The sequence below is a fragment of the Hyperolius riggenbachi genome, chromosome 8 (assembly GCF_040937935.1).
Source record: "Hyperolius riggenbachi isolate aHypRig1 chromosome 8, aHypRig1.pri, whole genome shotgun sequence".
NCBI classification, from domain to species: Eukaryota; Metazoa; Chordata; class Amphibia; order Anura; family Hyperoliidae; genus Hyperolius; species Hyperolius riggenbachi.
Window position 1 is genome coordinate 232,364,159 of NC_090653.1, and position 144,179 is coordinate 232,508,337.

General features: G+C 45.0%; 1 protein-coding gene across 4 annotated transcripts; it reads left to right on the top strand.

Annotated features, from left to right (window-relative positions):
* Positions 1-20,404: 20,404 nt before the first annotated feature.
* On the top strand, positions 20,405-105,855 carry LOC137528478 (deoxyribonuclease-1-like). Of its 4 annotated transcripts, none has more exons than XM_068249767.1 (10): positions 20,405-20,461; positions 20,594-20,736; positions 48,829-48,917; positions 52,632-52,715; positions 57,381-57,496; positions 81,313-81,425; positions 84,328-84,485; positions 88,048-88,144; positions 89,391-89,442; positions 105,614-105,855. In XM_068249767.1, the coding sequence occupies exons 2-10, from the start codon at positions 20,599-20,601 to the stop codon at positions 105,826-105,828; spliced, it is 1,062 nt and encodes a 353-aa protein (XP_068105868.1). In that variant the 5' UTR covers positions 20,405-20,461; positions 20,594-20,598; the 3' UTR covers positions 105,829-105,855. The 4 variants fall into 4 exon arrangements, with proteins under 4 accessions (XP_068105868.1, XP_068105867.1, XP_068105870.1 ...); XM_068249766.1 differs by lacking the exon at positions 105,614-105,855 and adding an exon at positions 100,193-100,408; XM_068249769.1 differs by lacking the exons at positions 20,405-20,461; positions 20,594-20,736; positions 105,614-105,855 and adding exons at positions 48,260-48,325; positions 100,193-100,408.
* Positions 105,856-144,179: the final 38,324 nt, after the last annotated feature.

The following is a 144,179-nucleotide window of genomic DNA, read 5'->3' on the forward strand; positions in this document are numbered from 1 at the left end:
TTGAGCTGAGAGGGAAAATTTACGCTGATTTATTAGCGCAAACAACCTCCTGTTGCTTGCGTTAATAAATCAGTATACTTTGATGAATCAAGCACTATGTGCATTTCCTTTCTCTAATTGCCTAATAGGGTGACTTTACAGTATTTCTGGTGCTAGGAGCAGAAGGTCGCATTGTTTCCGGGAACTGTCTCTGTCGAGAGCGCTGCTTGCAAATTGAAAAATGTATGCTGTGAATTAAGTGTGGTCTGTTCTAATTCTGATCTAATGCCATTCATTGCACTGCTGCCAAAACTATGCAGCCGTTGATTGTGCATTGCTCAGGCCCATGGTGGACCCATCTATCGCTTAAAGTGATCAAAATCGCATACATACCCTAAGAGAGTGAAGCATTAGGATCCTACTGAGGCTTCCCTCGCTGATCTACAGCCCCCTGTTGTTGAATGCAGACTCTCTCCACGTCGTGGCCATGCAGATATTCTTCCTGATTCAGGGTCGCGCAATAGCCGCGTGAGCCCACCCATGCATGTGCAACAACATGGAGCCAGCGGCTCTGGCTTACTGTGTATGCGCGGGCAGGCTGTGTTGGCTATTGCGAGGCCACGCTGGGGCAGGAAGAGCTGCGCGGCCCCTTTAGGTTTAGCGACAACGCATTGTCACAAATCTTTAGGAGGCCGTGCTCAGCGATGGAGGATAGCAGAATAGAGAGGGAAGCCACAATAGGATCCTGAGGCTTCCTTCTCTTTAGGTAAGTATCTGATGTTGTGTACCCGAGCTTTGGGTCGGGTACTCTGTAAAGAACTGAACTCTTGCACAAGACAGAAGGAAAACAGAGGAATGCACCGTATATGTATTTTGAGAGTTTAGAATGTGTAATTCCTCATCATTTGTGTCTTATCACAAGTTGTAATTTGATCTCTCCCCGTGTCATCTGACTGCCACAGCAGATAAACTCATTTGAAAGCACAGGATGTTAACAATATGTCTGCTTCCATGAAAGCAGGAAGTAGAAACAGAGCAGATTTATTGCAGGATTTGTATCAGCTGTAACAAAAAAATGTTTTTCTTTAAAGGCTATTATGCTGTTGCATATCTTTTAGAGCAGAGAGGAAGTTCTGAGTTTAGGTCCGCTTTAAAGAATGGGCATCCCTGATCAGTGCAATATTTTGCTAAAAGGAGATAGGGGCACCCAAGTGTATCAAGAGATGTGTAACGATCGGTGAAGCACAGAGAGGATCTGATTACCGGTGATCTGCAGTATCACTGGGAATACAGATGTATACCAGATTATAAGTGATCTGCAGTATCACTGATAATCCGATATACCAGCTAACCTCTGTTCACCTGAGTAGAGTGTAGTGTTTTGGTGTAACAGTAACAATTTGAGGACAAAGCCTCAGCGCAGTCAGGAGTACTGCACGTATTCCTTCCGCAGGCCTAGACTCTCCAAGACGGGAGGAGTCAGGCTGAAAAAGTAGGAAGGTTTGTCTGAAAGTGACACTCTGGAGGAAGTGTCACTAACAGGACTGGGAACCGCCTCTAACAATAAGGTCGGTTCTCGAGGTCGGGCAAGCTAGGTCGTAACACACGGACAGAGAAAGTACAGATACAGTAGGCAGAGGCGGAGTCTAAGGCACAAGCAGGGTTCGGCAACAGGGTATCAGAAATATCGAAGTACAAGATCAGGTGGCAAAAACAGAGTCTAAGGACGAGCCGGGGTTCGGCAACAGAGTATCAGAAATATCGAGGTACTGGATCAGAGTTCAGGAGGATAGTCAGGCAGGCAAATAGTCGTAACAGATAATCACAATCAAACTAGTACTTTAAGCTATCAACAGAAACTAGCTAAGTGTAGGATTACAGCTCCAGCTGGTCCCGGCACACTTGCGGATCTGACTACGGATCTGGGTGCTCCCACATATGTGATCGCAACGCCAGACAATCAGCAACTGAACAGCCTGCAGTATATATACACAGGCACCTCTCCAGCACCTCCCTAAGTGCTGGACCAATGAGGAGTGGAACCAGAGTCAGCTGACCAGCCTGGTCAGCTGACTACCTCTGGCTGCCACTTAAAGCCTGCCTGAGTGCGCGCGCGCGCGTCACTCTAGATCCAGAGGGACTACGTGTTCCAGCCACACCAGCCCCGCTCTGCGGTGCCTACGCAGCGGGGGTATGCGCGCTAACCGCCGCGTCCAACGCGGCGGTTTCTCCGCGCTCCGCTGTGCCCTGCACGGAGACAGCCGCCTCATACTGAGAGGAGGCGGCTGCCTCTCCGTGTGCAGCGTCACTATGCACGGAAAGAGCCACCTGCCGCTGGCTTATGGCGGCGGCTCTTCCGTGCTTTCTCACAAGATGATTGTTAGAACTAAAAGTGGGCACACACAATTCAATAAAGTGATCAAATTCTGAAGAATTTTAATGAAAACAATTGGTTATACAAAAAAAAAATTATTAAAAAATGTAAAGCTTTTTTTATTCATTCCAGAATTCTGTTTGAATTTTGCAATTTTTTTTTTCAAAAGAATGTTGGGAGTGGTGGAATTTTTTATATTATTTATTTTTTTAAATGGAATGGTATAGGGTAGATTGTTAATTTCTTGATGTTTTTAATCTTATTTTTTCATAACTGGGGAAAAATTGAGCATGTGTGTGATACATTGGTCAAATTTTTGAAATGTTAAAATTGAAAAGACATTTTAAAAAATGTTATGGTGTATGGTCACTTATGGTGCCCATACATAGTACAATTTTTTCATTTTTTTTTTAGTTTAGATATTTGTTTGATTATTCCGTTAGATCGAATATACATATTTTTCCAACATGTCCAATTGGATTTTTATTGATAAACGGGATAATTATTGTTTTTCTTGATTGAAAAAAAGATTCTTTTAAACTTTAATTCGATTCGATCTTTTCGGTCAAATAAAAGGGAAAATTGATAGTTTTTATTGTACCGTGTTTGGACACCATAAGAATCAGTGTTTTTATCAAACCTAATCTCTAATAAATTTAAAACGCCTAATAGTGTATGGTAATCTTACTCAATATACGGTATGTTTTCCCTGAGCTAGTTATGAGTAGTGATGCCGTAATCATTCACTGCCACCTGGTGGACAAAAGTACAAACATAAAATTAACCACAAAAGCCAATCTTGTCTTCTGCATCATTTATTTTATTAGTGGCTGATTATCATTATTTATTTACTATGATTCATAAAGCGCTAACATATCCTGTACAAAGTAAGAAACAAACATGTGGTACAAAACAATGCAGACAATGGTGTACACCAATATAGAAAATAGAGAATTGGTACAAAATACAGAACTGGTAATTACAATGAAAAAATAACATAATAAAATGCATAACAAGTTCCAAGACACAAAAGAGTAAGAGAGCCCTGCCCTTGCTAGCTTACAATCTAAAGGCATGGGAAGAACAAGAGGTGGGATAGTATACAATATTCATACTTAGAGGCAGGGGCCCATATGCAATTCACTTTTTCACCTGAGTTTTCTCCTATGACAAAAATTTTCATCTTCGATTTAAAATAACATTTTAGCATTTTGCAATGGAAAAAGTATCAAAACATTGGTGAAAAAGTATTATCAAAATTATATTAAACATCTTTTGCTTGCTGATGGTTTAACCACTTCAGGACTCAGCCTTTACCCCCCCCCCCCCCCCCCCCTTAAGGACCAGTGCTGATTTCTAAGATCTGTGGTGGGTGGGTAAAAATGTAAACAAAGCGGATTATTTCCGGTTGTGTTTACAACTAGCCTGCGAGCCGCGATCGACAGCCGGCAGGCTATTCACAGAGCCCCCGCCGTGAATTGACAGGAAGCAGCCGCTCGCGCGAGTACACTTTAATTTCATTAAATTAACCAACTTGTAATACATTTGGCCGCAGCGAGACGACCGTAAAATACATTGTAGCTTAGTGTAATCGTTCCATTTCTAACATTGGCCGCTGCGCTGCGGCCACTTCGCACATTGGCCGGCCAGAACCCGAAGTGGCTGGCCAGAACGCGAAGTGGCCACACTTCGGGTTCTGGCCGTAACATATACACAGAATCAATGGGAGACTGCTAATTAATATTCAGACCACTCCCTGGTCCACAACTTGTGCTTACTATTGGTCAGCATAAACACTTAAAGTCAATTAGAATCGTTTTTAAATACATAACCATTTACCTTTAAGGGACCTATGTTGATCTGTCCTCATGCCGTTCCTCTAGCAGCAATATTGTACCCGAAATTGCCGTTATAAGAATTTGACTATTTCGGTCAAATAAGTAACAAAGAGAGGAGAAGGCAGAGCTTATTTCCCTTGATTTGCCTCTCCTCTGTCATTCATGGCCACCTCCTCCTCTTTCTCCGCCCCTTTGAGCCACGATGATGCACGGCTCCCTGCTCCCTGTAGCATATTAATAGATTAGAACAAGTGAAGGCTTTTATTCCTATACACATACCTTCACACGGTATATGTAGCCAGCTGTGTTTTTTGCTGTGCACAAGCTGGCTCCGTGTCAGTGGATGCACGCATGCTCTTCGGTAAGCTCTGTCCAACGTGACTTTCTGAGCGCCTAGGAGAGTGTGTGCAGGAAGAGGTTGGTGACCTGGAAATAATCTAAAGGTTGGCTGCCATCTTGGTTGTCAGGCACCGATCTTTGGGGAAAAATAACGGATTCCAGAGGTGGGAGAGCAGCAAAAATGTTTCCTTGCACAAGTAGGTGACATGATAAACACATCCATGTGGTTTGTTTATTTTTGTGAAAAAAAATAGTGATTCCCATTGGCTTTAAGGTAATCTTTTTACCTACCCAGGGAACATACAGTTATTATAATTATGGCAGTATACATTCCACCTCATGCCAATACTAAGTCAGCAAATGAACAACTGTTTGATGTCATTGGTAAGCAACAGAACTCACACCCTGATGCAATTTTCATAATTGCTGGATACAGGGCCGTGCAGAGGGTCCTTAAGTGGGGGGTGCTCACATTTAAAAAAGGGGCCTGGCAATGGCTTCCCCCACATGCCCCTCCCCCTTCCTTATTTCTGGCTAGGGGGGTATTGATTGTCATGCTGCTGAATGCAGATGATGGGTGCCATGTGGGTTCTGGGTGCTGGCACAGGGTGTCATGTGGATTCTGGCTGTATGGGTGTGTATCAACCATCATGTAGGTGTTGATTTCAGGTACTCAGTCCCTGAGTTGAGTTCTGGGTGCAAGTACTGGATGTCATATGTGAGTGCTTGGTGTGGGTGTTGGGTACCAAGTGGAGGCTTAGTGCAACTGGAACTACTGCAGATGAAACATGTGGGTGCTGGGTGCAGGTACTGGGTATCACATAGGTGCAAGTACATGGTGCCATGTCTGCACTGGGTGCTAGCTATGGGTGGGCATTGTGTGTCATGTGGATTCTGAGTGCAGGTACTTCGGGTGCTAGTACTGGTTATGTGAGTGGATGCCATGTGGAGGCTGTGTGCAGGTGTGAGTAGTGAGTGACATGTCAGAGCTGGGTGCAAGTACTGTGCCATGTAGGTGTGAGTACTGGGTGCCAGCTATAGGGTGAAGGGGTTCAGGTATTGGGTGTCATGTGGCTGTTTGATGCAAGTACTAAGTGCCATATTGAGGCCGGATGTGAGTATTGGGTGCAGGGTGCTTGATGCAAGTACTGGGTGCTAGCTATAGTGGGGGTTACTGGTTGAGTGTAATGTGGGTGCTGAATATTGGTGGGATTGCTGTGGGTGCAGGGGGTGGGAGATCACTGTGGGTACTGCTATGAATGGCATAGTTGCTGCTAGGGGAGGTCGAGGTCAGTGTGGTTGATGGGGGAAGGGAAGGTCACTGTGGGTGCTGGGGGGAGAAGTAACTGTGGGTGCTGTGGAAAGTAGAGGTCAGTACAGGTGCTGGAGGAAAGGGAGGTCACTGTGGGTCCTTTGGGGGAGATCACTGTTGGTCTCAGGAGGTAGAGGTCATTGTGGGTGCAGGGGGTGGGAGGTCACTATGGGTGCTGCTATGAATGGCATAGTTGCTGCTAAGGGAGGTAGAGGACAGTGTGGGTGCTGGGGGTATGGTAGGCCATTGTGGGTGCTGTGGAAGGAAGAGATCAGTATGGGTGCTGGAGGAAGGGTAGGCCACTGTGGGTGCTGGGAGAAGTCAGTGTAGTTACTGGAGGAGGGAGTGGATGCTGGGTGTTGGGAGAAGCCACTGTGGGTGCTGGCAATGGGAGAGGTCACTGTAGGTGCTGCTTTTGGGATGGGAGGTCCCTGTGGGTGCTGCTGGGGACAGGAGGGTAGCCACTGGGGAAGGGAAAAATCACTGTGGGTGCTGGGGAGGGAGAGGTCAGTGTGGGTGCTGGGGTAGGCAGGATCACTGCTAGAGCTGGGGAGGGAGAGGTCACTTTGGGTGCTAGGTGGAGGGAGAGGTCACTGTGGGTGCTGGGGGAGAGAGAGGTCACTATGGTTCCTAGGTGGAGGAAGAGATCACTGTGGGTGCTAGGTGAAGGGAGAGGTCACTGTGGGTGCTGGGGGATGGAGAGGTCACTGTGGGTGCTGGGGGAGGGAGAGGTCACTGTGGGTGCTGGGGGAGGGAGAGGTCACTGTGGGTGCTGGGGAGGGAGAGGTCACAATGGGTCCCAGGTGGAAGGAGAGGTCACTGCGGGTGCTAGGTGGAGGGAGAGGTCACTGTGGGTGCTAGATGGAGGGAGAGGTCACTGTGGGTGCTGGGTAAGAGAAAGGTCACTGTGGGTGCTAGGTGGAGGGAGAGGTCACTGTGGGTGCTGGGGGAAGGAGAGGTTACTGTGGGTGCTGGGGAGGGAGAGGTCACTATGGGTCCCAGGTAGAGGGAGAGGTCACTGTGGGTGCTAGGTGGAGGAAGAGGTCACTGTGGGTGCTAGGTGGAGGGAGATGTCACTGGTGGTACTGGGTAGGGAGAGGTCAGTATGGGTGCTAGGTGGAGGGAGAGGTCACTGTGAGTGCTAGGGGAGGGAGTGGTCGCTGGGTACTACGTGGAGGGAGAGGTCACTATGGGTGCTGGGGGAGGTAGAGGTCAGTATGGGTCCTAGGTGGAGTGAGAGGTCAGTTTGCCACACTAGGATTCCTGTCTGGGCCTCTTCACTTGAAAGTGTCCCAGGCGGGGGAGGAGCTTCCCGCGGGTGGGCGGGGCTTATCTCGGTCGGGGCGGGGCTTATTTTGCATCGCGAGTGGGGCCTTTTTTGAAGATTTTAAAAAGGGGGTGCCTGGGCACCCAGAGCACCCCCCTGTGCACGTGCCTGGCTGGATATTTTAACCAAGCAAATCTTAAGAAGGTATTTCCCAGATTTTATCAGCATGTGGACTGTAAAACCAGAGGAGAAAACACCTTGGATCATGTCTATACAAACATAAAAAGTGCCTATAAGATCACCCCACGCCCCCCACTGGGACAGTCTGACCATCTATCTTTGTTTCTTATTCCCGCATACAAAGCCATTATCAACACTGCTAAACCAATTAGCAAGTCTGTTAAAGTCTGGCCTGAGACTGCCATCTCTCAGCTCTAAGATTGCTTTGAAAATACAGACTGGGATATTTTCTTTCATGAAACAGACCTGGAGACGAGTACTTCCTCTGTATTGTCATATGTTAATTTCTGTGTGGACACCATCACTGTCAACAAAAGAATTACGGTTTACCCAAATCATAAACCATAGATTACAAAAGAACTCAAGGAACTTCTAAAGAATAGAAACAAAGCTTTTAAAATACAGGACAAAGAAGCATATTCTTCAGCCAGAGCAAGTCTGAAAAAAGGCATACGAAATGCAAAACTTAAATACAAACAAAGGATTGAGGAAAACTTTGAAAATGACTCAAACCCAAAGAGGATGTGGCAAAGCATTCAACTATTCACAGATTACAAAAAGAAGAATAGCACTCAATATACACTGGACAATAACATCCCCAGCCTAGCAGAGGAACTTAACAACTTCTTTGCTAGATTTGAAAAAGACAACAATCGGCCTCCAGTCAACTTTGGGCCCACTACAGACTCACAGCCTTTAATCCTTCACATACATGAAGTGCAGCAAGCACTCACAAATATCAACACCAGGAAAGCTGCAGGTCCTGATGGTGTGCAAGGACGTGTGCTCCAGGCCTGTGCTGGTCAACTAGCGAAAGTTTTTACACAAATATTCAACCTCTCTCTGTTCTTGGGTGTAGTTCCATCATGCCTTAAATCTACAACCATTGTTCCAGTCCCAAAAAATCCTAGGATAACCTGTCTTAATGATTATCGTCCAGTTGCTCTAACCCCTGTCATCGCCAAGTGCTTTGAACAACTGGTAGCCACACACATCAAGGCCTCCATCCCAGCAAATCTAGATCAACACCAGTTTGCTTACCGAACAAATAGATCGACTGAGGATGCCATCTGTGTAGCTCTCCATGCTGCCCTCTCACACCTGGAAAAGCCCAACTCCTATGTCAGGATGCTCTTTGTTGACTACAGCTCAGCATTTAACACCATTGTACCTAGCCAGCTGACCAACAAACTCCATGCACTAGGTCTTGCTCCCTCCATATGTACTTGGTTATTGGACTTCCTTACTAATCGTCCTCAAACTGTCAGACTAGGAAAACAGACATCCTCCACCCTTACCCTGAACACTGGTGTGCCACAGGGCTGTGTATTAAGCCCTCTCCTCTATGCACTTTTCACCCATGACTGCCAGCCTATCCATACCTCAAACATAATTGTTAAGTTTGCAGATGATACGACTGTCATTGGGCTTATATCAGACAATGAGGAAGCTGCATACAGAGAAGAAGTTAGGAACCTGACTGCATGGTGCGACATTAACAACCTGTTATTAAATACAAAGAAGACCAAAGAAATTATTCTGGACTTTAGGACCACCAAAAAGACCACTCACCTACCGCTAATGATCAATGCAGAGGCTGTGGAGAGAGTTTATAGCTTCAAATTTTTGGGAGTCACCATTGCAGAGAACCTGTCCTGGGCTGACAATGCTTTAGCTCTAACTGGCAAAGCACAACAACGCCTCTACTTTCTGAGAAAACTAAGGAGCCGCTAACCTCCCACAGAAGCTGCTGGTTAATTTCTACAGATGCACTATAGAAAGCGTTCTGATCAATTGCATGACGGCCTGGTACAACAGTTGCACAAAGGCTACTAGAGAAGCCCTGCAGCGAGTTGTTAAAACAGCAGAAGCCATTATTGGCACTGAACTACCATCACTGGAACTTTTGTATAATACTCGCAGCGTGAGAAGGGCCAAAAACATTATCAAGGACAACACTCACCCTGGAAATGCCTTGTTTGAGCTCCTTCCATCAGGTAAACGTCTTAGATCAATCCGCACACACACAAACAGACTGAAAGACAGCTTTTTCCCATCTGCCATAAACTTGATGAACTCTGAATCCTCTCTGAAATAATTAACACTGTGTACAAATTGTTTAAATATCTGTAATACCTGGCATATGTGTATAATTTCTTCTCTTCCTTGTTACTATCACTATGTTCCCTATATGCACCGTGGGGTTGTCATGAAAAGTAATTTCGTTGTGTTACACAATGACAATAAAGTGAATTGAATTGAATCAGTTTTTATGCTGATCAATAGTAACACAAGTTGTGGACCAAGGAGTGGTCTGCATATTAAATAGCAGTCTCCCATCAGGTCCTCCTATTTACATCTCTTATCTGATTGGTTGATTCTGTGTGTGTGTATATATATACACTATATATATATATATATATATATATATATATATATATATATATATATATATATATATATATACACACACACACACACACACACTAGCTGATGGCCCGGCATTTCCCGGGTATGTTTTTGGCTGGTGTTGGCTCTGCACACTTTTTCTAATCCTAACACACTATTACTAAATTACTCAATGACCTAGTATCTGAGCTTTGCGGTCTCTGGCATCAATAATTTGCATTGAAATGAAACAAATCTGATTGGCTGTGGCTCCACCCCCTTTTTCTGAATTTGAACCCCAGTCACCCAATGACCAACTGTACCAGGTTTGAGGCTTGTGCCATTAAAGAGAATCTGTATTCACAAAATGAAGTATAAACAAACATCCCTGCTTGTTTGGGGTCATCTCCTAGCCCCCTCTGTAATATTTTTGCTGCTCTCAGCTGCAGTAAAGAGGGTAAAAAAACTGTTTTGTAAACAGAAAAGATGGCCCCCAAAACAGGAAGTACATCAGCAGAGCAGTGAACTCAGTTAATACACAGTGAGTACACAGAGAATTCAGTGAGTTACACATTGAATTCAGTCTCCAGAGGTTATGTGCAAGTTTTGAAAGAACTCTGTGTCAATGAAGCATGACAAGCTGCGTCTTTAGAGCCTGGAGTCTCAGCTCTGCACTGGTGTCAGCCTGACAGGCAGCTTCCTCCTCAGCCAGCTATTCTTTGTTCAGTTTATCAGTCTGTGTTTATCAACCTCACAGATAGCAAACAAGCTGACAGTGAGAGCAGGGACATTGTCTGTGAGGAATAATCATCACAGGAGCACTGGAGGGGCTTGGAAGGGGTTAACTTGTTCACATTACTGAAGAGTTGGCAGCCTTCCAGACACAGATGACAAATCCGACAGGGGAAAGATAAGTTGATTTATTACAGAGATGGTGCAAGTAGAAAGTGCTGCAGTAAGCCAGAGCACAATGGAACAGCCTTAGGAACTTGTAGGATAGGAGAAATACTGCTAAATTTTTTTGTTACAGAGTCTCTTTAACAGTGTAAGAATGGCAGCAATTAAATATTCCCCCTGAAAAGCAATAGGTGAATTTTGATTGGCTTTTGTAGGCTCCACCCACTTTTCTGAATATTAATCCCAGTCACCCAACGGCCACTGTGCCAAGTTTAAGAACCCTACCATTAACAGTGTAAGAATGGCTGCAGTTTACATTTTCCCAATGAAATTTGTATTTTTCTCCACCCACTTTTTGGTTATGGGGATAAAAAGTATCTTATATGTTATTCCAGGTAATGTACTATGTGTGTTCCAAATTTCATTCAAATCCGTAACAAACATCCAAACTTTTGCATTGATAATATTAGTGAGCTATATATATATATATATATATATATATATATATATATATATATATATATATATATATGTGTATATATATATATATATATATATATATTATATATATATATATATATATATATATATTTCTTTTGCAGAAAGCAGTTCAGGACAGGTCAAAAGTTCACTGCCTGTTCTGCAAAAACAGAATTTTGTATTGCTACCAATGTTCTAGTAATTACCCGTTCTACACAACCAATTCATGATATCATCATTTTTTTTTTTCGCTTCAGTGCCTCTTTAATGTTTGTACTTTTTATGCTACAATAAATTAAGATTAACAATTGAAGTGGTGCGGAGTTCTATGAATACATTCTATTGGCTCTCCTGTGGTACCCGGGTGCTGGTGCTCTGCATGCTTCACCCTTTCTGTGGTTGGGCCAGAGAGTGCGTTCTCACTGACTAAGTAGTCTTAAAGGGCGCCTGACGTGAGAGAGATGTGGAGGCTGACATATTTAATTCCTTTTAAACAATGCTAAATGTCTGTCTCTCCTGCTGATCCTCTGTCTTGCACAATCTCCAAATAAAAAAATAAACAAACAAACCAGCAGTGATTAGAGCCCACCAGCAGAAAGCTCTGTTGGTGGGCAGAAAAGGGCGGGGGGAGGAATCACTTGTGTGCTGAGTTGTATGGCCCTGCAGTGAGGCTTCAGCCTATGACAGCGGATCGCTTCTGTGCCTCCCAGGGGGACAGCCGTGTCACACAGCTGTCCCCAGTACAGTGATGCCATAGATCGGAGCTCTGTCATTCAGGCGGGGATGCGTGCGCATCGGCATGCGGGATTCCCTGTAATCTCTGCCCCCAGGATTTCACACCAATTGGAGTTGAGCGGTCTTAGGGCTGCCACCGCGTTCACACCAATTGGCGTGGAGCGGTCGGCTACAGGTTAATCATTTCTCTCTGTGGCAGTTATGGTGGAAGCAGGACCATTTACTGGCATAGGCCATTAAGGCATTTACCTAGAGCACCACCTATATGCTGGGGCTCCAGGGACGTACAGATGAAAGAAGAAATTAGCCTTAGTGGGCACCAAAAGTGTGGTAGTTAGTTGGTATTGGAATAAATCAAGAAAACGAAAATTATATATATATATATATATATATATATATATATATATATATATATATATATATATATACTGTAAGGAGCTTAAAATATACAAGATCCAAAACTGCATACAGTAAATAGAAGAGAGGTTATGGAAACTTGGGTAAAGCAATTTTGAAAATAGTAAACAATGCACATCTAAAGTCTTTGCACAACCCTGCTGACCTCCATAGTATTGATTATTTTCCTTGTTTACTGAAAGCAGGTGGAAGAAGGAAAACTTGTCAGATGGAAGACCCAAATATTTTCTCACGGTTGAATACCTCTATAAAAGAAGACTGGTGCCAATGTTAGCCGTCATTGAGTTTCTGGGGATTTTCATTGACCGGCTACCTGTATTCAAACCAGATCTGAGTAGACCAGGTAACGTTTTTTCCTCTTATTGAATATTTGTAAAAAAAAATATTTGATCAATTGTTTATTGAGTTTATCATTAAAAATATATTTGAAAAAGAATTATTTTTTAGTAACAACCTCCACTTGCTGGTTTGACAATAGAGTGTTGTGGAGCCAAATATCTTTTATTTTTGGTGCTACAACTAAAACAAATAAAAAATAATAAAACCAATATACATTTCCTAACAGAGATTGTTTTTTTTCTCGATTGGGCTTAGTCATTATCTCCTTAAAGTAAATCTGATTTTAAAAAAACAGCCCCTGGGGGGTACTTACCTTGGGAGGGGGAAGCCTCTGGATTAACCTCTTCACCTTCCGGGATCCAGCGCTGGCAGCCCCCAAACAGCGGAGATATAAATATTTACCTTCCTGGCTCAAGCACAGGCGCTGTAGCAGCTTTCCGATCAGGGCCGGAGCTACCATAGAGGCAAAGGGGGCAATCACCCTAGGGCCCCAGAGTTTGTAGGGGCCCCCAAGGTGTCTCCTCCCTTAATAGTTCCTCCCAGTGGCCTCTGCAGAGTCTCTGGAAGAGTAGTGTCTCACCTGTGCTGGTGGGCAGGGGAGATGCTACACTGCCAAATGGCCCAGGTGGTAAATTTGGCTGCTACAATGGGCCCCTAATGCCGCATTTTCATCAGGGGATGTCTGTTGGAGGGCCTCCGGTTAATTTTGCCCTGGGGCCCCACTGTTACTAGAACCGGCCCTGTTTCCGATGAGCTCTGGCAGAAATAGCCAAGTCTGATCAGGTCCGCTCTACTGCACCAGCCCATCGAAAGCCACTACTACGCCAGCACAGGACCCTGGAAGGTAAATATTGCAAGCTCTATTATGGGGCTGCCAGCGCTGGATCCCGGAGGATGAAGAGGATGGGGGAACAGATGTACTTTAAAGGACAACTATATTCTGAAGAATATGGAGGCTGCCATATTAATTTTCTTTTAATAATACCAGTTGCCTGGCAATCCTGCCGATTTGTTTGGCGGCAGAAGTATTTAAATAACACCAGAAAAAAAGCATGCAGCTAATCTTGTTAGATATGACAAAAATGTCAGAAACACCTGATCTGCTGTGTGTTTCTTCAGGGTCTGTGGCTAAAAGTATTAGAAGCAGAGGATCAGCAGCGTAGCCAGGCAACTGGAATAACTTAAAATGAAATTAAGATGACAGCCTCTATTCCCCTCTCATTACAGTTTTCCTTTAAAGGTGGCCGCTAACGATACAGTTTGCCAAAAGTTCGCATATAAAGGATTCTTTTTATGAACGATTGGAAATGATTATTTGGGATCACTAATAGACAAAAATCTCCTAACTAATCCTCCTTTATGGTGATGTAATGCCGGGGGGGGGGGGGGGGGGGGGGGGGGTTATACTTTCTGACCACCCAGCGCAACAAGCCTAAGTAGCTGGATAATGGAAGAGGCTCCACAGATGGACACAGGAGTAATGAACAAGGGAGCAAGATTGCCCAGAGCAACTGCAGCTCTGGGCCCGCCTATCAGGCTAGATGCTGAGTGATACAATATACACAACAGATGTAGTAGGTAACAGGCTGGGGTCATACACGTTAATTCAGATGTCAGTCGCATTGGAAGGATTAGGCAGATTCGTAGTCGAGAGGCAGGCAAAGGTCGGTACACCATACAATATACAATATTACAAATAATACAATACTGACTGACTAGAGTACATATATATTGTGCTGATGCGCAATATATGAAATGTAGCTCTCAAATAACTCACTAGCTAAAGCACAAGTAATGACAATTAACAAGACAGAGAACAGACAAACAGACGGAATGCTCAGCCAATCTAGTCGCTGTTTCAGCAACGGCAACATTCACACTGAGATAGACAAGACTAACAGGTAGGAGCGAAACTAATGGCAACCGCTGCTATAGTTCGTCCTCAAGAACAAGGCAAGAGCAAGGCTAGAAGGAATACTACCAGTCACCAACGTGGCTGTCAGAATCCAAACTATCAGGATCAGAAGGACCTTACCGATCCCCGCAGGTCAGCAAACGTCCAGCAGACATGAAAATACAGAGCAAGGCATTATACATTTTTACAACAACAACTTTCACAGCATAGACCCAACGACAACTCAGAGAGCTGAACGCTATGTCGGGCGGAGTCTGAAATGGGAGGCAGACTTTTATGCCGGCATCAGCCAATGGATGCAGGTATGCAAATTTGCACACAGCTGAATGGTAAACATTCAATCCTCAGCTTGCTTGATTACCATTTGCTAGCTGAAAGACTGACATAACAAATGCATGCAGTACTATGCAACAACATGCATGCAGGAAATCCAGGGTTGTCTGGCTGCAGTTCAACTGCAGCAAACCATAGGAGGAATCCTGACAGCATCCTGAACTGCTCTGAACTGCACAGTGATTGCAAATGACAATAAGACTTACTGCGAATGCGCAACCGAATTCAAGCAGACAAGTCAGAACTGCTCAGTTGCAGCTCCACTGCAAGCGACAGAACATGCTACAGGAGAGATCCTAACAGGTGACATGTTACATGCTATTACTTCCATTACTGACAGTATCTCACAAAAGCTGAAACAAAAGTCCACCGCTCACATTGTTATAAATATTTTATTCATTTGTCTTTCATCATTTCATGGGACAACAACTGCATCTTACGAGTATTGCCTGTGCACTGTATGCCCCATTCCATCTAACTGCACACAAATCTGACAACCAACTGCATCTTACGAGTATTGCCTGTGTATGCCCCATTCCATCTGACTGCACACAAATCTGACAACCAACTGCATCTTGTGAGTATTGCCTGTTAGAGATGGCCCGAACCGTTCGCGGGCGAACCTCTAGCTGCAATGAGAGCAGCCATCTCCCCCCTGTACTACTTCCGGGTCGCTATGACCCGGAGTAGTACGCCTGCGCTGGCTCGGCGGCGCGCGTCTTTGATCGCGCACCTGTTGCCGGGCACTCTCTGCGCATGAGAGTGACGTCACTTATGACGTCACACACATGCGCAGAAAGTGCCCGGCAACAGGCGCGCGATCTAGGACGCGTGCCGCCGGGCCAGTGCAGGCGTACTACTCCGGGTCATAGCGACCCGGGCCGGAAGTAGTACAGGGGGAGATGTTCGCCCGCGAACCGTTTGGGAACCGTTCGCGGACATCTCTATTGCCTGTATATGTCCCATTCCATCTGACTGCACACAAATCTGACAAACAACTGCATCTTATGAGTATTGCCTGTCTATGTCCTATTCTGTCTGTTATGATCAGCCTTAACCACAACTGCATTTGTAAATCTGGCATTCACTTGCTTCACACTGATTACCTAGGGGCTTATCTATAACTTCTAACAGAGGCCCATACGCAATTCACTTTTTCTCCTGAGTTTTCTTCTAGGTGATATTTTTACAACTTGTCATAAAATGCCCTTTAAACAACCAGCAAGCATGAAAATACTTAGAATAAATTTGATAGTACTTTTTCATCAATTTGTGGGCACTTTTCAATTGTAAAATGCTGAAAATTTAATTTTTCAGAGAAGATGAAAATTATCTCTTAGGAGATAACTCAGGTGAAAAAGTTAATTGCATATGGCCCGGAGTCTGTTAGCCTTAAGGTTGCCACTAATGGACCAATTTCTAGTGAAAGATTGTTTGAGCAATCAGAAATTCTGATCGGATTGGTTGTAAATAATCTCCATTAATGGGCACAATCATCCGATTGGATTTTTGTCAAACCAAAATTTGGATTTTCTTGTTGATTGTGATAGATAGGAAGAAAAGATTGGTTCGTTGATGGTGTAGTGAACAATTTCATTTCCGATCAAAATTATCTGATCGCTACAAATTGGATCGTTAGTGGCCACCTTTACACCCTGATTGATATGCATGAGCCTTCTAGACCACCCCCCCCCCCCCCCACTGCTTATATCCTAGTTCACTAAGTTGAGTAGGCCATGCTGATTAGCCATTTGTTCTGGCTGTGTATATAAGGAAGGTCTGTAGTCAGTTTGGCTGACGTCAGTTCGCGCTTAAAGGGTATTGTTTTAAGGGTCAAGGAAACTAATTTACACGAATTCACAAGCAATTTTCCAAAATTAGACATCACACCAAGGTAACTTCCTCTCCTCCCCCTTCTATTGTGTCACAATCCCCTCCCTTTAGATTTAAAACCTTTGGAAGGGCCCTCCCCCCTTGTGTATCCTACTTGATCATGCATCCTGCTCACAGAATAATGTGAACTTGAATTACTGGGACTACTACTCCAGTTTATGATCTGGCAAGGGATGATCGGAAAGAGCAAATTCCGTTCCGCCGGAAATCACGGATTCTGTCAGTGTTAAATTCCGTCGCTATGAAAATTCCACCGGATTTGTACGAAATTCCGCGGAATTCCAGATTCCGTCGGAAAAATTTAAAAAATCGCTAAAATGACCCTGTTTACCCTATATGATACCTCATAGACCCTATTAACCCTCCTCCCTCCTCCCAGAGGGAGGAGGGTCTCATCCTCCAGGGAATTGTAGTATTTCTAAAAGCCAGCTTACATACCGTGGCTGGGAATTGAACCCAGGCTGGGCTGGGAATTGAACCCAGGTCTCAGTGTGTGGTAGATAACTCACTTAACCACTATACCACCACCAACACTACATGCTGAAGCCAGCCTAGCATGTACCATTATGATCAATCCAAGAGAAAAATGAGCTTGCTTAAGGATTTGTAGCATGTCAAAAGCCCACTCACATTGGCTGGGAATTGAACCCAGGCTGGGCTGGGAATTGAACCCAGGTCTGTGACAAAGACTGTGCTTGCAGTTGCTGTTGAATGATTTTATGGGGATGTATTTGTGTCTTTTGGAGGGAGGTAGTAAGTCTGCTCCAAGAAGTTTCAGCATGTAGATTTGGTGGTATAATGGTTAGGATCGCAGCCTACAGAGGCCTGGGTTCAATTCCCAACCGATGTGAGTTGGCTTTTGACATGCTACAAATCCTTAAGCAAGCTAATTTTTCTCTTGGATTGATCATAATGGTACATGCTAGGATGGCTTCAGCATGTAGTGTTGGTGGTGGTACAGTGGTTAAGTGAGTTACCTATCACAAACTCAAACCTGGGTTCAATTCCCAGCCCAGCCTGGGTTCAATTCCCAGCACAGCCTGGGTTCTATTCCCAGCCAATGTGAGTTGGCTTTTGACATGCTACAAATCCTTAAGCAAGCTAATTTTTCTCTTGGATTGATCATAATGGTACATGCTAGGCTGACTTCAGCATGTAGTGTTGGTGGTGGTATAGTGGTTAAGTGAGTTACCTACCACACACTGAGACCTGGGTTCAATTCCCAGCCCAGCCTGGGTTCAATTCTCTGCCACGGTATGTAAGCTGGCTTTTGAAATACTACAATTCCCTGGAAGATGAGACCCTCCTCCCTCCGGGAGGAGGGAGGAAGGGAAGTGAGGAATTAGGTAGGAGAGTAAGTAAATTTAAATTCCGTAAAATTCCTCGGAATTTAAACATTTTCTGCGGAATTCCGTTTTAGAGCTATTGCAATTCCGTTCCGAACTCCGGAATCGGAATTGACCCAAATCCAGCCGGAATCACGGAATTTAGATTTCCGTGGAATCGAGCGAGCACCCCTAACCTTATTGCTTATGGTCTGTATTGTGTTGCCTGTCACACCTATTAGTCTGCAACCTTATTTAGTGTCCAGTGTTGCATAATATATTGGGGATATATAAATCCAATAAAAATAATAACAGTGTAAATTTGCTGTCACATCAAAATAGCTCAACACACAGCCATTAATGTCTAAACCGATGGCAACAAAAGTAAGTACACCCGTAAGTGTAGAATGTCAGAAATCTGTCCAATTAGACCCCCTCCCCTCATAGTCATGTTACTCGCTCATGTTACAAGATCTCAGATGTGTTACATTTGGTGTTATCGCTCTCATACTGTCTCATTACTGGAATTCTAGGGATGATCAACAAGATGTTCATTCAAGTCCCATGCAGGTTTAAATTGGTTTGTCCAATTTCAAGCTGCATATATTGGCACATAAATTTACATAATTCTGCATGAACTCAGAAATATTTGCATCTCATTGATCATGCCTTTGGAATTCCAGCATGGAACCTTGGAGCCAAGAGCTCTCTGAGGATCTTAAAAAAATAATTGTTACTCTACGGCCTAGGCTATAAGAAGACTGCCAACACCCTGAAACTGAGCTGCAGTGCGGTAGCCAAGACCCTACAGCGGTTTACCAGAACAGGCCTCATCATGGTCGACCAAAGGAATTGAGAGCACATGCTCTGCATCATCATAGCCATAGCTTCAAAGCCTTGAATATCAAAACATTGAATATAAGATTGATCTACTAATTTGCAAGGTAGATTGCCTACTAAATCCTCTGAGATATCAAGTTAGTTTTTCATTTGTCAGTTATACGATGTTGTACAGAAAGTGCATTATTGGCATGATGGGATTCCAAGTTGTATTTTAATAAAAAAATATAATTTGGAACAACTTCTGTATTTGATGCTGTGGAAAAGGATGCTGTAGGTAATACCGCTACACCCCTTTAACGCTTTGGGCATTGCTCAATCAAAGACAGCCAATCCACACCAATGACATGAAACAAAGGATCCGCATTATGCAAGAGAGTCGTTTTTTTTTTTTTTTATTACAAATCTAAATACAACACTTTAAAAACACATGGCTAGAGCCGTGTGTTTCTAAAGTGTTGTATTTGGATACATCCTTCAATAAACTATACCTTTGCATTGTGTGGATCCTTTGATCCATGTATTTGATACTGTAGAGCAGGGTTGTCAAACTCAATCACGTAAAGAGCCAAAATTTGAAACATAGTCTAAATTGTTTATTTAGAGTTACCATCTCCTCCCCTTTCTGCAGAGTAGCGCAGCAGAGAAGTTTAATATTTACCTGCTTCAGAGCTGCTCCAGATCTCCTCTAATCTTCCTGACAGACAAATGCTATATCCTGCATACCTCTGCCTCTGAATGCATGATGTCATGTCACGTCTTGAGCTAGAGGTATGGAAGTATAGAGCAAGCAGCTGCTAGGAAGAACAGAAGAGACACAACACATCGCTGAAATAGATAAATATTACTCTGCCCAGCTACTCTGTAATGTGGGGAGGGGTTATCGGGGAAGGAAAGGTGTGTGGGTGTTTTACCAATCACACGGCAGATTTGTATCCAAGGAGGGGGCCCCATGGGTTGTTGCTGCACCCAGGCTCAAACTCACAATGTTTCAACCATAAACACTTTCATCCTTTGGATGGGAAGGCAGTAGTGGACTGTTAATCTTTTGCTGCTTTACAATGATGCACATTTAAAACTCTCAGGGGCCACATAAAATGGCAAGAAGGACTGAATTTGACAGTTTGGCACCTGTACTGTACAGGATATTGAGGAGCTGTTAAATAAATATTATGTTTTGTAGTTTGCCCATTACAGGCGTGTTCTTACATAATACTATTGATCTCTTCTAGGAAACTATGACATTTTACAGTCAATATCACTATGGCATCACAGACATAGTTACAATACAAGGAAAGCCTTGTCTGGGCTCCTGATAACTGGTACAAAGGTCCTGGCTTTAAATAACAGTTTATTCAGTCCAACCAGCTTCAGTGGTCTATAACGAATGATCTAGTGATGTCTTTGTTTTCCAAACTTGCTGAATGCAGCAAGCACCTAGAGGATTATGGGAACAGTAGTTTAACATTTATGGCATTGAAATGTCCCTCTTCCATTAGACAAGACACACTTGTTGCGCATACCTGGCAGATCTCCAATGCATTCCTAAGGTAACTTCAGAGCCTGGATACCAATTTTTAGTGTAGTCACCTTTTAATCTTCTGGAGCTGTAGTTTGAAATACCACAGATACAGTAGAATCAAAACTCCTTTTTGTTTTTTTGTTTTTTTCCTTTTAATCAGGAAAAATGAGGTCCCTGGCACTGGTGAGTCTTGCAGCTTGCTTCCTACAAGCGGCCTTTGCCCTTAAAATCGCATCCTTTAATATTGAACGGTTTGGAATTACAAAGGTTGAAGACCCCTCTGTGTTGAATTTTCTCATTCGGGTAAGGATTTGAAATTATTGTTTAAAATAATGTTTGTTGGTGGATCTTGAACGGCATAAAACATGGTCCATTATTATAAAACGAGTTATCTTCACCTATAAAATATAGTGATGCTATTATTATTGTGTATTTATGTAGCTATTTTTAAAGCCTCATACACACATCCAACAAAGTGTGCAACCAACTTCACAACATGACCGAACGACCAAGCGATTACACAACTTGTATTTTCCACGCACTGACCAAGTGAACGACCAACTCATTTGTATACTGTGCGCACAAGGGGAATGACGAGCTGCGTGATATGTCCGCATTCAAAACAACGTAACGATTTGTACACTTGTGGTCAACTGTACGATATCAGTGTGGGTTGATCCACTAGCTGGATCAGGCATAGAGTGGGGCCGAACCTCCGATTTTAGGTTCGCGAACCGGGTTTGCGAACTTCCGCGTAAGGTTCGGTTCGCGTAAAAGTTCGCGAACCGCCATAGACTTCAATGGGGATGCGAACTTTGAAACAAAAAAAAAATTATGCAGGCCACAAAAGTGATGGAAAAGATGTTTCAAGGGGTCTAACACCTGGACCCCCAGGTGGAGGAGTGGGATACATGCCAAAAGTCCCCAGGAAAAATCTGGATTTGATGCAAAGCAGCGTTTTAAGGGCAGAAATCACATTGAATGCTAAATGACAGGCCTAAAGTGCTTTAAAACATCTTGCATGTGTATACATCAATCAGGTAGTGTAATTAAGGTACTGCTTCACACTGACACACCAAACTCACCGTGCAGGGCCGGCCTTAGGTTTCACAGCGCCCTGAGCGAAACCTGATTTTTGTCCCCCCTTCATCCTCTTCCCACGTGCATATATACACACACGCACACAGGCCCATATGCAATTCCCCTTTTCTCCTGAGATATCTCCTAGAACAGTGGTTTCCAACCTTTTTGACGTTGTGACACATCATGCCAAATGCTCAGATCTCCGTGATATATCACGTGTATATATAATAGAAAAAATATAATAACCACGAATGGATGGAAAGAGTGCATTTTTCTAAATACACTTAAAAATGAAGGCTAGAACCTTTCAGGAATATTAATAAAAACAATTAGTGGGACAGTTAGCCGCCTCCCCCCCCCCCCATTTAGAATGATAGCACAGTACTGACAATTTGCACCACGCGTTATAGCCGCAGTGTGCCCCCCCCCCCCCCCAAACGCCCTCAGACTCAATATAGGTAGGTAGCCAGGTATAGGTGCCCCCAGTATAGGATCTCATGTGTAGGTGCCCTCGATATAGGTTGCCAAGCATAGGCGCCCCCAGTATAGGAATCAGTTGAAGGTTTCCATCCCCCCATAGGTAGCCAGGTGTAGGTACCTCCAGTATAGGTAGCCAGCTATAGGTGCCCCCAGTATAAGAAATCAGGTGTAGGTGCCCTCAGTATAGGCAACCAGCTATAGGCGCCCCCTTGAAAGCTGGCGCCCTGAGCGACCGCTCATATCAAAGGCCGGCTATGTCACCGTGTAACGCACTGCAAACAGCTGTTTGTGTAGTGACGGCCGTGCTGGACTGGTGCGTACCATGGCGAGAACAGGTATGCAGTGGCGGGTTCACTGAACAGAACAGGTATGCAGTGGCGGGTTCACTGAACAGAACAGGTATACAGTGGCGGGTTCACAGAACAGGTATGCAGTGGCAGGTTCACTGAACAGGTATGCAGTGGTGGGTTCACTGAACAGGTATGCAGTGGTGGGTTCACTGAACAGGTATGCAGTGGTGAGTTCACAGTACAGGTATGCAGTGGTGGGTTCACAGAACAGGTATGCAGTGGTGGGTTCACAGAACAGGTATGCAGCGGTGGGTTCACAGAACAGGTATGCAGTGGCAGGTTCACTGAACAGGTATGCAGTGGTGGGTTCACTGAACAGGTATGCAGTGGCAGGTTCACTGAACAGGTATGCAGTGGCAGGTTCACTGAACAGGTATGCAGTGGCAGGTTCACTGAACAGGTATGCAGTGGTGAGTTCACAGTACAGGTATGCAGTGGTGGGTTCACAGAACAGGTATGCAGTGGCAAGTTCACTGAACAGGTATGCAGTGGAGGGTTCACTGAACAGGTATGCAGTGGCAGGTTCACTGAACAGGCATGCAGTGGTGGGTTCACTGAACAGGTATGCAGTGGTGGGTTCACTGAACAGGTATGCAGTGGTGAGTTCACAGTACAGGTATGCAGTGGTGGGTTCACAGAACAGGTATGCAGTGGTGGGTTCACAGAACAGGTATGCAGTGGCAGGTTCACTGAACAGGTTCACTGAACAGGTATGCAGGTACTGAACAGAACAGGTATGCAGCCAGGAACAAGCTAAGCCTAACTAATCTTTCCCTATGAGAGACAGTCTGCAGCAGCTCGCCCTACTCTCACTAACGCAGGCACACGAGTGAGCATAATGGCCGCCGCTGCCTGCCTTGTATTAGGGGGGGAGTGGCTCCAGGGGCTAGTGTAGCCTAATTGGCTACACTGGGCCTGCTGACTGTGATGTAGAGGGTCAAAGTTGACCCTCATGGTGCATTATGGGGCGAACCGAACTTCCGCAAAAGTTCGCCTGCGGGACGCGAACGCGAACCACTGAAGTTCGCATGGAACCGTTCGCAGGCGAACCGTTCGGCCCAACTCTAATCAGGCAAAGAGCCTGTTATCAATTGGCCATCTAGTTGTTTGCCACTCATACATCTACATGATTGTCCTCCAACAGACCAAATTCAGAAGACAATCGGGCAGAATTGTTTGATGTGTGTAGGAGCACATCTTCAGTATCTTCCTCGATAGAACCTACTTTATTGAAAACCGGACGTGAGGAAACTTACTTCAGGTTTGATACTTACCTCAGTAGAAGGAAGGCTCTAGATAGCGTAGAGCCTCCCTGCTCCTCCATCCGACCCATTGCTTCAATGCTGTCCTCTGGGGTAGCTATTTGATCTGTCGGGAAAGCGAGTAGTTCCAAAAACGAGCGCATTCCTACTGTAGGCGATACATATTCCCTGAACAGGGTTAGGCTCCTAGCGCACTAAAACATAACTTTTATTAGTTCTATTAAAATCAGGTATATCAAAGGTACAGTGTTTATAAAACAAAAAACAGCTGCGTTGGTGTTTGACACTATTTTGTCACATATGTATCATATCACTTGGATGGATCACTTTCAGGCAGATAAAGATTGTACATCTATGTGCATGTGTCGTGGAGAGGAAAGGGATCTCCTCTCTAGCACTTATGCACAGCTAGTACATGCACAAATAGGACCTGCTGATCACACCCTCTTTTCACCAAACACAGGTATAATGGACAATAGGGGATCACACCATGCAAACAGTGTACAAAATTACAAATAACTCGACATGTTTCGGTTAAACGCCTTCGACCGGAGTGAATACATATATACAGTGCTGTGCATCAAACATATACAGTATAGCATTTCTACTGTGCATGTGCAAGTGTCCTCACATGCAAAGTAGGGATGCATGGAGTCAGGTGTGTCCCTTGCTGGGACGGGATGTAATATCCCGATTAGAGATGGCCCGAACCTCCGATTTTCGGTTCGTGAACTTCCGCGAACCGCAATAGACTTCAATGGGGACTTCAATGGGGAGGCGAACTTTGAAAACTAGAAACGCTTATTCTGGCCACAAAGGTGATGGAAAAGATGTTTCAAGGGGTCTAACATCTGAGTTTTTGCATGGAGGAGTGGGATAGACGCCAAAAGTCTTGGGGAAAAATCTGGATTTGACGCAAAGCAGCGTTTTAAGGGCAGAAATCACATTGAATGCTAAATTGCAGACCTAAAGTGCTTTAAAACACCTTGCATGTGTATACATCAATCAGGGAGTGTAATTAGAATACTGCTTCACACTGACACACCAAACTCACTGTGTAACGCACCGCAAACAGCTGTTTGTTTAGTGATGGCTGTGCTGGACTGGTGCGTACCATGGCGAGAGTGCAGGCCGTGGCGGTTTTCAAGCCCATATGGTCGCCGGGCTGTGGTAGCTCAATGATAGAACAACAGTGACTGTTCAGCTGATCCAATTTGGTCTGTCCACATTTGAAGCAATGATGAAGCAATGACTTTATTATCTTGGGTGTGACCCCGCCCCCCTCGAGACACTATTTTCGCCGCCGGTCATTGCTTCATTGTGATACGCAAGCCCCTTCACCGCGGCAAGGTAATGATCACGAAGGGGAATTGGCACATGTACATGCCTTTTGTTCTGTTGTTGCAGCTGCAGTGCAGTCAGAAAAATTAGGCAGGCATGTACACGCACCAGAAAAAGTAGTATAGCGGCCGCTGCTAGCAGCGGCCTTAAAAATTTAGGAATCCACCTTGAGTTCTGGACCCTGTTGGTGGTGGCGGAGAAAGCAGTCAAGCGGCCTGTGGGCAGAGGTGCTGTGTGGGGAGCAACTTAGTCTTGGGGCAGGCAGTCACACGGCGTGCAGGCAGAGATGCTGTGTGTGGGGACTGACTTAGTCTTGGGGCGGGCAGTAGCCCTCCGGGATCCATGCCTCATTCATTTTGATAAAGGTGAGGTAGTGAACACTTTTGTGACTTAGGCGACTTCTCTTCTCAGTGACAATGCCTCCAGCTGCGCTGAAGGTCCTTTCTGACAGGACGCTTGAGGCAGGGCAAGACAGAAGTTGGATGGCAAATTGGGACAGCTCTGGCCACAGGTCAAGCCTGTGCACCCACTAGTCCAAGGGTTCATCGCTGCTCACAGTGTCTACATCCACACTTAAGGCCAGGTAGTCGGCTACCTGTCAGTCCAGGCATTGGTGGAGGGTGGATCCGGAAGGGCTAAGGCGAGGCGTTGGACTAAAGAATGTCCGCATGTCCGACATTACCATGAGATAGCTGGAGCGTCCTGTCCTTGTCTGCGTGGACATGGAAGAAGGATTACTGGCAGTGGTAACTTTATTGCGTTGTGCTGTGACATCACCCTTAAATGCATTGTAAAGCATAGTTGCCAGCTTGTTCTGCAAGTGCTGCATCCTTTCTGCCTTCAGGTGAGTTGGTAACATGTCCGCCACTTTGTGCCTATACCGAGGGTCTAGTAGCGTGGCCACCCAGTACAGCTCATTCCCCTTGAGTTTTTTTTATACGGGGGTCCCTCAACAGGCTGGACAGCATGAAAGATGCCATCTGCACAAAGTTGGATCCAGACGTACTATCCATCTCCTCTTGCTCTTCCTCAGTGACGTCAGGTAAGTCCTCCTCCTCCCCCCCAGCCATGAACAATACCACAGGAACTTTGAGCAGCACATGCCCCCTGCAACGCCTGCTGCGGTTGTTCTTCTGCCGCCTCCTCCTCCTCCAAAGAAACACCTTCCTCATCATCCGAGTCTGACTCTTCTTCCACAACGACTCTTCCTCCTCTTCCTCCTCCCCCCTCTGTGCTGACGCAGGTGTTGAGGAAACATCTAGTTCTGATGAGAAGTTATCCCACAACGCTTCCTCCCGTAAATGTTCCTGTTCACGCTCCTCCACAGCTTGATCCACCACTCTACGCATGGCACGCTCCAGGAAGTAAGCGTACGGGATCAAGTCGCTAATGGTGCCTTCACTGCGACTCACCAGGTTGGTCACCTCCTCAAACGGCCGCATGAGCCTGCATGCATTTCGCATGAGTGTCCAGTTGTTGGGCCAGAACATCCCCATCTCCCCAGACTGTGACATTCTACTGTAGTTGTAGAGTTACTGGGTGACGGCTTTCTCCTGTTCTAGCAGGCGAGAGAACATAAGGAGGGTCGAATTTCAGCGAGTCGGGCTATCGTAAATCAGGCGACTCACCTGGAACTTGTTTCTCCGCTGAATATTGGCGAAGTGTGCCATGGCCGTGTAAGACTGCCTGAAATGCCCACACAACTTCCTGGCCTGCTTCAGGACGTCCTCTAAGCCTGGGTACTTTGACACAAATCTTTGAATGACTATATTCAGCACATGTGCCATGCAGGGTACATGTGTCAGCTTTCCCAAATTCAAAGCGGAAAAGAGATTGGTGCCGTTGTCACACACCACATTGCCGATCTCCAGCTGGTGCGGGGTCAGCCACTGATCTACCTGTTTGTTAAGAGCAGCCAGGAGAGCTGCTCCAGTGTGACTCTCCGCTTTGAGGCAAGACATGTCTAAGATGGCGTGACACTGTCGTACCTGGCATGCAGCATAGGCCCTGGGGAGATGGGGCTGTGTACCTGGAGAGGAGATCGCAGCACCAATAGAGTTGAACTGCCACTCAGCCAAGGAGGAGGAGGATGACGACAGTGAAGAGGATGTAGCAGGAGGAGAGGAGGTGGCAGGAGGCCTGCCTGCAAGCCGTGGAGGTGTCACAAGTTGGTCCGCTGCACAGCCATGTACTCCCTGCTTGCCATCGGTAACCAGGTTGACCCAATGGGCTGTGTAAGTAATGTACCTGCCCTGACCGTGCTTGGCAGACCAGGCATCCGTGGTCAGGTGGACCCTTGACCCAACGCTGTGTGCCAGAGATGACACCACTTGCCTCTCAACTTCACGGTACAGTTTGGGTATCGCCTTTTTAGAGAAATAATTGCAGCCTGGTATCTTCCATTGCGGTGTCCCAATGGCCACAAATTTATGGAAGGTCTCAGAGTCCACCAGCTGGTATGGTAACAGCTGGCGAGCTAACAGTTCTGCCAAGCCAGCTGTCAGTCACCGGGCAAGGGGGTGACTGGCAGAAATTGGCTTCATCCGCTCAAAGATTTCCTTCACAGACACCTGGCTGCTGTCGGCAGAGGAGCAGAAACCACTCAAGGTCAGAGGCGGAGTGGAGGAGGGTGGCTGTGAAGGTGCAAGGGAGAAAGCGGCTGAAGATGCTGCACCTGAAGGAGGAAGAGGAGAAGGAGGGTGGCTTTTCTTTTGTGTGCTGCTTTTCCTCTGGTGCTCTTCCCATTGCTATTTGTGCCTTTTCTCCATGTGCCTTCGTAAGGCAGTTGTCCCTACGTGGTTGTTGGCCTTTCCACGGCTCAATTTTTGGAGGCAGAGAGAACAGATGGCATTACTCTGATCTACGGAAGACACATTAAAAAATTTCCAAACCGCTGAGCCCCCCTGGGGTGATGGCACTATGGTGGCATCAGCAGCTCACGTTGAAGGGCATGTTGGCTGGCTGTCCATAGGTGGCGCTACATGGCGATGGACACTGCCACCAGATTTTTCTGATGACGAGCTCCCCCTGCTTCTTTCAGGAACTCGTCTCCTCCTACTCCTCTCTGACTCCCCCTCTGAACTGTTCATCTCCTCTATTTGGAACATACGTGGCATCCGTATCATCATCATCATCATAATTATCCTGCCCATCTTTGCTTGCCTCAGACACCTCCAAAACTGCACCAACAGCAGGTACTTCATCATCATCCTCCTCACACGTTACGTCCATAGTGTCACTTAACTCAGACATATGAGGTGGTGTAACTTGCTTAGTCCCTACATCTGGTTGTAACAATGATGGCTGTGCATCCGTGATTTCCCCACCAAATAACTCCTGCCAACTGTCAAATGCAGCGGATATGGTGCTTGTAGTAGCGCTGGTGGCTGCGGAAGATGAGGTGTTCTGTGTTAAATCTTGACTATCTTGGGAGTTGATGGGACGTGCCTTCTTCTGAGCACTGTACTTTGGTCCAGGGCCGTACAAAATCACATCAGCACGACCTCGCACAGACCTGCTGGGTGGCCTTTCTCTGGGTCTGCCTCTTCCTCTGCCTCTACCTGTTTTGTCCGTTTTGTCCATATCGGGGGGGGGGGGATGAAGTGAAAAGTATGCACTGACTTGACTAATACAATGTGCAGTCACACGGGTGCAGTTAACAGGTATGCACGGAGTGGTATATCACACTGCGTGCACTCACGTAGGTAGGTGGGTGCACTGTGAACAACAGGTAGGTATATGCAGTGATGGGTATTACAATGTGCACCTGTCACACATAGACAGGTACCGGACAGGCACAGTGACACTGCGTGCGCTTACGTAGGTAGTTGGGTGCATTGAAGTGAACAACAGGTAGTAGGTATATGCTGTGATGGGTATTACAATGTACACCTGTCACACACAGACAGGTAACGGACAGGCACAGTGACACTGCGTGCGCTCACGTAGGTAGGTGGGTGCACTAAAGTGAACAACAGGTAGTAGGTATATGCAGTGATGGGTATTACAATGTGCACCTGTCACACACAGACAGGTACCAGACAGGCACAGTGACACTGCGTGCACTCACGTAGGTAGGTGGGTGCACTGAAGTAAACAACAGGTAGTAGGTATATGCAGTGATGGGTATTACAATGTGCACCTGTCACACACACAGGTAGTCACTGAATGCGCTGGGCCTGGCAGTAGCACACACAGTAGGAATTACCAAGGCTGCCTATGCAATACAAGTGTCTGTGGGACACACATACAAAAAAAAAAAATAGATCACAAGAACAAGACTGGCTCTCAAAAGAGCTGTTGAGGGGTGATTTTTTAGCAACAAGAATCAGCAAGGAGAAAGCTAAGAAGCCTACAAGAGCCTAACTAAGCTTTCCCTATAAGTCTCTCTGCACAGCAGCTCTCCCTTCTCTAATTACTGCAGGCACACGAGTGAGTCTAGTGCCTGACGCTGCCTGCCTTTTGTAAGGGGGGTGGGGCTCCAGGAAGGAGTGTAGCCTGATTAGCTACAATGTGGCGGCTGACTGTGATGTAGAGGGTCAAAGTTGACCCTCATAATGCACTATGGGGGGCGAACCGAACTTCTGGAAAAGTTTGCGGTTGTCTGCGATCGCGAACCCCGGAAGTTCGCCGGGAACCCTTCGCTGGCGAACCAATCGGGCCATCTCTAATCCCGATCTGCACAACACCAGACATAAGTCAGTCATGTCATACTGTCAATGATACTACAATATGTCTGATGCAACCGACATATCTGAACATGGGTTCCGTTCTGTGGACAGTGACAGCGTAGTCAGCGTACATGTGTGAGCAGGGCCGGTTTAAGCAACAATGGGGCCCCAGGGCAAAATAAACTTGGGGGGCCTCCCCAACATATACCTCGGAACAAAAATCAGCATTAGGGGACCTTTTTTGCAGCTGGTATAGTCAGGGTGTGAAGTCCCAATCGGTCGGAGCTCCACATTCTGGCTATCCCAGCCTGCATGGGGGACAAGGGGTTAAAAAGTTTCAGGAGGGGGGACCCCACATAAATTTTTTTTTAAAAAAAATTACCACACTCTAAACATAAAAAAAAAATTGGGAAAATAGGAAAAAATGCCAGGGATCTACATGCAGCCATATTGTGGCTGTATAGCGATCCCTGGCCAAAGCGCTGCGGCTGCGTATAGACCCCTGGAAACCCAGTCAGGAAATTTATTGCGCATTCGTTTGATGCATGTAAAATTACACTACTGTTAGGTTTGCTACTAAAAGTGACATTTACCGCATTTAAAAGTATACTTTTTTCCTTCGAAACTTTAAAATCGATTTTCTCAAAAACTATAAGGTCTTTTTGAAAAATTGTTTTTTTCCTCTTATTCCTAATGATCTCCTTAACATATCCTGCAAATTTAGGGTTTCTAGCATTTAAGGTGGATTTGCTATTAACCTTTAAAGTCGGCAGGTTTTTAAATGTGTATTTTTTTTCCTTTGAAACTTTAAAATCGATTTTCTCAAAAACTATAAGGCCGATTTGAATTTTTTTTCCTCTTGTAGCCACTGGGGGCCCCTACAAGCTCTGGGGCCCTGGGGCAGCTGCCTCCTTTGCCTCAATGGTAGCGCCGGCCCTGTGTGTGAGACGAATCTTATTCGAGGGAAGGCAATGTGTGATGATTACCTCGTCAACCACAAGCTATACAGAGGATTGTGTAAGCTCTGAGCAGTGCGAGACAAGCACTCTTGCTGCTGTAGACTGTGGCTGACACTGTGCACAAGATATTTTTTATTATTTCAATAACTACCAAAAATGTCAGCTAAAATATTTTAAAAACAGCCCTGAAAATATGAAAGATGCCACTGCGATAGGCTCACCTGCTATTTATGGGGTGAGCAGGGCCACCCGAAATCACTAGCAACATGGCAGGATAGCTGGAAATAACATGCATTCTTGAAAAGTCTCTTGTTTTTGGTGAATGCCCATTTATTTATTTATTTTTTTAAATGCATTTATTTTTCTTTAGTGAATCACCCTCCCACTCTATGGATCATGCAATTAACTTTTTCTCCTGAGTTATCTCCTAGGAGATAATTTTCATATACTCTTTAAAATAACTTTTAAGAATTTTGCAATTGAAAAAATACCCAAAAGTTGTTAAAAAAGTACTATCAACAATTTTTGAGTATTTTCTTGCTGCTGGTGATTTAAAAAGCATTTTATGACAAGGGGCCATATTAACTTTTTCTCCTTAGTTTTCTCCTAAGTGATATTTTCAAAAATGTCAGTAAAATGCCCTTTAAAGGGAACCAGAGATGAAGCACCCTTATTTATTTTACCATATATATCAGTGGGAACATTAGAGAAAACACTTACCTTGCTTTCTGTTTCATTCTGCACTGCACAGCTTGCTTCTAATCAGCCCTGATAAAATCTGAGCATTCAGTCTGGATTTGATCAGGAATATTTATAGCTCAGTCTGTATTCTCTCATGTCTTTTCAAGTCCAAGCCTGCCCCCTGCTGGCTCTGCTCAGGAATCATTATAGCTGAGTGATTATAGCAAAGCCAGACTGAATGCTCAGTCGGGAATTTTATCAGGGCTGATTAGAAGCAAGCTGTGCAGTGCAGAATGAAACAGAAAGCATGGTAGGTGTTTTCTCTAATGTACCCACTGATATATATGGTAAAATACATGAGGGTGCTTCGTCTCTGGTTCACTTTAAACCTCCAGCAAGCAAGAAAATACTCAAAATAATTTTAATAGCACTTTTTCATCTACCTTTTAATATTTTTTCAGTTGCAAACTGCTGAAAAGTTATTTTAAATAGAAGATGAAAAACGTATCTCCTAGGAGAAAACTGTAATGCTTGGGGGTTATACTTTGACCACCCAGAGCAACTAGGCTGGTGGTGGCTGAATAATGTAAAAGGCTACACAGGCTGTCCAGAGCAACTACAGCTCTGGGCTTCTGATATCGCTACAAATAAAACACAATGGCAGCGCAGTGCGATGTTGCGCTGCCTTAGCGATAGCAAGCATTCAGATAGCTACATAGATTGGAGCATAACTAGTAGCAACCGCAGCTCACAGTCACGTCCACAGAAGCAGAGCAAGCAGGCTAACAGTCACCAGCAAGCATCCACCCAGGCAAGACTACAGGATAGAATGTAACTAATAGCAACTGCAGCCTATAGTTACGTTCCCAGAAACTGGAGTAGCAGGAATACTACCAGTCACCAATGTGGTGATGGCAGAATCCAAACTATCTGGATAATGGACTTCACTGACCCACCGCGGATGCAACGAACGTCCATCAAGCATGGAAATAGGCAATACACAATAATAAGAAAAATAACAAACGGCTCAACTAACGGATAAATATATATTATCAAGTCTGCATATATATTTATCAAGAAAATAGCTAAAGCACAAGTAATAAGGTCGCATAGAACTACAATAACAGAACTATACAGAGTAACAAGGTGCCCAGCAGACCAGCGTACTGACCGCTATGACGGGCAGGGTCTAAAATGGGAGGCAGACTTTTAAACCGGCATCAGCCAATGGATGCAAGCATGCAAATTTCCACACAGCTGAATGGTAATCACTCAATCCTGAGCTGGCTTGATTACCCTTTGCTAGCTGGCTGTGAATGCAAAGGACTCCCATAAGAAATACTGTACATGCAGTATTATGTAACAATATGCATGCAGAAAATCCAGGGCTATCTGGCCGCAGCTCAGCTACAACAAGCAATTGGTGAAAAAATGACAGCATCCTGAGCTGCCCAGAACTGCAGAGCAATTGCAAATGGCAATGAGACTTATTGCGAATGCAAAAACGAATGCAAGCAGATAAGCCAGAACTGTCCGTTAGCAGCTCCACTGCAACGGACAGAATACGCTACAGCAGGGATCCTTACAAAAACTCAGGAGAAAAAAGGAATTGCGTATTTATGAGCCGATGGCCCATATGGAATGAACGTTTTCTCCTAGGTTTTCACCTAGGAGATAATGCTTTCTCCTTCTCTTTAACCACTTGCCGACCGCCCACAGCCGATGGGCGGTGGCAAAGTGGATGCCGAAAGGACCGCAATACGCCCATCGGCGGCGCGTCCTTTAGGCTCTGCGGGGCAGTGATCGCGTCACTGGTGACGCGCTCTGTCCCTGGCAACAGGCTCCGTCCACCCGCGACAACATCCCGCCAGCCGTACGGAAGCGCCGGCGGGATGTTAACCCCCCATCTGCCGCAATACAAGCGTATAATACGCTTTGTATTGTATACAAAGCGTATTATACAGGCTGCCTCCTGCCCTGGTGGTCCCAGTAATCGAGGGACCACCAGGGCAGGCTGAAGCCCTCCTACTGTGCACCCAATCACACTGATCTGCCCCCCCCTTCCCTCTATTCGCCCATAGCACCCTCGGACCCCCCCTGCCCACCCCCCAGACCCCTTTGCACCCAATCACCCCCCTAATCACCCATCAATCACTCCCTGTCACTATCTGTCAACGCTATTTTTTTAGGTTAGGTCCTAACTGCCCCCTGGGGGCTCCTGATCACCCCCCACACCCTCAGATGCTCCCCGGACCGCCCCAGACCCCCCCCGTGTATTGTATACATCTATTCGCCCCTGTCAATCACCTGTCAATCACCCATCAATCACCCCCTGTCACTAACACCCATCAGATCAGACCCTAACCTGCCCCTTGCGGGCACCTAATCACCCCCCCACACCCTTTAGATCGCTCGCACACCCGTCCTCAGATCGCCTCCGTAGTGCATTGTTTACATCTGTTCTCCCCTCTAATTACCCATCAATCACTCCGTCACTATCTGTCAACGCTATTTTTTAGGTTAGGTCCTAAACTGCCCCCTGGGGGCTCCTGATCACCCCCCCAACACCCTCAGATCATCCCCAGACCCCCTTCCCCCCTGTGTACTGTATACATCTATTCTTCCCTGTAATCACGCACTGATCACCTGTCAATCACCTGTCAATCACCCATCAATCACCCCCTGTCACCACCTGTCACTAACACCCATCAGATAAGACCCTAACCTGCCCCTTGCGGGCACCTGATCACCCATCCGCACCCTCAGATTGCCCTCAGATCGCCTCCGAAGTGCATTGTTTACTTCTGTTCTTCCCTCTAATCACCCACTGAACACCCATCAATCACCCCGTCACTACCTGTCACTGCTACTCATCAGATCAGGCCCTAATCTGATTGGGTCCTTGCGGGCACCCAATCACCCGCCCACACCCTCAAAACGCCCTCAGACCCCGGCCCTGATCACCATGCCAGTGCATTTCTTACATCTATTCTCCCCTCTATTCATACCCTGATCACCTATCAATCACCCCGTCACCCCCTGTCACCACTACCCATCAGATCAGGCCCTAAACTACCCCTTGCGGGCACCCAAACACCCGCCCACACCCTCAGATCACCCTCAGACCCCGCCTGAACACTTCTCCAGTGCATTATTTACATCTGTTCTCCCCTCTAATCACCCATCAATCACCCATCAATAACCCCCTGTCACTGCATACCCATCAGATCAGACCCTCATCTGCCCCCTTGCGGGCACCCAATCACCCACCCACACCCCCGGATTGCCCTCAGACACCCCCCCTCATCACCTCCTCAGTGCATTGCTTGCATCTATTTCCCCCCTCTAATCACACCTTGAGACACCTATCAATCACCTCCTGTCATCACCTGTCACCCCCTAGCATACCTACCCATCAGATCAGGCCCTAATTTGCCCCATGTGGGCCCCTGATCACTCGGCCAAACCCTCAGATCCCCCTCAGACCCCCTTCCGATCACCTCCCCAGTGCATTGATTGTATCTATTCTCCCCTCTAATCACCCTCTGAGACACCCATCAATCACCTCCTGTCACCCCCTAGCACTCCTATCCATCAGATCAGGCCCTAATCTTCCCCTTGCGGGGTTCTGATCACCCTACCAAACCCTCACCCGCCCCACCGCAGTGACAGAATTTTTTTTTCTGATCACTGCTGGTCTCTACGACTTAATTGTCGCTGAGACCAACCGTTATGCCACACAATACGCAACCGCCAATCCAAGAAGCTACCATGTCCAGCATTTTCGGTGGAAACCACTCCAAGTCTCCGAACCTAACATTTTTTGGGGCCTTCTCCTTACCATGGGTCTAGTCAAAAAGAATGTATTGCGGTCTTATTGGTCTACGCACCCAATACATCATATGCCCATGTTCTCTGCTGCCATGTCCAGGTCACGATTTGAGAACATCCTGTGCTTCCTGCACTTCAGTGCCAATACAACCTGTCATCTAAGAGGCCACCCTGCTTATGACCGGTTCCACAAAATTCGGCCCCTCATAGACCACCTGTCATCAAAATTTGCAGATGCTTATACCCCTGAAGAGGCATTTTGAGGCATTTGGTTTCCAGACTCCTCACGGTTTTGGGACCCTAAAATGCCAGGGCAGTATAGGAACCCCACCAAGTGACCCCATTTTAGAAAGAAGACACCCCAAGGTATTCCGTTAGGTGTATGATGAGTTCATAGAAGATTTTATTTTTTGTCACAAGTTAGTGGAAAATGACACTTTGTGAAAAAAAAACCAATAAAAATCAATTTCCGCAAACTTGTAACAAAGAATAAAATCTTCTATGAACTCACCATACTCCTAACAGAATACCTTGGGGTGTCTTCTTTCTAAAATGGGGTCACTTGTGGGGTTCCTATACTGCCCTAACGTTTTAGGGGCCCTAAACCGTTAGTAGTCTAGAAACCAAATGCCTCAAAATGACCTGTGAATAGGACGTTGGGCCCCTTAGCGCACCTAAGCTGCAAAAAAGTTTCACACATGTGGTATAGCAGTACTCAGGAGAAGTAGTATAATGTGTTTTGGAGTGTATTTTTACACATACCCATGCTGGGTGGGAGAAATATCTCTGTAAATTACAATTTTTTGATTTTTTTTAAACACAATTGTCCATTTACAGAGATATTTCTCCCACCTAGCATGGGTATGTGTAAAAATACACCCCAAAACACATTATACTACTTCTTCTGAGTATGGCGATACTTGTGACACTTTTTTTGCAGCCTAGGTGCGCTAAGGGGCCCAACGTCCTATTCACAGGTCATTTTGAGGCATTTGGTTTCTAGACTACTCCTCACGGTTTAGGGCCCCTAAAATGCCAGGGCAGTATATGAACCCCACAAGTGACCCCATTTTAGAAAGAAAACACCCCAAGGTATTCCGTTAGTTGTATGGTGAGTTCATAGAAGATTTTATTTTTTGTCACAAGTTAGTGGAAAATGACACTTTGTGGAAAAAAATAAATAAAAATCAATTTCCACTAACGTGTGACAAAAAATAAAATCTTCTTTGAACTCACCATACTCCTAGTGGAATACCTTGGGGTGTCTTCTTTCTAAAATGGGGTCACTTGTCAGGTTCCAATACTGCCCTGGCATTTTAGGGGCCCTAAAGCGTGAGGAGCAGGGATGCTCAGCTCTTTTTCAGCTATTCGAGCTCGGTATTCGAGCTCGAATAGCTGCAGCTATTCGAATGGGCTATTCGAGTGAACTCGAATAGCCCACTCACTATTCGCGCTATTCGAGCAAACAGCCCTATTCGAGCTCGAATACCGAGCTCGAATAGCATCATAGCCCAGATTGATGTCCTTAGAGCCAATCAGAGGGCTCCCAGGCCCTCTGACGGCAGCCAATCACAGAGGGGGACCCTGGCCAGCCCCTACCCTATAAATAGCGGCCGCCATGTTCGGTTTTTCCGTCCTTGCTTGACTTGTACGGAGAGAGATCTGCTCCTTTGTGCTTTGGCTTAGCAAGTGCTCTATTGTGGTCAATCACCTAGCGTTTTTACAATACAATACAATACAATACAATAACATTTCTATAGCGCTTTTCTCCCATAGGACTCAAAGCGCTTAGGCTCTCTCAGATTCAGTAATTAGTAGGATGAAGTATTCACACAACAAAAGTTATATTTCTGCAAATGCCAAACTGAACAGGTGGGTTTTCAGTCTGGATTTAAACACGTCCAGGGATGGAGCTGTCCTGATCTGTTGAGGTAAGGAGTTCCAAAACGTAGGGGCAGCATGACAGAAGGCTCTGGGACCAAAAGTTTCCAAGTGGACTCTGGGTATGACTAGATTATTAGAACCTGTTGATCTGAGAATGCGGGGATTGCTACGCAGCTGCAACATATCTTTCATGTATCCAGGGCCTAAATTATTCAGGGATTTAAATGTCAGTAGGCCGATCTTGAATAGGACCCTCCATTCTATAGGTAGCCAGTGAAGGGAGTGCAGGACTGGCGTTATGTGGCAGTGAGGGGGTTGGTTGGTTAGCAGTCTGGCAGCAGTATTCTGTATCAGCTGTAGTCGGTACAAGACCTTTTTTGGAAGGCCAGTGTAGAGAGCATTGCAGTAGTCCAGTCGGGATGTGATGAAGGCGTGGACTAAGGTTGGCAGATCTTCTGGGGGTATGAGGTGCTTGATTTTTGCAATGTTCTTTAGGTGAAACCAGGATGATTTCACCACAACAGAGATTTGAGTTCTGAACTTTAAATCCCAATCAATTAGAACTCCCAGGCTACGCACATGATCAGAGCTGCGCAGATCCGTGCCTCCTATTCCCAGTGGTGAAGACTGCAAGTTAAGTTGTTTTGTTATCATGCTCTGCCCTCCTATCAGAAGGACTTCAGTTTTGTCTGCATTTAGTTTCAGCCAGTTGTCATTCATCCATTGCTGTAGTTCACGTAAGCAGGCGTTTATAGTTAGAGTTGGGTCTGTCACACCAGGCTTGAAGGAAAGATATAGTTGAGTGTCGTCTGCATAGCAGTGGTATGTCAGGCCATGTTTTTGGATTAGTTTTCCCAGCGGTAACATGTAAATCGTGAAAAGCAGGGGAGAGAGGATTGAGCCCTGGGGCACCCCATACCTAAGTGATACAGGGGTGGACAGGAAGGGCCCCATAGACACTTTGTGGGTTCTGCCACTCAAGAAGGATTGGAACCACTGAAGAACTATGCCATCAATGCCGCAGTATTCCTGTAGCCTGTTTATCAAGATGTCATGGTCAACTGTATCAAAGGCTGCAGAAAGGTCTAGCAGTATGAGGATGGAGCACTCTCCTCTGTCTCTTGCCATGAGCAGGTGGTTGCATATTTGGATGAGGGCCGTTTCAGTGCTGTGGTGTTTCCTGAAGCCAGACTGGAATGGGTCATAACTGTTGTTTTGTAGGATTTTGGCTTCTAGCTGGAGGTAAACAGCTTTTTCAATTAGCTTGCCCAGAAAGGGAAGGTTAGAGACAGGTCTGTAGCTGGTCATTGCATCTGGGTCCAGGGAGGGTTTTTTGAGGAGAGGCCTGATGATTGCTTCCTTCAGTAAAGCAGGGAATATCCCTGATTTTAAGGAACAGTTAACAATTTTTAGGAATACCGGTACGAACAGGTCGGGGCAGTTCAACATGAACTGTGTTGGGCCAGGATCTAGGTCACAGGTAGTTAGGCGGACATGAAGGAGGATGCTTGATGTGACTTCTTCATCAATTTCTTTGAAGTTTGACCAAGGTGTTACATTGTCTCTGCTAATGGTCTTCGGCGCTATATTAGGCTCAGATGCTGTAAGTTGGATGTCGGACCTTATAGCGGAGACTTTGTCTGTGAAGAAATGGGCAAATTGGTCACATACACCTGCTATACACACCTATATTGTTGTTAGCTAGATAGAGATTGTATTTTAGTTAGTAGCTTGTGTGTCACACAGAGACAGCTGCTGCTGCAGGCAAGCTTACACAGCTTTAGGCCTCAGGGCCTTGCCTGTGTGGGCAGCTGTCCCCCTGTCCTCTGTTAGTTTATTTCTCATCTATACCAGTGTTTCTGCTGTGTATTCTACCCTGTCTTGTCCTTTACTACTGAGTGATTATTGTATTTTGCAGTTATACTACTGTACTAGGGACACTCACTGTTACTGTTCATAGCTCCTGCGTGTGTGTGCGTGCACTGTCTGTAGTGTACACAGTACACAGTATTCCCTTCTACTGAATCATCTGATTACTACTGAATCTGATTATTGTATTTTCTAGTTGTACTTACTGTACTAGGGACACTCAGTCACTGTTCATAGGCTAGCTCCTGCGTGTGTGTGTGCGTGCACTGTCTGTAGTGTACACACACTCTATTTCCTTCTACTGAATCTGATTACTACTGATTATTGTATTTTCTAGTTAGTGTACTAGGGGACACACTCACTGTTCACACTTACTGATTACTGATTATTGTATTTTGTATTCGTACTGTACTAGTAATCACTTAGCGATCTAATCACTTAGTGGTTAGTGTCACCTCACCCACCAACCCACTCCATTAAAGTACCCCACTTTTTCACCCGCCCTTTTAAAAAACGTTTTTGTTTACGCCCAAAACATCTAAGATGTCTGGAAGTGGCAGCCAGCGCAGTTTGGGCAAGGGGAAGGGCAGCAAGGGAATCAGGAGGAGAGGGAGCAGCATTGTGGCAAGCCGCGCCACCATGCACAGTTCCGCAGCAGCAGCAGCTGCGTCAGTGGCTAACATTCTGCCTATAGCCACTGGCCGTGGACGCCTTGGGCACCCAGCAGGAGCATCTGCAACTCACGCTGCAGAGACACAGCAGCAGCAGCGTGTAGTACCTGCTCCTATTTTCCTCCAGCCGGGTCGGAAACGTCCCATTGAGGAAAAGGATGAAGCCACTGTGATGCAACTGATGACGGAGGATGAGCAGCCTGCCATCAGCTCTGCATCCGAGGCCTCCACCCTCACCACCACCACCACCCCTGTTCGCAGCAGCCGCCCAGCAGGGCCTGGGGAGGAGGCCAGTTCACCGTCAGTTGGCGACCTGTCATTCAGCAGTCTTTTGACCCCAGACATCATGAGTCAATTGTCTGCTGTTATTGGCGATTTTGAGGAGGAGATGCTGATGGGCACTTTGGGGGAGGAGGGATTGGACAGCAAGACTGTGGCGACAGTCAAGCAGCCCATCCATGCATCAGGAGAGGAGTTTGGGGGGTCATCATCCCAGCAGGACATGTTTCAGGAGGGGGAGGATGATGATGATGATGACAGGGTGACAGACAAAGACTGGGTGCCACCAGCTCCTGGGGATGTCATCATCAGCAGCTCTGAGGAGGAGTAGGAGGATGCGCTTGTGGGCCTTGCAAGGAGGCGCATCATTGCAAGCATTGGCAGCAGTAGGCAGGTCCCACAGCCTGCTGGTGTCTCAGGCTCAGCAGCAGCAGCAGCATCTGCCAGTACCACCACCAGCCACACCCAAGCCCCCCCCACCACCACCACCACAGGGAGACAGGCAGCAGCGGCTCCAGGCCGTAGGGGTTTTTTCATGTCACCAATCTGGCAATTTTTCACCATGCCCACAGTTTACAGCAAGTACGCCTCTTGCAACCACTGTCAGCGGAAGTTGAGCAGAGGTGCAGACCCCTTAAAGTTCAGCACCAGCTCTCTTATCAACCATCTTGCTGCTAAACATTACCACCAGCATGAGGAGTTCCAGAGGCTGAAGGCATCTGGTGCTGGCAGTGGCACCACACCCATCACTGCACAGCCTTCAGCAGCAGCAGCAGCAGCAACAGCAGCCACCCGCCCTACTGCTCCTCCAGCACCACCAGCAGGAGTGCGGAAACGCACTGCTCCTCCCCCCTCTGCAACTCCTGCCACCAACACTGAGGCCTGTTCTGGCAGCCAGTCCTCAGTGGCCTCCTCTGCTGTCTCCGCTGATTCCCGTGCTAGCAAAAGGCGACGCCAGAGCCTTTTGAGCGAGTCCTTCCAGGGGGTGGTTAGGGCTCTGCCTCCCAGCAGCCGTCGCGTGCGGCAGCTGAACGGCTTGCTGGCACGGGTCATGTGCTCCCAACTCCTGCCGTACACGCTCGTGCAGGAGGGGAGCGACATGCGTGCGCTGCTTGCTTGTGCAGCCCCAGACTGGCAGCTCCCCAGCAGACACTTCTTCGCCCGCAAGGTCATGCCTGCACTGCACCGCTTTGTGATGGCCAATGTGGAGCGAGGGCTGGAGCACGCGGTTGGTCAAAGGGTCCACCTGTCCTTCACTGTCCACTGGGTCAGCTTGGTGGAAGGGGGTGAGGACGGGAGAGCAGCAGCGGGCACAGCAGCAGCAGCAACACAGTGGGTGGTGCCACCCCGCAGGGTCAGGGGAACTGCAGCAGGTTCCTCCGATCCTCTGCCATCCTCCAGCACACCTGGCCAAACCCCCCGCCTCAGCAGCAGCGTGAAGCCACGCCACTGTCAAGCGCTGCTGCAGTTGGTCAGCCTTGGGAAGACCAAACTGACGGCAACCCATGTGTTGGCCAAACTCCAGGAGCAGGAGAGGATTTGGCTGACCCCCAGAGGCCTCAGAGTCGGAGAGGTGGTGGCCGACAATGGGGCCAATCTGGTTGCCGCAATCGACAGGGGAAACCTTACCCACATCCCCTGTCTTGCCCACGTGCTGAACCTGGTGGTGCAGAAGTTCTTGCGCTCCTACCAGGGGATGGGCGAACTGCTGGAAACGGCAAGGAATGTTGTACGTCATTTCCGGCGCTCGCCTGCAGCCTCTGCGAGCCTGGAAGACGTGCAAAAGGAGCTGGAGCTGCCACGCCATCGGCTGATCCTTGACGTTCCAACTCGCTGGAACTCCACCCTGGCAATGTTGGAGCGTCTGGTTGAACAGAAGCACGCTGTCAACCAGTACCTTGCCCTGGCCACTGTGTCCGCTGCTCAGAAAAGGGACAAGACCAGCAACATCCCGTCCATCGTCCCCGATGACGACTGGGGGCACATGCAGCAGGTGTACTTAGTGCTGGCTCCCTTTCTGCAGGCCACTAACATGGTGAGCAGGGACCATGCTATGGTGTGCGAGTGGGTGCCCCTGGTTTGTCTGCTGAACAGGGCCCTCGATGCTTTGCTGGAACAGGGAGCGGCAGCCTTGGCCCAGCAGGAGCGGCATGCAGCTGCACAGTCCACCTCTGAGGGGGAGGGGGAGGAGGACTTGGTGGAGGTCCCTGACCTTGCTGCTGATGAGGGGGATCAGCACAGTGCAGCTGAGTTGGTGCGGGGGTGGAGAGAGAATGAGGCGGCAGAGGAGGAGGATGAGGACAGCACTGCCGTCGATGTGCCAGCACACGTGGCCCGCCTCTTCCCAATGGCAGCGCACATGCTGACGTGCCTGCGCAGGGACCCCAGGGTGATCCAGATGAAGCAGAGGGAGGACATCTGGATCAGCATGATGTTGGACCCGCGCCTCAAGGGGAAGTTGAGCCAGTTCCTGCCTCCTGCAGGGGGAGACCCAGCGCAACAAATAAGGAGCTTGCAGCAGGCCCTTGTTGAGCGCTTGGAGGAAGCCTTCCCCCAGCCTTCCACCCCCACTGTCCAGCCAGCACAGAGGCAGCAGCAGGTGCCTGCATCCAGCAGCAAGTGCCCCACAGACCTGCTGTCTCTCAGCAACGAGCTCTACAGGACTGTAGAGGCTCCAGCAGTGACTAGAGAGGAGGTGCATGCAGCAGCATCCTCCTCCGGTCACAGCCAGCGCCTGACCCGCATGGTGGCTGACTACATGGGGTCCTACAGCGGGCTTGACAGCGATGCCCCTGTTGATCCCATGGAGTATTGGGTCAAGCGCCTGGAGATCTGGAGCGAGCTGGCGCAGTACGCCCTGGAAGTGCTGTCCTGTCCCCCTTCCAGCGTGCTGTCCGAGCGCTGCTTCAGTGCAGCTGGTGGGCGGCCTGGTCACCGAGAAACGCTCACGTCTGTCTCACAAGTCTGTGGACAGACTGACGTTTCTTAAGATGAACCAGGCGTGGGTGGAAGGTGAGTTCCTGGCCCCTGTTGTCGGCGAGAGAGGGACATGAACTGGCTGCCGGAACCATCGTTAATATGCCTTACCACCCTTTACCACCTCCTGGCTCCTGCTCACTACTAAGCCAGCCTGGTTCAGTTTGACTATTACGTCGCCTGTAGCCACACATTTTACACCTACAGTGGGCTGCTGTGTACTGCCCTTCTGCTGTCTGTCTGTGTTTCCCACTGCCAGGGTACACAGATTTACCTTCTGCTGCCACTCTGCCACCAGCTATTACATCCAACAATAGCTATCTGTTAAATTTGCCTTAAAAAAAAAAGGTTTAATTTTTCTGAGGTGCCCGGGTTGAAAACTGTGTTGTCCCAGTTGTGTATTGGACACGATGTGGGCTGCACGACCGCTGTCTGGGACCTCCTGTTGTGTTTATTTACAGCCCTGGTATCACCGCTAGGTACCAGGGCTATTATGTCATGCTGCCTGCCTGCTGCCACACTCACACTACTCCTCCATTCCTCCTGCTGCTGCTGCTGTCGGTCTGTGTTTCCCACTGCCAGGGTACACAGATTTACCTTCTGCTGCCACTCTGCCACCAGCTACTACGTCCAACAATAGCTATCTGTTAAATTTGCCTTAAAAAAAAAACAAAAAAACATTAAAAAAAAGGTTTAATTTTTCTGAGGTGCCCGGGTTGAAAACTGTGTTGTCCCAGTTGTGTATTGGACACGATGTGGGCTGCACGACCGCTGTCTGGAACCTCATGCTGTGTATTTACGGCCTGGTACCACCGCTAGGTACCACAGCCTATTATGTCTCGCTGCCTGCCTCATTGACTGCTTGCTGCCACACAATCATCCTCCTCCTGCTGCTGCTGCTGAATTTACCTCCTGCTGTCTGTGTGTTTCCACTGCCAGGGAGCACATACAATGGCGCTTCCACCATGCACCACCAGCTATTTATTACGCTCAAAAATAGCTGCATTTCTTTAAAAAAACGAAAAAAATATATATACTTTTTAATACTTTGTGATATTATTTTTAGAGGTGTCCGGGTTGAAAACTGTGTTGTCCCAGTTGTGTATTGGACACGATGTGGGCTTCACCACCGCTGTCTGGAACCTCATGCTGTGTATTTACAGCCTGGTACCACCGCTAGGTACCACAGCCTATTATGTCTCGCTGCCTGCCTCATTGACTGCCTGCTGCCACACAATCATCCTCCTCCTGCTGCTGCTGCTGAATTTACCTCCTGCTGTCTGTGTGTTTCCACTGCCAGGGAGCACATACAATGGCGCATCCATCATGCGCCACCAGCTATTTATTACGCTCAAAAATAGCTGCATTTCTTTAAAAAAAAAATATATAGAAGAGAAATAAGTGAAGAAGAAGAAGACGATATAGAAGAAGAAGAAGATATAGAAAAAGAAGAAGAAATAGAAAAATAATAATAAGAAGAAGATGAAGAAGAAGAAGAAGAAGATGAAGAAGAAGAAGAAGATGAAGAAGAAGATGAAGAAGAAGAAGATGAAGAAGAAGAAGATGAAGCAGAAGAAGATGATGAAGAAGAAGAAGAAGATATAGAAGAAGAAGAAGATATAGAAGAAGAAGAAGAAGAAGAAGATATAGAAGAAGAAGAAGAAGATATAGAAGAAGAAGAAGAAGATATAGAAGAAGAAGAAGAAGAAGAAGAAGATATAGAAGAAGAAGATATAGAAGAAGAAGAAGAAGATATAGAAGAAGAAGAAGAAGAAGAAGAAGATATAGAAGAAGAAGAAGAAGATATAGAAGATAAAGAAGAAGAAGAAGAAGAAGTATATACAGTACTAAACAGAATTTTGGACACAACTTCTCTTTCCACCCTTTTTTTTTTTAAAGGAACATCCCCACATAATCACTTGCTGTTGTTACTTGGAAAAAAAGATGTTTCTTGCATCATTCACCCCCAAAACAAGTGTTGGAAGCTATTTAAGGCCAATTGTAATAGTCAGCTCGAATAATGAGCTCGAATACCGACTCGAATAGTGAGCTCGAATTCCGAGGTCGAATCGAATAGTAAAAAATATTCAACTCGAATATTCGACCGAACTCGAATAATTTACTATTCGAATTCGACCTAACTCGAATAATAAAAAGGGGTATCCGAGCATCCCTGGTGAGGAGTAGTCTAGAAACCAAATGCTTCAAAATGACCTGTGAAATCCTAAAGATACTCATAGGACGTTGGGCCCTTAGCGCACCTAGGCTGCCAAAAAGTGTCACACATGTGGTATCGCCATCCTCAGGAGAAGTAGTATAATGTGTTTTGGGGTGTATTTTTACACATACCCATGCTGGGTGGGAGAAATATCTCTGTAAATGGACAATTGTGTGTAAAAAAATCAAAACATTTTAATTTACAGAGATATTTCCACCACCCAGCATGGGTATATGTAAAAATACACCACAAAAACATTATACTACTTCTCCTGAGTACGGCGATACCACATGTGTGGCACTTTTTTGCACCCTAACTGTGGTAAGGGGCCCAACGTCCTATGAGTACCTTTAGGATTTTATAGGCCATTTTGAGACATTTGATTTCAAGACTACTCCTCACGGTTTAGGGCCCCTAAAATGCCAGGGCAGTATAGAAACCCCACAAATGACCCCATTTTAGAAAGAAGACACCCCAAGGTATTCCGTACCTAACTTGTGACAAAAATAAAATCTTCTATGAACAGGGATGGTCGTAGTCAGCCAACTTCGCTACGCTGGAAATACGCATAGTTTTACGCAATTACGCTTCGCCAAACTACGGCTTCGAAAACAAATATTCGCTTCGTATGCATTTCGTAGAATACGCGTTAATACAATCGCATACGGAAAATTAGACGCGAGTAACGCATTCGTAGTTCACTACGCAATACACATGTTAACTACGCTTAGTGGGCGTAAGCTACGCGTAGCGGTACTTCGCTACGCGTAAATTCGTAAGCGTAGTTTTGAAACTTCGCCTATGAACTACGATGCGTAGATGCGAACTAAGATGCGTAAATTCGCACTGGCGTAGTTTCTGCTCATCCCTGTCTATGAACTCACCATACTCCTAACAGAATACCTTGGGGTGTCTTCTTTCTAAAATGGGGTGATTTGTGGGGTTCCTATACTGCCCTGGCATTTTAGGGGCCCTAAAGCGTGAGGAATAGTCTAGAAACCAAATGCCTCAAAATGACCTGTGAAATCCTAAAGGTACTCATAGGACGTTGGGCCCCTTAGCGCACCGAGGCTACAAAAAAGTGTTACACATGTGGTATCGCCGTACTCAGGTGAAGTAGTATAACGTGTTTTGGGGTGTATTTTTACACATGCCCATGCTGGGTGAAGAAATATCTCTGTAAATGGACAATTGTGTGTAAAAAAAAAATCAAAAAATTGTCATTTACAGAGATATTTCTCCCACCCAGCATTGGTATGTGTAAAAATACACCACAAAACACATTATACTACTTCTCCTGAGTACAGCAATACCACGTGTGGCACTTTTTTGCAGCCTAGGTGCGCTAAGGGGCCCAACGTCTTATGAGCACCTTTAGGCTTTACAGGGGTGCTAACAATTTAGCACCCCCCAAAATGCCAGGACAGTAAACACACCCCACAAATGACCCCATTTTGGAAAGTAGACACCCCAAGGTATTCAGAGAGGGGCATGGTGAGTCCGTGGCAGATTTCTTTTTTTTTTGTCACAAGTTAGCAGAAATGGAAACTTTTTTTTTTGTTTTATTTTTGTTTTAAAGTGTAATTTTCTGCTAACTCATCATGCCCCTTAGTGAATACTTTGGGATGTCTTCTTTCCAAAATGGGGTCATTTGGGGGGTATTTATACTATCCTGGAATTTTAGCACCTCATGAAACCTCACCTCACCTCGTGTTCAGAAAAGTCAGAGTTGCTTCAAAATGGGAAAATTCACTTTTGGCATCATAGTTTGTAAACGCTATAACTTTTACCCAAACCAATAAATATACACTGATTGGATTTTTTTTTTTTATAAAAGACATGTAGTAGAATAAATTTGGACAAAAATGTATATAGAAATTTTACTTTATTTTAAAAATGTCAGCACAGAAAGTTAAAAAAAATCATTTTTTTGACAAAATTCATGTCTTTTTTGATGAATATAATAAAAACTAAAAATCAGAGCAGCAATCAAATAGCACCAAAAGAAAGCTGTATTAGTGACAAGAAAAGGAGGGAAAATTCATTTAGATGGTAGGTTGTATGACCGAGCAATAAACCGTGAAAGCTGCAGTGGTCTGAATGGAAAAAAGGCTCTGGTCCTTAAGGGGTAGAAAGACTGTGGTCCTCAAGTGGTTAAAGAGAATCTGTATTGTTAAAATCGCACAAAAGTAAACATACCAATGCGTTAGGGGACATCTCCTATTACCCTCTGTCACAATTTTGCCGCTCTCCGCCGCATTAAAAGTAGTCAAAAACAGTTTTAAAAAGTTTGTTCATAAACAAACAAAATGGCCACCAAAACAGGAAGTAGGTTGAAGTACAGTATGTCCACACATAGAAAATACATCCATACACAAGCAGGCTGTATACAGCCTTCCTTTTGAATCTCAAGAGATCATTTGTGTGTTTACCTTCTGTCCCCCTGCAGCTCTCATCCACTGAATACTAGTGACAGGCTGATTGTTTCTTCCTGCAGACAGCTCTGCCCTGTCTGTAATTCCTCAGTATGTGTCAGCCAGCTCCTTTCACAGCCTAACAGAGGAGGATTTTTATCCAGCTCTCTTCTCTCACTGATAAGAGAGCAGAGACGCTGCTGGCTTATGTAAATAACACACACACTGGAGTGTGCATAGAGGGGCCTGGAGAGGGGTGTGCATAACAGATCAGCACGGAAGAGTTGGCAGCCTTCCAGACACAGGGCGACAAGTCCGACAGGGGAAAGATACATTGATTTATTACTGAGACGGTGATAGTAGAAAGTGCTGCAGTAAGCCAGAGCACATTAGAACAGGTTTAGGAACTTGTAGGATGGTAGAAAAAAGGATGACATTTTTGTTACAGAGACTCTTTAAAATAATTTTTTAGCACCTTGCAACTGAAAAAGTACCAAAAACAAGGTGAAAAAGTACTGTCAATATTATTTTGAGCATACTCTCGCTTGCTGGTGATTTGAAAGGCATTTTATTGACATTTTTGAAAATATCATTTAGGAGAAAACTCAGGAGAAAAAGTGAATTGCATATGGGCCTGTTTATCAATACTCAATCTGGAAACATCCAGTCATACTTATCTTTATAAAATATTATCACTTCTATGTTCTTCCTTCATTTTTTTTTTTAGTTTTTTCCTCCAAGCTTCATCCTATATAGTAATAGTCAAGTGTCCCTGCGTCATCATGTCCGTGTGTCCCTGCTTCCAGACTTGACAGCTTGCTGTCTGAGAACCTCATGGCATTGTGGGAAATAACAGCTTTCTCCAACAGCCAAGCAAGCAACATTTCCCTGTGTGCATATACTTCGGACAGTAGTGGGAGACGGGTGAGCAGGACGCATCGGTATGCATGTTGCCGGGGTTTAGCAGCCATGGCCTAGTGCCTGTTTTTTAACGGGCGGGCCTTTTTACTAGTTTTTTAATATTTGGCCATACATGTCTAAAAAACCTTCAGACTCTCATTATGTCAACATGTTGTTTAGTAAATGACCATGACAACCATAAGTTACAACCGTGTATTCTTGGATTGGAGTCTTTGTGGAGGAAACTGTAGCTGTAGGTTTTTTATATAAGAGAAAAGCTCTTGACTTTGAAATTTAAATAGAGAATATGTGATTTCTGTGAAGGTCCTCATATATCAGTCATGATATACACAAAGAACCAAAAGTTGAAGTTGAGAAATGCACAGTGAGATGAGTGGGTGATAATATACCTTCTAAAACATAAAAAGGTGTCCAGGTGAAATACGTAATTCACACAATTGCATGAACTTGAAAAGGCCTGAAGCCCGTTTTGATTTTTATGATAGCTTTTGTTTTATTGATAACAGATCTTGAGAAGATATGAGCTTATTGCTATTCAAGAAGTCATGAGCAAAGATGACACTGCCATAATCAGGCTTGTCCAGGAGCTTAACTCGTAAGTAATTGGTTTTCAATTGTATCTTAATAAAAGTATTTTTGGAATGAAGTTAAAGTGGACCTGAACTCCGGCAGAAATTTACAAACAAAAGCTATTAGTACATTCCCCTCATAAAACCTACACATACCTTTTGTTTGCACATCCCAACGGTTTTCAATAAATAATACTTCACTGGCAGCTTCTATAGTGAGAAGTTGTGAAAGTCCACAATGCTGGCTAAGTGAAACACTGTGCTGCATAGATATTCTGCCTTTAACCACTTGCCGACCACACGCTTATACCGTGCGTCGGCAAAGTGGCAGCTGCAGGACCAGCGACGCAGTATTGCGTTGCCAGCTGCAGGCTGATTAATCAGGAAGCAGCCGCTCGCGCGAGCGGCTGCTTCCTGTCAATTCACGCGGGGGGCTCCGTGAATAGCCTGCGGGCCGCCGATGGCGGCTCGCAGGCTAAATGTAAACACAAGCGGAAATAATCCGCTTTGTTTACATTGTACGGCGCTGCTGCGCAGCAGCGCCGTAAGGCAGATCGGCGATCCCCGGCCAATCAGCGGCCGGGGATCGCTGCCATGTGACAGGGGACAGCCTGTCACTTGCTGCACAGGACGGATAGCGTCCTGTGCAGCCCGGTTCACCAGGGGGGGCCAGGTAGGAGAGGGAGGGGGAGGATTTCGCCGCGGAGGGGGGCTTTGAGGTGCCCCCCCACCCGCAACACCCGGCAGGCAGGAGCGATCAGACCCCCCCAGCACATCATCCCCCTAGTGGGGAAAAAAGGGGGGCGATCTGGTCGCTCTGCCTGCACCCTGATCTGTGCTCAGGGCTGGACAGCCCACCCAGCACAGATCAGCTAAAACAGCGCTGGTCCTTAAGGGGGGGTAAAGGGTGGGTCCTCAAGTGGTTAAAGAGAACCCGAGGTGGGTTTGAAGAATATTATCTGCATACAGAGGCTGGATCTGCCTATACAGCCCAGCCTCTGTTGCTATCCCAAACCCTCCTAAGGTCCCCCTGCACTCTGCAATCCCTCATAAATCACAGCCACGCTGCTGACAAACAGCTTGTCAGAGCTGGCTGTGTTTATCTCTATAGTGTAAGTCTGCTGCTCTCCCCGCCTCCTGCAGAACTCCAGTCCCCGCCTGCATCCCTTCCCTCCCTGCTGATTGGAGGGAAGGGACGGGGGCAGGGACCGGAGCTATGCAGGAGGCGGGGAGCAGCTGAGACTGACACTACAGATGTAAACACAGCCTCACAGCATGGCTGTGATTTATGAGGGATTGCAGAGTGCAGGGGGACCTTAGTGGGGTTTGGGATAGCAACAGAGGCTGGGCTGTATAGGCAGATCCAGCCTCTGTATGCAGATAACATTCTTTAAACACACCTCGGGTTCTCTTTAAGCTCCCTTGAGAGTAGCAGATAAATCTTAAGGCCTGGTTCACATCTACGTTTTGCGCGGAACCGGCCGTATGGATCTGGCCATCTGGATCCTGGAAAACGGTCCATTTTTACAGCCAGTGTGCTGTAAAACGTCAATTTTCTATAGGTTCCTATTGTGCTGCAAAACCTTCCATTTTCGTTTCGCTGAGCAAAACGGTCCGGTCCTGCTGCATTTTTTTGTCTGTTCAGCGGAATGGACCACGAAACCAAAAGCTAATGTGAAGCAAGCCTAAGAGTAGGGATGTCAAACTCCAGTCCTCAAGAACCAAGGTCCTCACACCTTTTTGGAACATCTCAAATTGATGGGAGTAAATCAGGAAAGGTGTGGCTCATGAAGTAGGAGACATTTCTTAGTCCATTCTAAACATAGCCCTCGCCTTGCATATGGCCCTCGAGAATTGGAATTCGCACCTGTGGTCTGAAGGAAGCTCTGTCCATCTCGCCTTGATGGACAGAGCTGCATTAGTTCCTGTTTGCTTTAAAGTGACTTTGTAGTAACTCTGCAAAAATCTGTGTGTAAAAATGCCAGCTAACAATCCTGATACATCGTTTTCTGCTGTTGGTCTGTAAAATTGGAAGCCAACATACTTGGTCCACATAATCATACAGGACCTTTTGCATAAGTGCCGAGGCTACAGTATGGTGCTCAGGTGTGGGATAGACTTTTATGTGAAACAACACAGTGTCAGCAATGTGTATGAGGAATTGTTTTGGCTCCCTGAGTTTCTCTTAAAGAGACTTTTAGTTTAAAAACCTCATCAACATTATAGTCCGACCTAAAACGCCGCATAACCGTGGATGAAAATCCCCTCGATCACCCCAAACTCACGGGGGTACACGGAGGCAACTTCCGCATAGAGGCAGCGCTGCTCTGCCTCTATGCGCGTCAATCAACGCTGATCGCCGCCTCTCCCCCGCCCCTCTCAGCCTTCCTTCACTGAGAGGGGCGGGGGAGAGGTGGAGATACGCGCTGATTGACGCGCATAGAGGCGGCAGCAAAATCCACGACCAAGAAAGTCGTGGCTTTTGCCTGCCCTGTATCCCCGTGAGTTTGGGGTGATCGAGGGGGTTTTCAGCCGCGGTTCTGCTGCGTTTTAGGTCGGACTATAATGTTAATGAGGTTTTTAAAATAAAAACCTCATTTTAGGGAGACTTCAGAGTCTCTTTAAGATTGATTTTATGCTTTATTTTTCCGTTGCAGTGCAACGCTCCTGGCGCATCCCACAACAACTAAAAAAAACCCCAATCATATGTGGCAGAGTGCGGTGGCGGGTCATATGCACAGCGCTGCCCCCGTTCAGTGACTTACATCCTTCAGGGCAGGAAGTATATCACTGGGATTCCTGTCTCGACGCACCGCGCTTCGGCATTTACACTTACTGCATCGCCCATAGACTTCCATTATCCCAAGCACTGTGCATTAAGCTCGGTACTTGTGGTAACGCGCTGCAGCCCTTGCGTCGGGTTTAGATACTTCAGGAGCATCGCAATGGACCACAATAGGTGTGAAAATCTCCATGGACTTTCATTGCTTTTGAGGTCCTTCGCGGTAAAATAAGGTAACGCAACACGGGTTTAACCTGGAAGTGTAAAACGGGCCTTAAAAGAAACCCGATGTGAGAGGGATACGGAGACTGACATGTTTATTTCCTTTTAAATATTGCACATTGCCTGGCTATCCTGCTGATCCTCTGCCTCTAATACGTTAAGCCATAGACTGAGAGATCAGCAGGACTGCCAGGCAATTGGTATTGTTTAAAAGAAAATAAATATGGCAGCTTCCATAGGTCTCACACCTCAAATTCCTTTTAAAGCGGACCCAAACCAAACATTTTTTTATTTCAAAATATTTAGTTGCACCACTCTGACAAATACAAAGATAAATAAACACTCCTTCAAGCCTATGAGCATTTCAGTGCCTGCTTTTCACCCTTCTCTTTTTATAACTAGAGTTATACAGGTGGCAGCCATTAGCAATTCTCTCCTTTGACAGACACCACCTACTCCACCAGTTTGCCGGATTCTGTCCCGGCAATATGAAAGGAAGGGAGGGGTTGCTCCAATAAATGTAAAATATTTTATATTTGTCATCATGCAGCTGAAAAAAGGCTGCTATTTATTATTAGAATTAAGAAAATAGATTTTATTCCTAAAATCTTGTATTTTTAATTTGGGTCCACTTTAAGGTAAACTGTGATTTCCTTCTGATTTAAAAGCACTGTCATGCATTTGTATTAATTCGCTGATATTCTTTAATCTGTGTTTGCTTTCTACTCCATGGCAGGGCCACTGGTCTGAACTACAACTTATTGATCTCTGATCACTTGGGCCGTAGCAGTTACAGGGAGAAATATGTTTATGTGTACAGGTAAGGTTTAGATTAATATTGCAAAACCCATTGCTATCCTCAGAGATTGTGGTAGACCCTGGCCTCATGTCTCTGGCCATCCAACAAGTTCTTCAAATGTTATTGCAACAAATGCTTTAGATTTTATCTTCAAAACTGACAACTTTGCTCCAATAGGCTATCAACGGTCTTCACCAGCACCTATGATAAGCAGGTAAATATAGCACCAGAGGATTGAGCACTGGAGGCTGGCTTTCAGCATAAGAGGCTTATCATCAAGGCAGTGATAGAGTGTGCACCAGAGATGGATTAAGGTGAAGTAGTTCCCTAGGCAAGACAATAGCTTTGGTGCCGCCTTTTGGTCCTGTTGGTAAACTGAGTTGCAGAAGGGTCAGAGAAGATCACAGGTGGGCCCCTTGACACCCTTCTAGGCCCCAGGCACCTTTCTTGGTTGCCTTGTGGGTGATCCTGCTCTGGTGTGCACTGACACAGAAGCCAACTAGAGGAGCAGTAGTGCACCAGGCACAAATATTAATATCAAGAAGAAGCTAATAGATAAGCATTGGAAAGTTAGGACCAGGTATTGCTATGAGTGTTAGGGTTGGGAGACGCTAGCTTCATTTATTAAGGCTAGAAAGTTAAGGTTAGTTGTTTTAGAGATATTGAGGTTAGTTAGTCTTTTGAGGAGGTAGGTTAGGATTAGACATCATAAAGTCGCGTGTTATGGGTTAAGTGAATGATGAGGCTAGACATGGAGGAAGAGCAGAAACATGCAGAAATTGTCACTATTAGAGGGGACAGTTAAGATTAGTCGATATGGGAGAGAGGAGAGTAGCAAAAAGTTTTGACAATCTCTATCAGGATCACTCAATCCACAATTACTGCCTCCAATGAACTCTTTTATGGATAGAACATGTAGTATAGCCTTGATAGCAAAGTTCCTGGCCTTGCGTTTAAAAAGCTACTTCTCAAGAGAACTTAAAGCGATATGGTTATTGCAGTTTTCTTATTTTTTTCATTACCGTAATTACTAAAATAAATAAATAAATATCATGGAAATATCTATTTAGGTGCAGAATATATATATATATACTAGTAGACAGGCTCTAGGTCTGTGTTTCTGGGCGCGCTCGTTCCCTGCCACTTCACGGAACGGAGTTTGTAAATGAAAGGGGAAAGAAATCTCCTTTGTTTACAACTGTACAGCGCTGCGGTCCCCGGCAGCGCTGTATGAGATCGGCGATTCCCAGCCTCTGATTGGCCGGGGAGCGGCGTCCTCTCATAGGCTAATGCCTATGAGAGGCGGAACAGGATGGATCGCCGTTCCAATTCAGATACCGGAGGGGAGGAGGGAAGGGGAGGGAGGAGAGAGGGACGGAGAGAGAGCCTCATAGAGGCTGAAGAAAAAAAAAGTGCTGCAGCGATCGGACACCTCTGGCAGCATGTCCCCTTAGGGACAAAAAAGGAGGTGAGTCCGATCACTGGGCTCCATAGCTGGGCTGTGCAGGAGGCTGAAAAGCCTGCACAGCCCAGTGCAAGAAAAATGAGCCTGGTCGTTGAAGGGGAGGAGGGGGGGGGGGGGGGGGGTTAGCACTGTGGTTGTCAAGTGGTTAATATAAAAAAATTGATTTTTTTTTTCTTCCAAATTCAGAAGCATATTAAACATTAGGGATGGTCGGAATCGCTAAATTCCAAAGCAAAAATTCCATTTTACATTGTTGGGGTTAGTAGGACATTTTTTTGCTGCAGTCTTGGGCTGACACCTACATCATCTTTGCTGACCACTTATACTAACTGTCCTCTGATGAAGAAGGCCTTTTATCATGAAATGATATGTTGAAGCTGGATTCCACTTCTGTAATATTTCAGAAAGACACATCTCTGTGTTACATGCATACATATGTAAGGATTACATGCTATGCTGATTTCAACAAGGCAATGCTAAATCAATTGGCAAGGACATCAGACAGTGCATAGAAAAAAAAGATTGAAACCTTCAACTGACTGATGTCTCCAGTGGCGTAGCTATGGAGCTATGGGCTCTGGTGCGAGTTTTGCATGGGCCCCCCCAAGCACTCTATATGTAACATTAGATACGGCGCAACAAAACCTGCCAAGGTCATCCACAGTGCCAGAGGTGCAAGAAGGGGATGGAGAACACTTTGCTAATGATTACTACCATTCAAAGCATCTAAGACTAATGGAGGTATGTAGTAAAAGATAGTTCGTTTTTATTGGTGCACAAAGACAACGCATTTCACAGCATAAGCCGCTTCCTCAGGTCAATAGTAGTGCCTATATTCCACAGGTATCTAGTATCCGGGCGCGTGGATACTAGATACCTGTGGAATATAGGCACTACTATTGACCTGAGGAAGCGGCTTATGCCGTGAAATGCGTTGTCTTTGTGCACCAATAAAAACGAACTATCTTTTACTACATACCTCCATTAGTCTTACTTCCCGCAAGGGGACACCTATAAGGAAGGACCGCACCTTTTTATTTTTGCTGTTGTCTCTGCCATATAAGGTGTACATTTATAACAAAACCTTGACCGAGCGCCTCCTAACCCTCCCAAAACTAGTTAGTACCGCCATCTAAGCGGAAGATCGGCATCAGAAGGCTTCTGATAGATCTAATTTTTTTTGGAGTAGCGACCAACAACCAAGGCCGAGTGGGGACGGTACTTCCCCACATGCGAAAACGAGTGCTTGCCTCCTACAGCAACCCACTCTTGTGACTATTTTACCTCTGTACTTATGAAAATGTATTTTTCTCACTAAGTTATTGCACCAGATTGGGCTCCCGGACCTCCCTGTGTTCTTTTTTCCTCTACCAAACACAGAAAATGGAGTGGAAGAGTCTGTGTGATGCATTTTCAGTGCCAATAATGATGTCACATCATGACTTTCTCTGTTCCCGCTAAGGACACTGCTAGAATTACCATGGTTCTTGGTGGCTATGGTGGCACCATCAGCATCATATTTATGTGTACATGGACCATGCTGTCTCGGAAGGTCCAATAGGTCACACAACCAGCACCAAATAGCTTAAAGGACAACTATTATAAAATCATTTTAAATGTAAAAGGCATGCATATAAAATGGGCATCGCTCCCAGAAGGCACTATAAATTACCTTTACCTATGTTGCTTTCACTTATAGTAAAAGGTTGACAGATCTGACAGATTTTGGACTACTCCATCTCCTCATGGGAGATTCTCAGTATTACCTTTATCCTTTACAAAATTACTTAGTGGAAAGGATCTATACAAAGATGTCCGCCAGCTTCTCTACTTGATTGCTTGCGATTTTGTCAGTTTGACTGAACAACAGCAGTTCAGTAAGGGCATTTGTAAAGAAAGAAACACCTGAGAAACCCCTATGAAGAGATGGATTAGTCCAAGACCTGTCAGAATTTTTAGCATTGCGGTGCAATCATCCGATCGTAACGCCAACGCTGGTTTCCAGAGTGAAAATGGTGTAGGGGACATCAGGGCTGGGTCCCGCGTGGGAGATATGTTTCCCCGTTATTTGGGCTGTGGTCTCTTTAAAAGCTGCATGTGTACCTTAGAAGGAGTCCTGGTATTGGTTGGCAGCAATCCAGTTGCCTTTGTTAGTTTTTTTTTTCAAGGCTGGACTCTGGAATGGGAGGAAAGGAAGTGTGGGCCTTCCCATTCCACCTACGTACACACCTGTCTTTTTGATGGAGCAGAGAGAAGCTCTACTAATTAACATAAAGAGGAGGCACAGGAGCAGTGAGGGGGAGGATGTTGTGCATGGAGCACGTGTGCTACTAGCCTCCTGTTCAAGTGTTTTTGGATGCACTGTGAGCGGGCAAAAACCAGACTGTGGACTGCTGATTTGGATGGTTTTGGCCTCAGGAATTGGACTGTATTGAATAACTTGGACTATGCTAATGCTAAGGACTCCAAAGCCGATGTAAGCCATTCGTTTACGTTTCAATTTACATTGAAGGAACGCTGTTTAGTTTACTTTTATTTATGAAGCTGTGTACTGCATGCTAGCTGCGAACCCCTCTAAACTTCACACCGGCCCGAGGGAAATCTTCTTCATTTATATGTATGAATTTTACATTTTACCATTTTTGGTGATAGTTGTCTAAATTAAATTTAACATGTTTTTGGATGCAGTCGGAGAGGCTGAAATATTCTCTTCCAGTTTGAATTGTGAAATAGACAATACTTCATGTAACTCATATCCGCACCATCTCTAGACTCTAGAAACACCTCTGAGACTCACTTTACGCACTGCAGTAGCCACACCGTGAGCAGGCTAATAACTGTCTTATTCTGATTGCACAGCAGCTACCAGGAAAGACTTTCTGAAAGCAAGTCTCCTGGCATGCAACCTGTCTACTATGCTCAAAAAAATGACACGTAAGATATGTAACCTAAATTGAAATAATTGCCTGCTTAATTAGTCAGATGGGATTTTGTTGTGATTGCACAGTTAAGTTACAGTGGACATCATCAGTCAGACCTGATCATTACTGAGAGTTGGTAGATGTGAACAGCTGGCTTGGCAAACCCTTTAGACTATGATATATCTAAACAATGCCTGGGAGTGAAAGCCGGCTTGTATTGCCTTATTAAGAAACCCCTGAACAGATGGAGATGTGTGGAAGGCCTGGACGTCATCCTGTCATGCTTTCTTTCCTCTGCAGGGAGGATATACTGAAGCCAACAGAGTGGTATCACTACGACGACGGCTGTGAAAACTGTGGCACTGATACATTCATCCGAGAACCATTTGTGGCCCGCTTCTCATCCCTTACTACAGGTATACGTGAAAAACAGTCCAAATGCCTAAAATGTGCTGTTTCATTTTTTAACTTAAATAGAATGACCAGATTTTTGTAGGACCAACCTGGGACAGGGAGGGGGTGGGGGCGCAGGGAGGGGGGTTGGGGTGGGGCAGCGCACGCAGCGCGCCGCGGCGAGAAGTGTAGAGGACTGAGGAGCGCGCAGCGATGAAGACCGGGGGGGGGGGGGGGGGACTGCGCCGTGCCGAAAAATGGGCGTGGCCATGACATTGTATGGGCGGAGCTAACATAATGATGTAACAGTGAGGCATAAGAAAGCAGTGTTTACGCCATGATGTGGACAAACGAGACTTTGCATCATGGGTGTGCAGAAACTGTGTGATGCTAATAGTATACCGTAACCACAAAGCAGCAAACAGCCATCTATGACCATTAAATAATAAATGCAGTAACAGTTACCCCAGACACCAGAAAATAAACGCAATGAGCAACATGTCAGCACAAAATAAACGCAATGCGGCCAACATGTCAGTATAAAATAAATGCAATGCGGGCAACATGTCAGTACAAAATAAACGCAATGCTGGCAAACATGTCAGTACAAAATAAACGCAATGTGGGCAAACATGTCAGTACAAAATAAACGCAATGCGGGCAACATGTCAGTACAAAATAAACGCAATGCGGGCAACATGTCAGTACAAAATAAACGCAATGCGGGCAAACATGTCAGTACAAAATAAACGCAATGCGGGCAAACATGTCAGTACAAAATAAACGCAATGCGGGCAAACATGTCAGTACAAAATAAACGCAATGCGGGCAAACATGTCAGTACAAAATAAACGCAATGCGGGCAAGATGTCAGTACAAAATAAACGCAATCCGGGCAAACATGTCAGTACAAAATAAACGCAATGCGGGCAACATGTCAGTACAAAATAAACGCAATGCGGGCAAACATTTCACCAGAAAATTACTGCAATGCGGGCAAACATTTCACCAGAAAATTACTGCAATGCGGGCAAACATTTCACCAGAAAATTACTGCAATGCGGGCAAACATTTCACCAGAAAATTAACGCAATGTGGGCAAACATTTCACCAGAAAATAAACGCAATGCGGGCAAACATTTCACCAGAAAATTAACGCAATGCGGGCAAACATTTCCCCAGAAAAAAAACGCAATGCGGGCAAACATTTCCCCAGAAAAGAAACGCAATGCGGGCAAACATTTCACCAGAAAATAAACGCAATGCGGGCAAACATTTCACCAGAAAATTAACGCAATGCGGGCAAACATTTCCCCAGAAAAGAAACGCAATGCGGGCAAACATTTCCCCAGAAAAGAAACGCAATGCGGGCAAACATTTCCCCAGAAAAGAAACGCAATGCGGGCAAACATTTCCCCAGAAAAGAAACGCAATGCGGGCAAACATTTCACCAGAAAAGAAACGCAATGCGGGCAAACATTTCACTAGAAAGTAAACGCAATGCGGGCAAACATTTCACTAGAAAGTAAACGCAATGCGGGCAAACATTTCACCAGAAAAGAAATGCAATGCAGCCAAACATTTCACCAGAAAAGAAATGCAATGCGGGCAAACATTTCACCTGGAAAAGAAACGCAATGCGGGCAAACATTTCACCTGGAAAAGAAACGCAATGCGGGCAAACATTTCACCTGGAAAAGAAACGCAATGCGGGCAAACATTTCACCAGAAAAGAAATGCAATGCGGGCAAACATTTCACCTGGAAAAGAAAGCATTTACTCACCTAGCAGAAGCCTCCGGCCTCTGGTGCGCTGCTCCCGGGACCACCTTCCTCCTGCTCTTGTCTCCCGCGCTGACAGGGCTACGGCAAGATGGCGCCCGAAGCCCTGTACTGGAGACACAAATAGTCTCCTGTACAGGGCTTCGGCAGCCATCTTGCCGTAGCCCTGCTCGCCTGCCGGTGTCGGAACAGACACCGGAAGAAGGAGGCTGGAGCGGGGCTGCGGGCAATTAACTGGCACGGCGTCTATAGACGCCGCTGCCAGTTCATGAGGATAGAGTGGCCAGAGTCCCGAGGCCGGGACGTCCCGCTGCTGAAAGCGGGACGTTTCCCGGGACCTCATGCAGCCTGGGACAGCGGACCCCGAATCCGGGATGCGTCCCGGGCAATCCAGGACGTCTCGTCACTCTAACTTAAAGGTCAACTGTAGTGAGAGGTGCTCACTACTGTGCATAAAACCCACACATTTTATCAGTAGAGATGTCGTGAACCTCAGATTTTCGGTTCGCGAACCCCGTTCGAGAACTTCTGTGGAAGGTTCGGTTCGCGTAAATGTTCGCGAACCGCAATAGACTTCAATGGGGATGCGAACTTTGAAAAATAGAAAAAATTATGCTGGCCACAAAAGTGATGGAAAAGATGTTTCAAGGGGTCTAACACCTGGAGGGGGGCGTGGCGGAGTGGGATACATGCCCAAAGTCCCAGGGAAAAATCTGGATGTGACGTAAAGCAGCGTTTTAAGGGCAGAAATCACATTGAATGCTAAATTGCAGGCCTAAAGTGCTTAAAACATCTTGCATGTGTATACATCATTCAGATAGTGTAATTAGAGTACTGCTTCACACTGACGCACCAAACTCACTGTGTAACACACCGCAAACAGCTGTTTACGTAGTGACGGCCATGCTGGACTGGTGCGCACCGTGGCGAGTGTAGTCTGTGACGGTTTTCATGCCCATATGGTCGGGCTGTGGTAGCTCAATGATAGAACAACAGTGACTGTCCAGCTGATCAAATTTGGTCTGACCACAATGAAGCAACGACCTTATTATCTTTTGTGTCCCACCCCCACCCGAGACGCTCAAGTAGCCGGCGGTCATTGCTTCATTGTGATACGCAAGCCCCTTCACCACGGCAAGGTAATGATCACGAAGGGGGATGGGCACATGTACATGCCTTTTTTTTTTTGTTTCAGCCGCCCGCAGTGCAGCCAGAAAAATTAGGCAGGCATGTACACGCACCAGAAAAATTAGTGTAGCGGCCGCTGCTGGCAGCGGCCTTAAAAATTCAGGAATCCGCCTAGAGTCCTGGACCCTGTTGGTGGTGGCGGAGAAGGCAAGCGGCCTGCAGGCAGAGATGCTGTGTGTGGGGATTGACTTAGTCTTCGGTCATGTAGTAGCCCTCCGTGATCCATTCCTCATTCATTTTGATAAAGGTCAGGTACTAAACACTGTCGTGACTTAGGCGACTTCTCTTCTCAGTGACTATGCCTCCAGCTGCACTGAAGGTCCTTTCTGACAGGACGCTAGCGGCAGGGCAAGAGAGAAGTTGTATGGCAAATTGGGACAGCTCTGGCCACAGGTCAAGCCTGCGCAACCAGTAGTCCAAGGGTTCATCATCGCTTTTCGCTGTGTCTACATCCACACTCAAGGCCAGGTAGTCGGCTACCTGCCGGTCCAGGCGTTGGTGGAGGGTGGATCCGGAAGGACTATGGCGAGGAGTTGGACTAAAGAATGTCCGCATGTCCGACATCACTCTGAGATCGCTGGAGCATCCTGTCCTTGCCTGCGTGGACTTGGGAGGAGGAGGGTTACTTCCAGTGGTACCTTGATTGCGACATCAGCCTTAAACGCATTGTAAAGCATCATCGACAGCTTGTTCTGCAAGTGCTGCAGCCTTTCCGCCTTCTGTTGAGTTGGTAACAGGTCCGCCACTTTGTGCCTGTACCGAGGGTCTAGTAGCGTGGCCACCCAGTACAGTTCATTCGCCTTGGGTTTTTTGATACGGGGGTCCATCAACAGGCTGGACAACATGAAAGAGGCCATCTGCACAAAGCTGGATGCAGACATACTCTCCATCTCCTCTTGCTCTTCCTCAGTGACGGGACGCAACTCCTTTTCCTCCCCCCAGCCACGGACAATACAACGGGAACGTGGAGCAGCAGAAGCCCCCTGTCCCGGCTGCCGTGGTTGTTCTTCCGCCGCCTCTTCCTCCTCCACAGAAACACCTTCCTCATCACCATCATCAGAGTCTGACTCCTCTCCTTCCCCACACGACTCCTCTTCTTCCTCCTCCTCCTCTTCCCTCCGTGCTGCTGCAGGTGTTGTGGAAACATCGGGTTCGGATGTAAATCGCTCCCACGACTCCTACTTCTCCACAGCTATATCCACCACTCTATGCACGGCATGCTCCAGGAAGTAGGCGTAGGGGATCAAGTCGCTGATGGTGCCTTCAGCGCGACTCACCAGTTTGGTCACCTCCTCAAAGGGCTCCATGACCCTGCATGCATTTCGCATCAGTGTCCAGTTGTTGGGCCACAACATCCCCATCCTCCCAGATTGTGCCCTTGTACTGTAATGATACAGGTACTGGGTGACGGCTTTCTCCTGGTCTAGCAGGCAAGAGAACATCAGCAGGGTGGAATTCCAGCGAGTCGGGCTATCGCAAATCAGGCGTCTCACCGGCAAGTTGTTTCTACGCTGAATGTCAGCAAAGCGTGCCATGGCCGTGTAAGAGCGCCTGAAATGCCCACACAACTTCCTGGCCTGCTTCAGGATGTCCTCTAAGCCTGGGTACTTGGACACAAATCTTTGCACGACCAGATTCAGCACATGTGCCATGCAGGGTACGTGTGTCAGCTTTCCCAAATTCAACGCAGCAATGAGATTGCTGCCGTTGTCACACACCACGTTGCCGATCTCAAGCTTGTGCGGGGTCAGCCATTGCTCCACCTGTTTGTTAAGAGCAGCCAGGAGAGCTGCTCCAGTGTGACTCTCCGCTTTGAGGCAAGACATGTCTAACACTGCGTGACACCGTCGTACCTGGCATGCAGCATAGGCCCTGGGGTGCGGGGGCTGTGTAGCTGGAGAGGAGATCGCGGCACCAGCCAAGGAGGAGGAGGAGGAGGATGACGACAGCGAAGAGGTGGTAGCAGGTGGAGAGGAGGTGGCTGGAGGCCTGCCTGCAAGCCGTGGAGGTGTGACAAGTCGGTCCACTGCGCAGCCACGTACTCCCTGCTTGCTGCCATCGGTCACCAAGTTGACCCAATGGGCTGTGTATGTAATGTAGCGGCCCTGCCCGTGCTTGGCAGACCAGGCATCCGTGGTCAGGTGGACCCTTGACCCAACGCTCTTCGCAATCGATGACACCACTTGCCTCTGAACTGCACGGTACAGTTTGGGTATAGCCTTTTGTGAAAAATAATTGCGGCCTGGTATCTTCCACTGCGGTGTACCAATGGCCACAAACTTACGGAAAGATTCCGACTCCACCAGCTTGTATGGTAACAGCTGGCGAGCTAATAGTTCCGCCACGCCAGCTGTCTGACGCCGGGCAAGAGGGTGACTGCCAGACATTTGCTTCTTACGCTCAAATACTTCCTTCACGGACAGCTGGGTACTGCTGTGGGCAGAGGAGAAGGAACCGCTCAAGGGAAGAGGCGGTGTGGAGGAGGGTGGCTGTGAAGGTGCAAGGGAGAAAGCGGATGAAGACATGCACCTGAAGGAGGAAGAGGAGAAGGAGGGTGGCTTGTCTTTGGGTGCTGCTTTTCCTCAGGTGTTCTTGCCATAGCTGTTTGTGCCTTCTCTCCAGGTGCCTTTGTAAGGCACTTGTCCCTACGTGAGAGTTGGCCTTTCCACGGCTCAATTTTTGCTGGCAGAGACAACAGATGGCTTTGCTCCGATCTGAGACACACATGTTAAAAAATTTCCAAACCGCTGAGCCCCTCTGGGGTGATGGCGCTACGGTGGCATCAGCAGTTGACGTTGAAGGGCATGTTGACTGGCTGTCCATAGCTGGCGATACATGGTGCCGGACACTGCCCCCAGCTGTTTCTAAGGACGAGCTCCCTCTGCTTCTATCATGGAGTCATCTCCTCCTAATCTTCTCTGACTCCCCCTCTGAACTGTCCCCCTGGTCATCTCCTCTACTGGGAACATACATGGCATCCGTATAATCGTCATCATAATCCTCCTGCCCAGCTTCGCTTTCCTCAGACACCTCCTCAACTGCACCAACTTCAGGTGGTTCATCATCCCCCTCCTCACACGTTACGTCCATACTATCGCCACCTAACTCAGACGTATGAGGTAGTGTACCTGCGCCTTCTTCTTGTTGTTGCAGTAGTGGCTGTGAATCAGTGATTTCACCACCACCAAATAACTCCTGCGAAGTGTCAAATGCAGCGGATGTGGTGCTTGTACTAGCGCTGGTGGCACTGGCTGCGGGAGATGAGGTCTTCTGTGTTAAATACTCAACCACGTCCTCACAATTTTGGGAAGTGATGGCACGTGCCTTCTTCTGAGCACTGTATTTTGGGACAGGTCCGCATGAAATCACAGCAACACCACCTCGCACAGACCTGCCGGTGCCTGGTGGCCTTCCTCTGGGTCTGCCTCTACCTCTTCCTCTACCTGCTTTGTCCATTTTTTCCATCTCGGGGGGATGCTAGGTATATGCAGTGAGCTGGGTTCACTCAACACAACAGGTAGTTATATGTAGTGAGGTGGGTTCCCTTAACAGTAAACGTAGTTAGATGCAGTGAGGTGGGTTCACTGAACCGTAAAGGTACTTAGATGCAGTGAGGTGGGTTCACTCAACACAACAGGTAGTGATGCAGTGAGGTGGGTTCATTGAACAGTAAAGGTACTTAGATGCAGTGAGGTGGGTTCACTCAACACAACAGGTGGTGAGATGCAGTGAGGTGGGTTCACTGAACAGTAAAGGTACTTAGATGCAGTGAGGTGGGTTCACTGAACAGTAAAGGTACTTAGATGCAGTGAGGTGGGTTCACTCAACACAACAGGTAGAAAGATGCAGTGAGGTGGGTTCACTGAACAGTAAAGGTACTTAGATGCAGTGAGGTGGGTTCACTCAACACAACAGGTAGAAAGATGCAGTGAGGTGGGTTCACTGAACAGTAAAGGTACTTAGATGCAGTGAGGTGGGTTCACTCAACACAACAGGTAGTTAGATGCAGTGAGGTGGGTTCACTGAATAGTAAATGTACTTAGATGCAGTGAGGTGGGTTCACTCAACACAACAGGTAGTCAGATGCAGTGAGGTGGGTTCACTGAACAGCAAAGGTACTTAGATGCAGTGAGGTGGGTTCACTCAACACAACAGGTAGTTAGATGCAGTGAGGTGGGTTCACTGAACAGTAAAGGTACTTAGATGCAGTGAGGTGGGTTCACTCAACACAACAGGTAGTGAGATGCAGTGAGGTGGGTTCACTGAACAGTAAAGGTACTTAGATGCAGTGAGGTGGGTTCAATCAACACAACAGGTAGTTAGATGCAGTGAGGTGGGTTCACTGAACAGTAAAGGTACTTAAATGCAGTGAGGTGGGTTCACTCAACACAACAGGTAGTTAGATGCAGTGAGTTGGGTTTACTCAACACAAAGCTGGGTATATGCAGTGATGAGGTGGGTTAAGTAAACACAACAGGTACTGGGTATATGCAGTACTGGGTAGTACAATGTGCATCTCCCTGTCACACACTGAATGTGCTGGGCTGCTGGCAGTGGCACACACACTATGAATTAGCAAGGCTGTGCATGCAACAAAATTGTCAGTTTGACACACAGGGAAAAAAAAAAGTACAGGATGAACTCTGAAAAGAGCTGTTGAGGGGTGCTATAAAAGCAATAATAATCAGCCAGGAGCAAGCTAAGCAGCCAAGAACCTAACTAATCTGTCCCTAGAAGAACAAGTCTGCAGCAGCTGTCCCTTGTCTGTCTCTAGCAGGCACACGAGTGAGGCTAATGGCCGCCGGAGTCTGCCTTATATAAGAGGGGGTGGGGCTCCAGGGCTTAATGTAGCCTGAATGGCTACAATGTGCCTGCTGACTGTGATGCAGAGGGTCAAGTTGACCCTCATAGTGCATTATGGGGCGACTCGAACTTCTGCGAAAGTTCGCCTGGTCCAGGCGAATGCAAACCACCAAAGTTCGCCTGGAACCGTTCGCAGGCGAACCGTTCGCGACATCTCTATTTATCAGCCTATTTGTTGTGGTTATCAGAAGATTTTAATTATGTCCCTAGTACAAAGTATGGTGACAATATAGTATTTGGAAATAAAGGTGTATTTTTTCTCTGGTGGGTTTTTTTCTCACTATTTTTACGTGCACGTGCATGGGAATGCATGCGCGGGAGCGCACACGCGCACAGCGGCAGCAGCACTGTCTGACTTATAAAAACGTCCTGGAGCCATTATGAGGCTCTAGCAGGACGTTTTTATAAGTCAGCTTGTCATTAAGTGGTTAAAGGAAACCCGAGGCGAAAATAAACTAATTAAATAAATGATTGTATCTATCTACCTTCTCCTAAAAATGACTTTTTAAGATATGTTTAAATCTACTTTTTAAGTTTTAACTGTTTTATTGTTTTTGCTCAATGACACATACATTGAAGTATGCCAGAGCTAAAATCTATGAACTATTGATCCTTTTTATCTCTTTCATGCTATCAGATGCCATTTTCTGGTAGGAAAGTGTTTTATAGTTGGAATTTCCTACCAGTGAGGGTCACACTGTAATCACTTCCTGTCAGGACTGAATCAGCCATTTACATACCTGATATTTAACTCTTTCAGGCAGAGAAAGAAAAAAAAGGAACACAGCATAGTTATTTGTGTGCTTGGCACTGTACATACCCATGTCTATCTCATCATGTCACCTCAGGTATCCTTTAAAAGGCAATACATATAGCAGCCTCCATATACCTCTCACTTCAGTTGTGCTTTAACACAGGAAGTGTACTGCCACTTAGAACCCTGCCAGCCACTTAGAATCCTGCTTTTTGGAGTCTATGGCATATTCCACATCCAGGCCATCTGGTTTACATTTTAAAGTCCCAGATGAATGAGAACAGTTTTTTTAAAGGGAACCTGAACTGAGAGGAATACGTAGGCTGACAGGCTGACAGGTAGCTGTCTCAGCAGAAAGAGGGCAGTGCCATGTCTGTGCTCTTGAGAGCCTGGCTGGTCTCCCTCCCAGCTCCTCACTGACTATCACATGTAGGTGCGAAAAGGTAGGAGGAGCAGTTTGAACAATTCACAGACTGTTATTCAGTCTAGCCAAGCTGCATCTGACACAGTCACGTAATCAAAATAATACTAATAAAATCCACTAAAAACGTTGTACATTGCAAATGTATAATCAGTTCCCCACAATATGCATGAGACAAAACAATGAACTTGAACCACATGGAAGATGGATTATAAATGAAAATGTATTAAAGTGAATATTAAGCTAGAAAAAATAAAATAAAACTAGATACTCACCTATGGAGAGGGGTGGCTCTGGGTCCTATAGAACCTTCCCGCTGCTGTCCTGTTCGCCTCCTTCCAGCGATGTCACCCCGTAAGCGGTATCTGACTGATCAGTCAAATACTGGTCTTCGCCACTGCGGGAGGCATCAGGAGCCGGAGTGCTTCCGAAGACGGGTGGCTCTGTACTGCGCATGGCATGCGCAAACACACTCTTACTATCACACATGTGCAGTACAGACCCGCTTGTCTTCGGGAGCACTCGGGCTCCCAAAGTATTCCGAAGCCCACGTGGCGGGGGATTCAAATCGGGGAGACATCACTGGAAAGCAGGGACTGTGAAAGGAGTCGGAGGCTCTATAGGATGCAGGGCCTTCCCTCACCATAAGTATCTGTTTTTTTATTGTTTTTTAGCTTAAAGGAAACCAGAGACCAATTAAAAAAAGTTTTATACATACCTGGGGCTTCCTCCAACCCCATGCGCACGGATTGCTCCCACGCTGCCGTCCTCCGCTGCCTGCAGCAACGGTCCTGGGTCACATAACTTCAGCCAGTCGTGGCCAGTCTGCGCAAGAGAAGTGCGCCCTCTACGTATCTCTCCAGTGGCCACCGGAGAGATACGTAGAGAGTGCACTTCCTCTTGCGCAGACTGGCCACGACTGGCAGAGCTAACAACGTGACCCGGTACCCAGGGCTGGATTTAGGCCAAGGCCACCTAGGCCATGGCCTAGGGCACCACAGGAGCAAGGGCACCAAAGCAGTAGGCTAAACTGGTGCAGCACTTGCAAGCTTGCAAATGCTGCAATGCAGGGAGATCAGGCGAGCGCCTTACCCTGTTACTCTGCTGCTAGCCGCCTATGCAGCAGCCACCTTGTTTTCTGTGCACGTTTGCATTGTGGCCAGTGGCTATGGACTTGGGCAGCATTGGAGATGGAAAGAAAGAGGAAGCTTCTGCACTGGAGACAAGCTGATGGCTGCTGCGGTGTGAAGGCGAGCTGGCTACCTATACTGAAAGGGAAGGGGGGGAGGGATTGAGGGAGTCATCTGGCTACCTATACTGGAGGGAAAGGAGGGAGGGGTCATCTGGCTACCTATACGGGGGGGGGCATCAGGTTACCTATGCAAGAGGGAAGGGGGGAGGGGACATCTGGCTACCTATACTAGAGGGAAGGGGTCATCTCGCTACCTATACTGAAGGGGGGCGGCTGGTGACAGCGGCCTTGGGTGGTAAAGAGTACAAATCCGGCCCTGCCGGTACCGGAGCTGCAGAGGAAGCCCCAGGTATGTATAAAACCGGAGCTGCAGAGGAAGCCCCAGGTATGTACAAAACCGGAGCTTTTTATTGGCCTCTGGTACACTTTAACATTAGTACACAGGAAATGAGAATTCTCAAGAATAGTTCTCCTTAAACGTTGTTGCACCAGAAGTCTCCACAAGGTGGAGCTATACCCCAAGAGAAGGCAAACACATCTGTATAAAATTAGGCGTACAGGACAACAGCTCTGCTACATCACACCACACTGTGAATGCAAGATTATGACAGCGTAATGGGATTTTATGGTGATGAAAAACTGTAGCACGAACTTGGAGGTAGGAGTGAGGTGGGGGCTGACTTTGAAGACTGACAAAGGCTAAAGCTGAATATGATGCATGTTCATCTGCTATTTTGTTCTCATTATTTTTGCATTCATGAAAATCTAGCATACATCAAAAATAATCAGGAATTATTTTCTTGCATTAAAAGAAGATCTTAAACAATTTGTAAAACAATTTGAAAGCACAATGGAATGCCTCTGTTAACCTTTCATACCAGAATGTGGTTGCCTTCTGCTTCTGCAACCATTTACTTAATCCTGTTTTTGTTCTCTTGGAAATAGGTAGGGCGCTACATAAAATGCGATTATAAAATAATGTGGGATTAAAAAGCATTCTTGTGCCTTGTTACGAAAAATATTATAGCTAAAATAGTGCAATCTGTTACTAGGCTGATGAGCCCTTATACATATGCTTATAATGCATCCTAAAACAACAACATCTGTAAAAAGCATTTCTCCCATATTAGTTGTTATTTGTGGGGTGGATTGTGCTACAGAGGAAAAAGCTCCATAAATGTCAATCCAAACAGCTGGCTTTTGAATCTGCACTTAAAGGAATACTGTAAGGGGGTCGGGGGAAAATGAGTTGAACTTACCCAGGGCTTCTAATGGTCCCCCGCAGACATCCTGTGCCCGCACAGCCACAGCTGATGCTCTGGCCCCGCTTCCGGTTCACTTCTGGAATTTCAGACTTTAAAGTCTGAAAACCACTGTGCCTGCGTTGCCTTGTCCTCGATCCCGCTGATGTCACCAGGAGCGTACTGCGCAGGCACATACCATACTGGGACTGCGCAGTACGCTCCTGGTGACATCAGCGGGAGCGAGGACACAGCAATGCAGGCGCAGTGGTTTTCAGACTTTAAAGTCTGAAATTCCAGAAGTGAACCGGAGGCGGGGCCGGAGCATCAGTGAGTGGCTGCATGGGCACAGGATGTCTGCGGGGGACCATTAGAAGCCCCGGGTAAGTTCAACTCATTTTCGCACGACCCCCCTACAGTGTCCCTTTAAACGCCTACAGTGTTGGAGTTGCATGGATTGAGTTTGGTAGGGAGTTCCAAAAGTTAGGGGCAGCATGACAGAAGGCCCTGCCTACAAAGGTTTATTAGCTCTAATAGATCCTGTTGATCTGAGGTTGTGGGAGGTGCAGTTGCAAAATAATATTTCAGGTATCTAGGGCCTAAACTATGTAGGGAGGTTTTTTTTGAATGCCAGCATACCTCCCAACCATCCAGATTTGCCCAGGACTGTCCTGGGTTGGCAGGTATGGTCCAGAGACCTGTGCAGCCCCCCTCCCCCCCCCCCACACACACACTTCCCACCTCCCGAGAGCTGAAGCAGGGGGGAGAGGGAGATGACGCAGGGGGACAAAGGAAGGCTACAGGGGGGAGAGATATGCCACAGGGGGACAGAGAGATGACACAGAGGGACAGAGGAAGGAAACAGGGGGATAGAGGAAGTAAGGAGGGGGAAAGAGAGATGCCACAGGGGACAGAGGAAGGAAGCAGGGGGACAGAGAGATGCCACAAGGGGCCAGAGAGTTGCCGCAGGGGGGCTGAGGAAGGAAGCAGGGGGACAGGGAGATGTCACGGGAACAAAGGAAGGATGCAGGGGGAGCAGAGAGATGGCTGCTTCAATTCTGCCCAGTCAGTGCCCACACACACATTGAGCTGTTGCACTGTCCATGCACTGCTTCTGGCTCCCAGCAGTGCACCAACAAACAGCTACTTAACTGGATTTAAGACGTAAATGAAGGCAGAACAGGCCAGAGATGACGGGGTTAATCTGAATAAGACTTCCGTATTTGTCTTTTTTTGCCCCGCCCCCACCCCCTGTCATTAGTTTGCCACTGCAGGGCATTTCAACCAGAACTATGCTATACCAGGGTCCAGGTTGCAGGTAGTCTGCCTGAGTTTTAGGAGGGCATTTTATATGCCTCCTCACTCATTTCTTTGAGTTCAACCCATGAGGTTATATACAGGTAGGAAGGAGTTTGCACACCTTCCTTAATGGTGTAGGGTGCTTGGCTAGGGGACACTGTAATGAGGTCTATAATAATAATTCAGACAATCAAAAGAGTATAGCACCCCCACCCAAAACAACAATTCCAATTTTTGTGGTTAACTAAAACGTCCATGGTAATGAACCAGAAGTTGTTTTGGGGCCATACAGGGTACCATTTGTAAAGGCAGAATGATTGAGAAAACAATTTTATTTATGACAGAGAGTTGTCTCTATGTTGATCCTGTGTGGACAAAGAGGACCTTGCGTGGACCTGAAACAATTGCTGGTTCATCACCATGGGTCTTTGAATAAAGCACAATATTTGGAATCCTTGCTTTAGGTATATGGGCCATTCTTGTTTGAGATAATGATATTTGGTCGGCATTTATTTGAAAAGGGACCTGAAAAAAAGCGATGAAGCCGATAAACATGATTTCGATTATAAAAGGGCGCTGGATATAGCTGAGAAAAGTGATAGGGCGCCGGAAATAGCTATGAAGAACCCTAACCTTAACCTACCTAACTTTAATCCTCCGTGGTGGTGCGTAACCCTTAACCATGGTATTTAGTGAGATTGTTGTAGCCTCAATTTTTGAAGGATATAACCGGTATTTGGCCAGTGATCATTGTAGTAGCATTTCAAACATGTAACCAGTATTTGGCTTCATTGTTGTAATTGCATTTTCATATAATTGGTATTCAGCGAGATCGTTGTAGCTGTTATTTTAAAAGGATATACCTGATTTTTTCTGTGATTGTTGTAGCCGCGTTTAATGTGAAAGATATACAGTATATACCATATTTGGTGCCATTTTTGTAGCTGCATTTTCATATAAACTGTATTCAGTGAGATCTTGTAGCTGTTATTTTGAAATGATATAACTGATTTTACGTGATCCTTGTAGCAGCATTTTATGTCAAAGATATAACCGGTATTTGGTGTCATTGTTGTAGTCGCATTTTCATATAAACAGTATTCAGCGAGATCTTGTAGCTGTTATTTTGAAAGGATATAACCGATTTTACGTGATTGTTGTAGCCGCATTTTCATAGTGTTTATGGTGTAAAAATTAGGTCCCCCTATTGTAACCGCAAACATTTCCATGATATAGCCATAATAAAATTATGGGTGCCCTTTTCACTGCTTTATAGCGCCACCCTTTTTACCTGACACCGTTTGGTTTTACTTATATCCATCATAAGACTCTGCACAGTTTTAGGTGCTGTTCACTAAATGGCAGACTGGTCAGAGGTGGACACATTTGAATTTACATAATTTTGTGGAACCATACATTTCAGGATCCCTAAGTTTGGACTGGCTCATGTATGGATCTTACAAGACCAATAGCAACAAGGGTGTGTTCACAAAGGGTCAAAATCTAAGTTACCTCACCCTGACTCAACCCACACCTTTTTGTGAGATACAAGACATATGAGGCACATGCCATTTTGTTGCTAAGGTTTTCTGCCTTCACAGAGCACAAAGGGGGCATGATGGCTGGCTGGTAGGGTCCATTGTGGTGATCAATATTGATGTTTGTATGGCGAGCTATAAGGTCCGTACACACGCCGGACTGGAGGCAACGACAGGTCCGTCGTCACCTCCCGCTGGGTGGGCGCCCGGCGGATCGCTCGGAAACAGCCGTATCAGTCCGCCGACAGACTGTACACACGCTGGACTGTCGCTGGAACGCCCACCCAGCGGGAGGTGACGACGGACCCGTCGTTGCCTCCAGTCCGGCGTGTGTACGGACCTTTAGATATTTTTTGCTTAAGTCAGGTGATACAATTAAAGCTAACTAGTTCAGCAATGATAGGAACCAATGTTTACAACACAAAAAACTCAAAAGGATTTTGAGCACAGCAGATTATCCAAATGATTGTTCTTTTATTGAAAAAACATTACCTACAGATATACTTGGCTATTTCGCTGGCATGATTTAATCCTTACTCGCTAACCAGCTGCTCCTGTATGAACAGACCACAGACAAATCATTCCAGCCCCCAGCCTGTGTCTCACGACAAGCAAGGGAAGGGGGAGGAGGCAGGAGGGAGAGAAACACTGTGTGTGTAATTCCTTATTTTAGTAGCTAAACATTGCTGGAGACCAGAGCTTGTATTTTTCAGACAGGAAGTTTTAGAATTATTATCCTGATTCAAAACTTCCTGTCTGTAAAATACAAGCTCTAGTTTAACAGTAAGCTTTCAGCTAGTAAGTCTTCTTCAGACTCTATTCCTGGTGACTGACAATGTTAGATTGTACAATCACAAGGAGGTAGAGAAATTCATTTGCAAATATGTGTCATCCAGATATATTCATTCCAAGGGATCTTGCAAGGATTGTGAGGTATTTATGGCAAATAGATATGACCCTTGATTTACTTAAGGCCTACATAGACTGGTATAGGCTGGTATAAAGACCCTATCCTGTTCAGTGTACACTGCTGGAGCTTGGAAACAGTTAACTGTATGTTACGGAATAGAGGGGAACTCAGGAGGCCACAGTGATTCCCATGGTGGGTCAGTGCCCCAGAGCAGCACCGCCACATTGGGCCACGTGATGAGAGATGCTGCTGGAGCCATGGAGATCTGGGCTATTGGAAAACAATTGTAATGTGTCGCTGGAGCGTGGAAAGGTGAATTTCTTCTCCACAGACTCAGCTCTCCACTCTGCAGGGAGGGTGCAGGGAGGGAAGGAGTGATAAGCGCTGCACCCCAGGTAGGTGCTTGGGGCCATCTCACCTAAGAATCTAATATGTGTACAGCTGTTCCATTACATTATTTTGCTGCCAGTGGGCCCTCTTCCCATCTCCATAGAACAGTGCATGCTGTTTAGCTGTAGCGTAGCAACCTGTCTGTACATTATTCATTCCCTGTCGCCCTAACCACTGATCAGATCATCAAGCTTTGAAGAAGTAAAGGGCCTGATTCTTTAAGCTGCTCTGCTATAGCACTGCAAGCTTAATGACACCAGCGCAAGCTAAATACAGGGCTGCATGTTATGCGTGGTAGTGCTGCGTAGCGTGTGCTCCTAAATTACCTGCGCCCATTACTATTTTGCGGCCACTCCTTGCATGTACCGCAACAAGATGTGAAGTATGGCGACCGCGATACTTCACTAGCGCGACCGCTATTTCATTAATCAATGTAACAGCAGCTGCACTAGTGAAGTATCGTGGTCGCCATACTTCTCATCTCACAATGCATGCAATGCACAGTACATGCAAGGAGCGCCTGCAAAATAGTAACGGGCGCAGATAATTTAGGAGTGTACGCTATGCAGCACTACCCCTGCGTAGCGTGCAGCCTTGTATTTAGCTCACGCTGGTGACATTAAGCTTGCGCTGCCTTATCATTAAGGCGAACAGCGGCGCTCATCCATTCCTCCAGCCTCTGCCATGTAAAGTCCTGAGTCCTTTTCCTTTGCAAATTATCTGCACGTTTTCTTCTGGTGTTATACTTGACACTGCTTATTTTTCAGGGATCAGTTCATCCATTCTCTTCACTATATTCTCTATTTTGGATGCTGTGCAATAGCCTTAATAGGTGGATTCAGTCACCCAACCTTGTTATGTATTTATTGTAATATATATTTATATTGCCTCATTATTTGGGACCAGTCGGTCCTTCTGGTGTATTATACCTTGGATTTTGTGCAATATCTTTATTAGGTGGTTTTTGGTCACTCAAATGTTATTATATACTGTATATAACTTTAAGTGTTATGGACTCTTCGTGGCTTAATATACTATGACATTGAGATTTATTATTATTATGATTATGGCAATATTTTGAGGTCTTTTTGTGAGGTATTGTGAATTTTTTGACGATTGAATTATTCTTATGTGTACCGCTGCAATCACCCTTGGTGATTTTTAATTGATTTTATAATTCTGTTTACTGTTTGCCAATAAAGTTTATACAATTTTTTGAATTACTTTGGAGTGGTCTGATGCTGCCTATAGTGGGCTCTTTTCTTTGGCTTCTCTATAATCCTATTGCCCACTTAGCACACACCTCTTTGCATAATTAATTTCTAACAGTGTTTTGATGGTGCTGTCCACAATTGTTTAAAGTAATTTTATCAGCACAGCGTCATGAATCAGGCCCATTGTGTGTTTGCAAGCCCTATGATAGAGGTTTTTTTAGCCATAGATGCTAATGATTAGAAATGATTTGTTGGATGTGCCTATAGTCTGTGCTACATATCTAGTAATAAATTTTACATCTTTCTCAAAATGATGGTTTTATTGCTCCCATTATCTTTGGTGAGCTGTTCACTCTATGCAAATGTTCTAGCCTTAAAGAGACTCCGTAACAAAAATTGCATCTTGTTTTTTATCATCCTACAAGTTCCAAAAGCTATTCTAATGTGTTCTGGCTTACTGCAGCACTTTGTACTATCACAGTCTCTGTAATAAATCAACTTATCTCTCTCTTGTCAGACTTGTCAGCCTGTGTCTGGAAGGCTGCCAAGTTCTTCAGTGTTGTGGTTCTGCTATGAACTCCCCCTTCCAGGCCCCTCTATGCACACTGCCTGTGTGTTATTTAGATTAGAGCAGCTTCTCTCTTCTCTCTTATCTTTTACAAGCTGGATAAATCGTCCTCTGAGCTGGCTGGGCTTTCACATAGTGAGGAATTACAGACAAGGGCAAAGCTGTTTGCAGGAAGAAACGAGCAGCCTGAAACTTCAGTGCATGAGAACAGGGGGAAAGAAACACACAATGATCTCTTGAGATTCAAAAGGAAGGCTGTATACAGCCTGCTTGTGTATGGATGTATTTTCTATGTGTGGACATACTGTACATCAACCTACTTCCTGTTTTGGTGGCCATTTTGTTTGTTTATAAACAAACTTTTTAAAACTGTTTTTAACAGCCCCTTCCAGAGACGGCACAACAAGTACGACTGAAGAGAGATAAGATGATTTATTACACTGACTCTGCAGCTACAAAGGGCTGCAGTAAAGCTGGCCACTAACGGTCCAATTTCTAGCGAAAAATCGTTCGAGCGATCAGAAATTCTGATCGGATTGGTTGTAAATAATCTCCATTGGTGGACACAATCGATTATGAACGAGTGAAAAAGATGTCGCCCGAATGAATTTTCGTCGAACGAAAATTTGGATTTTCTTGCTGATCGTGATAGATAGGAAGTAAAGATTGGTTAGTTGATGGTGTAGTGAACGATTTTTCATCCGATCAGAATTTCTGATCGCTCGAACGATTTTTCATTAGAAATTGGACCGTTAGTGGCCACCTTAAGCCAGATCACATTAGATTCGGTTTAGGAACCTGTAGAATAGAAGAAATACAGCCGAAAAATGTGTTACAGAGTCTCTTTAAGCCTTGCATTCCTAACTAAATCTCTAGTGTATTCCTTATCTCTCAATTATTTCGTTAAAATTTGGGATTGTTTATCAAAATAGCTCATGTACTCAACGAAATTGTCAGCATCTACTGGTTTAAAATAATGTTTTGATTTAATTATCTTATCCTCAATACACTGCTATAAATCTAAATATTCCATTGAGAGAGGGGATGTTCATCATTCATCACAAAATGTAATACCTCATTTGCCTGAACTGAGATAATCAGAGAATCGATACACCAAAGAGATTTGCCCTTTCTAAGTGAACTGTATTGTTGCTGTAATCCTAATATAAAACAATATTGTCATTGAATGGATTATTGAGTTTCCTAATAAGGCGACTGAAGTAAACCCACAGCCCAAATCCCATAACCTACTTGGAGAAAGACCTAATTTATGTATTTACTTGCGTAAGCACTGGGTTATCTTTATTTAGTGTCATACTACATTAGAGCATTTCTTCATTATTGAATTATTGGATTTGATACAGGCAGAGAGGAGGGAGTGTATGTCAGGATTAGGCACAGGAAGGGATAGACATTATAGTTAGGCATATGAGAGGGAGAGGTTTTAGATCACCCCAGTAAAGAGGGGTAGGTTTGAGTACAGCAAAGAATATAGGTGGAGGAGGTTTGGCTTAGGCACAGGAAATTGGTGTAAGGCACAGGATAGGTTTAGATTAGTGTTAGACAGAGCCGGATTAAGGCTAAATGGGGTCCTAAGCAAAATAACTGATTTGGGCCCCCCATCATGTCATAATAGAATCAGAAGATGCAGCTGCACAGTAACATGCCGCACACACCGGGGCAGCCGAGCTACTGGTTGCTATGGGCAATAGCCCGCTTTCCTCTGTAGTTGCACAATGCAGGGAATAGCAGCGGCAAAATGCAGAGTGAGAGATGAATGGCTGGGACATTTGCACTCAGGGGCTGGGGCACCCCTGTGAAGAGGGCGCCAGATATCACAGCAGCAGCACTTTCCCCCTGCATCTCCAGCCTGGCAATAGCAGAAAGCTCTGGACACCGCCAAACCGGAAGCTGTTCCCCAGACAGAATTACACAACCACCCCCACCATTGAACAACCGATTTCCTCCCAAACTAGACAGCCACCATGCAACCTCCATCCCAGTGAATACGATAGTCCAGCAGAGAAGGCAGCCGCAGCAGGGGAGAATGACAGCACCAGATGACTCACATTCACCTATTGCGATCCAAGCAATAGAGGTCCCATCATCCGGAGCCCATCTGTCTTCTCTAGAGTGCTGCCGCTCTGTTACTACTACTATTACTACTTCCTACTTCCTGTCTGATCTGAGAATCAGGAAGTTCAGAGCGAGCGGCTGCACTGTAGAAGAGACAGATGGGTTTCAGATGACGGGATCTCTATCGCTTGGATCATGGATAGGTGAGTGAGCGTTTGCCATCTGCTGCTATCATTCTTGCTGCAGCTGTGGTTCTCTGTGGGAAGGGAGGGAAAGGTGGGCAGCGGCAGAGCGCACAGTAGCAGGAGGGGGACCTAAGAGGAAAGCCTGGCTCTGAAGACAATCAGCAGCGCACGGCATCATTTGACAAGACAAGACAAGATAAATAACATTTATGTCACACTTTTCTCCTGGTGGACTCAAAGCGCCAGAGCTGCAGCCACTAGGATGCACCCTATAGGCAGTAGCAGTGTTAGAGAGACTTGCCTAAGGTCTCCTACTGAATAGGTGCTGGCTTACTGAACAGGCAGAGCCGAGATTCGAACCCTGGTCTCCTGTGTCAGAGGCAGAGCCCTTATAGGGACTCCGAGCAGTGCCTGTGGGTATGCCTTTAAGCATACCCACAACTAATTAATTACATCCTCACACCTACCAGCATGATGTTTGTAATTATATCCCCCTGGGTTCCTTATATTTCATTGCATTGTGCTACATCGAGCTGCCAACTTTGGAGAAATGTCGTCCTGTGGCCGCAAATTCAATTGCGAAAATAGCTAAAACTAAAAGGCATAGAGCGGCCGTTTATGTATCATTGGAAAGAGGAGAAAGAGAGCTTTAAAATTATATGCATTTCCATAGTTACTGCACTGCTCAGAGTCCCTTTAACCATTATACCATCCTGCCACCACTGACAGGATGGCGAGGGCTGGTTTATGTGCTGATGGGGCCCCTTTGACTCTGAATGGGGGCCCCATGCGACTGCTTTTGTTGCCTGGTCGGTAATCCGGCCCTGGTGTTAGACACAGGAGAGGAAGAGATTAGTGTTAAGCACAGGAGAGGAAGAGATTAGTGTTAAGGTGCCCATACATCAGGTTACTTGGCGGCCGATCGACCATCCAATTCGATTATAATCGAATTGGATGAACATTGTTGCCGCCAAATGCATGCCCGACCAACAAAGCGACCAATTTCAGGACAGAAATGAGTCGCTTTGTCTATCGCGCATGCTGCAAGATGTCGGGCCAAAGTTGGTTGGTTGACTGTGCGGCGGTACGGCTGTGATTTCCAAGAAAGTTACGAGACGACGAAACCCCCACCGCAATGTATAAATGTGCCCCTGTGTGCATTTATACGTTACCTGTCCTGTTGCAGCCTCCGCACGGTGTCCCCTAACCTCCGGGCGGCTAGCCATACACGCTACTGGCGCATAGCGCCTGACATCAGGCGCTATGCGCCGTCAGATGCTATGTGCCAGTAGCGCATACGGAACACCACTCGGAGGTTAAGGGACACCGCGCGGAGGCTGCAACAGGACAGGTAACGTATAAATGCACATGGGGGCACATTTATACATGGGGGGGCAGCGGCTGTGCGGGGGCAGTGGGCTCAGGCAATTCCCTTAAGATTTCATGCTGAAATCAGATAGAAATCGGCCTGTAGTGTATGGGCAGAATTGACAAGAGACAAATTTATCTCTTTTCAGATTTGATTAGAGATAAATTTGTCTCTTTTTTTGAATCTGCCCATAATCTTTAGGTCTATGGGCACCTTTAGACACAGGATATGAGGAGATTAGTATTAGGCAAAGGAGAGGAGGAGATTAGTGTTAGACACAAGAGAGGAAGAGATAAGTGTTAGGCGCAGGAGAGGAAGAGTCTAGTGTTAGCTGGAGTAGAGGGATAAGGGAGAGAGTCAAGTGATGCAGAGGAGAGGAGGAGATAAGTGTTAGGGTGACCACTACCGATCCAATCTTTTTCATCCAATCTTACCAAATCTATGTAGTAGAAGTGTAAATTGAGTGAATATATTGAATGGATACCATAGGCAGTTCTCTTATATTACATAGAAATGGTAAGATTGGATGAAAAAGATTGGATTGTTAGTGGCCACCCTTAAGGTGGCCACACACCGTACAATTTTTTAAATATCTGTTCAATTTAAGAATTGCAATCAATTTTTCTGACTGATTGTAACATTTCAAAAATATGACCAATGTACCACACACCTATGTTCAATTTTTTCCTTAATCATGATAAAAATGATTGGAAACTCAGAGAAAATTGCTAGGGTGTATATATTAATAAAATAACAATCCAACACACACCATACAATCTTTAGTAGAAATTAAAGATAAATATCTGGCATTCCGGATCGATTTAAATCGAAAAAAACGGGAAATTCGATCGGATTTTTCAGTCGAATGAAAAAAAAAGCTTTCGATTTTTTCGAGAGATACGATCGTTTTTATCGAATTACTGTAAAATCGGATCATTTTATTGTATTGTGTGTGGCCACCTTTAGGCACATGAGAGAAGTAGATAAGTGTTGAGGTGGCCACACACCATACAATTTTTTAAATATCTGTTCAATTTAAGAATTTTCATTCAATTTTTCTGACTGGTTGTAACATTTCAAAAATATGACCAATGTACCACACACCTATGTTCAATATTTCCCCAATTATGATAAAAATGATTGGATACTCTGAGAAAATTGCATGGGTGTGTATATTAATAAATTGACAATCTAACACACACCATACAATCTGTAGAGAAATTGAAGAAAAATATCTGGCATTCCGGATAGATAAAAATCGAAAAAAACGGGAAATCCGATCGGATTTTTCAGTCGAATGAAAAAAAGCTTTCGATTTTTTCGGGAGATACGATCGTTTTTATCGAATTGCCGTAAAATCGGATCATTTTATTGTATCGTGTGTGGCCACCTTTAGGCACAGGACAAGATAAGATAAGTGTTAGGCACAGGAGAGGAGTAGATACTGTAAGTGTTAGGCACAGGAGAGGAGGAAATTAGTATTAGGCACAGGAGAGGAGGAGATTGGTGTTAGGTACAGGCTGGTTTAGAGGGTCCTTCCTAACCTATACCGTTGAATGTTTAGAGGGCGCATACTCAAATCTCTGGTTGCTGTTGTGCATATTTGCAACAAAGCTTTTGATATTCAGCAAAATGTCTGCCAATTTTCATTACATTGTCTTTTAAGAAAAAAATAAGAGCTTGTCATGCTGGCCCATTGAGATCAAATATTTTTGAAAATTAAAGGAGGATAACCTTTCATGATAGTCTGCAACCACGACTGGCAAAGATCAAGTGAACTTCAGTATACAGATAATATGATGTGTTTATGGGGGATCAACCACCTTTCTCTGGTAACAAAATGTTTGAAACCAAAACGTATTACACTTGCAAAGTAAAAAAATGGTGGTTATACCAGAGTGATTCATATATTCAGAAATACTGAATAAATAATATAAAGAAATAACATGACATAAAGTGAACCTTAAGTGAAAAAAAAGCCCACATACCTGGGTCTTCTTCCAGCCCCTGAAGTCCTTCTGTGCCGTGTGATTCTGAACTCAGCTGTTCCTCCACTCCGTAATCCAGCCCACTGTTGAGTTGCCCGGCCTCTGCGCATGCACAGATGCACATGTCTTCTATTGCGCTCCCTGCAGCCAGGCGCATTCTGAGCATTCTGCGCATGCGGGGTAGCTATTTTTGCTTACTGCGCAAGCAGAGAACACTCCTGCCCACAAGAGTGCGTTGGAGGAGATGCGCGGTGCAGGGCCACGAATGTAGAGTTGGAGGGGGACACCGGATGAAAGGAGGAGTGCGGGAAGATGGTGAGGGACCAGGAAGACTTCATGGGATTGGAAGAAGCCCCAGTTAAGTAAATGGGCAATTTTTGTATTCAGTTTAGGTTTCCTTTTAGGCAGGGAACACATTTAGCAGAATCGCATGCGCTTTCCACATTGCACATTGTGGAAAACACATGTCATTCTGCTAAGTGTGTTTCCTGCCTAAGTGACATGAGCTAGAAATGTGTATGTACAGTGGCAAGCAAACAAATATATATGCTGTGTTCCTTTTCTTCTTTCTCTGCCTGAAAGTGTTAATATTCAGCTATGCAAGTGATAGTTTCTCTCCAACCGGAACCCAGAAAGTCCCTCACTGATAAGTGTCGGCCGTCACCACACTTCAGCGCCCAGAAATGTGGACAGGGTCACGAGGAGTTTATTATTTTAAATACACTCAAGTATAAGTACACAAACGCATACAAAAAACAACCAGAAATATTTCTGTGTGGAAAGTCCTTGAGCAATATGTTATTGTTTGCAAGTGTTCTATAATAGACACTTCCAGTAAACTGTTGTCCGCTTTCTTCCTCAGAGGTGAAGGACTTTGCCCTGGCAACCATCCACACCAGCCCCGATTACGCTGTACGAGAGGTGGATGCCCTCTACGACGTGTGGGAAGATGCCAAGCAACGCCTTCTCTTGGAGGTCTTCAGCTTTTTATTATTGCATTAGTTATAAATCCTTTGCTTTCTCTGCATCAGAACCTCATGGGGGAAGAATGACAGTGACGGACGCGTGATTCAAAACCTAGTAGCAGTCTGACTACTTTTTTTTCTTCCTGTTCTGGGGAGCAGGGGCACAAAGGAGCATCAGGGGAACTCAGTCGTTGCACACATACTGTTTTAAATTCCTGGCAGTTGCAGCGTTTGACGTATTCAGCAACTCGTGTTCAGAGACAGCTCTTTCTGTCATACTCCTTTCAGTGGCATCCGCTGGGCCTCCTCTTAATATTTCCTGTGTCCCTGTTTCCACAGACAAAGGTGACTGCTGAGCCCTCTCGAACAGCTGTTGCGTTGTCCCAGAATGCATCATTCTCTTTTCGAGCCGTATTACTATAAAACATTGTTAGCTAGAGCTCATTTGATATGTTCAATTCAAATATAATAAAAGCCAGTGTTGTTTTCTTTACTGGAACATGATGAAGTCAGCAACAGATCCCAGAAAAAGGACCGCTCTTTGAGTATCTACATTTTTAACTCTTTTGCTGCAACCAAACATTGGATGCAGTGTGTTACCAGAGTATGATTATTTATCATATAGCTCTATTGCTATAGCACTTCTAAGAGCCCTTTTCCACTATCAGCATTTTGTGATCCGATTTTAATCGCTTGCGAATCTCAAACCGCTAAGTACCGTAAAACTACATCAAACTTTTCTATTAGTGCAATATGTTTGCAATGTGAATTTTTTTCCTGATCGCAGTCGCCGTCCTGCTGTGTGATCCTCAATGCGATTCTATGTGCATTTTAAAATAACAGCATTTCCTTTCCCACATACTGTGCTTTCCTATGAAGCTGCAAAGGAAAGGCTGTTTTTAGCCATAGGCAAACCTGGCAAATGCCCAGGATGACAGTTGAGCCAGTGGGGAGGGGGACACCAAAGAGCTGTTTACAGCACACCACAGAGCTGCAGGTGTGTAGGGTGATAAAAGAGCACCCTGGAAGGAAAAAGCACATAGACAACAGGAGCCCAAATGGTGCTGTATATGTCACAGTGGTCAAGTGCGAAAATGCAACTGTTTGTACTCACAAAGGAAGGTTGCAGATGAGCAACCAACCACTTTAGGCAGGTGGAGATACACAAACCCAACTCCAATCGGGTGTCCAGACACGCTCTCTTGATAAAAAGCTAGATGGTTATGGGGGTAGTGGAAACACTCCTAACCAAATAGGAAACCCTTCCAAAGGGAGGGTGGGTAACACAAAAGGGAAAAGAGGCACCCAACGTATGATAAAACTGTGTTAAAAGCAGCTAAAATGAAAAGGGCGAGATGGCTTACCTCAATGAAGACAAATTTGTATACTAAACAACAAACTTTTATTTGCACTGGCAACACTTTTCGTGGATCTGTGCCCACTTCCTCAGGCTGAGTAAAGTGGCAGAAGATTAATGAGCCCAAGCAGAAGGCGCCTTCTGGCACTTTATTCTTTGTACACCACAGAGCTATTCATAGCACACCACAGAGCTATTAATAGCACGCTAAGTAACAGAGAACTGATGAAAACCGCAGCAAACGTTTCCATTAGTGTAATCCGTTTGCAAAGTGATTCTTTTTCCCATTCGCAGCTGCTATCCTGCTGCATTTTCTGTGTCCTTGAGCTACTATACTTTGTAATGGAGCGCAGTAAAATCACAAATCAATCGCACCACTATGCAATTTTTCGGCAATTCAGCAATTGAAAATATTTTCATGCTTGTTTTTTTTTTTTACACCTGATAATCACAAATGCAAATCGCAAATGCACCGCAATCACCCAGTACACATGGGCGGATCATGGCAGAATCAAGGATAGTGGAAAATAGCCCAAAGTATTCATCAGAGGCTTTTGAATTTAGAGGGTTAGGGTTAGTATCAACTAAAAGGGTTCCTGGGGTTTTAAATAGGTTGCTTATGCCCTAGTGTTTTGCATGCAATCAGAAACAGATCGTAAAAAGCAACAATCGCTTCTAGTATAAAACAACACTAAGGCCCCTTTTACCCTTAATCAGTTGCTCTCAGTTTTAACTGAAAGGTCAACTGATTTTCAAAGTAAGTCACATGTTTTCCTATGGCACCTTTCAGACTTAACTCATTTTAACTGAAATCTTTCTCACAATGCTCTGCTATGGAAAAAACACGTACCAACGCTACCATATTTATTTCCTTTAAAACAATTAATTTGGCAACCATTCCAACATGACAAAAAAGGACCTATAAACCCAAGTATCAGTTTTAGCCACCAAAAATCACCCAAGAAACTTAAGGTCCCCAATGCCCATATATCTAGCGATGATGGGCAGATTCAACCAAGAGACAAATCTGATTAGAGAAAGATCTGTCAGCTCCCCGTACACCTCAGGCCAATCCTGATCAATTACATGATGGAATCGATCTAGACTAGAATCGGCCTTGTGACACTCACGGTCCCAACGCTGTCCTCCTAACGTTCAATGTGCCCAGTGCACTATACATTACCTGTCTGTGCCCACCATGGCTCCAGGTTCCTTCAATACACACACCCCACATGGTTGCTGGAGTAACGTGGGCGTCTGTGTGACGTCACACACATGCCCACGTGTATACTGGCAACCATGTGGGGCGCGTGTATGGAGGGAGGACAGAGCCCGCAGCCAGCAGTAGACACGGACAGTTAGTGTATAGTACACTGGGCACCAGGGCATTCTACTATAAATTGTTATAGTTCTTTAAGGTAAAATTTCACATTAAAGGAGAATTTGTTGTCTTCAGAGTACATGTATTATGCTGTAGGTTTATGCAGATAAAGTTGCTTTCGGGAATATCAGTGACTTGATTCATTCCGTAGAACTAAGATTGTCTCTTCCACAGAACATCATCATCCTGGGAGATTACAATGCTGGCTGCAGTTATGTGAAGACTCAGCACTGGCCCAACATCCGTCTTCGGCAGGACACCAGCCTCCAGTGGCTCATCCCTGACAATGCAGACACTAATGTGAGCAACAACAGTCAGTGCCCATATGACAGGTGAGGCGTTACATACATGGATGGCATTGAATTGCAAGACAGCCATGATTAGCTTTGTGTGTGGATCAAACATGACAGAAACAGCACTTAAAGAGACTCAGAGACGAGTAAACATAATAGATTAATACATACCTTGGGCTTCCTCCAGCCCCATCTGCATGGATCGCTCCCACGCCGCCGTCCTCAGCCTTCTCTATCGCCGGTACCGGGTATTGTAACTTTGTCCAGTCGCGGCCAGTTTAACGCATGTGCAGTGACTCCCTCCATCTCTCCGGTGTCTGCTTTACGCATGCACAGGCGCATTTGAGAGGGAGCTCACTGCACTTACGTCGACTGGCCCTGACTGGCTGAAGCTACGTGACCCGGTACTAGGGACAGAGAAGGCTGAAAAGGCCGGCGTGTGAGCGATCCATGCGGATGGAGCTGGAGGAAGCCCCAAATATGTATAAAAGTTTTATTTTATTCATCTGTGAGTCTCTTTAAAGGATTCCAGAGCCGAACACAGCTGGAGAAACGGGAGAGCAGGCATGTATAGGAAATTATCCTGATGCCCACCACTCCCCCCGTCCTACTCCGTCCTCCTCCTTTGCTACCTAAATGCCCCCCCCCCCCCCCCGGGTAGCCTCTTTCGGGTCGGGCGCTAGCACTTTGGTGCGGCTGCACATAATCTACATCGCGCTGCGCATGATGTAGTGGTGGTGACGTCATGCACGATGTAGGACACGCGCAGCCTAACATGCAAACTATTGCCTGACCCGGTCGACCCGGAAGAGGCTGCCGGGGCATTAAAGAGGAGAAACACAGAAAAGGGAGGGAAGCGATGGGCATGAGGACAGCTTCCCATACATGCCTGCTCCCCCTGTTTCTCCAACTGTGTTCAGCTCTGGTATATTTTAAATGCATTGTACCCCAGTAGTTTTCAGTATACACTATACAGCACTGTGAAGCAAATAATCAGGTTATTGTGACTAGCCAATCAGAGACATCCTATGCAACCAAATGTTTTTGTTACTTCTGCTTTCCGTTTCATCCCAAGTAGTTTTGACTATAAGAGAAAATACAGGTCTTCCTTAAAGCGGATCCGAGATGAAAAACTAACTATAACACGTAACTTATCTGTATATCTTATCTAAAGTTTAGATAGTTTACACAGCAAATCTAGCTGCAAACAGCTTTAATAGAATACTGTATGCTTATTTCTTCCTGTGATACAATGACAGCAACCATGTGTGCAAACATTACACAGAGGCAGGCTTATCTGCATCTTGAGCAAAAAAAAAAAAACGAATCCCCCCTCCTCCTCCCTCTTTCCCTCGGCCTCTGAAATCTCTGGCTAGTAATACCTCCCCCTACTCCTGCCCAGACTGAGCTCCCATGAGCCCTTGCTACTGTTTGAAAGTGCCTAGGCTCTCTGAAAACCTCTGGGTGTGGCTTGTTTAGTTTATAGGGAATTAGAGTATTAAAACAAAAACAAAAAAGTATTTGACTTGAGGAATGCCCTATAAACAATAGGAAAGGAACACAATTATGCAATGAGTAAAAGTTCATCTCGGATCCACTTTAAAGTGAACCTCCAGACAGTTTAATACTTTAACAGTTTCATAGCATCAGAACTTTGTTTTTCATACCCAACCCTAATTTTTAGCTGCACAGAAGCTAAGCTCTGCTCCATCAAAGAAAACTGCCTGGGCATTTTTCCCCTGATGCTGTGCAAAGCATGATGGGATTTCTGATGTTGTTGTTCTCATTGCCTAGCAGCTGGCAGGGGTGATCAGGACACAGGACAGTTGGAACTGTGTCTCATGCTCCCTGTCACCTACTTTCAACCAACAAGATGGCTGCCCTCATGAAATCACAAACATTTGCCTGTTCTTTTAAAACAGGGTGGGTAAAAGATTATATTACCTATCTATTTTAATTAACACAACTAATGTAACTTATTGACAGTATTTTTGTTTAGGCTCTAAGTTACTCTTTAAGGTGCCCATACATCTAGCAAAGTATGGCCAGATTTGACAAAGAGACAGATCTCTCTTTGATCAAGTCAGAGAGAGATCTGGTGGCTGCCCTTACACCACAGGCCGACTCCTGATCGATTTCAGCATGAAATCTTATCTTTCGGGAATTGGCCTCATGATGCAGCTTCAATGCCCCCAGCCACGTCTCCCCAAATGTTTTATGATGCCCATGCCTTTAAACCTTACCTGTCATGTTGTCCCCGAATGTCCCCACTGATTTCTGAATGCCCCATGTTACTGCCAGCGTTATAGCACGTGGGTCGCGTGTGTGACATCATATATTTGCCCCATGGTGCAATAACGCTGATAATGCTGGTAGTCACGTTGGGAGCCAATGTGGAAATCAGCAGGGACAACATGACAGGTAAAGCATAAATGCACGGGCACCGGGGTGGGGGTGGGGGATAGGACATAAAACGTTTGGGGGGACAGGGGACAGGGGTTTCCTTCACATTCATTGTTCACGATAATTGCATGCCGTTGTGTGCTGCATACTTGATTGCGCATGTTGGCAGACATTTCCCAGCATGTCCATTTGATACATGCAACCAATTTCAGCCCGAAATTGATGAAATCATCGATCTAGCATGCTCTTGGTGGCACCAATGTTCATGCGATTTTATAATAATTGAATCGGATAGTAGATCGGCCACCAAGTTGCCTAATGTATGGCCACCATTACTGTAGTGTAGATTGCTACATGTCTGGTATTATGAACGGTGATTGCTGGCACTGTTCAACTATTTCTTTAAAGTGGACCTAAACTCAGAACTTCCTCTCTGCTCTAAAAGATAATCAATTCATACAATGTTCTCTATACAGGCATCCAAAAAAGACATGCACTATCTGCAATTAGTATAGAATACCACTGCAAAGCTGTTAACAAGCCAACCATTGCCAACAATCCTTTGCTCACTCCACTGGCTACCGATAAAATTTAGAATTCTATTTAAGATTGGCTTATTGACATTCAAATCCTTGCATAATCTGGTCCCTGAAGGATTTATTGCAACTACATCCCCCCATCCCATACACACACAATCTTGGATCAAAAACACAGAGATGGATTAAGATGCAGTGGGGCCCTAGGAAAGGTAGTAGATTTGGGGCGCCCATGTGCAGCTTGTAATCATATGCAATTCTCTTTTTCTACTGAGCTTTGGGGCGCCCATGTGCAGCTTGTAATCATATGCAATTCTCTTTTTCAACTGAGCTTTCTCCTAGGTGACATTTTCACACCTTGTCATAAAATGCCTTATATACCACCAGCAACCAAGAAAATACTTAAAATAATTTTGATAGTACTTTTTCACCAACTTTCAGGTACTTTTTCAATTGTAAAATGCTTAAAAGTTATTTTGAAGAGAAGATGAGAATAATCTCCTGGTAGATAATTTAGGAGAAAAAAGTTAATTGCATATGGACCTCTATCTGTTCATAACAATGATTTATCTCTTTATCTGTTAATCTATCTTATAACTTTTCCTGAAATAGAGATGAATTATATTTCTGAAATTACTGTTGTGTTTTTTTTGGCTTTTCAGGATTGTTGCTTCTGGATCACTCCTGCAGGGATCAGTTGTCTCAGACTCAGCAGTGGTTTTCAACTACCAGGTGGCATACGCACTCACATATGAGACGGTGAGCGGGAACACTGAATATAACAATCAATTTGCTTATTAAACTGAATATCCCAAAATGCTACAAACATACAGTACATACACTCACTAAGCATTCTTATATAAGGAGTACCTGTTACACCAGCACACGCTGCCCACACTACAGCAGAGCAATGCTTAATGTCATCCAGATACAGATCAGGAGCTCCAATTACTGTTTACATAAAACACCCAATTGGTAAAAATGTACCTTAGTGATTTTGACCGTGGCATGATGTCTGGAGGCAGATAAGGTGTTTGAGTATATCTGTAATTGCTGATCTCCTGGGAGTCTCATGCACAAGAGTCTCTTGCTTTTACTCACCCAGTGAGCAACAGTTCTGCAGACAGAATTATGGAATGAGGAGATAGGTTAAAGGGGAAATGGTCAGACTGGCCCAAGCTGACAGAAGGGCTACAATAGCTAAGCTAAACACTTGTTACAACTAAGGTGAAAAGCACATGCCTGAATGTACAACATATTGAGTAACATCAGACCAAGACTAAACAAAATGAAAACCGGCAAAACATAGATGGTAGAGTCATGAACGGGTTTAAAGTGAACCGAGCATCATTTTTAACACCCAGGGCAGCTCTATAGCAAATAAAAAATGCATTCTAAAAATGTGGTTTATTATTAAAAAAAACTTTAATTTTACCTCATTTTTTTACATCTAAGAGTTAAATTAGCCACTTTGTCCGACCGCAAAGGACCTGCGGTCCCTGAACAGGAGATGGTGAAAACAGATAAGAAATTACCTCTTTAGACTTAATTGACCACAAACAAACCCCCATTGTACTTCAAACAGAAAACATCAGTTACAGTTGAAAAATGTCACACCTAGCCTGGATAACAGCACTTGTAAAACAGCAGGGGTTGAGCTTCTGAACAATGTCAGCCCTTGCAGCTATTTGAAGCCAAGAGCTGCTTGGATCCCTTTAAATAGAGTATTAACTAGTATTAACTTGCAATTGAATGAGTTGGCCAAGTGGATGCGATGTAAGCCATTAAAGTCAATAGTTCACTTGGAGGTGGCAAGTTTTTATTAACACTTTTAATTGGACCTGTCCCTGTATTCCTAATTTTGCTTAGCGGTAGATAAAGTGGTTTCATATTTTGTTTGCCATAACGAATGTTAGAAATTTGCACACAAAAAAATTACAAAAAAATAGACCCTTGTCTACAGTGTGATTATACAACACAAATTGTTTCTTTCTTTTTTATTTAGGCCAAAACAGTCTCTGATCACTATCCTGTAGAGGTGGAGCTACGTGATGATCGTGAGTAACACTGTAGATTGTATATATGTTAATGGAAAGCTATCAGGATAAAAATATAGGAGCTGACTTGCTTCAGGGTTATCATCTATACCAAGCTAAGCTTTACTTAGAGAGTCATCTAACTGGAACTAGTTTACAGCTAGTGGATGCTGGAAGATATTTTTCAACTGTGAATGTGAAAGTCCTTTTTTTCAGATGCTCTCTGGAATTCAGTATAACTTCAGTGGTGTAACGATCGGTGAAGCACAGAGAGGATCTGATTACCGGTGATCTGCAGTATCACTGGGAATACAGACATGTGATCTGCAGTATCACCGATAATCCGATATACCAGCTAACCTCTGTTCACCTGAGTAGAGTGTAGTGTTTGGTGTAACGGTAACACTTAGAGGACTAGGCCTCAGTGCAGTAAGGAGTACTGCACGGTTTCCTTCCGCAGACCTGAACTCTCCAAGACGGGAGGAGTCAGGCTGACAGTAGGAAGGATAGTCTGAAAATGACACTCTGGGGAATGTGTCACTGACAGGACGGGGAACCGCCTTCAATAGTAACGTCGGTTCTCGAGGTCGGACAAGCCAGGTCATAACCACATGGACAGATAAGGTACAGATTCAGAGGGCAGAGGCGGAGTCTAAGGTACAGGCGGAGTTTGGCAACAGGGTATCAGATAAATCGAGGTACAAGATCAGGAGGCAGAAACAAAGTCTAAGGACAAGCCAGGGTTCGGCAACAGAGTATCAGAATGGCAAGGTACAAGATCAGAGTTCAGGAGGATAGTCAGGCAAGCAAAGGGTCATAACAGATAATCACAATCAAACTAGTACTTTAAGCTATCAACAGAATCTAGCTTAGTGTAGGATTACAGCTCCAGCTGGTCCCGGCACACTAACGGATCTGACTAAGGGTCTGAGTGCTCCCACTTATGTGATCGCAACGCCAGACAACCAGCAACTGAACAGCCGGCAGTATACAGTATATACACAGGCCATTCTCCAGCACCTCCCTAAGTGCTGGACCAATGAGGAATGGAGCCAGAGTCAGCTGACCAGCCTGGTCAGCTGGCTCACTTCTGACTATCATATATGCTCTGCCTCAGTGCGCGCGCGCGCGCGTCATTCTCAACCTAGAGGGACTACGTGTCCCAGCCACACTAACACCGCTCTGCGGTGTATCAGCCAGGAGGCCATGCGCGCTAACCGCCGCATCCAACGCGGCGGTTTCTCCGCGCTCCGCTATGCCCTGCATGGAGGTAGCCGCCTCACACTGGGCAGAGGCGGCTGCTCCTCTGCGCTCTGACACGCTGTTTATGGAAGCAGCCGCCTCACGCTGAGAAGAGGCGGCTGCTTCCTTGCGCTGTCTTACAAGTGGGGATAATCTTTTAAGGACAATTATAGAGTACATCAGAGATCCAGCAAACTTCACCTGGGTCATATCACATACCTTAGAGCACACATGTCAAACTCTGGCCCGCGGGCCAGATCTGGCTCTCAGAGCCATTAAATTTGGCTCCAAAGTGGTTTCCCCACTATGCATTATGTTTGGCCTACTTTAGACCACCAGAAAAGCTATATTGGAGTTGAAGCCCTAGAGCAGTGATGGCTAACCAGCTGTGACAAAACAACAAATCCCATCATGCCTCTGCCTCCCCAAGTTATGCTTAGAGCTGTCAGAGTATTTCAGTGCCTCATGGGACTTTTAGTTCCACCACAGCTATAGTGCCAAGATTAGCCATCACTGCCCTAGAGCAACAGGGAAGCCATATGGGGGAGGTAGGGGGAAAGCACTAGACACCAGGGAACTGTATAGGGGAGGGAGGGAGGACCACTTGACACTGGGGAACTATATAGGGAAGGGAGAAGAACCATTAGACACTGGGGAACTGAATAGGCATTGAAGGGGGAACTTTATAAAGGAAGGGAGGTGGCTATTAGTCATTGAGGTTAGCCCGTGACTTGGTCCCAGTGTTCGATTTCGGCCCACTTTATATTTGAGTTTGACACCCCTGTCACAAAACATATGAAGTAGAGAGAGTTGGAGCAGGGGAAGGTGTAGCATACAGTGAGGCTGGTCCAATCTAGCCTGACTGAAAGAAAGAAATACAGTAGAGTCCCAATTATCCGGGACTCCGGCAGTCTGTGGGCTATAATAAGGGCATGCCTCGCCCATTTTGCAGAGCAGCACACAGCAGAAAACCACTCACAAGAGCTCCGGGTGCCTGTCCTCTTCACTTCTACAGTTGCCCGCTGCTCTGCTACATCCTCATATGGCTCTCGATGTGTCACCTGACCCATGCTGAGTCACATGCTTGTATCTGGAGATGTACAGAGCAGATGCAGGCATGCAGCAAGGCAGAATGTAAAGTGGCCTGGTGCCTGGAGCTCTTCTAAGTGATTTCTGCTGCAGGCTGCTCTACATTCTCTGTGGGGGAGGTTAGTGTGTTTCATGTAGGCCCCATTTGCTTGGCTTCTCAAGCAACTGGAAATTACACATATCTAGAATCAAGGAATTCCCGCCTGTACCGGATAGCTGAAACTATACTGTATGACTGAGTTACATTTTACCGATACCTTCATGCTCTCCCCCCCTCCCCACCACCACCACCACCATATGCCCGAAATGTCATCTACCGACCTCCATCTGGCAAGATAGAGAACTAGTGTAAATGGCATAGGAATGGGCCGGCTATTATTGGATGAGGTTCTCCACCTATGCATTAAATGTGGAATACTGGTAGACCAGCTATCAAAGAGAAAATGCACAGTTCTTTTAATCCATTTACTTTAACTGTGCTGTCACATGTTCTTTATCATAAAAGTAAAACATAGGAAGCACAACCAGGACTACATCCAAAAAGATACACTTTATACTGTATTTACATTCTTTAAAAAAATGTCTTCCAACAGTGGATAGTCAGCAGGACAAGGACAACAGTTTAATACTCCCCCCTCAAAACCAAGAGGCGTATAAGGTGTTAAAGCAACCTGAACACCATTATTTGTAAACAAAAAATATTTCATAAGGAAGGTTTGTAAGGGTGTGTGTTGTTGGAGGAGCGGGGACGACGACATAATTACTTACCTATGGGGTACTGCATTCCAGTGGCGTAGCTAAGGAGCTGTGGGCCCCGATGCAAGTTTTACAATGGGGCCCCCCAAGCAGTCTATACATAACGATTGATACGGCGCATCAAAACCTGCCAATGGCAACTACAGTGTCAGAGGTGCAAGAAGGGGATGGGGAATAGTTTATTAATGATTACTAGTATTCAAAGTATCTATAGAAGTGATTATTACGAGCACAGGACCAATAGAGAGCTAATACTGCAGTTGACGGAGGGCCTTTCGGGGCCCCTCTAACCCAAGGGCCCCGATGCGGTCGCAACCTTTGCAACCCCTATTGCTACGCCCCTGCTGCATTCACCTTCTTCTCCACCAAACTTGGGTGCAAGAGAAACCACTGGGAGCTTCAAAATCCTCCAGGTGTTGCAGGTCAGGTGAAGAAGATAGTACATGCTGGGGACCAGAGGAGCAGCACCCTGTAGGTAAGTAATGATGCTCCCCCAAATCCCTGCCCCCCCCCCCCCCCCCCCTCCATGGCAAACGCCATTACAAACCTCCCTCATGGGAAGGTTAATTTTAAGGGAAAAAACGCCACCACCTCCATGCAGCACTCCATGCTCCCATTACTTTCACACTGGTAAGCACCTGTAACGTAATCACAGTCCCTACTACAGCCCGCTCTGACTATGACTGAGGACCAGGATGGTCTGATGCACGAAAGCCACTTTTAGGACTGTACACAACCTGTTTGTATGGTGACACTGATAAAGGATATATTGTTTATCCCTAGATGTGCTCACACTGACCTGTGTTACAGCTTTTAAATACCTGGGCAGTTAAAATATGCTATCCGTACCGATGTGAGGGTTATCACAATATAAAACTACAATATAATTCAATGTCTGAGCACCACCATCCTAGTATTAAGTACAATATTTTATATCGGCATCCACCGATCCGGCTACCACCAAGCTTATAAGCCAATGTACAGTCACTGGAATATAGGTCATGGTGACCACAATAGGAATATCTTACCAGATCCTGTCACGATGTGATTATGCCTTGTTCAGGAATAGATGGTAAGCCTGTCACCACATAAGCTTCAGAAGCAGTCTGCCAATGTCCTTCATGTGTGCCCAGATTGTTTTGGTGCTTTATGTATGACCAGATTGTTTCAGTGGCTTGGTAGGAACTCCTGTACCATGCAAGTTGCAGTGTATTGGGTTTGAGGAGGCTGATCCACGTGAATGGAGGGGGAGGGCATAAACCAAGAGCACTCAAAGCACCAGAGCACTTAACCTGCCAAGGGGGAGGCAGCTCCCATCATGCCATAGAATTCAGCCCCACCTATATGTTTTGCATGCCAATCACTGGGCTGCATCAGGGAGTATAGGTCTATGAAGGGAAGCATAGATACCTTTATATCATTTGTAACAAAGAATGAAGGAAAAATGTTGCTGGTAGTTTCAAACTAATAAGTTCCCTAACTGGCTCATAAATACTCATTCCAGCCAGTCAGATAACCCTCAATAAGGCAGAAAGGGTGAAAAGTTCAATTCACTATTAAGTCCATGAGGTGCTAATGCGATCTAAATATCCATCGAGTCTCCTCCTTCAAAAAAGGGATAGCCACATTTCCACCTCTTATTAGATATTTTAACTTAAAAATTCCTTTTACTTTCAAACCAGCAGGATTTTTGGCATTTTTTTTAAGTAAATGGCCACTGAACTGCTGTGGTCTGCTTTCTTGATGTCTCCAATATGTACTAAGGTTCTAATTTGAAGCTTTCTTTTTGTCTTGCCAATATAATTTTTTTTTTAGCAAGGAGACTCCAAAGAGTATATAACTTGTTCGTTATTATTTAATTAATTAAAGCTCTGATTTCATATCTTTTCGAACCATCAGATTTTCTTAACCGCCTCTACCTGCCGGTAAGAGTTCAGGTAGTAGCTATGCCACTGAACACCTGATGATACATTAGCCACTACATTTGAGTTTATGGTCAGCTAAACAGGGAGCACCCCATTAAGTAAAATGCTGGCCCTATTACCAGATTTTTAAGACCATTATGCTGGGGACACACTATGTAATTTCCCATCAGATCGATGGATAATTGGACAGGTAGATGAATCATGTGTACATGTCCAAACTGCTCTCGATCGACTGATTTTACGATGACACCTTCCCAAAATTGATCCAGTTATCAATAGGAAGCCAATTGTGTGACGGACGAGCCGTCAGTGCACAGAAAACGCAACCGCAATCGGTTTCCTGCCTCGATTGTTGTTGCGCTGCCAAATCAGAATCTTATGTCTGTGGATACCAGGCTGTCTTCATAGGAGTTAGTTAGCAGAGTATTTTCATGGAAGCTGGCCCTGTGACTTGCTAATTTAGCCAGAGGTGTAAAACTCAGTTTGACCAAGCTGATCTCACTCAGATGCTAATTAAGAACCACAAGGCCAGTGTCCTGCCTTTGGGAAAGACAGGATGAGCCCACAGCTCACACCTCGATGTGAATTGACTAGCAAATGGGGCTTCCTCCTGCTCACCAGACAAACTGCTCCAGGGGTTAAAACGATGAAGCATGTGAATTATGATTTCTGCTTATTAAAGGAAAACCGAGTATAACCCAGAGGTGGGAGGAGTGTATTCGGATCTGTTGAAATTGGACCAACGTCTCGGTACACAAATCATAATCATACCTCCTTCGGTTAAGGAGTTATGGGCCCCTACGCCCTAGCACCCGCATCCAAGGTATCATATTAATCGGTAGGTTCTGGGGATCGATAATATGTAATTATTATTTGTGTGCCGGCCGCGTAGGTTGGCCTAGAGAAAATGTCAGGGTTATGGGGCTGGTGAAAGCCCCTGCCCAGATGTGATACCATGATCCGGCCCAGGGGCCGACTCTGGAAGTCCGCCTCTGAACTCAGCTCAATTAAAAGTAAATGAGCTGCAATTCAGTCCTCCAAATTCCATCTGTATGAGAGCGGTCTGCTGCCAGCCAGAGGACACATGGTTGGCGGCCATCTTGTCTGGACTGAAACAAAGGACATTTTCCATGTGCTCATATTTCCCCAGCAAGGAAACCAGGAACTTTATGATTTTCCCAGAACGGACATATTTCCACAAACCCTAAGTATTTTTTTTCCCTTTTCTTTTCATACTGCACTATTAATGTTTCAATAATTGTTGATTTTAATAATTGTCTGTATATATTAATTATTTATATTGCCCGTGAATAAAGACTTTATCAAAGTCATTCACTGTTCTGCTACCCTGCTTCTCAGCCGCACAAACTGAACCAGACTTCTGAAGAGACGCTACTGTTGTTACTAGCCAGACAGAATAAAGTGTGTTTAACCGTTTTTATTTGCAGGACTAGTCAGTCAGTCGGGTCCACTGGCCCATACCAGTGGTGGTGGCAGATACCCTGAGATAGTGTGTAAGTTGTAATTACCGTAACCTCACAGGCTCCCTTCTGGTCGGGCTGCTGCCCAAATTTCTGTTGGTTTCTGCGCAAAGATCGTGACCGCAGCTTGCATGGTCTGTGTGCTGAAACCGATTGGAAGGCAATTTGTGGTCTGACCGCTAGGGCTCTTGTGACAAATTATACATATCGGAATCAGTTGGTTCAATCCCATTGGACTTGAAGTTGTATTGTGTGTACTCAGCATAAGACACTCCTGACCATAAGACGCACCTAGGTTTAGAGGACAAAAAACAGGGGAAAAAATATACTAAACTGTGTGCATCCATGGTGCAGGGGAATCTTATGGCTCTCCCCCCCCCCCCAGGTATTATGTCCCCCCTGTACTTCTTGCGTCCCCCTGTGTCCTCCTTGAGTCCTCCTTGTGTCCTCTTCTGTTCCCCTTGTGTCCTCCTTGCATCCTCCTCTGTTCCCCTTGTGTACTCCTGTATCCTCCTCTGTGCCTCTAGTGTCCTCCTGTGTCATTTTCTTTCCCTATGGGTCCTCCTCCATGCCCCTTGTGTCCTCCTGTGACCCCATTACCTCCTTTGTCACCTCTCTCTCCCTGCCCCCCATGCAGGCGTAATTTCCAGCAGAGGCAGAAGCTCATCTACTCTGTGGGTTCTGGCAGCGATCAGGGACTCCTTCTTTCTCTCATGGCTTCCCTAGTGCTGGTTGCGTGTGATGACATGATGAGGAAAAGCCAACACTAGGGAAAGCTGGGAGGGAGAGGAGATCGTTGCAGTCATCAGGACTGCTGTGGTCCACTATGCAGTGTGCACTCTGCTCGGGAAGTACAGCACAGGTAGTCCTCTACATTGCAGCAGGTCAGCGGCCATTCCATTTGCGGACATTTATTTTGGCAGGCTTTCATAAGTCGGGAACTCTCTGGGCCATATGCAATTCAGTTTTTCTCCTGAGTTTTCTCCTAGGTGATAGATTTACTACTTGTCACAAAATGCTTTTAAAGTCACCATCAAGCAAGAAAATACTCAAAATAAATTTGATAGTACTTTTTCTATTGTAAAATGCTGAAAATGTAGTTTACAGAGAAGATGAAAATTATATCCTAGGAGATAACTCAGGAGAAAAAATTAATTGCATATGGGCTTCTGTATTCAAAACATAAGACACGGTGGCCCATATGCAATTTACTTTTTGACCTGAGTTTTCTCCTAGGTGATATTTTCACAACTTGTCAATCACATGCCTTTTAAACCAACAGTAAGCAAGAAAATATTCAAAATACATTTGATAGTACGTTTTCACCTACTTTTTGGTACTTTTTTAACTGCAAAGTGCTGAAAAGTAATTAAAAAAAAAAAGTTTAAAACGTATCTCCTAGGAGAAAACTGAGGAGGAAAAGTGAATTGAATAAGGGCCAATGACACATATGCAATTCGCTTTTTCACCTGAATTTTTTCTACTAGGTGAAATTTCCAAATTTGTCAATAAAATGCCCTTTAAACCACCAACAAGCAAATACTCAAAAAAAATGTTATAGTACTTTTTCACCTACTTTTTGGTACTTTTTCCATTGCAAAATCCTAAAAAGTTGATATAAATTGAAGATGAAAAATTATCTCCTAGGAGAAAGCTCAGGTAAAAAAGTGAATTGCATATGGCCCAATGACTTTTTTGCCCCTTTTATAAGGGAGAAAATGGCCCTTATTCAATTCCTTTTATGTCGTAAATTTTCTCCTAGAAGATAATTTTTCAATTGAAAAGTACCAAAAAGTAGATGAAAAAGTACTGCCGATACTTTCTAGCAAGGTGGATGAAACGGCATTTTAATAAGGCCCCATATACAATTACATTTTTCTCCCGAGTTTACTCCTAGTTGAGATTTTCATACTTATAAATGCCTTCTAAAACACCGGAAAGCAAGAAAAAAACAATTGCTCAAATAAATTTTGATAGTACTTTTTCACCTACATTTCACCTTTTTCACCTGCATACACTTGCATTGCAAGTGCTGAAAAGTTATTCTAAACCAAAGATGAAAAATTATATCCTAAGAGAAAACTCAGGTGAAAAAGTGAATTGCATATGGCCCATGGTGTGAAAATATCACTTAGTAGAAAAACAAGGAGAAAAAGTGAATTGAATAAGGGCCAATGTGAGTCTTATGGTACAGAAAATACAGCACTTGGGCCCATATGCAATTCATTTATTCTCCTGAATTTTCTCCTAGGTGATAAATTTAAAGGGACTCCGAGCTCAAATGAAAATAGAAATCTCTACTCACCCGGGGCTTTCTGCAGCCCAGTGTAGGTCTGGAGGTCCCACGCCGGCGTCCTGACTCTTCTTCAAAGGTCTACCCCGATATGGCTACCCGGCGGCAGCCCGGTGACACTGGCCCCGAGTGTCGGGCTCCTCTTCCTTATACGTTATGGCCGTCGTCACTACGCCTGCCGCCTCGCGTCATCACGGCGGCCGGCATGACAGTACGGCGCATGCGCATTTTAATCGCCGCGAGGCGATGACGTGAGGCGGCCGGCGTAGTGACGACGGCCGTGACGTATAAGGAAGAGGAGCCCGACACTCGGGCCCAATGTCGCCGGGCTGCCGCCGGGGAGCCGTATCGGGGTAGACCTTTGGAGAAGAGCCAGGACGCCGGTGTGGGACCTCCAGACCTACACTGGGCTGCAGAAAGCCCAGGGTGAGTACAGATTTCTATTTTAATTTGAGCTTGGAGTCCCTTTAAACTTGTCAATACAATGTCTTTTTAGTTGCCAGAAAGCAAGAAAATCCTCAATATTGATAGTACATTTTAACCTCCTTTTCAGTACTTTTTCAGTTGAAAAGTGCTGGAAAGTTATTTTAAAAAGAAGATGAAAAATGATCTCCTAGGTGAAAATTTGGGTGACAAAGTTAATTGCATATGAGCCTTGGTCACATCCTTGCAGTAAAGTGGATGGTGTGGTGTGGCTTTGAGGGTCACTTTGCCCACAGACAGACAATGCAGAAGCTGATGTTTGCGTGGCTACAGTCACAAACACACTAAAACCTTTTGTACCAGAAAGCACAGACTTGATTTGGACCGGACAGCTTTTTGAATACTTGTTTCCAGAGCACTGCAGAAAAAATGGTGAGGGTACAAAAAATACAGTCTTACCTGCCTTTTAAACCAAGCAAAAAAAAAAAAAAAACCCTCAAAATAATTTTGATAGTACATTTTCACCTCCTTTTCAGTACTATTTTTTGGTACTTTTTTTCTATTGCAAAGTGCTGAAAAAGTATTCTAAATAAAAGATGAAAAATTACCTCCTAGGAGAAAAAGTTAGTTGCATATGGCCAAGGGAGCTTTATTCAATTCACTTTTTCTGCTATGGTTTCTCCTAGGTAATATTTTTACACCTTATCAATAAAATGGCTTTTTAAGCCACTAGCAAGCAAGAAAATAATTTTGACAAGTTGACATGTTTAATGCAGAACATAGCAGCCTTCCAGACCAACCCTAAACAGTGGTTTGAGGCTGGTGCACACTTGTTAATGCGTGAAAGGTCGCGTTTTCTGTCATGTGCGTTTTTGCATTGTAGTGCATTTTTATTGCGTTTGCGTTTTTTCCACATATGCATTTTTCTTGAGTTTTGCGTGCGTTTTAATGCGTTTGCGGTTCGCATATACAAAACGTATATGCGTTTTGTATGCGTTTCCATGAGTTTTTCTATTGTGTTTTTATGCAAATCACAAGGAAGACAACGGGAAGCGGCAATACATCAGAAAACATTTTTAAAAAATGCATATAAAAATGCATGAAAAACGCATACAAAACGTATTACATTGCGTTACCATTGACTTTCATTATGTGTGGTTTTTTATGCGTTTTTGAACAATATGCAACAAAATCAGCGTTTTTAAATGCTGTTAGAAAACGCATACAAAATGTGTTTTTATATGCATTTTTTGATGCAACCCATTGACTACCATTGCAGGCAAAAATGCTGTGTTTTCCGATACGCCAGCGTTTCTGCTAAGTGTGTTCCCAGCCGGAAGAGGCAAAATAATTAAATAATAGGACAAACAGACACCCTAGGCAGGTAAAACTTTTCTGCTGGGTCAACTGTAGAGTGGAGATCGAAATGAATACAAATGCATTTTTGTTTTCTTTTTAAGAGACTGATCTCTGATAGTCACTGATAAAATGTATTTCTAGAAATAGCTGCAATTCATGTTTCCCCTTATGAAACAACAGTTAATTTTCCCTTCCTTTTACAGCCCAGTACAGTGGTGAGAGTTTTGCAATCAGCGCTAATATTGGGATAAGCGGAGGCCTTTCCATAGGTGGCGTCTGTGACTGTTTGGGGGTGGATTTTACATCCTGCATGGGGCGCTGTGGTGCCAATTCCAATAGTTACCCATGTAACTGCAATGCCTCATGTAGCAGCAGCAATAAGTGCTGTGCTGACTATACGTCATCGTGTAAGATATAATCTCCTGAAACTGAGACTTTGCATTATGCATAAGCAATATACTGGTATCTGTTCAGTTTAATATTATTAATCATGCAACCAATAAAGAATACTTATAAAGCATGTCTTTGCAAGACTTTTATTTACTTTGTGGACCAAATCAGATTTAAAAACTGCAGGAAAGCAAACTGTTGCAAAACAAACAAGATTTCTACATTGAGTTGGTAAAAACAGGTGATGGTTTCTTAAAAATATTTTTTTAAAATGTGGTTTTGTTGTATAGCTATCTCTGGAGGGGTCTTTTGAGACTTATTAGTAATATGCAGGTCAGGTTGAGATGGTATAGAGGCACTGCTTCTGCTTCCCATGCATGAGATTGTGGGTTTGTCTCCTGGACTGTGGGGCGTGATGTGTAGATGATTTTAATAGAAAAGGTGATAGAATCAATAAAAACTTTTATATTACGACTATGATAATCCAGGGGCTTCCCTATCGCCCTGCACTTTGCAATTGCTGCCCTGTTACCCCGCTGAAGCTTGTCGACAGAGTTCGGCCACACTGCGCTGGCACAAATGGCTCACACCTGCACAGTAGCACGAAGCCAAACAGGATGGCCCTCCATGAAGTTACAACAGGAGGATGAGCCAGAGCAGTGATGAAGAGGTCCTTCTCTACCTAGAAAGCCAACTAAGACCTGGGTAGAAGCCCAGTTTGGCATCAGTGCAAGAACTTTACAGGCCAACGCGAATACACCAGGGGTTTTTGGTGAAGATCTCTTTAGTGTTATTTGGGATCTTATTTGTAGCTGCAGGGGTCTTGTTTCATTCCAATGGGTATCTTTGGGTATTTTGCTTGTTAAGCTTTTAGATGGAGCATTTCAAACTATGCCTGGAGATGGGCTATAAAAATAAAGAACATGATTGTATTATATTAGATAGCTGGTTTTTGCTTGTACGGCATCTGACCCTTTCGTCTGATTGAGGCAAAGCTTTTTCCATAGACCTCATCATCAGCTCCGGGAGGAATGTTCATGCTGTAAGTTTCAATTATAGAAAGTTGCTGCCAGGAGGATCTCTCAGCAGACCTGAGCCAGAAGGAGATCTGAGAATTGTCGTGCTTTAAAATGTGTTTATAGAATAGACACACAAAAGAGAAAATCTGCAGCTTTGTTTCAGTGGGTATAGTTTGTTCCTTGATTTCACAAAGGGTTATAATCACATGCAATATGTTTAATCAGCATGCAATCAGATCAGCCACTAGAGTTGGGCCGAACGGTTCGCCTGCGAACGGTTCCATGCGAACTTCCGTGGTTCGCGTTCCGCAGGCGAACTTTTGCGGAAGTTCGGTTCGCCCCATAATGCACCATGAGGGTCAACTTTGACCCTCTACATCACAGTCAGCAGGCCCAGTGTAGCCAATTAGGCTACACTAGCCCCTGGAGCGCCACCCCCCTTATATAAGGCAGGCAGCGGCGGCCATTACGGTCACTCGTGTGCCACTGCCTGCCTGCATTAGTGAGAGTAGGGCGAGCTGCTGCACTGTCTCTCATAGGGAAAGATTAGTTAGGCTTAGCTTGTCCCTGACTGCATACCTGTTCTGTGAACCCACCACTGCATACCTGTACTGTGAACCCACCACTGCATACCTGTTCTGTGACCCACCACTGCATACCTGTTCTGTGAACCCACCACTGCATACCTGTTCTGTGAACCCACCACTGCATACCTGTTCTGTGAACCCACCACTGCATACCTGTACTGTGAACCCACCACTGCATACCTGTACTGTGAACCCACCACTGCATACCTGTTCTGTGAACCCACCACTGCATACCTGTTCTGTGAACCCACCACTGCATACCTGTTCTGTGAACCCACCACTGCATACCTGTTCTGTGAACCCACCACTGCATACCTGTTCAGTGAACCCACCACTGCATACCTGTTCTGTGAACCCACCACTGCATACCTGTTCTGTGAACCCACCACTGCATACCTGTTCAGTGAACCTGTCACTGCATACCTGTACTGTTCAGTGAACCCGCCACTGCATACCTGTTCTGTTCAGTGAACCCGCCACTGTATACCTGTTCTGTTCAGTGAACCCGCCACTGTATACCTGTTCTGTTCAGTGAACCCGCCACTGCATACCTGTTCTGTTCAGTGAACCCGCCACTGTATACCTGTTCTGTTCAGTGAACCCGCCACTGTATACCTGTTCTGTTCAGTGAACCCGCCACTGCATACCTGTTCTGTTCAGTGAACCCGCCACTGTATACCTGTTCTGTTCAGTGAACCCGCCACTGCATACCTGTTCTGTTCAGTGAACCCGCCACTGCATACCTGTTCTGTTCAGTGAACAGTTTGGTGTGTCAGTGTGAAGCAGTACCTTAATTACACTACCTGATTGATGTATACACTTGCAAGATGTTTTAAAGCACTTTAGGCCTGTCATTTAGCATTCAATATGATTTCTGCCCTTAAAACGCTGCTTTGTGTCAAATCCAGATTTTTCCCGGGGACTTTTGGCGTGTATCCCACTCCGCCATGCCCCCCTCCAGGTGTTAGACCCCTTGAAACATCTTTTCCATCACTTTTGTGGCCAGCATAAATTTTTTTTTTCAAAGTTTGCATCCCCATTGAAGTCTATTGCGGTTCACGAACTTTAACGCGAACCGAACCTTCCGCGGAAGTTCGCGAACCCGGTTCGCGAACCTAAAATCGGAGGTCCGGCCCAACTCTATCAGCCACAGCAATTACAGTCATTAAAAAACCCACTCTAACCAAAATCAGTTTTAACTTAAAGAAAACCTGATATGGGGGAATCAAGATGACTTTTACTTACCTCAGGTTTTTTTTCCAGCCTCCTATAGTATGTCAAGTCCCTCAGTGTCCCCTGGGTTCCCTCCATTGTGCAAACTGCACATGTATAGAATACTCCTACTTATGGGAGCACAATATAAGGAGGCACATGGCCGGGACAGTGCATGCACAGTATTAGACCTTGAATCAGCCACTTGTGGACTTCAATTTGGCTGACAGCAGCACGATGGAGGGGACTCAGAGGACACGAGGGACCTAACAGACTACAGGAGGCTGAAAGAAACCCCAGAAGAGGAACTCAATGCACATGTATAAAGGTACCTTTCAATTCACTGTTTATTTCTGCAAAAATCATGCCACATACCCATGAACTGTATAACCATATCATCTCTGTCTATTTTATGTCTTTTAACGAGACAAACACAAACATACATTTAATTACTCTGGTGTTTTGCTTAGGCAGTGTTTTGAAGCTCTTCCTAGGCCAGTGCTCTGAAGCTCTTCCCAGGCCAGTGCTCTGAAGCTCTTCCTAGGCCAGTGCTCTGAAGCTTTTTCCAGTCCAGTATTCTGAAGCCCTTCCCAGCCCAATGCTTTGAAGCTCTTCCAGGCTAGTTATCTGAAGCTCCCCCAGTCCAATATTCTCATGCTCATTCCAGGCCAGTGCTCTGAAGCTCTTCCCAGGCCAGTGCTCTGAAGCATTTCCCAGACCAGTGCTCTGAAGCTCTTCCCAGGCCAGTGCTCTGAAGCTCTTCCCAGGCCAATGCTCTGAAGCTCTTCCCAGGCCAGTGCTCTGAAGCTCTTCCCAGGCCAGTGCTCTGAAGCTCTTCCCAGGCCAGTGCTCTGAAGCTCTTCCCAGGCCAGTGCTCTGAAGCTCTTCCCAGGCCAGTGCTCTGAATCTCTTCCCAGGCCAGTGCTCTGAAGCTCTTCCCAGGCCAGTGCTCTGAAGCTCTTCCTAGGCCAGTGCTCTGAAGCTCTTTCCAGTCCAGTATTCTGAAGCCCTTCCCAGCCCAATGCTTTGAAGCTCTTCCAGGCTAGTTATCTGAAGCTCCCCCAGTCCAATATTCTCATGCTCATTCCAGGCCAGTGCTCTGAAGCTCTTCCCAGGCCAGTGCTCTGAAGCATTTCCCAGACCAGTGCTCTGAAGCTCTTCCCAGGCCAGTGCTCTGAAGCTCTTCCCAGGCCAGTGCTCTGAAGCTCTTCCCAGGCCAGTGCTCTGAAGCTCTTCCCAGGCCAGTGCTCTGAAGCTCTTCCCAGGCCAGTGCTCTGAAGCTCTTCCCAGGCCAGTGCTCTGAAGCTCTTCCCAGGCCAGTGCTCTAAAGCTCTTCCCAGGCCAGTGCTCTGAAGCTCTTCCCAGGCCAGTGCTCTGAAGCTCTTCCCAGGCCAGTGCTCTGAAGCTCTTCCCAGGCCAGTGCTCTGAAGCTCTTCCCAGGCCAGTGCTCTGAAGCTCTTCCCAGGCCAGTGCTCTGAAGCTTTTCTCAGGCCAGTGCTCTGAAGCTTTTCTCAGGCCAGTGCTCTGAAGTTCTTCCCAGGCCAGTGCTCTGAAGCTCTTCCTAGGCCAGTGCTCTGAAGCTCTTCCTAGGCCAGTGCTCTGAAGCTCTTCCTAGGCTAGTGCTCTGAAGCTCTTACCAGGCCAGTGCTCTGAAGCTCTTCCTACACCAGTGCTTTCAAGTTAGTCCCAGGCCAGTGCTCTACTCTGGGAAACATATGCTATAAAGCAGATGGTATCTCCAATTTCACCTTTGCATGAGAAAGAAGGAAAACCAATTGTTCACTTCAGGATAGTGGGTCAAATATGCAACGAATCTCTTTGTCAAAACATCCTTCCAAAGCCACTGGTTTGTAGCACACCTACAGCTGGCGTAGTTTGGCACCTGAACAATTTCTGTTTGGGTAAAACTCTGCTTAATGAAGTTGTTTATTGGGGTACACCAAGTCCATTTACAGTATAATGTTTGGTTAGACGCTGCTACATTTGGTTTAGATGAACCCGGCCAAGGTTCGGTGGGACACTCCCTAATTGCTTTTGGAAAACATATGCTGCCTAATAATATACAGGGAGCATGCTGCCTAAATATGTTGTTTGGGAACACACACTGCCCATATGTCTTTGGGGAAAGCACTGTCATGGTTGTGTTTGAGAGAAGACATGCTGCCTAGTTATGTTTAGAGAGAACACCAAATATGTAAGTTGTTTGGTGATAACAATCCACCTAATTGTGTTTGGGAGAAAAGTTGCCCATTTATGTTCTTTGGTGTATGCACTGCTTAATTGTGTTGTTTGAGGGACATGCTACCTAATTATTTTTATAGGGTACATAAAACCCATAAATAGTTTGCTTTAAAAAACATTTTTAAATTTAGCTATGCAGATTGTGCTGATGTTTTATATGTCCTCCTTCTCACAGCTTTATACAATGGTCAGAAGTTTGGAACCAGCTCCAAACTTGGAATTGATGGTGGCCTTTCCCTAAACGGTGTCTGTGACTGCGCTGGGGTAAACTTCTCTTCCTGTGTGGGGCGCTGTGGGGCCAGCGGGAAGGCTTTCCCCTGTAATTGTAACGCATCATGCTCCACCTACAGTGACTGCTGTTCTGATTATCGGGCTGCCTGTGTTGTGTAATGGTCAGAACATATGTAGAACATTATCCAGTCTGTACGTTAATCTTAAATAAAGAATTGAATTCCTGTGCTTTGAGTTTTCATTATTAACACTTCAAGCTTGACAAGCAAGGTGAGCTGTTAACAAACAGGTTATGAACATGATATCTGAGCTTAGTTGGGCTGTTGTAATGAATAGTGATGGTCATGTCTAGAAGACATGATTTGCTATGAATTCACTTCCTGTCAGCTGCTTTCCTGCACCGGCCAAGGCGCTTGATAGCACTCGGTAGCAATGCTAGACAGGCGCCCCACATGGAGTCAGATCTGAGAGGGGCCGCAGCACTGTCCAGACTCGACATGCCGCGGTTCTCTGCTGCCCTGTAACATCATCGCATGTCAGTGCTTGACACACATGGTGCTACTATCACTGCAATTTAGCTGTATTTACATTGCACTGGCGGGTGGCAGATGGGAGATTGAACTGCTTGGCAAACTTGCAGTTCAGCTTCCCGTCTGATAAAGGCCTTAGGAGTATCATTGTTATTATATTTTGATCAGATAAATCAGATCGAATAAAAAAAAAAAAAAAAAAAAAAAAAAAGAATGAGCAGCGTTGCTTACAATCATATAAAAATGATCGTATATATCTTGTTTGTTGATCTGCCTGGCAGATCTTTATGATCAGATCTGTTCTGATCAATTTTAAAATTAATTTTTACTCTGTTTTTTTTTATAAAAAAATAAATAACATCTTACATACATTCATATATACAGTATATATATATATTATTATAGGCGTACATAACCTATAGCTAGTCTTTGGGAGCTCAGGCCCACTAAACTATTCATTGGTGGCTGTAATTGATAATGAGAGCCATAGCTCTCATATGGCTATGCATATGGCTATAGCTACTGCGCCCAATCCAATCCAAGAAGCCTCTAATAATGCTCATATGAGCTATAGGTGCACAGACTTAATTGGCTTGGTCACATCTAACACAGGCTATGTGAGTTCCTCATACATTTTCCTTTATGTAAGTAATGTCCTCAGCACAGTTATGGCCTCATATTGCCTCGTGTTTTCTCCATGACCACCTGTCTGTATTGCAGAGTCAGGAATCAGGCCAAAAAAGCTTAAAGTTGAGAAAGACCTTTTCTGACCAGCACAGTGTTCCCAGCTGTAATGCTAACATCAAACACTTGTGTCTGAGTTTATCTCTCTGCTGGTAGCTGAGGAAAGGGAGGTACACAGAAATTAAACTTGAATAACAACAGAATGACTCCAAGTCTAGACTGTTTGGCAAAGTCCTGGAACAGGAGTGCAAATGAGCTGGATAAACAAAATGTTACATGCTGATTTCTAAACAAAGAGTGGTACACCAAAAGGAGAAAACAGAAAGAAGGTCCATTCATTGGAACCCCCTCCCCCCCTCTAAAATAAAGCGAACAAAAAAGAAAACCGCACTAAAATTGCTGTGACTAAAGTAGTTATCAGTAAAGTGGCCCTACACGATTTCAGGATTCTATTTAACTAACGCTTATCTGCCAAATTCTAATTTGCTCTATTGCAATAGCGGTGGGGTGTTACGAACTCTGAGTAATGGTGTAGCCAGACTATTTTATGGAATAATATTACCTTTCTGTACAAAAATGTGTATATCTTTCAATAAAAGAGCTAAATAATGTTTTTTTTAAGTGGAACATTACAAAGTACACAAGGAAAGAACAGTTTATACTCACCTGCTCTGTGTCAGCGATATAGCTTGTATTTTGCTGTGATCCTGAAGCATCAGATCAGTAGAATTCAAGCCAGCAACCCTTCTATCAAATAAGACCTCTGCATCTTTACCTTGTGGCTCTTAAAATGTACTTGAGGTGGTTGCCAGAGATGGCTCAAAACTCCGATTTTCGGTTCGCGAACCTCGAACGTGAACTTCCGCAAAAGTTTGGTTCGTGCGAACTTTTGCGAACCGCAATAGAGGGGAGGGGATACCATTTAATAAATGGTATCAAGTAAATCTGTAATTTGCTTGTTTTTATAAGAGAAAATATGCTTAAAAACTGTCTGTGTTTTTTTTATATGTAAATATATGTAAATCTCCTAAAGGGGCACTATGGCAAAAAATTGTAAAATTTAAAATATGTGCAGACAAATAAGAAGTAAGTTTTTTTTGAGCAAAATGTAAACTCATTGAGTAAAATGAGCCATAAATTACTTTTCTCCTATGTTCCTGTCACTTACAGTAGGTAGTAGAAATCTGACAGAAGCGACAGGTTTTGGACTAGTCCATCTTTTCATAGGGGATTCTCAGCAAGGCTTTTATCGTTTATAAAGATATTCCCTAAAGAGGATTTAAACAATGATGCTGGCCAGCTTCCCTGCTCGCCATACAGTTTTTTGGCAGTTGGACAGAGCAACTGCCATTTACTAAGTGCTTTTGAAAATAAATAAATCCCAGAGAATCTCCCATTAAAGGGATGGACTAGTCTCTTCTGTCATATTTCTACTACCTACTGTAAGTGACAGCAACATAGGAGAAAAGTAATTTATGGCTTATTTTACTCTGGAAAAAATGTGCTTCTTATTTGTATATGTTTGCACATATTTTAAATTTTACAAATTTCCGCCATAGTACCCCTTTAAACTGCAGCAATAAGACTTGGAAATGGATTGTTCCATATGTTTTTTATGCAGAAATGTCAAAATTATGCAGATCATTTATTTTTTAGGTACACTGCAGGGACAGTGAAAGGAGGAATATCCAGAGGCGGTCCTCCCAGGATGTCGCCTAAACTTCTTGCGTCAGGTGGTGTCTCCAAAGGGCAGCGCCTTGCCGCCCCCCCCCCCCCCCTACTTTCCTGCGGCTGAGGCTCGTTTTACCTCCTGAGTCAGCGGTCGCCTTCTCTATGACAGTCCCTGGTCCCCCTCGCTACTAAACCTCAAATCAGCGGCGACCCCCTGCTTTGCAGTGATGAAGAAACTCCTGCAGGATACACCAGTGAGGTAGTTCTAGATCCTGCATATTCTGGCACACAGATACAATTCGCAAGTGCTATACCATTTCAAATAGTCAATCGACATGAGGCAGCCAGTATATAAGTCAGGTGATACCTGGTCTGAGTACACACCTCTTTTTTTTTCTTTTCTTCTCAGTTTGCAGCTTAGATACTGAGTCCATGATTTGAAATGACACCTCTGCCCTTAGTAACTCAGTTGTCAGAAATTACACTCTGAATATAAAGTCGTAAAACAAAGCTGCCATTCCACATTCAGCCAAACCAGAAACTTCCACTGATTTGAAACCACGCTATATTCCCATCATACTGTCTGACTCAGCTGCAGCGTTTGGCAGCTGCAGCCAGCCACTAAAACAGACAGGCTGTAAACTGGAGCATTTTATAGGTCCTGCTTGTGTGTAGACAACACAGGCGTGTCTGACTGGCGGGTTCTGGCATAGCAAGGCGGTTCCTAAGCCTTTCATGAGAACACGTTTTAAGCTTTGGCATTTGGTTTTGACAATTACGGTAGATTAGGGTGGTGAGTTTCCATTACCTGGACTTGGGCCTGAACTGAAACCAGAGCACTGATGGAGTTGTGGAGAGCTGAGTAATGTGGCTGGATCGGGTAGTGGATAAGTGAAATGAAATGAGGTAACGTTTGTAAGTGGATGCAGGCAGCTGGCATCGGTGCTCTGTTCTTCATACTTGTATATACTTGTATATACAGAGTGAACAGGATATTTTATGGAGGGATTAGCAGCTTCGAAGATGTTGGATATACAGGAAAGCTAGTGAAGAGTTAATCCAGGGATTTGTTAGCCTGCATATCTGCCCGAGAACAGGCTATAGCAATGGATCTGTAGCCTCAGAGTTAAAGGATTATAGGAACTTACACTTAGTCCATGAGAACCGCATGCTTTATTTCTCAAATGGAGCTTGCCAGCACAATGTCATCTGAGCAGACCATCCAAATTACATGCACTATATTAAAAACCAAGCTTTGGCCCAAGTTTGTAGTTTGTTTGGACAGCATGGATGAGAGTTAAGACCCGTACCCACTACATGGTTTTTTTCAGCGATTTTTACCAGGACTAGCATTTTTTTGAGCGACAAGCGATCGTTTCCGCAATCTTGCAATGCGGGTACAGGTACACGATCACACAAACAATGCGGCAATAAGGACTGTCATGACGGATTTGGTCTTTAACGAGTTTCAGAAAAACCGTCACATTAAAACTTCCTGCAGGAGCCTCTTAACGTCAAGATTAAGTACTTGTTTTGGGTGTGTGATTCATACACTACTGCAGCCAAAGAGATCAGCAGGACTGGTGTTATTTAAAATAAAATAACTATGGCAGCCTCTATATACGTTTTGCTTCAGGTTCCCTTCAAGGAATGCATCACAACACTGCAGTCCCTCCTTCCAGGCAGCATTTTGGTGGCAGCCATGATGGTGCTTTTATAACATCTCTTACAGACAGTTGTGCTAAGGCAGCCTTCACACTTGTCGCCACGATTTTCACGCGTAATAGAATAAAAGGAAAAGGGTTTTTCAAAAAACAACGCACAGTATAGAATAAAGAGAACTCAAAATGAAATGAGAATACTTTACAGTTCTTTTTTGTCCTTAAAGAGAATCTGTATTGTTAAAATCGCACAAAAGTAAACATACCAGTGCGTTAGGGGACATCTCCTATTACCCTCTGTCACAATTTCGCCGCTCCTCGCCGCATTAAAAGTGGTTAAAAACAGTTTTAAAAAGTTTGTTTGTAAACAAACAAAATGGCCACCAAAACAGGAAGTAGGTTGATGTACAGTATGTCCACACATAGAAATAAATCCATACATAAGCAGGCTGTATACAGCATTCCTTTTGAATCTCAAGAGATCATTTGTGTGTTTCTTTCCCCCATGCACTGAAGTTTCAGGCTGCTCTTTTCTTCCTGCAAACAGCTTTGCCCTTGTTTGTAATTCCTCAGTATGTGAAAGCCCAGCCAGCTCAGAGGACGATTTATCCAGCTGATTAGAGCAGCTTCTCTCTTCTCTCTTATCTAAATAACACACAGGCAGTGTGCATAGAGGGGCCAGGAAGGGTGAGTTCATAGCAGAACCACAACACTGAAGAACTTGTCAGCCTTCCAGACACAGGCCGACAAGTCTGACAGGGGAAAGATACATTGATTTATTACAGAGACTGTGTTAGTAGAAAGTGCTGCAGTAAGCCAGAACACATTAGAATAGCTTTTGGAACTTGTAGGATGATAAAAAACAGGATGCAATTTTTGTTACGGAGTCTCTTTAAAATGGAGTTCAAACAGGTGCATCCTGGGGATTTTATTTGAATGTAAAATTCCCTGCACGCATAGCTCACAACTGGCCCCCTTTCGGAGGGACAGTCCTTCCTTGGGAACCAAATCCCTCTGTCTCACTTTCTCCGTCATTTGTCCCTCTTTCAGGACTAATGTACGGATCTATGTCAATTTATGTATTTTTCTACTGAAAAACGTGTTTAACTGACTGTAAATTTTATTCCCATCAATTTGATATATTTCCCATTGTTTCCAAATGTTAAAATGAAGAAATTATGATAGAAAGGACCATTGTGGTCTGATTGATAAAACTACATATTTTGCCTGTGAATTCTTTGTGATATGCATGGTGAGAGGTGTGGTGGGGGCGTGGTTAGAGGTGTAACGGGGGCATGTCCTAAAGTGTCCCTCTTTCTTATCTCAAAAAGTTGGGAGGTATGTACATCCCTTCATACATACACTATTCACAGAAAAGAGTGAAATAGGCTAAGACTACAAAAAGGGACAAAACAAGACAAAAAAGTCAACTGGAAATAGCCTAATATGAGTCCACATAAGATTAATAACATTTGTAAACTTCATTGTACATAGTTAAATACAAGTGACGAAGTGAAAGTAGCCTTACTTTATTTTACAGATCTCGCAAGTTCTGAAAACGTGTGAATTAAAATAATAAAAATATTTTCTACTTTGCACCTCTGGGCTAAGAAGAAAAAATTGTAAAACCTACATTTTATTTTTTACTTTTCCATTGGACTGAGCCATGCCAGTGCTTTTTATTTCCCCTCCTCTTTTCCTGTTTTTGCTAACCTGGGAATGTTCAATAATAGAAACCATCTTACATTTTGTTTGCTTTTGGACTCGAATTGCTAAGTCTGCAGTCTGGTTTAAATTAAGGGATAATTTTCCCTGCAATAGTTTATGGCATTTTTTTTCTCTTTTATATGGCTCTTGTTCTCATCTCGCTTTGCCACGCTGCTTTGAATGGTAATATTTCATAAATGGAAAGGTCGGTGTATCTGTACCGCCTGTGGTGTTACTAGAGAGGCTAACATGCCAGTGTAACGAGGCAAGGCACTTGGGGGAGCAATGAGATCCAATCACATTTCAGTTTACTGCAGTAGTAGAGTTTGCGGTTTGCCTTATCAAAAAGCCCAATTCTCGGGACTGATCTCCATACATCATCTGGGAACTCAGTATTCAGAACGTCAAGGCTTTAGCATTCTTCTGCTACTTAAAATGTCGTTTTTAAAGCACGCCTGAACTGAAAGGGAAATGGAGGGTGCCATATTTAATTCCTTTTAAACAATACCAGTTGCCTGGCAGTCCTGCTGATCTCTAGGGCTGCGGAAGTGTTTAGTAGAATCACACATGAAACATGCGTGTGGCTAATCCAGTCAGACTTCAGTCGGAAAATATCTGATCTGCATGCTTGTTCAGGGTCTATGGCTAAGAGTCAGCCAGGCAATTTGCACTGTTTAAAATAAAATAAATATGCCAGTGTAATAGAACGCGGAAAAGCCGCCGCGTGTACTGACAGCAAGGCGGCTGATTCCGCGTCCAGCACGGCATTTTGCACGCAGCAGCTTGCGTCTGGTGTGGCTGGGTCTGTTAGTTCACACAGATTGAGGAATACGCGTGCGCGCGCTGAGAAGCAGAACCTTTATGACAACCAAGGAGGGATCAGCTGACCAGGTTGGTCAGCTGACCTCAGAGCAAGTGACTATTGGTTGATCATTGATGGGTGGCGCCGGAGAGCGCCGCTTTATATATAGTTACTGCTGGTCAGTCTCAGGTTGTCTGCCGTTGCGAACACTTACGTGAAAGCACTCAGACCATAGTCAGATCCTACAGTGTGTTAGAACCAGGAGGACCTGGGAATTCACACTGAGCCAGATTACTTCTGTGTTATCATTCTGTTATACTTCAGACTAGTTCCAGGGTGTTGAGACCACGGACCTCACACCCAAGATTAGGGACTCTGTATTATCTTTGTGTTATACCCCAGACTAGTTCCAGGGTGTCGAGACCACGGACCTCACACCCAAGACTAGGGATACTGTGTTCCATCATATTATACTCCACACTAGTTCCAGGGTGTGGTGACCACGGACCTCACACCCAAGACTAGGCATTGTTTTGATATTTGTTATGACCTATTGCATTTCTGACTATCCCTCTGCTTTCTGATTCGGTACCTACGCATATCTGATTATCTGTTGCCAACCCTGCCTGCCTTTGGATACCGAATCAGCCTTCTGTCTCTGTACTGTCTGTCCGTGTGTTGTAGACCCGGCTTGCCCGACCTTGAGAGCTATCTCTCTCCATTAGAGATAGTCTCCAGACCTGCTAGTGACATCCACCTTTCAGGCAGGCCCAGCCCTAGACTTTTTGCCGCCTGAGGCAATTTTCAAAGAAATCGCAGCCGCCCCCCGCCCCCCCCAAGCCGTGGGTGTGGGGGGCCGCCCGAGCTGGAGGGGACAGCGGGCAGTAAGGGGGTATTGGGCCTAGCGGCGGGGAGGGGGGTCAGACCCCCCCCTCCCTCGCCTGGGTCCCCCGTCCTCCGCTCCCCTCCAGCTTTAACAAGGTCTGTGCTGGCTGCAGCTATTTGTAAGAGGCAACGGGCGGGGATTACTCACCTCTTCCTCGTTCCAGGCCAGCGTGCGCTCCACTGACGTCACTTCCTGCGGCGTAGCAGGAAGTGACGTCAGTGGAGCGCACGCTGACCTGGAACGAGGAAGAGGTGAGTAATCCCCGCCCGTTGCCTCTTACAAATAGCTGCAGCCAGCACGGACCTTGTTAAAGCTGGAGGGGAGCGGAGGACGGGGGACCCAGGCAAGGGAGGGGGGGTCCGACCCCCCTCCCCGCCGCTAGGCCCAATACCCCCTTCCTGCCCGCTGTCCCCTCCAGCTCGGGCGGCCCCCCACACACACGGACGGGCGGGTGCCGCCCCCCCAGAAGTGCCGCCTGAGGCAAAAGTTTCACCCCGCCTCATGGGTGGGCCGGCCCTGCTTTCAGGTGTCACTCACTCACAGGTCCTTCCTACTTTCAGTCTGGGACTCCACCCCTTTGGAGGTCTCAGGCTGCTGGAAGGTTTTTGCACTTCCCAAAGGGCGGTATCGCCCATACTGCCAAAGACCACCTGCTCCTCGGGTGGTCCAACTCAAAGTCATTACTGTTACACCAAACACTCACACTAGATAGGTGTCCAGAGGTTGTTATACTTGGATTATCGGTGATTCTGCAGATCATCAATAATCGGGTATATATCTGTATTCTTGGTGATACTGCAGATCACCAATAATCAGATTCTCTCTGTGTGCTGACACCGATCGTTACAGCCAGCTTCCATATCCTTCTCAGTTCACGTGTGCTTTAAAGATTTGGTCACATGACTTGAAGCAGCCCATGTGGAGGAGTTAAAAGAGGGGCAGAATGAAAAATGTACTAAAAGACAAATTGATCATGTATATCATGTATCAAGTCTCCCTAACACTGCTACTGCCTATAGAGTGAGTCCTAGTGGCTGCCGCTCTGGCGCTTTGAGTCCGCCAGGAGAAAAGCGCAATATAAATGTTATTTGTCTTGTCTTGTATCATGTATATGTGTGTTGCATAAGTTATATGAAGCTATTGCTAACCAGACATTAAACAGGAGAGGCTGAAGCAGATAATTTGGGTGTCCGTGGGCTTTCGGTAAAATGGGCACCACATAAACCTCAATGTGAATTCTAGATGTGGTGTCAGCTGTGTAATTTGGGTGCGGGCAACTCCTGATAAATAACGGTAGTAGGCAGTGCACATTGGGCAGAAGGAGTATTTAGGGGTGGAAGGCAGTACAGATATAGGCAGAGATTGCAGCAGGGGGCATCGAAAGAGGATGGTTAGTGTGAGAAGAGGGTTAGATTAGGTGATAGTAAGATATCGGTAAAAATTACTGATGTTCTACTATTGCAATTAGCCACTGTTAAATAGTAGTTAATAATTTCCCAGTTTTCCCAGTACCTAAATTACCACCGGGCCCTTTTTCCATGTGCACAGACAAGTGCGTACATGTGCAAAAGGCGCGGGGTGAAGCTTAGCTGAGTGATGGTGCTCCCTACACTAACTGTTCCTCTACCTAATTTTTAATACACTTTCTACTGTAAACCCTATTCTTAAATTCCCCCATGACTTTGTAACACGTACGCGTCCCTTCTTTCCGTAATTACACCATTGTTATGGTAAATCGAGCTCTAGATGTTGCTGGCGCCTAAATTACACAGTGAGCCCCTAAAGACGTAATTCACATTACGGCCTATGGCAATGCCCAAAACATTAGGCACCACGTGGGGCTCATCTTAGCTGTTGCGCTTTAGGTACACTTTAAAATAGTTTTTAATATCCTCATGACATCACTATGGTGGCATAATAGTTAGTATGCTTGACTTGCAGCGCTAATCTGACAGTTATTAAAAAGATGTGGGTGAAGTTGCTTTACTGGAATAATTTGTAATGCACTGACTCCATGGAATGCCTGTCAGCAGAGCTGGACTTACTGTATATGAGATCATCACATGTGATGAGACATGGATTTTCTGGTAATATCCAGAAACAAAGAGACAACTAACTCACTAGAAATTTCCCACATCGCGAAGAATTATAAAAAACAAGAATGAGCAAGTAAAAATTAAAGCGATGATGATACAGTGTACTGTATATAGATTTTTTTTATATATATCAATGATGACGTGGTAACGGTTGAAAGGGTGCCAGAGGGTCAGTCAGCTAAGTAGCATTATTACCTTGAGGTTCTGGCCAGGTTGAGAGAATGAATGAGGAAGAAGAACAATGGTTGGATTCTTCTTCAGGACAATACATGCAGTGTCTCCACCCTCAGGACATCTCAGGGCAAATCCTCCTATTGGCCATCTGTCTTCTGACTACAAATCAGAAGGCAGAGTTGTAATTTCCATTCACAGGAACAGCTATAGGTTGTGAGGGTGCAACACAAACCTTACAATGATCCACTGCCTAGTACTCTAAAAAAATAAATAAAAAATCCCCTTCCTCCTTGCTAATTGTGCCTGAGGCACATGCCTTTGTTGTCTCCCCTTCAGCCTGACTTAAAGTAACTGCAATCACCTCTGGCCCCGGACCCTTCATTGGCCATGGGGCCTGCCCATCTAGAAGTCACACTACTGCTTCCAACTCACCTTCAACTTATCTACAGCCCCCTTCACATGATCCCACTGTCCATGTGAATAGCCACGATCCTAAGGGCTGCACTGACCTCAGGGCTGGATTTCTGGAAAGGCCACAAAGGCCTTTGGCAGCTGCAGCTTAAGGGGGCACCTGGACATTAAGGGGGTATATTACATATGAAAGAGGAGGCTTAAATGTGGAGGAATACATGAAAAAGGGAAACAGAGGCTCAAGGGAGCTGTTCATAAAAAAAGGGACTTGATGTACATGGCTGCTACACATGGGAAAGGGGGCTGCACATGGAATGGGAGGGGCAATGCTGCACAAGAAAGGGGAACCACAACAAACTTGGCCTTGGGGCACAAAAAGTATAAATCCAGCCTTGACAGTTCTAACATCACTGCACCATCAGGTTGCATCATATACATAGTCAAGACCCCACCAATTGTTATACTAAAGGAAGGTCAGTAGCTGTAACTACCATGCTCCTCTCCAGAAAATGATGAGTACCATGCTTCTGCCAGATCTGATTGCGAAAAGCTGACACCTGGTGGAGACCCAACCATGAGACTTGAACTTGAACTTTGGAGGTCAATGTGAATACAGCAGGGTATGAGGGAATGTGTAGTAGAGTTTGGTGTAAGTAATGCTAGTTGGTAGGGAGGGGGTTTGAAATGGGTATCTGGCCTTTTGTATAGAAGCGTTGAACATGTTAAAATGTAAAACAAAAATGACTTACAACTGTTTAACTACCGCACAGGCATTTTGGTCACTCCCACAATTTCTGTGGTGGACAAAGCACACAACTTCTCTGAGCATGGATGAAAATAGCTATAGAATAGGACAGGGGCGTAACTAGAAATCACTGGGCACCCCTGCAAAACTTTGGATGGGGCCCCCTCCCACCAAAACAAATCTACAAATCTTTGTCTACAAAACTTTGCATGATTCATTATCAGTGGCTGAGCAGATGTAGTCATGAGAACAATTGTGCAGAGAGCAGAAAGTTTTTTTCTCTCCTACCCCTTAGTTGTCAGTCTCTCAGGACAGGGCCCCCTGTGGCTTTTGGGCCCCCTGCGGCTGCATCCCTTGCAGGGTCTATTGTTACGCCCCTGGAATAGGAGATACATTGTGCTTTGTTCATTCTGGGTGCCAAGATTTATACCTTTCAATCGAAATTACCATTTTTTCAACGAAAGGTCAGTAGCTTAAAAAAAATATGAAGTGTTCATCTGCACTAGAATTTCATGTACTTGCCTTAATCCAGGTGTTGGCACAAGCCTGGTTCGCCCTGCCAAGAAACCATATTTATATTTGGCCAAAACTGGGACATTTTTATTAGGCTGACAGTTCTTCTACAAATCCCTCATTTAACCTGCAGGAGATTTTTGGAAATCCAGCAGAAACGAGAAATGATAGTTCACTTAGACACGCTTACAACTTGCATGTGCTACTAATCTCACAGGACATCCCAATCAAACATACAGCAAACACAACACATATGAAGACAGTGAATATGCATTAGACCTCCCATATAAACAGAGATTGTTGGCCCAGTGGGCAACCTCAGATAGTTTCATGCCTCATTTTTTTGGTCCATTCCAGTATGAGTCTCATTGTGAAAGCTTCAAGTTTTTTGTCCATTCAGCTAAGCATCCCACTGTGGATTAAAGAGGAGCTGTCAGACATACTATCTCAGGAAAAAAAAATATATAGGTAGATAAATACTTGCTCTACTTACATAACATATGTATTGCACTGTCCACGTTATGATTCCTGTGAATTTTATAAAGGAAAAGTAGAGAATCGTATTCTAGACCGTTTCCATATTTACTGTGGCTACTTTGAAGCCAGTCGTGATGTAATATCCGCCCTTAGTCTCCTCTGCCTGATTTGCCCACCCTTCACTATAGAAAGTGCATTGTTTCAGCCTGAGAAATTTTGGTCAATCAGAGAGGAACAGAGGTGTGGGATGGGGAAACAGGAGGGAAAGAGGCTTCAGCCAATCAGGCTGCATTAGTTAAGTCTGAGGGGAAGTAGAGAAGCAAAAAAAGACAACCCAGAATGCCCTGCAACTTCTCTTTTGTGTACCAAATTTTCTGTGTACCAAATAAGAGTCATGTAAACTGGGGAATGATCATTTATCAACAAGAAAAGTAATAGTGATTTTAACTTTTGGATTGCCTGGTTAGCATCCCTATTACTTGTTTACCAGATAAAAATAAAGAATTGATTTTTTATTTTATGCCCGACAGTTGCTCTTTAACACATTGCTTTGGTCAGACATGTTAGCATCCAACATTTGTGTATGGATTTGGTGTTGGCTCTTGGGCTTCCCTCACCCTCATATCCACAGATGGGTGGAACCCAAAATCTCTTTTTATACTGTAGGTTTTACTTGTATCCACTGGCTTCACATGTTTTAAAAAGACAACTGATATTTATTTTAAAAGGAAATAAATATGGTAGCCTTCATATCCCTCTCACTTCAGTTGTCCTTTAACCACTTCCCGACCGCCGTATGTACAATTGGCGGCCGGGAAGTGCACCCCGCAAGGACCGCCGTATAGACAAATGGCGGCGGTCCTTGTAGGGGCATGGGCGGAGCGATCGCGTCATCCGTGACGCGATCCTCCGCCTCCGCCTGGCGCCGCTCACCCGCCGCAACATCCCGCCGGCCATACGGAAGCGCCGGCGGGATGTTAACCCGACGATCGCCGCATACAAAGTGTATAATACACTTTGTAATGTTTACAAAGTGTATTATACAGGCTGCCTCCTGCCCTGGTGGTCCCAGTGGTCCCAGGGACCACCAGGGCAGGCTGCAGCCACCCTATGTCGCACCAAGCACACTGATTTTCCCCCCCCCCGCCCCAGATCGCCCACAGCACCCATCAGACACCCCCCTGCCCACCCCCCAGACCCATGTTTGCACCCAATCACCCCCCTAATCACCCATCAATCACTCCCTGTCACTAACTGTCAACGCAATTTTTTTTACCCCCCCCCCCCCTGCCCCCTGCTCCCTCCTGATCACCCCCCCACCCCTCAGATTCTCCCCAGACCCCACCCCCCCATGTACTGTATGTATCTATCCCCCCTGATCACCTGTCAATAACCTGTCAATCACCTGTCAATCACCCGTCAATCACCCCCTGTCACTGCCACCCATCAATCAGCCCCTAACCTGCCCCTTGCGGGCAATCTGATCACCCCCCCACACCAATAGATCGCCCGCAGATCCGACATCAGATCACCTCCCAAATCCATTGTTTACATCTATTCTCTCCTCTAAACACCCACTAATTACCCATCAATCACCCATCAATCACCCCCTATCACCACCTGTCACTTTTACCTATCAGATCAGACCCTAATCTGCCCCTTGCGGGCACCCAATCACCCGCCCACACGCTCAGATTGCCCTCTGACCCCCCCTTATCAATTCGCCAGTGCATTAATTACATCTGTTCTTCCCTGTAATAACCCACTGATCACCTGTCAATCACCTGCCAATCACCAATCACCCCCTGTCACCCCCTGTCACTGCCACCCATCAATCAGCCCCTAACCTGCCTCTTGCAGGCAATCTGATCACCCACCCACACCAATAGATCGCCCGCAAAACCGCCGTCAGATTACCTCCCAAATGTATTGTTTACATGTTATCTTCTCTAAACACCCACTAATTACCCATCAATCACCCATCAATCACCCCCTATCACCACCTGTCACTGTTACCTATCAGATCAGACCCTAATCTGCCCCTTGCGGGCACCCAATCACCCGCCCACACGCTCAGATTGCCCTCAGACCCCCCCCCCCCCCTTTTATATTCGCCAGTGCATTAATTACATCTGTCCTTCCCTGTAATAACCCACTGATCACCTGTCAATCACCTGCCAATCACCTATCACCCATCAATCACCCCCTGTCACTGCCACCCAACAATCAGCCCCTAACCTGCCCCTTGCGGGCAATCTGATTACCCACCCACACCAATAGATCGCCCGCAGATCCGACATCAGATCACCACCCAAGCGCAGCGTTTACATCTATTCTCTCCTCTAAACACCCACTAATTACCCATCAATCACCCATCAATCACCCCCTATCACCACCTGTCACTGTTACCCATCAGATCAGACCCTAATCTGCCCCTTGCGGGCACCCAATCACCCGCCTACACGCTCAGATTGCCCTCAGACCCCCCCTTATCAATTCGCCAGTGCAATATTTACATCTGTTCTCCCCTGTAATAACCCACTGATTACCTGTCAATCACCTATCAATCACCCATCAATCACCCCCTGTCACTGCCACCCATCAATCACCCCCTGTCACTGCCACCCATCAATCACCCCCTGTCACTGCCACCCATCAATCAGCCCCTAACCTGCCCCTTGCGGGCAATCTGATCACCCACCCACACCAATAGATCGCCCGCAGATCCGACGTCCGATCACCTCCCAAGTGCAGTGTTCACATCTGTTCTCTACCCTAAACACCCACTAATTACCCATCAATCACCCCCTGTCACTGCTACCTATCAGATTAGACCCCTATCTGCCCCTAGGGCACTCAATCACCCGCCCACACCCTCAGAATGCCCTCAGACCCCAGCCCTGATCACCTCGCCAGTGCATTGCTTGCATCTATTCCCCCCTCTAATCACACCTTGAGACACCCATCAATCACCACCTGTCACCCCCTAGCACACCTACCCATCAGATCAGGCCCTAATTTGCCCCGTGTGGGCTCCTGATCACTCGGCCAAACCCTCAGATCCCCCTCAGACCCCCTTCTGTTCACCTCCCCAGTGCATTGATTGCATCTATTTTCCCCTCTAACCACCCCCTGAGACACCCATCAATCACCTCCTGTCACCCCCCTAGCACTCCTATCCATCAGATCAGGCCCAATACAACCTGTCATCTAAAAGGCCACCCTGCTTATGACCGGTTCCACAAAATTCGCCCCCTCATAGACCACCTGTCATCAAAATTTGCAGATGCTTATACCCCTGACCAGTCATTTTGAGACATTTGGTTTCCAGACTACTCACGGTTTTGGGCCCGTAAAATGCCAGGGCGGTATAGGAACCCCACAAGTGACCCCATTTTAGAAAAAAAGACACCCCAAGGTATTCTGTTAGGTGTATGACGAGTTCATAGAAGATTTTATTTTTTGTCAAAAGTTAGCGGAAATTGATTTTTATTGGTTTTTTTTCACAAAGTGTCATTTTCCACTAACTTGTGACAAAAAATAAAATCTTCTATGAACTCGCCATACACCTAACGGAATACCTTGGGGTGTCTTCTTTCTAAAATGGGGTCACTTGTGGGGTTCCTATACTGCCCTGGCATTTTAGGGGCCCTAAACCGCGAGGAGTAGTCTAGAAAACAAATGCCTCAAAATGACCTGTGAATAGGAAGTTGGGCCCCTTAGCGCACCTAGGCTGCAAAAAAGTGTCACACATGTGGTACCGCCGTACTCAGGAAAAGTAGTATAATGTGTTTTGGGGTGTATTTTTACACATACCCATGCTGGGTGGGAGAAATTTCTATGTAAATGGACAATTGTGTGTAAAAAAATCAAACAATTGTCATTTACAGAGATATTTCTCCCACTTAGCATGGGTATGTGTAAAAATATACCCCAAAACACATTATACTACTTCTCCTGAGTACGGCGGTACCACATGTGTGGCACTTTTTTACACCCTAAGTACGCTAAGGGGCCCAAAGTCCAATGAGTACCTTTAGGATTTCACAGGTCATTTTGCGACATTTGGTTTCAAGACTACTCCTCACGGTTTAGGGCCCCTAAAATGCCAGGGCAGTATAGGAACCCCACAAATGACCCCATTCTAGAAAGAAGACACCCAAAGGTATTCCGTTAGGAGTATGGTGAGTTCATAGAAGATTTTATTTTTTGTCACAAGTTAGCGGAAAATGACACTTTGTGAAAAAAAACAATTAAAATCAATTTCCGCTAACTTGTGACAAAAAAATAAAAACTTCTATGAACTCACCATACTCCTAACAGAATACCTTGGGGTGTCTTCTTTCTAAAATGGGGTCATTAGTGGGGTTCCTATACTGCCCTGGCATTTTAGGGGCCCTAAACCGTGAGGAGTAGTCTTGAAACAAAAATGACCTGTGAAATCCTAAAGGTACTCATTGGACTTTGGGCCCCTTAGCGCAGTTAGGGTGCAAAAAAGTGCCACACATGTGGTATTGCCGTACTCAGGAGAAGTAGTACAATGTGTTTTGAGGTGTATTTTTACACATACCCATGCTGGGTGGGAGAAATGCCTCTGTAAATGACAATCTTTTGATTTTTTTACACACAATTGTCCATTTACAGAGTTATTTCTCCCACCCAGCATGGGTATGTGTAAAAATACACCCCAAAACACATTGTACTACTTCTCCCGAGTACGGCGATACCACATGTGTGGCACTTTTTTGCACCCTAACTGCGCTAAAGGGCCCAAAGTCCAATGAGTACCTTTAGGATTTCACAGGTCATTTTGCGGAATTTGATTTCCAGACTACTCCTCACGGTTTAGGGCCCCTAAAATGCCAGGGCAGTATAGGAACCCCACAAATGACCCCATTTTAGAAAGAAGACACCCCAAGGTATTCCGTTAGGAGTATGGAGAGTTCATAGAAGATTTTATTTTTTGTCACAAGTTAGTGGAAAATGACACTTTGTGAAAAAAACAATAAAAATCAATTTTCCGCTAACTTTTGACAAAAAATAAAATCTTCTATGAACTCACCATACTCCTAACGGAATACCTTGGGGTGTCTTCTTTCTAAAATGGGGTCATTTGTGGGGTTCCTATACTGCCCTGGCATTTTAGGGGCCCTAAACCGTGAGGAGTAGTCTGGAAATCAAATTCCGCAAAATGACCTGTGAAATCCTAAAGGTACTCATTGGACTTTGGGCCCTTTAGCACAGTTAGGGTGCAAAAAAGTGCCACACATGTGGTATCGCCGTACTCGGGAGAAGTAGTATAATGTGTTTTGAGGTGTATTTTTACACATACCCATGCTGGGTGGGAGAAATAACTCTGTAAATGGACAATTGTGTGTAAAAAAAATTAAAAAATTGTCATTTACAGATATATTTCTCCCACCCAGCATGGGTATGTGTAAAAACACACCCCAAAACACATTATACTACTTCTCCTGAGTACGGCAATACCACGTGTGGCACTTTTTTGCAGCCTAACTGCGCTAAAGGGGTCCAAAGTCCAATGAGCACCTTTAGGCTTTACAGGGGTGCTTACAATTTAGCACCCCCCAAAATGTCAGGACAGTAAACACACCCCACAAATGACCCCATTTTGGAAAGTAGACCCTTCAAGGTATTCAGAGAGGGGCATGGTGAGTCCGTAGCAGATTTCATTTTTTTTTGTCGCAAGTTAGAAGAAATGGAAACTTTTTTTTTTTTTTTGTCACAAAGTGTCATTTTCCGCTTACTTGTGACAAAAAATAATATCTTCTATGAACTCACCATGCCTCTCAGTGAATACTTTGGGATGTCTTCTTTCCAAAATGGGGTCATTTGGGGGGTATTTATACTATCCTGGAATTCTAGCCCCTCATGAAACATGACAGGGGGTCAGAAAAGTCATAGATGCTTGAAAATGGGAAAATTCACTTTTTGCACCATAGTTTGTAAACGCTATAACTTTTACCCAAACCAATAAATATACGCTGAATGGGTTTTTTTAATCAAAAACATGTTTGTCCACATTTTTCGCGCTGCATGTATACAGAAATTTTACTTTATTTGAAAACTGTCAGCACAGAAAGTTAAAAAATTCATTTTTTTGCCAAAATTCATGTCTTTTTTGCTGAATATAATAAAAAGTAAAAATCGCAGGAGCAATCAAATAGCACCAAAAGAAAGCTTTATTAGTGACAAGAAAAGGAGCCAAAATTCATTTAGGTGGTAGGTTGTATGAGCGAGCAATAAACCGTGAAAGCTGCAGTGGTCTGAATGGAAAAAAAGTGGCTGGTCCTTAAGGGGTAGAAAGCCCTAGGTCCTTAAGTGGTTAAGCTGGGGTTTCATTGTTTTTGGAAGTTACCTTGTGAATGTTGCCAGTCACAAAAAGGCATGTGGGATACTCTGACATTGTTTTAACAATGAAGTTTTACTATCCTACTGTTGAGCAGGTCTCCGCCTTCTTATAAATTTGCTATTTGAGGTAGGACAGAGTCCTAAGAGTGGTAATTATTAAGGGTGGTAATTATTATTAAAGGGCTTAGGGAGCTGATAAGACAACTCACTCACAGCATCATTGTGGAGTGCATTTCACAGAAGCAAGAAAACGTAAACAATCAGGTAAGGTAAGCAGCTAGCTATTTCTGACTGAAATTGGCAGTCCCTAGAAGTTGGGAATGAGATTATGGTAAACTTATCTAAAGGCGTGTACACATGCCATACTGTAGCAAACGACGGGTCCGTCAGACCCTCCCGCTGGGCAGATGTTTTGGTGATCGTAGCATGTGTACACGCTGTCGGCAGACTGATAAGACAGACAGATCCGCTCTTATCAGTCTGCCAACAGTGTGTACTCACATGCTACTGTCGGCAGAACGTCCGCCCAGCGAGAGGGTCTGACGGACCCGTCGTTTGCTACAGTATGGCGTGTGTATACACCTTGTCTGCTAACATGCTATCTTTTGTGCAAACTCATTTGTTTTGGTCGAACACAATGGGCTCTTTTCACAAAGCTTCTCATAAATGACTTATTTATCACCTAATTAATAAAAATAACCTCTCAGCACATTTGCAAGCAACATAATCACTCAAAGTAAGTTGTTCCTGATTAAATTCATTTCAATATTACAGTACTTTTCTTACCTTATGCTAGGAATACACGGTTCGTTTTTGAGGCAGATAGATGGTTAGATAGATAATTTCCGACATGTCCGATCTCCCGTTCAATCGTATTGCCGCTCGATTCCTGATAGAAGTGAATATAAAAAGATAAGAAAAACGAGTGGAAGATAAGAGAATCGACTGCAGAATCGAGCGACAAAGATGATCGAGCGTAGAATCGAGCGGAAGAAACAAACTGTGTATTCCCAGCATTAGTTACATTTTTTTTGCTCTTTGGCAGCTTAAAAATGTAACATAGATAAGGTGAAAACAGAGGAAAACGTGAAAAAGCTTCGTGAATCACGTCCCTTATCATTAATTATACATAAACCAAAAAGGTGTGTTAGAGTACAGGTGTAAATGAGCTAAAGGTTCATGAGCTAGAAAAAGAGAAAGATGTGATAGAGAGAGCACAAAAAGATAGAGGTAATAGGGAGAGCGAGGAAAATGAAAAGGTACAAAAAAAAGAGACAGCACAGAGAAAGGGAGAGTTGACCAAAATGGAGGAAACAACAAAAAATCTGAGCTGAACAAATTATTTTACATAACAAACACTTTAGCTGTGTATTCTCCATTGAGACAAAGTTAGTCCTTGAAGCACATCTTAAGTGACCTTATGAAATAAACATAAGTACATGTAGTGCTAGCCCTACTAAGACATTTTCTGTTGTCCCTTTCTGTTTTCTAGTAAAGCAAGTGTTAAAAACTAGTGTTGCTATCCATGCAAAAGAGCTTGTGATTGTGAACAGCTTGTTGAATGCAGTCCTTTCCTGAAATGTAAATAGAAGTCAAAAGCACTTTATCTGATTGAGAAAAGGCTGGTGGTAAGTTTTAGTGCTGAAAAGCTCAAAGGGTCTTGACTTTTGTTTGTTTTTCAGCTCAGTAAGGTGGATTTGTCACAGCTGCTGTTTAGAATTCAGTCTAAAAAGTAAGCCCTTTAACTGAAAAAAAAGGTGCCACACAGTTCAGTGTTCTATTTACCTTTAGTACAACCCATACAATACAACACCTTTAGTACAAACCATACAACAAAAGTTTCCCATAAAATACTATTAGATTGGCAACACTTTCCCACAAAATGCAATTAGCTCGACCCCCTCTATGTCTCTTGTCCCCCTCTGTTACCCATGTGCCACCTCTTGTCCCCATGTCCCCTCTGTTCCTCCTGTGCACCTCTGTTCCCCCTGTGCCACCTCTTCTCCCCATGTGTCCCCTACGTTCCCCCTTTGCCACCTCTTGTCCCCATGTCCCCTGTGCCTCCTCTTGTGAGCCTCTGTGCCACCTTTTGTCCCCCTGTGTCCCCTATGTTATCTCTGTGCCACATCTTATACCTCTGTGCCCCCTTTTGTGCTCCTTTGTTCCCTCATACCACCTCTTGTCTCCCTGTGTCTCCTATGTTCCCCCAGTTCCACCTCTTGTCTCTAGGTGCCCTCTGTTCTTCCTGTGCCTCCTCTTGTGCCCCTCTGTGCCACCTCTTGTCCCAATATGTCCCCTACGTCCCTCTTGTGCCACCTCTTGTCCCTCTGTGCCACCTCTTGTACTCCTCTGTTCCCCCTGTGCCATCTATTGAACACCTGTGTCCCCATGTTCACCTTGTGCCACATCTTGGCCATCTGTGTCCCCTATGTTCTCCCTGTGCCTCCTCTTGTGCCCCTCTGTACCAACTCTTGTTGTCCTGTGCCACCTCTTGGCCCCCATGTCTTTCTGTTCCACCTGTACCACCCTGGATACTTCTGGCCTGCATCTCTCATGACGTCAGCGCGAACGGAAGTAACTGGTGACCGGAGCTGAGTGGCCTGCTGGAGATCCACAAGGTTTTGCACTGGATCGAGGCCACATGAGTATTGCAGAAAGGGGACCACGTAAGTGGAGCACAGGGCGCTCTTGCTGGTAGGTCCTTCACTGTTTGGCTTTAATGTGGGTCAGGGGGACAGTACCTGCATGGAATTTGTATGCTCACCCCATGTTTTCATGGATTTTTTCTGGGCACTTCAACACCCCCAAAAACATACAGTTAAGTTAATAAGCTTACCCCAAGAAATTGGCCTTAGACTATGAAGGACCTATGCCTATGGTAGAGACTGTGAGCGCCTTTGGGGGGACATTTAGCGGAAAAACTATTTTACTCATTAAAGTGCTGCAGAAGATGTCAGTGTTCCATAAATACAAAATAAATCATTGAAAAAAAAATATTGCAATCAGTATTGATGCACCAGTATGGATTAGATTGCAAGCTCCTCTGGAGGAAAGTCAGACTGCAAAGTGCTGTGGAAGATATATAAATATATACTAACTATAGCCTACCTTTCTTCTGAAGTCCCATCATAGCGCTCCTGCTCCTGCGTGCCCTGGTGATATTGTTCCCGTTTTGGCATTCTATCCCCCCCTCCCCCCACCTTGATTTTGCTACTTTCAGGGTCATATTTACCATAAGGCACTGTAGGCAGGTGCCTACATGCGTCTGATGATGGAAAGGCGGCTCACACTCCTACCCAACTGCCTCCCTCCCTCCTAACTTACCTATGCAGAGTCCTGATGAGAGTGTAAATGAGAGTTTACGCACCTAGCTCTCAGCATTCCACTGACAAGATCTCCCATCAGTCGGAGTTCCTCTACCTACCTAATACTTGGGGGCACCTTTAGCTTCTTAACCTCCTTAGCGGTATGGACGCATTGTTACGTCCATTACCGCCGGAGGTCGCCGCTCAGGCCCCGCTGGGCCGATTTGAATAATTTTTTTTTTTTAAACACGCAGCAAGCACTTTGCTTGCTGCGTGTCTCACCCGATCGCCGCCGCTACCCGCCGCGATGCAGGGCCCCCCCAGGCGAGACCCTGTGCGCTGCCTGGCCAATCAGTGCCAGGCAGCGCTGTGGGGTGGATCGGATTCCCCTTTGACGTCACGACGGCGATGATGTCATCCCGCCCCGTCGCCATGGCGACGGGGGAAGCCCTCCAAGAGATCCCGTTCTTTAAACAGGATCTCTTGATCGCCTTCGGCGATCGGAGGGGCTGGGGGGATGCCGCTGAGCAGCGGCTATCATGTAGCGAGACGTTGTCTCGCTACATGAAAAAAAAAAAATTTAAAAAACTTATTTGCTGCCCCCTGGCGGATTTTAATAAACCGCCAGGGAGGTTAATACGGATGGTACCTCTGTCTACCTAATACTAAGGGGCACCTGTAGCTACCTATGCCAGGCAAGTAAGGGAGAAGTGACAGCCAGCACACTTGTGGTGCGGTTCATCAGGGATTTGTGGGTTCATGGAGGGCGAAGTCTAGAGTTCCTGGAAATCTGTGCCTACAGGCTTCCGTGATGTAAATCTGGGGCTGGGTCCTCTTGTAGTGTCTGCAGTTATAGTGCTTCTTTTATAGTATTCACAAGTTATAGTGCTTCCCTGCTAATGTCCCACAACATTATGCCTGTTAATGGTTGTCCTAGCCAGTATGTTTTCCCACAAGAGGATGATCAATGCGATGCAAACAATTTCTCCTTGCATTCAAATTTCATGTAAATGTTATGAAGGTTGTATGCATGTGAATGCTGTTTATGTTTGGTGAGATCTTACAGTATCTGTACAGCACACAGACATTCCCATTGTACGGAGTGCCTCTGTGACGGATTCACCTGCGCTAAATGCACCCAGCATATGAAAATGGACTAATAAAAATTGCATGAAATCTGAAAGCGAGGAAAAAACATTTGCATCACATTGATCATCCCTAATAAATGTACGTGCTTTCCCATTTTAATTTTTTTTTTTTATAGCCCGGGAAAGTGACACTTGCCACCAGAAAAATACAGTCTAAGAATGCATAAGACTGCTGCAAATGGTTCAAATCAGTGTTGTTGTTTTTTTCATTTGCTCATCGTTGTATCAAGCCCACAGTAAATAAGTATTGCATGCAGTATTTCACAGGGAGTGTGCTGCGCATGAAATAGGGGTGCAAGGAAAAATAGGCACCAGGTGAAGCCGATATAAATGTAAACAATAAATACCATTGTGAATTGGGCGCCAGATGAAAAAGAAAAAAAAATACTTACAGTGGTAATGATAGTAAAACATGGGTAAATGCTACTGATATTTTACTACAAATAAACCTAACCCTAAACTCACACAGTACCCTCCCCCCTTCAACACCTAACATAAAAACCTCTTTCCTGTATGCCTAACACTAAAACCCTCCTCCATGATGCCTAACCCTAAAACCTCCCTTTCTGATGCCTAACCCTAAAATACTCCTTCCTAACGCCTACCCCCTCCCCTTTCCCTTCATGACACTTAACCCTAAATCACCCCTTCATGACGCCTAAACCTAAAACCCCCTTCCTGACCCCTAACCCTAAACCCCCCCTTCCTGATGCCTAACCCTAAAACCCTCCTTCCTTACTTAATCATTTTTAAATTGATATATATTTCAAAAAGATAATTTTTCAAAAATGAAAAATATTTCAAACACTATAACTTTCTGATTTTCCAAATCGATAAAAACTATATTTATTGGACCCCCAATTTTTTTCTTTTGCCTCTCAGTAGCCGATACTTGCATACCAAATCGTCCATAAGCTGCAGGCGTCCAAATTTCCGGCTGTGTGTTTGTTATTGTTTTGGCATTTAAAGGACTGGAGGTCATAAGGCACTCCTTCAAGGGCAAACCAAAACTACTCCCATTCCGCAGCTGATGTTGAGACCAAATGTTGCGACCAAACACAGCAAAACCACAAGCTGTTAGCAGCAGCGGTTATTGTACAGCATGAAGGTGGAAGCCAGGCATCCCTGTGAATAAGCCCTAAATGACATATCCCAAAGCTGGCTATTGTTTCCTCATTGACTGTACACCTGACCTAACACCAACACAACCTGTGCTAGAGCTATCATGTGGACAAAATAACAACTCCAGATATCAGCTCATCACAGTAAAGGAACCCCCTGCTGCCAATAAATTGCCAGTAATGCAAACTGGCAGCTACAGTCTCTTTAGGAGCAATGACTAATTTCCTCAGTAGAGTTGCTTAGTCTATTGAGAGGTGAGACTTCTCCTATGGATGACTGCTGCATCTGGCATTTTCCTATAAAAATGAAGAGAACGCACTGACTAGACAGGAAAGACAAGCACAGAGAGGCTCTCATTTTCTGAGGGGTGGACGCCGGACAATCCTCAGTAAAAAAATAAATATATATATATATATATATATTGCTGAAAGTTAGAATAAGACATACAGGTATATGTGACATTGGTTCTGTTCATAAACTGACATTTGGCTGTATTTTTACTTTTCTCACCTCTAAGTCCCCCCCAGTATGTAAAGCAGTGTCCCACATAGTGTTGAGCGGAAATTTTCTTAATTTCGTGTTTCCTTAAAGTGAACCTCCGGACTAAAAATCTACTCAGCAGACCTGAAAAGGCTTGGTGTTTCTTTACCCCTCAATACCAGCTGTCAAACACCAGGTCAAGAATCAAATAAAATAAAGCCGCTTAAAAGGGCTAACACATCAACATATCCGAGATAACCTTAACTTTGATGAATTGACTGACTCCAGCTTGGACCCTGATACTCTGGTGTTTAAATACAACAAATGTGTGTCCTCCACCTTTGAGACCATTGCTCCTCTGTGCACCAAATATCTTACTCCACACCATCATGCACAGTGGTTTGATAACGCCATAAAAGAGCTGAAAAGACAAGGCCGAAAGCTTGAGGGACTGTGGCGCAAATTTCAGTCCCCAGAAGACAAACATGCCTTAATCCTCCACTTGAAGAACTACCAAAAGGTAATCACGGGAAAAAAAATCATCCTTTCTATCACAAGAGATTGCAAATGCAGTTAACAAACCAGCCCAACTGTTCCGCACAGTGGAAAAACTCTGTAACCCGGCATGTCAAAAACTTAATATCGAGTCTTCAAAGGACCGCTGTGACCAATTTGCCCATTTCTTCACAGACAAAGTCTCTGCTATAAGGTCCACCATCCAACTTACAGCATCTGAGCCTAATATAGCGCCGAAGACCATTAGCAGAGACAACGTAACACCTTGGTCAAACTTCAAAGAATTTGATGAAGAAGTCACATCAAGCATCCTCCTTCACGTCCGCCTAACTACCTGTGACCTGGATCCTGGCCCAACACAGTTCATGTTGAACTGTCCCGACCTGTTCGTACCGGTATTCCTCAAAATTGTTAACTGTTCCTTACAATCAGGGATATTTCCTGCATTACTGAAGGAAGCAATCAGGCCTCTCCTCAAAAAACCCTCCCTGGACCCGGATTCAATGACCAGCTACAGACCTGTCTCTAACCTCCCCTTTCTGGGCAAGCTAATTGAAAAAGTTGTTTACCTCCAGCTAGAAGCCAAAATCCTACAAAACAACAGTTATGACCCATTCCAGTCTGGCTTCAGGAAACACCACAGCACTGAAACTGCCCTCATCCAAATATGCTCATGGCAAGAGACAGAGGAGAGTGCTCGATCCTCATACTGCTAGACCTTTCTGCAGCCTTTGATACAGTTGACCATGACATCTTGATAAACAGGCTACAGGAATACTGCGGCATTGATGGCATAGTTCTTCAGTGGTTCCAATCCTTCTTGAGTGGCAGAACCCACAAAGTGTCTATGGGGCCCTTCTTGTCCACCCCTGTATCACTTAAGTATGGGGTGCCCCAGGGCTCAATCCTCTCTCCCCTGCTTTTCACGATTTACATGTTACCGCTGGGAAAACTAATCCAAAAACATGGCCTGACATACCACTGCTATGCAGACAACACCCAACTATATCTTTCCTTCAAGCCTGGTGTGATAGACCCAACTCTAACTATAAACGCCTGCTTATGTGAACTACAGCAATGGATGAATGACAACTGGCTGAAACTAAATGCAGACAAAACTGAAGTCCTTCTGATTGGAGGGCAGGGCATGATAACAAAACAACTTAACTTGCAGTCTTCACCACTGGGAATAGGAGGCACGGATCTACGCAGCTCTGATCATGTGCGTAGCCTGGGAGTTCTAATTGATGGAGAGTTAAACTTCAGAACTCAAATCTCTGCTGTGGTGAAATCATCCTATTTTCACCTGAAGAACATTGCAAAAATCAAGTACCTCATTCCCCCAGAAGATCTGCCAGCCTTAGTCCATGCCTTCATCACATCCCGACTGGACTACTGTAATGCTCTCTACACTGGTCTTCCAAAAAAGGTCTTGCACCGCCTACAGCTAATACAGAATACTGCTGCCAGACTGCTAACCAACCAACCCCGTCACTGCCACATAACGCCAGTCCTGCACTCCCTTCACTGGCTACCTATGGAATGGAGGGTCCTATTCAAGATCGGCCTACTGACATTTAAATTCCTGAATAATCTAGGCCCTGGATACATGAAAGCTATGTTGCAGCTACGTAGCAATCCCCGCATTATCAGATCCACAGGTTCTAATAATCTAGTCATACCCAGAGTCCACTTGGAATCTTTTGGTCCCAGAGCCTTCTGTCATGCTGCCCCTACGTTTTGGAACTCCTTACCTCAACAGATCAGGACAGCTCCATCCTGGGATGTGTTTAAATCCAGACTGAAAACCCACCTGTTCAGTTTGGCATTTGCAGAAATATAACTTTTGTTGTGTGAATACTTCATCCTACTACCAATTGCTGAATCTGAGAGAGCCTTAGCGCTTTGAGTCCTATGGGAGAAAAGCGCTATAGAAATGTTATTGTATTGTATTGTATTAATAGTTTTACAGCATCAGAACTTTGTTTTTCTTACCAAAGCATCATTTTTAGCTGCATTTTTAGCTAAGCTCCACCCATCAAATAAAAAAGCCCGGGCTTTTTTTCCCCTGATGCTGTGCAGAGCATGATGGGATTTCCTATGTTGTTGTTCACGTTGCCTAGCAACTGGGAGAGGTGCTCAGGACTAGAGATGTTGCGAACGGTTCCCGAACCGAACATCTCAGAATCTGTGGGACGTATACTACTTCCGGGTCGCTATGACCCGGAGTAGTATGCCTGTGCTGGCCCATGAGTGGCGTCATGCTCATGCGCAGAGAGTGCCCGGCAACAGGAGCGCGATATAGGACGCGCACCGCTGGGCCAGCGCAGGCGTACTACTCAGGGTCATAGCGACCCGGAAGTAGTACAAGGCCCAGAGAGATTCGCCCGGCGAAAGGTTCGGGCCATCTCTACTCAGGACACAGGACAGTTGGAACTGTATCTCATGCTCCCTGTCACCTCCTTTCAACCAAAAAGATGGCTGCCATTATGAAATCAAACATTTGCCTGTTGTTTTAAAACAGGGTGGGTAAGAGATTATATTACCTATCTATTTTAATTAACATAACTAATGTAACTTAATGACAGTATGTTTGTTTAGGCTGAAGTTCCTCTTTAATTACGGACACGAATTTTGCCTCTACAACACAAATGTGTAATTTCGTAATTGCCATACAAACCGTAATTCAGAATTCCATAAGCAAAATTTTGGTTTCGTAATTTCGCGTTTCGGCGCAAATTTCATGTTTTCTATAGAAACAAAGTTATTTTAGTTACGAAAATGGACGTAATTTCATTTCTAATAGTAATTATGCATATTTAGGTAATTACTAAACTCAGGAAAGTCACTCATTGACTGCAATTACTGATTGCAATTACTGATAATGCATCAGGAGGCTCTATCTGCAGCCACTTCTAAGACAGGTGCTCTTTGCTATGGTGCACTTAGCGGTTATGTTGAGACACTTGGTTTTGGGCCTTGCAATATCAGATAATGCAAAGGTACCTGCAAGTGCTGTCGCTTTAAATGTATCAGGAGGCTCTGGATTGGAACACAATTGCGAGAATGGACGAATTTCCATGTTAAACACGAAATTCTGATTTGTTTGTGTTACGTAAACGATCGTAATTAAGAAATTCCCCATAAATGCAAAATTTTGCGCAATTTCGTGAAATTCACGAAATTGCCATTATAATCGTAATTTTGCAAATTACGCAAAATTTTGGGTAATCGTAATTAGGTCATTACGCTCATCACTAGCCTACACCTCACACACCTCCATGTGCAGCATTCATGTACAGCAACCTTTCATGTACAGCTCCACTTGCTGTGTGTTGCTTCCTGTTTGCAGTCTCTCATTCCATATATCATAGCCTTCTCTTTCACATGCTGCAGCCTCTCCTACAGGGCCACACCCCATACTCCATCACTCCCGGGGCAATAGCTGGCCAAGGCCAGGGCCTTTATTGCCTTTCCAGAAATCAGGCCTTGGGTGCCATGAACTTAGTCCCCAGCAACTTTCATCCATAGCATCTGAATGAGCAGGTCAGCAGAATACCTCATTGCCTTGTCTTACTCGCATGTTTTCTACATATTCATGACTATGACTACCTAGTGAATAGGTAGAGCTGAATTATAGCAACGAAGAGACCTCAGCGGGTTGCATCAGGCAGTGTTATTTCCACTTACTTTCTGCCATGACTTTATGGATATCACTGTCTGGACGAAGACAGAAAGGACATTTAATGGGCCCTTAGCTTTACATCTTGAGGAATCAGTTTTAACACATTTAGTAAAACAATAACTCACAAAGGAAAACAGGGTTTTTTTTGGACTCTGCATCCTCTGATGAAGCAGCCCTGTGTGCTGTGGAATGAGTGTAATGCTGGGCATACACGGCACGTTTATGCGCCGGAATCTATCCAGTGGCTCGATGCCGGCGCGTCACAGCTCATCCGTGTGGATCAATTCCCGCTCGTCCCCGCGGGCACTTCCTTCTCAGCGCTTATCAGCGCTTCATTTTTGCCTATTGTCCGCACGCGGGGATCGAGCCAGGAATTGATCCACGCGGTGATCGGACATGCCGGAAATTATCAATCGAGCCATCAGCAGCTCGATTGATAAGAAGAATCTGGGCCATGTATGCCCAGCATTTTGCTGGGAATATACCATACAATTTTCTGTTAGATTTACCTGCCAGATAGATAAAGTTCAACATGTTGGAAATGTATCTATCTTACCATCTATCTGCCGAGCAATCAGGCATTGTTCTACTCAGCAGGAGATAAACGGAAGACAATGCACCAGAGATAATGACCATTCTCTACAGAAAATAATCTAATTATGCATTCTAACAGAAAAGCTAACAGAAAAATCTAACAAAAAAATTGTATGGTGTATAATGCTGGGCATACACGGCTCGTTTTATATTATCAATCGAGCCACTAATATTCAACCTGTCCGATACCCCGCCGGATCAATTCTGCGCACGATACCGGCGGGGAGAACAATGGGAGCAAAAGGCTGATTAGCAGCGCCCGCGGGGACGAGCGGGAATCGATCCGTGCACACGCGCGGACGAGCAGTGACGCGCCGGCATCGTGCCGCTGGCTCGATACCGGCGCATTCTCGAGCCGTGTATGCCCAGCATTAGGCAGTGGTTTTTATGTTAAACTGTGTTTTCTAAACTCTCCTGTAATGAAGGTTGTATGCATATGAATGCTGTTTATGTTTGGTGAGATCTTACAGTATCTGTACAGCACACAGACATTCCCATAGTACTGAGTGCCTCTGTGATGGATTCACCTGCGCTAAATGCACCCAGCATATAAAAATGCGCACACGGGTTGTGATTACAGTGTTCCATTACGCCCAGCCTGACTTAAAAAACAAGAAATATACTGTTAGTCCAAAAACAGTCACTCTATATAGGAAATGGGTTTAAGTTTACTCCTCCCTGGAGAGGGTGCCATAAAAACTCCCAAGCAGATTTGAACCCCTTATAAAACAATGATGTCCTCTCTTCAGCAAACATTACACATTCCTTGATACGGTTTCAAAGGATCTAGATAGGAAGAGGCTATAGGCCAAAAAACAAGCCCTGGTGGGGGGTGAAATTCAATGTACCTTAATTTAACTCTGGTAGATATAATTCTACATGGTGTCATAATTCAATGAATATTCCGGAACTGCTTGGGCGCAGTTGTTCACGATTCACAGGGCGTAACGCGACCAGGTCAACACACCTTTCGAGAGGTTAATGGGTCGCATAGCTGGTTCACACCCTGAGATATCCACTCCCTAGACAGGGAAGGCGTTGAAACATGTTTGATATCTACAGGTTCATGTGCATGATGACTGAGTGTAAAATGTTGGTTCTTATATCATATGTTGGATTTTCACTGAGTTATGGCATCATTGGAGAAAATGCCAAACTCTTCCCCTAGGCAAGGGACTGGACCTCAGCCTGAGGTCAGATTGCTAGGGGTGGGGGAATCATATATTTTTACCATCGCCACCTTCCAGCGGAGAAAGAGTTAAAACTGCTAGACATAGGCTGGCAAAGAGTCTTTCCTTTGCCAGTCTCCATATTCCATCAAGGATCAAGGCTTTCCATCATTGGACTATTACCCACAGAACTTTCTATCTTCTGTTTGGACTTACCATCGCAAAGGACATGGTAATTTGACAACACAACTCAGCCATTATACTCAGTTATTTTCACTTTTATTCCTTTTATTTTTGATGTATCAATCTGCTCAATTGCTGTATTTAGTTTATGCATTATTTTATTATAGTTTAAATGATTAAAAATAGTTTGTCTTCTCTTCTTCTTATTCCCTCTAATGCATCAGTTGTATTGTTTACCTTGTTTACAATACATACATAGACATAGGACTATGGTAGGGAATTAGATTGTGAGCTCCTCTGAGGGACAGTTAGTGACAAGACGATATACTCTGTACAGCGCTGCGGAAGATGTTGGCGCTATGTAAATACTAAATAATAATAATTGTTATGTTTTCTTTACATTGAAAATTAATAAAAATGTACCTGTTAAAAAAAAAAAAAAAAAGCTGAATGGTAAACTCTGGCGAAGGGAACAGGAATTGGAGGGTGACATCACATCCTCTACTTGTTTTAATTCAAAAATATTGTAATAAAATGCGATGCTTTATATTATTACTGTACTTGTGTCTGAATCGATAAGAACCCCATGGTACTTTTGAAGTGACGACAAAGGTCCTGACCTCACACACATTTCCCCAACATAACATTTCTGTATGGCTGTACAGTCCTAAATTTAACTTATTCCAAAATGGAACATTTAAGAGACAGGCCCAGAGCCATAACTATTCAGGGAGTAGCCCTTGCAACCCACAAGGCTATGCGGACCTCACATCTTATCCCTCCTCCTTCTGATACAGATGGGGGGTGGCTGCACTTGCTATTTGATTCCTGGCAGATGGGCTTCCTGGTTGTGGAGATCACCATAGGGTTGATGGAGCAGAGCAGAGTTTACTGAAGAAAAACATGCAGAAATATATCATACACCACCATCAGGAAAAACACCTTACTTAGAACAGAGAGGAATATAGAGAATACAGGAGAACAATCCCATAAAGATCATCATCCCATTTAACACACACAGTGACATATTGGGCCATATGCAATTCACTTTTTCACTTGAGTTTTCTCCTAGGGGATATTTTTAAACTTGTCAATAAAATGCCTTTTAAGCCTCCAGAAACCAAGAAAATACTCAAAAATAAATTTGATAGTACTTTTTCACCTACTTTTTGGTACTTTTTTAGTTGAAAAGTGCTGGAAAGTTATTTAAAATCGAAGATTAAAAATTATCTCCCAGGAGAAAACTCAGGTGAAAAAGAAAATTGCATATGGCACATTGTGGTTGTTTTACCTTACTGCAGTTAGAGGTAATAATGTTTTTACATTTCTAATATTGGGAAGGTGTGCGAATGAACACTTTTCAGCAGATTCCAAAATGAGGATTATGCCACCTCTTCCAAGGTGCTTCCAAGCCAAAGGTAAGAACAGTTCTAATACATCAGCAGCACATAGAAGCCAAGTACAGAGGCTTTTGTAACTTAACTTTTAGTAACAGACTTCCTTGTAAAAACTTTCACAAGTGCAAAGTAATCTGAGACACAGATGGTATCTGACTTGCTTATCTGGACACTTGGAAGCCAAGGATGTACAGGATCTGACCCTGGAGAGCTCTACAAGTTTTTACAAGGAGGTCTATCCTACCTACTAATTTAATTCCATAAGCGTATTCTATTAAAATGATCTTCCCATTTCAATTTGCAGCCAGCTATGAACTGACCATGAACACAAATTGCGCATCCTTTTAAGCCTGGAGTCTGTATAAATTAGCTGCGCAGAGCAGGATCGACTGGTACTTATTTTCGATGCCTGCACTGAGTGTCTGGCTGCAGCTTTAACAATCCCTAATTTTACAATGTCTGTTAGGACTGTCATGGTGTGACTTTTTTAATATGCACACAAGAGAAGGTACACAAGGTTTATCCTGGAGAATTTGAAACCCTCTTGACACAGACTACTATTTTTACTCTCTTGCATTTAACTACTTCACCACTAAGGGTTTTTTCCCCCTTATGGACCATAGCAATTTTCACATTTCAGTGCTCCTCCCATTCATTCACCAATAACTTTATCACTGTTTATCACATCAAAATGATCAATATCTTGGTTTTTTTGCCACCACTTAGGCTTTCTTTGGGTGGTACTTTTTGCTTAGAATAATTTTATTCTATATGCATTTTAAGGCGAATAAGAAGAAAAAAATCATTATTTCTCAGTTTTCAGCCATTTTAGCTATAAAATAATACGAGTTACTGTGATTAAAACCCATACAATTTATTTGCCCATTTGTCCCGGTTATTACAACATTTAAATTATGTCCCTAGCACAATGTATGGTGACAATATTTTATTTGGGAATTAAGGTGCATTTTTGGTTTTCTCGTTGTACTCTATTAATAATTAAAAGCCCTAATTTGCAAACATAACAATAATATACCTTGATAGCATACATGTATCAAAAGCTAAGTCCCTGCAGTTGGCTGATGGTGTAATGGTTAAGGGCTCTGCCTCTGACACAGGAGACCAGGGTTCGAATCTCGGCTCTGCCTGTTCAGTAAGCCAGCACTAATTCAGTAGGAGACCTTTGGCAAGTCTCCCTTACACTGCTACTGCCAATAGAGCGCGCCCTAGTGGCTGCTGCTCTGGCGCTTTGAGTCCGCAAGGAGAAAAGCGCAATATAAATGTTATTTGTCTTGTCTTGTCTAACAAAACAATGTATGTATTTTCTTTTAAATTTGTCACTTTAACCAATTAGGTTAGGAACAGGTGGCAGAAATGGGGTTAATGTGCTCTTTATTTTTAAGTGTATGAATATTTTTATACTGCACTATTTTTTGGGGGCTACTATATGGCACTATCCTGCTTAGGAAGCTGAATAACAGCGTCCTAAGCCAAAATGAAAGTGGAGGTTTGTATTTTTTGTGTTTTTTTTAACACTTGCAGTGAATGAACTCTGCTGTTCAGCAGAGTTCATGCATAAATCGGGACTTTATGCGCTATGATTGGTTTTGTTCCCATTCACCAATCTACAATCTAACTTCCAGAAATGAGCACTCACATGCGCGCATGCCGCCCAAGGTACTCAGACGACAAGTATCTATGCCCCTGTGATGTAAACAGTACTCCTGCGGGGTGTAGACAAACTGTCACAATTGCAGCTACTAGTTACAGTGAATCTGAGGCAAGAAAAAAGTTAGGTACTTACCAATGAACATGAAAGTCTCTGGATCCTCCAGAGCATTCCCATATTCTCCTGACCTCTACTGATGCCACTTGGCCATACTTATGCAGCCACAGTATGCGGCAAAGAGGGACATGGCTTGGATCCAACAGAGGGTCCCAGGCAGCGGCAGTGGTCTGGAGAAGGACTTGGTTAACCTCTGGAGGATCCAGAGGCCTCCCTTTTCATAGGTAAGTATCTAATTTTTATGTTTTTGTTTGCCTCGTGTTTGCATTAAGACTTATGTAAAGCTAGATTACATTATTGTCTCCCAAGCTTTACTTCCAAAACAGTCAAAACAGCCTCCACTGTCCCCATATTATTGTCTGTCCATGCTCCTGTGAAGCTTAGCTTGGCTCTAGAATCATACAGCCAACCAAAATCCTGTTGTAGCCTGAATAAAAGTACACTATTGAATGAGAGGAAAAGTCTCTGACTTTGAATTAGAAATTCCCAAACATTCTTTAAAATGAATGTAGACCCTAGCTGGGCAGGAATTTACTGTATAGGAAACACTAAACTTTTAAGTGAGAGGGAAAATCATACCAATGACTAGAAATAGGACAACAAAATGCATATGAATACTCAAAAATGCTTTTAGTGAGTGAACTGCAGTGGTTTTTAAGCCACCAACAAATACTGGCCTTCTAAAGAGCTATACTTCAAAGGCTTAAAGGCAAACAAAAACATTGGCAGGTTTGCTATTCTCAAGAATAGAAAGTCACTGCTTTTCACTAGACCACTCTTTAGGAGAGAGGAAGTAGGGCTCATAATGTACTGGCATGAAAATTAAATAACTTTAAGGTAGAGTACTCTATAAAAGATGAAAGAGTCCAGGTTTATTATTTTCCTAAGAAGGTAGTAGAAACTTTTCAGAAATATTACCATAGGCCTATCACCATGCCCAAATCACCATTAACCAAATATGCTCAAATATGGTCAAATGACCTTAGCACTCAAATTGATGTCTCTCAACTAGATTTGGGCCGAACCTCTGATCTTAGGTTCGCGAACCGGGTTCGCGAACTTCCGCGGAAGGTTCGGTTCGCGTAAAAGTTCGCGAACCGCCATAGACTTCAATGGGGATGCGAACTTTGAAAAAAAAAAATTATGCAGGCCACAAAAGTGATGGAAAAGATGTTTCAAGGGGTCTAACACCTGGACCCCCAGGTGAAGGAGTGGGATACATGCCAAAAGTCCCCGGGAAAAATCTGGATTTGACGCAAAGCAGCGTTTTAAGCGCAGAAATCACATTGAATGCTAAATGACAGGCCTAAAGTGCTTTAAAACATCTTGCATGTGTATACATCAATCAAGTAGTGTAATTAAGGTACTGCTTCACACTGACACACCAAACTCACCGTGTAACGCACCGCAAACAGCTGTTTGTGTAGTGACGGCCGTGCCCGACTGGTGCGCACCATGGCGAGAACAGGTATGCAGTGGCGGGTTCACTGAACAGAACAGGTATGCAGTGGTGGGTTCACTGAACAGAACAGGTATACAGTGGCGGGTTCACAGAACAGGTATGCAGTGGCGGGTTCACTGAACAGGTATGCAGTGGTGGGTTCACTGAACAGGTATGCAGTGGTGGGTTCACAGAACAGGTATGCAGTGGCAGGTTCACTGAACAGGTATGCAGTGGTGGGTTCACTGAACAGGTATGCAGTGGTGGGTTCCCTGAACAGGTATGCAGTGGCGGGTTCACTGAACAGGTATGCAGTGGTGGGTTCACTGAACAGGTATGCAGTGGTGGGTTCACTGAACAGGTATGCAGTGGTGGGTTCACAGAACAGGTATGCAGTGGCAGGTTCACTGAACAGGTATGCAGTGGTGGGTTCACTGAACAGGTATGCAGTGGTGGGTTCACTGAACAGGTATGCAGTGGTGGGTTCCCTGAACAGGTATGCAGTGGTGGGTTCACTAAACAGGTATGCAGTGGTGGGTTCACTGAACAGGTATGCAGTGGTGGGTTCACTGAACAGGTATGCAGTGGTGGGTTCACTGAACAGGTATGCAGTGGTGGGTTCACAGAACAGGTATGCAGTGGTGGGTTCACACAACAGGTATGCAGTGGTGGGTTCACAGAACAGGTATGCAGTGGTGGGTTTACAGAACAGGTATGCAGTGGTGGGTTCACAGAACAGGTATGCAGTGGCGGGTTCACTGAACAGGTATGCAGTGGCAGGTTCACTGAACAGGTATGCAGTGGTGGGTTCACAGTACAGGTATGCAGTGGTGGGTTCACAGAACAGGTATGCAGCCAGGAACAAGCTAAGCCTAACTAATCTTTCCCTATGAGAGACAGTCTGCAGCAGCTCGCCCTACTCTCACTAATGCAGGCACACGAGTGACCGTAATGGCCGCCGCTGCCTGCCTTATATAAGGGGAGTGGGGCTCGAGGGGCTAGTGTAGCCTAATTGGCTACACTGGGCCTGCTGACTGTGATGTAGAGGGTCAAAGTTGACCCTCCATGGTGCATTATGGGGCGAACCGAACTTCCGCAAACGTTCGCCTGCGGGACGCGAACGCGAACCACGGAAGTTCGCATGGAACCGTTCGCAGGCGAACCGTTCGGTCCAACTCTTCTCTCAACTACTCTCAGCTAATAAAATAATCTCTAAATTTTCAAAATGTACCTCACACTGGGAACAACATATAAAAATAACCATGAGATGGTACTTAACACCCAGGAAAATAGCTTTATACACTCCCGACCTATCACCACTATGTTGGAAATGTTCTTCCCAAATACAGTAGGTACACTAACCCACATGCTATGGGAATGCTCCTTAACCAAAACGCTATGGTACGCTGTAGAATACTATTTTCGACAAATCGATATACCTGCTTTTTGTCTAACTGCCCGTATGGCTCTTTTGCATTTAGACTTTGAAACAATTACTCCTCAATACAAATCAGAGATTTGTCATCTATTACTATCTGCTCAACATATGATCACCTCACATTGGAAATCTAACGATCCCATGCTCATATCAAATCTCATAACTAACTATAAAATAAATATAAATATAGAAGCTCTTGAGGGAAACGCATCAAAATCAACAATCCCAACTCATAAATAACAGCTAAAGTAAGTGAAATGTTAGCCCTGTTGGCTATTTAGTTAAAAGTTTACACCCTTGCTACCATAACTAACATAAATGATATAAAATGACAAGAACAGTATTACTATAACCAACAACAACAACAGTTTGAGACTTGTACTGCTTGATCCACCACAATTTATTAGCGAAAGCACAACAATTGGTTGATCATGATCGCACGATCGCAGCTCCAATTGTACAAAACAACTAGATATCTTGTTCAACCAACCAACCTAAATTAGGTCTGTGGTTGTTCCTTGGATAAAATGTCTAGTACTGGATGACAAGCAGCATATAAACCAGATAATGTATATTTGTTTGATGCAATGTACAATGATAGTTTCGAAATAATGACAATATTGTTCTGTTTTTATGTTTATTATGACAAAACATTAATAAAAATTATTGTTCGAAAAAGAAATATTACCATAGGCCAGCTAGTCTCAGTGTTTTTGCCTGAAGGAACAGTTCACTATCAGGGCCCGTTTCCACATGCAAGTGTATGCGAATTTTCATGCGAATTCGCATGAATGACGCTGTATGCGAATTTAACAATGGCCTGTGTGCTTTTCCATAGATTTCATGCGAATTCGCATGAAAATTCGCATACACCCGCATAGCGGTATGCGGTATGCGAATTCTGATGGCTCTGCCATTTGAATTTTTACGCGGACGGAAACAGTCCCATCCACTTGTATTGGCTATGCGAATTTGCATGCGGCAAACGCATGCGAATTCGCGATAGTGGAAACGGGCCCTCAAAGCTTTACCAGTTGCGTCTTCCTGCAATTTTGTTTATTTTGATGCACATGATATCATACTGTTTAGTAATCAAGAGATTCCAAATGATAAAATTCAGCAAAATAACCCCCAAATAAGAAACACAGCAATCATTAACCTTGAAATAAGAAATGAAGCAATCATTACGCTTCAAATGTCAAATACAATAATCACTAACCCCTAAATTACAAATGCAGCAATCGTTAACCCCCCAAAAATAAATGCAGTAATCATTATGCTTCAAATAAAAAATGAAGCACTCATTAGGACTTGGATGAAAAACTCAATGATTATTATAACTGTGGCCCTCTTTACCATGCCTTGTCTTCTCTTATGTGCAACCAATATTTCCCCAAAAGCACTGGTATGGGAGGGGGGTACAATTTTGGCCATAGTCTGCACAACTGCATTGCCAGTCAGATTTGAGCAGGCTGTGATACAAGGGAAAATGCTGTAATACTAAACAGGACAGGAAG

Excerpts from the sequence above, each read along its gene's own strand:
- LOC137528478 (XM_068249767.1), top strand. The coding sequence starts at position 20,599 with ATGAGGTCCCTGGCACTGGTGAGTCTTGCAGCTTGCTTCCTACAAGCG. Across the intron at positions 48,918-52,631 it reads CTTGTCCAGGAGCTTAACTC|GGCCACTGGTCTGAACTACA; the intron begins GTAAGTAATTGG and ends ACTCCATGGCAG. Across the intron at positions 84,486-88,047 it reads AGTCAGTGCCCATATGACAG|GATTGTTGCTTCTGGATCAC; the intron begins GTGAGGCGTTAC and ends TTGGCTTTTCAG.